The sequence below is a fragment of the Astatotilapia calliptera genome, chromosome 22, assembly GCF_900246225.1.
Source record: "Astatotilapia calliptera chromosome 22, fAstCal1.2, whole genome shotgun sequence".
Classification (NCBI taxonomy): Eukaryota; Metazoa; Chordata; class Actinopteri; order Cichliformes; family Cichlidae; genus Astatotilapia; species Astatotilapia calliptera.
In genome coordinates, this window is record NC_039322.1 from 16,372,443 (window position 1) to 16,490,720 (window position 118,278).

Here is a 118,278-nt window from a genome sequence, read left to right on the forward strand (position 1 = left end):
ACTGACTTGAGCTGGGTGCATGTGGACGTGTGCAGATGCACAGTGAGACCCCATAACCCCCGTATGTTCAGGTGTAGTCAGACGCATATAAGCTCACATTTTAACTGGGATGCTTTCGGTTCATTCATAAGACATTCGCATCTCCCAATAGTGCGAAGAAAAGGAGGCTGAGAGACCACAAGAGGTCATTTCACAGTAAGTTGGTCTCTGCCGTGTTGTGTTAATGTAAGAAACAGCAGGAAGATGCACTGAGCACATGCAAGCAGTGATAGGCTTTGTTATTTTGAGGGGAAAGTGTGGGGTGGGGGGGCAAGGGTGAAAGAAAGAAACTCCACACAGAAAAGTCACCACTCACTCAAACAAGACAGCCAGAAGGAGGAGAAAGAAACATGTAACAGCACATCCTGTTAAACAAAACAGATCAACCACAAGCTAAAAGCAATGATAATAATAATAATTAAAAAAAAATCTTCTCCTCTGCAAAGTAGACACGCTTCCACAAAAAGGAAAAAGAACACCCCACAAAAACAACAATCAGTCCAGTTTTTCTTTTCTTTTACTTTTTTTATCACTAAAGTAAAGAAAGCACACGGTTTAGCTAACAACACCACTTCATAACGGCACACAAAGCTAAGTTCTATTTAAATAAAATGAAAAAGAAGTCCAAACGAAACCCACGTACATGCATCTGTAATCACCATTTTGAGAGCTTGTTTGTGTGCGTTTGAGTCTACAGGTAATTCCTTTTCTCTGATCAGAACTATTCCACAAACCAGCACAGTTAGCTTAACCGAGAGCGAGCCTGTCGAACCAGAGAAAGATAGATAACATTGAGTGAGGCTGTAAAGTTTCCATCACTGTCCACTCAGCACACTCACACAAGAATGTATTTACACTCACACGTATTTCTGCAAACAGTCGAACTTAGGAAAAGCAGTTTTGACTGGAGGTTTTTTTTTTGGGTGGACAATCATTGGGGAAGAAAAGGTGTATTTATAGCTTACATTCCAACTCTGATGATTAGACATCATTTATTCAAGGAAATGAATACATGTCGACTTGTTAGTCCTTACCCATAAGGCCTTTGGATGAATGCTGGGTGAATCTGGGGAACACCGAAGGTAAAACCTGCAAGACAAAATAACTTCAAATACAGACAAAAACTGACTTCTAGCAACAACAACTTGAAATTATATTTAAGATTCAAACCCTGAGGTACAAACAAACATCCTACTGGCTGGTCTTACCTGGCTGCATCACCCGAGGCTTGGCACCCAGGTATGCCAGGTTGACGTTGGCCTTCCTGCCATCGATGATCGGGTTGGGGTCCTTGCAGGCCCGATCTGCGGCTGCACGGTCTGCCATCGTCACCTGAGAGAAGGATAAACGAAGAGCTGAGGATGTTTTTAAAGGCAGTTGAGGGTTCAATAATGATTGGAGCTTGTAAGAAAGAGGGAAACCACATGTTTCAAAGAAGTATAAGTGTGTGTGTGTGTGTGTGTGTGTGTGTGTGTGTGTGTGTGTGTGTGTGTGTGTGTGTGTGTGTGTGTGTGTGTGTGTGTGTGTGTGTGGGTATGTGTGTGTGTGCACAGAGGCCTCCTTCTGTGTGCGCCTGTGTGGCCATCACTGACAGTGGCAGGTATTTGACAGCACATACACATTTATCACCCTCGTGTGGATGTGATGAAACTTATCAGCAGTGAACGGTAGCCAGGCTGACCACCACAACCAAACCAAAGCCCTCAGTTCTCCTTTTACTGCCTTTAATTCTAATCAGAGGGATTCATGTGAGCTTGACCATAAACATTATTTGGGAGACAATAAAGTAAAGGTAAAAAAAAAAAAAAAAAAGATGATTTAGAAAGAGCAGTAAAGAGAGGATCTAAGCAAACATGAAGTTAAACGTTGATCCCAGCACACAAACGTAAATATTTGATTAAATCAAGGGTAGATAAGAATAAAATTAGGTTACTTAAATAAAGGCTCAGGCTTGGCTTCCATAATTCTTTTTTTGGATAATTCTCTTACATGTATATGAAGGTCAGCTTAGTCAAACTATATGTATATGTACAAATAAAGAGATTTATTATTGAATAACCGTGATGGTTGCTCGTCTCCAAACCCCCCCCCAAACAACCCAAAAACATTAAACACTTTGGTTCTCAGGTTTGATGACAAGTCTCAGCAAGACGGTGTAAACTACCCTAAGAGGAAGAAACTGTGACCGTTTCGAAAACCCTGCTCTACAATATCAAGACATAATCGAGAGTTTTCTTTCAGCCCACCGCAGCTGCCACTGTGTGAACAGCTCCTTAAAAAAATGCGTGTCGGGGCGCATACCAGCGCGCAACAAGTTGGTGGGTGCGAGATTGCAACAGAAGCCAGTGACGAATTTAAGCAGGAGCTGCTTATCAAAACATAAACAACCCGTGACCCACAGATATATCAATGCTAGTCATGGTGTTGTGCAAGACAGCAACAGAAGCGAGCCTTAACAGAAGAAACGTGGTGACACGAATTTCTGGAACGAATAGACGCATATAAACTCCTGTGGAAAGCTGTGGTGTTACTGAGTGATACTTACAAATCCATAACCTCTAGACTTGCCGGTCTGCCTGTCGGTAATGACCACTGCTTCTTCAATCTCACCAAAAACTTCAAAATATTTCCTGAGACTGGAATCCGTGGTGTGGTAGGGAAGACCCCCAACAAAGATCTTCGTATAGGTCGTGTCCTTTTGCGTGGTGTGCATCGTTAGTGCAAAAAAATACAATAAATAGAAACTATAAAAAAATATAGTAGTAGTGCAATGTCTCCTTATCGATAATACTTTGGATGACTAGAGAGATAGAGAAAGAGAGAGAGAGAAAGTGAGAGATCAGTTGGCTCTAAAGTTTTTCATAGGAGAAAAGAAGACAAAAGAAGCCTGGAGGTAGATTTAAGTTCGACAGTAAGAGGGTAGAAATATGGAGCGGATTGTCCCAAAGATACCAGCAGGTGTTTCCAGCTCTTCTTGGTAACTCTGCCGTCTAACTAAATAGGTTTGGGACCCATTCCTAAATGCATTGCCTCTAACTCCACCCACTTTTTAGTTCCTCCCACCAGCGTGCACAAACAGCTGGGAAGTGCGGCTCAGTGTGAAACATTGGAGCTCCTTCACCACAAAGATCCGCGTTTAATGAACCATCAGGGCCCAACAAAAACCGATTCTACTGATGATTAGTGATGTGCGATACCACTGATTTCCTTTCCGATCCGATACCAAGCAAAATTCAGGGTGGTATCAGCGATACTGATCCGATACCGATACTCTGTACAAAAACTTAATGTTTCATTGCATTTCATAATACAATATATAATTGTATTATGTAATTGTAATAATAACATAACCATATTGCTTCATAATGATTAGAGGACATCAGACAACTTGTTTTTATTGCTTAATAATGCAGAATAATCATATAGAAATAAAAAAAAAACTGATGTTGTGCGCTATTTGAGCATGTTGCCTGCCTGCAGCACTAAAGGACTCTGCGAGAGACATCTGTCTCGCTCTAGCAGCACCTGTCCCTGTCCTCCTCTTCTGTTCACCTCAACATAAGCTTATCATATTCTGTGATGTGATTTACTCTGAGGTGTTTGACGAGGTCAGTGGTGTTGCCACAACAACGTGTCCACACAGGACTCTGTTTGCGCTCAGCCATTGTTGTGAGTGTGAATGCCAGGGGCTGCGACACATTTATACAGCCGTATTCCACATATGACTATGAAAGGCGTAAGAGGAAGTAGTTCCTTCCAAATTAGACGATCCGAATTGTATAGTTTCTTTCCACTGCGTTCATTTTAATGGAAAAACTACAAATTTACCCCAGAGTACTAAAATATCGATATTATAATATGATAATCGATTCTAGAACATAAATTGCTGGTATCGGAACAATCGATATTTCAGTATCGATCCGCACACCACTACTGATGATACGTTTGGCACAAAAAGTACCTGTGACTCAGGAACAGCTCAAGTGAAAAATAATTTGGATGTTTGGGGGTTTTTTTTTCACCCTCCACAGTGTTTTAGTTCTCAGTTGAACTAATGTCAACTAATATGTGAGCTGAACTGATTAATTAAGAAGTGATCTCTCAGAAAAATAAAGTTATTTTAAGTACTTTGGACTCACAATGAACAAATAGCACTAACTTTAAACTCAAGTAAACCATACTCACTTTCTACTGGCAATCTTTTAGTTTTGACAGTTTATTGCAAATACAGTTTTAGATATTTTACATTTATAGAATAAACTTTATTTATTTATTCACAAATAGAATGGGGAAAAAGAGTTCAGCCCTTTTATAAACAGCAGATCAACACCTTTGAAAATCCTCTGAGAAGATTCACAGTCCAGCTTGAATGGCTGGGACTACAGATGTGAATTAGTAGTTTGGTATAATCTGGCGCTTGCATCTTATATTTTTGGTGTATTGCTGTTTAATGGCATGCCTGTCCCTGTTGAATAAATAAGTAAAGAAAGAAGTCATGCACAATACGTGAGGGGTATGTCTTTAGAGAGTCTTAATTGTGTTGCTTCTTGAGTGGAAAGGTCATTAGTCCAGTGTAAAAAGTTTGAAACAGAGGTGTCAGTGTCGGATGAGGCCATACTGCTGCATCTCTCAATATCCTCCCGAACAGCCCAGAAGAGCTAATTCAACTCCGGTAATGTGAGAGTGAACTCTTCTATTAATCATTCATGGTGCCTCACTTCTGCGAGCTGGCCTACATACGTACATCTATCCTACAGTGAGCAGATACATTTACGGTGGGAGCATTACCAAGTGCTGTTCATTCCTATGTGGGAAGCCACTGATGACCAGTCTAAACTTTATGAAACACAGATCAGTAAAGATTACTAATTGCGTTTTTATTCACCTCCAACCAAAATCTGTCTTCTTCCAGCTAAAAGAATGACAAGAGCCAGTGTTGTCACCTCCACCTGCAGGACGTCACATCACAATGAAATGCAACCTGATAAAGCGCCTTTCTGCCGTGTCTCCGTTCACTTGCTGTTTTATTAATGAAGCCACACGCCCTTAAAAGTCAGAATAAAGGGGGATTGATATCAGGTTTCTCAAGCTCAACAATGGGGATCCGGTTAGGTTGCATGCTCTTATTGTCTCTGCAGCATGCTGACTAGTCTGAATCCTCTAACAATATGCCGCCCCCCAATGAAAGCTTCATTTATTCTTTATCACCAGGAACCTTGAACCACTGCAAACATTAAGTCCACTTTGTAAATGCTGTTTCCATATTGGCTGTTTTTAGAGAAATTAAAACTTAAAATATCTGTCAATCATTTGCCAGTCAGGCAAAGGAAAGTTGAAGGTCAAAGGTCAAGGAAACAGCTGAATGGCCACAGCAGTCACACTTAGGTTTCAGCCCTAACCTCTCATTCAAAAATATGTTTTGATGTTCTGGTTTTTTTTGTGGTTAACCTCTAAAGCTTTTACATTTTATGGATTGTAATAAATGACTGATCACACACTTGTTTTTCACACACTCTCTGAACCATAAAAAACGAGAAAATGGGGATTTCCTACTTTGCCTTAAACACATCTTTTTACACCAAGCCCTTCCTCACATGTTGCCAAAAGCACTCATGGCTTGTCTTATAGAAGAGGTGCGCTAACTCTTCTATAAGACAAGCTGCAGCACACATTTAACCCACTGAAACAGTGCCACCTTATGTCCAACAGAACAGCTGCACAGAGTACAACCTTCACAGCAACGTGAGAGGATAACACAGCAATTTCTCTCAGTTATAGTGAAAAAAACAAACAAAGACCAAACAACCAAAAGCACTCACAAAAATCGATTTGGTCTTTTGGTATGAAGTGCATCAATTAATCTTTATTAAAGTGTTCAGTGAGGTAAAATGCGTTGAATTTAATGGAAAACCCTCATGTTCCAATGTGCTTTCATGTTTTTCTTCTGCAAACCTTCACAGCTTCAACATTAAGTTCAGTCACACATTAAATATACATTGTACACATTGCTAATGCATTTATTTTACAAGCTTAAACAACTCTCAACTGTGCAAAATGAATGTATTTTTGGCTTAGTTTCTCTTCCCGTACCCCCTTGTGCTGATTGATGGCTGATTTGTGCAATAGTTTAAAATACTTCTTCTTTGTCATCTGCATGTTGGAAGCTAGAATCACACTCCAGCTCCCCTGAGGCTGTGAACTCTTGCACCTGGGTCATCTCTTCTTCTTCTTCCTTTTCTCTACTCTCAACTTCCCTCTCTGCACCCTCCCCTCGGTGATCTCCTCCCTCCTCTCTCCTTTCTCTCTTCCCTGCCTTCTTCGCCTCTTCCTCGCACTCCCTTTTGCCATCTCCATCCTCTCTCACCCACTCTCCTCCCTCTGCAGCCTCACGCATCACCTGGCTGGGATGTGGTGCCGCTAGCGTCTCCACAGGGGTGATGGACATGTCTTTGTCTTTCTCGGTGCTGGAGATGATGGCGGGGACACGGACACGTGCAGACTTGCTCCTTAAACGCATCTTGAGCTTATCTTCTTTTAACTGAAAGAGAGTGGAGAGTGCAAGATTTTTTTTTTAAGAAAACTCTGGTAAAAAACAAAACAAACCAAAAGACATGACAGAGCTGAGGTGTTGGGGAAAATGGTCATGCAGACACGGCACCTTGCGTCTCTCTTCAGCCAGCCGGATCTTCTCTTCAAACTCTTCTCTGGTGTGTAGCTTCTGAGCTTTCTTCACCTTCAGAGACTCCAGTCTGGCAGGAGGCCTGCGCCAGGCACCTTCATTGTCGTCCAGCTGATGCATACAAACACAGAAAATGACAGAAAACACTTCATGCATCTTTTTAGACAGGCAACCTGTCTGTACCACGTCTCACGCCCTATGGCAGACGGGATAAGCTCCAGCCCCCAACCCCCCACACTCGTGACCCTGAATTTAATATGCAGAATGGAATGGACGGATAGTTTAGCTTATGAGTATGAGTTTATGGGCAAAGATGGAATCAGGCAGCTCATTTTGTGCTTGGTTCATGGTGTTCTTCCTTATTTTCTTTTTCTTTAGTAAAAGTTTGTTGAACCGCAGCATTATTATGGATGCCACAGATTCAGGGACAGTAGCAGTCAGGCTATGGAAAAAGTTTTTATTTCGCTTTGTCAGATGTGTTGAGAAAAAAAAGCATCTTTTAGAATATGTACCCTGTTTATATCACTGTGCTTGTCTTTCTACTAAAAGTAAAGCTCCATTTGCAGTAAAGCTGTCAGATAACTGGCCTGTAAGGTCGTACCATGCTGTGCACACCAGGTACTCACCATGATGCTGTAAGCTTCTCCAACCCTGCTGCTCTTTTCTCTGTGCTGTTCCTTTGGGATGATGCCCTGATTCAGCAGTTCCTCCAGGATCTTGTGGGACTTCTGGCGTTCAGTTATTTCATTATCCCACAGAAGTACGTCTGGAAAAACAAACCAACAAAAAAACAAGAAATAAACAAACACATATTATACACTCAAGGACATCTTACAAGCAAATAAATAACAAAATCACAGTATAGATAAAATAACAGTTGAAGACATCATCGGAAAAAAAAGTCAATACATCACAGAATTAAAATAAAACGGAATAGGCAAGCTTAAACAGATGTGTTTTAACAGTGGTTATAGAGAGAGGGAGAGAATCAGTGTTCCGAATGTGATTTGGGAGCGAGTTCCAAAGATGAGGAGCCACTCGGTTGCCAGCTCTAATGCCCATGGTCGTCAGGAGTGCAGAAGGTATAATGAGAATGACAGAGGATGAGGAGCTCAGAGAACAGGATGGAGTGGTGATGTGCAAAAGATCAGGGAGACCTGGAGGTGAGAGATGGAGAGATAGAGAGACTTAAAGGGCTTAAAGGACCAGGGCTGTCTGTACTGTGAAGGTGCTGAAAACCAGATTCAATTTGCTCATAGAGATGACTGTTAGTAAGGTGACAGTAAGGTGATGGGTCTACACTCGATTTCTTAAGAGTTGGAATTATCACAGCTAGAGGTAAAGGAAAAAGGCAGAGATTAGGGAGAAATGGATAATGTCAGTTATTCAATGAGTGAGAGAGGAACAAAATAAACAGGATATAACTGCCTGAGTGGAAAGTGGGTCAAGGCAACAGGTAGAAGGTTAAGATTTATCAGCAAATCCAGATATTTTCTCAACAGTTGAGAGAGTGAAACTGGGAAAGAGGAAGGCAGATCACAGTGTGCAACATGTGGAATTATCTAGACCCAGCTGCTGATGGACATTGCTCTTCTTGGTATTGAAAAAAAGGCCATGGAAATCCTAATATTCCATTCACCAGACTTGATTAATGTTCCATACATATATTCCATAAATATTAGCTGTAGACATGGCACCCTTAAAGTGGCCCATTTGTTCCTGATTTGTTTCTCTACAGCCTGATGAGTCAGACTACACACTCACTGTCCTGTGTAAATCTGTCCACTCACTTTCTCTGATGCTCTCTGATGTTAGAAGAGGGAGTGTTCGGGGCACTGCTCCAGGTATGTCACCAGGTATTTCTCTGTTCTCCATCACCACCCCGCTGTCTGCTGTGCCCTTTGACACAGCTGAGTCTCCACGACCGCTGACCTTACTTCCTGTGTCATCCTGACAGCACAGACACAGAAAATAAATGCAGAAAGGGGACATTATTAAATCCTGACATCATTCCTGTGGTATCACAGACATGAATTTGTCATGGTAACATCTGTGTTAACGTATTATCAATTTGTCATATAGGTTTACTTCACAGTCTCAATCAGCTACATTTTACAAAAAAAAAAAGTACACCGAAATACATATTCACCTTTTATTTTCTTATAGTGTACACTGGTACTGATTAAACTAACCCGGCAGCATAAAACACAACTACAGTTTACTGCGCAAGTTCACAAGTCCAGTGTGAAATAAACCTACATAAAAAGTTGATTTCTTTGAGCCCCATATTGTATTTTTAAGGAATGCTTTTCAACTATGGTATAAACTATGAGGTTCGTGTGAAATATAAATTCATTCATGAGATTTAGAGGGGAAACCACTTTTATCAAATCTGTTGCAACTGACATGACCAAAAATGTGTCTTTTCATTTGTCTCTTCTTTTCTTTATTATAATCGTATAATAATAATAATAATAATAATAATAATAATAATAATAATGATATATATATGTATATATATAGATATATATGTGTATAAATAATCCCCATTTTTGAAAACAACAACAAAAGTTGCATTAAGAATTAATTAATGGGAAACTGCAATGAGACGAAACTGGATTCTTCTTCAGCCTTTAAGAGCAAGCCCAAACTTTTAGTCTTTATAAAAAGTAAGATATATTAACACTGATATTGCCAAACTTTTTTTTTCTTTTTGCCTTGACACATCTGAAGCTGGTCTGATAGGACTTAACCATCATTACTCAGGTTCGTACCACAGAAGAAGAAGCATTGTGAAGGCACCTGCCCTTGTTGCCTTAACTTTATAGTTTATGTGAGAGAGTTGGGCTATACCAGTCTTTCAGCTTGCTGTTTTTCCAAAAAAAAGGAACAAAATGTTTTTTTCCCCTGCTAGAGAGAAGACTTCATAATAAATATCTATGTTCAAAAGGAAAATTTCACTTCCCTTACAACTTTCTATGAATTTTCTTTAAAAACTGTCACAAACAAACACCAGCTCTAGCGTCCTGTCCCCGGTTTTACTAGTGGGTGGTGGGACACCCAGCCTACCTCGTCTCCATTCACTGTCAGCGTTTGGACCGCGGTGATCGTGGAGTTCATGCATCCCATTTTCACCTTAAAGCAACGATGTGAAGTCAATCCTTGAAATTCATAAACCACCAGCTGTGTTTTGTTTTCTGGATTTCTTGTTGTTGTCTATGTGTTATCGACTGTTGTAGATTTGCATTCCTTCACTCAGACACTGCAGTCTCCATGGGTCCCGTGCGTTGCTAGGGGCCGTTGCTACAATAAATCTGACCTGGTCAAAGAGGTGATACTGCAAAGTCTACGCACAATGATCAAATTCGTTCATTTCTGATCAAATTTGTGCTTGCATCGTCCTTAAATGAACTCGTATGACAAATTTGTTGTCGGACTTCTGTTTGGGAGTAGAGTCGACTACAAAAGTATAATAGTGCCAGAAATCACTAGACGTGCATGTTACCAGATTACCACAAACAGAGGGGCTTGGTAAATAATTCAGCCAGGAGTCAGTGTGCCAAAAATAATTATATAAAACATGACCCTGACACATAAAACACAACACACTGTTCCGCTTACCATTAATTTTTACTCAGATACCAAGTTTCAGTGCGTGTGACCTTCGTTTCCTAAAACAACAACAACATGAAAATAAAATGAATATAAGACGAACGGACAGTGACAAATATCAACAAATAAGATACGCTTTTAATAAGCAAGCAGGGCCGGCCCGTGGCATAGGCCGTATAGGCAAATGCTAAGGGCGCCGTCCATCAGGGGGCGCCACGCCAGTGCCACAAATGTTGAAAAAAAAAAAAAAAAGTTGGTACTATTATTTCTAAATACAAAAAATAATCCCACGTTAATTAAAATGCAAAGTAAAGCTTATTTAATAGAAATATTATTTGTTACAACATTACGCCCCCCGCACGGTGCGCCCCCTCCCTCCCCGTATCATGGTTCCTTTTGGACGTCACCACATCAAAAAATCAACACAAGATGTCAAAACGGCCAAAGCTGTCAGGTGCCCAGGGAAGAAAAAAGAGAAAAGAAGAGGAGGAGAAACGAGAAAAAGACAGAGGTAGGTAACGTTAGCCTACATGGAATTATTTGTCTGAATGTGATAGTAACCTAAATTTTTAGCATTAAGCTAATGTTACATGATTCGCTAATTGCTAATCAATAAATAGCTAGTTAACTGTTTTAACGTCAGTTAATATTGTGGAGGGGGCTAAATTGTTATGGAAAATAATAATGTAACGTTAGGTAATTACAGTACTCCCACCTTTCCTCATTTGTATTCATCTTTTAAGCAGGTGTTTTTTGTTTACATTGTTATTGCCTTCTGGTTAGCTAACGTTTACCCTGCAGGTAATAGTCACTTTTCCACCCCTGTATATATTATAGTTGTAAGCCTAGTTGTTAAAGTGCACATCATTAATGTTAATTAAGCAATATCACATGAGAGGGAATGCTGTTTTTTAATATGAGCACTGCTGTGATTCGGTCAAAGATAATCATAACATAACATTCTCATATGATATTATACTGTTACTTTGCATTCTGCTATTCAGCATTTCACTGTAATGATGACAATAAATTGAATCTAATCTAATTTGCATATCAGTTAACATCATACATATATCTCTTTGCTTTTTCATTTATATTATATAATTTCATTTTATTCCTGGAATCATATGTTTTTATTATTAGACTTTAATACTCAGTGGTGTCACATACTCCTCTCTTCAGATGCACTGTTGAAGTTTCTAAATCCCACCCCTGGGCCATCTACCACATCTACCGCTGCTGCCTCCACTTCAGCATCACAACCCACCAGTGATGCAGCTTTAGCAGCACAACCCAGCCATGATGCAGCAGCATCAAGCGGTCTTCCTGTTGCCTCCACCTCAGCAGCACAACCCACCAGTTTTGCAGCAGCATCAAGCGGTGTTATTGTATTTCATATATTCATTTTTTAATTTTTTGTATTCATTTATTTATTCATATATTTTTTTTATCTTGTTAATTATTCTGATTGTGAATTTGCTTTCTTTAAGTAAAAAAAAAAGGTCAAAGACAAAGCTATTCGGTTTCTTGTGAGTACATACACTACACTGCCGATGTAGGGGGGCGCCACCTGAAATCTTGCCTAGGGCGCCAGATTGGTTAGGGCCGGGCCTGTAAGCAAGATTAAAATAACAGTTCTTCTTTCTTGGGGAGAAGGTAACATGCAACTTTCTGTTTTTTTCCAGTTCTGAACAAAAACCACAAAATACATCAAGGCAGTTGCCTAAGTATGGGCTTAATGAGGGTTATATAATATTGGACAGGTAGTCTGATATCCTGAAAAGCGAGGGGAAAAAGCATCTTTCAGTTTAACTATTTTGTCTGCTGATACAACGGATAGGCTTGGTCAATTGTGGTACAATAGCCATTTGTATAAGAGGTAACATATGAGAGAGATACTCCCTACAGCTTATGACAAAATTTGATTCGATTTGATTGATGACCCTAATCATGACCTTTTGACCTCCCCCCTCCCCCCCGGAAGTGTGTAATTTGATCCCCTAAGCGTGACGAATTGCATCCGGAGAAGGGAGGGGGAAACCCCCGGAAGTGTGTAATTTGATCCCCTAAGCGCGCCACCTGTTGCGCCACCTGTTGTTGGAAAAAAAAGAAAAACGTTTTTAGAGGGAGGGAGGGGTCTGCGGCAGGGGAGGGGAATAAAAGCAGAGAGGAGGCCGTCACAATTTCTAGGCACAGACGCAAGATGGATCCTTTGATTCTGCAGCCCAGCAGCGTTCCTGTGTACTTGGACGGCGAAGAGATCTGCTCTCCCGAGGCCGCTAGCATGGGAGGCAGCAGCAGCGAGTGGTCCTCGTCGATTAAATCAAATCAAATCACTTTTTATTGTCACATCACATGTGCAGGCACACTGGCACAGCACATGCGAGTGAAATTCTTGTGTGCGAGCCCCACAAGCAACAGAGATGTGCAAACACAACAACACAAACGAGCAAAATACAAGAATGGCCAACCTGAAACTAATAAATATATGTACAATATATAATAGTGTATGCATTTCTGGATGTGTATACTAAATATTTTCCTACGTGTGTGTGTGTGTGTGTGTGTGTGTGTGTGTGTGTGTGTGTGTATACACATTTTTACAAATTAAATAGTAAAATAAATAAAATAATAATAATAATAATAATAATAAAATATATAAAATATACAGAGTTGAATATGTGCAAAACAAGTGGCATTTATATACAGTGTGGAGTGCATAATGTTGAAGTTCCAGTAGTGAAGCTGAGGTGTCTATGACGTGTTCAGCAGTCTGATGGCCTGATGGAAAAAGCTGTCTCTCAGTCTGCTGGTTCGGGACCGGATGCTGCAGAACCTCCTTCCTGATGGAAGCAGTCTGAACAGTTTATGGCTGGGGTGACTGGAGTCCTTGATGATCCTCCCCGCTTTCCTCAGGCAGCGCTTCCTGTAGATGTCTTGGAGGGAGGGAAGCTCACCTCCAATTATCCGTTCAGAGCACCGCACTACTCGCTGGAGAGCTTTGCAGTTGTAGGCGGTGCTGTTGCCATACCAGGTGGTGATGCATCCAGTGAGGATGCTCTCAATGGCACAGCGATAGAAGGTCCTGAGGATGCGGGGGCTCATGCCGAATCTTTTCAGTCTCCTGAGAAAGAAGAGGCGCTGCTGCGCCTTCTTCACTGTTTTGTTTGTGTGTACTGACCACGTAAGATCCTCAGCCAGATGTACTCCAAGGAACCGGAAGCTGCTCACTCTCTCCACAGCAGCGCCGCTGATGGTGATGGGGTGTGTACTTCTCTGCACCTCCGGAAGTCCACTATCAACTCCTTTGTCTTTGCGACGTTGAGGGTGAGATGGTTGTCTTGACACCAGTGGGTCAGGGCGCTGACCTCCTCCCTGTAAGCCGTCTCATCACCGTTGGTGATAAGACCCACCACTGTAGTGTCGTCCGCAAACTTCACAATGATGTTGGAGTTGTTAGTGGCTGTGCAGTCGTAGGTGTAGAGTGAGTACAGGAGAGGGCTCAGTACACACCCCTGTGGAGCACCAGTGTTCAGTGTGATGGGGGATGAGGTGATGCTGCCCAGTCTGACCACCTGGCGTCTGTCAGACAGGAAGCTAAGGATCCAGCTGCAGAGGGAGCTGCTCAGTCCTAGATCCTGCAGTTTCCTGTCCAGCTTCGAGGGAACGATGGTATTGAATGCTGAGCTGTAATCTACAAACAGCATCCTCACATACGTGTCTCTCTTCTCCAGGTGTGACAGGGCAGTGTGTAGTGTCAGGGCTATGGCATCATCAGTGGACCTGTTGTGGCGGTATGCAAACTGTAGAGGGTCCAGTGAGTCGGGTAGTGCAGAGCAGATGAAGTCCCTGACCAGCTTCTCGAAGCATTTGCTTACGATGGGGGTCAGGGCTACAGGTCGCCAGTCGTTCAATGAGGAGATGGTGGAGGATTTGGGTACAGGGACGATGGTGGCCATTTTGAAGCAGGCTGGGACTACAGACAGAGAGAGGGAAAGGTTGAAGATGTGCGTGAACACTCCAGCCAGCTGAGCCGCGCATGACCTGAGGACGCGGCCGGGAATCCCGTCCGGACCAGTAGCTTTGCGTGCGTTCACCTTCCTGAAGCACTTCCGCACATCCTCCTCAGACACAGTGTGCGCACTGACGTCATCCGCGGTGCGCACACTGTCCGGTCTCATGGTGTTCGCTGTGTCGAATCTAGCGTAGAATACGTTTAGATCCTCACACAGAGAGGCCGTGGTCTGCGGTGTGCTGGTTTTCCCTCTAAAGTCTGTGATCGTGTTTAGTCCCTGCCACATACTTATCAGATTATCAGCGACAGATTATCAGCGACACCCCCGTCACCGTCTACAGTAACAGATCCGAAGCAACCGCCGCTCCGCGGAAAGAAGGCTTTGAGTATGACATATTCAAATACAGCATATTTACTATGGAAGGCCTCGATCCAGACCTTGCGACCCTACCGGAAATACTCCGGAAGTGTCTAGTCATTTTCAGACCTGATGCGTCATGTTCCATAAGCATGAGGGGAGGGGTATGGTTGCCGGGGGGGGGGGGGAGATCAGAGAGGGTTCCTGAAGCATAGGGGTGATGCAGCAGCAGTTGACTCTGTGCTGTATAGAGAGACAGAGCGGCAGTTAGTTTTCCACAAACTCATAGTTTGAATTCTGTTTCAATATTATGACAATTTTCTCTGTATTTCTTTTTTTTTTTCTTTTTTTTTTTTACAATAGCGGGTGTAATTTTACTTTCTTAAGCTGCACCGGCGTTTGTAATGGAAATTAAGAGTGACTTCCTGTAGAGATTTCAATAGTATTTTATTTTCCTATAATACAGACGCTGTAAAAAACCTTTAAGATACACCATAGCTTGTGATGAAAAGAAGAACTTTCTATCCGCTTGTAACCTACAGGCTGCCTATGTGTAAAAAACGAATAAATATCCCTTAGTGAATACTACTTTTCCTTTTGAGAGACTGAAAAACAAACCATAATTGCAGCGACAGGCGATCTTGTTTCACACACACACACACACACACACACACACACACACACACACACACACACACACACACACACACCGCGGGCCAAGGAGGAGTTTTTTTCTTCAATACTTTAACAATAAGTTTTCTCAATAGATAGAAAATGAAAATGAGGAGTCAACAGCCGATATTATCAGTGCTTGTAACCCGGTAAATAATTTCGTACATCTCCCCATAAAACAAGTCTTAGTGGAAAAAAGCTCATATTCGAATAAGTTTATTAAAGCACCCCCCTCTGTGGGAAAGAGTCAACCATGAGGCGAGTTTTGTCAACAGCAATTGTCCATTTGGTAAAACAAATATCCGCCTCAAAGTCGTATTTTACCGTTGCAGAATGTGGAAAACAGACGGCGTTCGCAAGAAGGCACACACACACACACACACACACACACACACACACACACACACACACACACACACACACACACACACACACACACACACACACACACACACACACACACACACACACACACCGCGGGCCAAGGAGGAGTTTTTTTCTTCAATACTTTAACAATAAGTTTTCTCAATAGATAGAAAATGAAAATGAGGAGTCAACATCCGAAAAACAAGTCTTAGTGGAAAAAAGCTCATATTCAAATAAGTTTATTCCCCTCTGTGGGAAAGAGTTTTTTTTCTCAGAGTCAACCATGAGGCGAGTTTTGTCAACAGCAAGAACAACTGTTGCCCATAAAGTAAAACAAATATAATCTAAGTCGTATTTTACCGTTGCAGAATGTGGAAAACAGACAGCCCTCACAGGAGGCACCCAGGGGCCCACCTCACACACCATAGTTAAAATATTTAAATTTCAACTAAATTTGTAGTAATGATCGGATTTCCTCACTTATCTACACCACACTCCTTGTCCTTGATTTCTTATCGTTTCTTATCGTTCCTCTGTCCCTTAATAGAAACCACATATATAGAAACTATCCTCCCTTTCAGTTGTCTTTTGCACTTCCATATCACAAAGCAGTTACTGTAGGTTATTTTCTGCTTATGCATTAATGTAATTAATTAACTTATTTATCCTTAAGTAAGGTAATGACTTGAGTTCTAATGCTTTTTGTCTCTTGAGTTAGCTGTCAATGTGGGATTTTTTTCCCCTTTTGTCCAGTTAAAGCTGCCTTTCATTCTTCAACACAGCTTAAACTCTAATAGGTAAGCTTTCTTGTAATTTCTTAGTTCTGCAGTCTTCTTGAAAGACATCCGAGACTCTTCTTTGGATGCTGGCTGCCTTTTGTTTTGTTTTCTGTCAAGATGATCCCACACTGCTTCGATTATCTTGAGGTTCGAACCCTGGAGAGATCAATCCATGACTGATGCGTTGTTTCATCCAGGCATACTTTGACTACATTGGCAGTATGTTTGCGATCATTGTCGTACTGAAAAATGAAGTTGAAGCCAATCAGACACTACGTGGTATTACATGGTCGATCAAAATCTGGTGGAACTTTTCTACATTCATAATTTGATTAATTTGGATAAGAGCTCCAACAACACTGGCTGAAATCCAGCCTCAAAGCACGGTAGAGTATCCACGCTGTGTTAAAGACGGCTATAGACATTCACTGTTGTATCTCTCTTCGGACCTCTTCCATGCATATTTCAAATTTGGATTCATTACTCCATAAGACATATTACAGCTGATTTCTTTTTCCAGTCAATTTCTTGTGTAATTTGGCACACCTCAGCCTTATTTTTCTCTGTTCTCCTTCCTTAAGAATGGCTTATTAACAGCCACCCTTCCAACTCAGATAACTTTTGATGAGGTTTCATGAAATGTTTACAGCACTTGAGTTACTCGCCACGGCCATCCTAAATGTTAAAAACACTAAACTTTAATTCTAAATTACGTAATTAACGTTAACCAGAAAAAACAAGCCAAAGTCGAAATGTTGCTGAGCTGACCTGTGGTATGCTATGTCTTCTAAAGCACGTATAATGTAAACAGAACTGGTCTTTGCACAGAAGCCTGTGGAGCTTCATAATTAACCTCAGTGTGTGAAGAGGACTCTCCATTTAATAATAGCTGTAATAAAATGTTCTGGCCGACGGTGTTAAACGCTGCACTTGGGTCTAGCAGGGAAGATTTCAACTTTTCAATATGAATGAAGGCTGAAAACTGATTAGATTAATGTCTGATGATCTTTTCTGTGCTTCTTCAAGTTTGTAACACCAAACATATTAAAGGATGATGTAAGGCTCACAGGAAGAGTTTAATTAGACACACATTTACTATTTTTCTTTATACTCTTTCTTTCTTGACATGTTTAATATGATTACTATCAGAGGAGAAAATGAACCTTGTGTAGTCTAAAAACTTTTTTATTTAATCAAACTGTAATGTTGTTGAACTCTGACGGACGTGTCTTTTAATCTTGTCAACAAATCCTTAATCATCTAAATCTGCCATTTATCATCTTGTAAAATGTTCCCTCTGCTTCTGTTGCACATCTCCCCGGACACTCTCTGCTTCACCAGCCCTGTGCAGGTGGTCCAACCCCTGCCTGCCTCCTTAAACTGGGGTGTTTAAATCTCTTTACCTCTGTTGTGAACTTCACACAAAGTTTGTGGTAACAAAATCAAACTGACGAGGATCTCGTTTGAAAAACACACACACTCACGAGACAAAATAAAAACAGACTGCTCAAAGCAAAAGCAGAGCCCTCACAGCTGGTAGTACAAACACAGTGACAACATGCGTATTAGATACCCTCAGTGCCAAAAGCATAAATATGAAAAAATGTGATCACCAAGAATATCCTAAAAATGGCATTGAGGTGCGTGTTACAGTAAAGAAAAAAAAAGTAGCCAAATTTTCATCGGAAAATGTTGAATTTTAGTAAAAACAATGCTCTGTAGTTTGATACTGTCGTTACAGACAAAGCAGATGTTTAAAGCCTTTGGACGCACATTTGAAATGCACTCATTCTCCTTATCAGCTGGAAACATTAAAGCCGTAAAATGACTTTTTCAAACGGATAAAAACTATTGAACAGCAGCAATGTTGAGCCTGTTCCAAAATTTGAATGTACATGTGTTGAAGGTGCGGGTCTTGTTGAATTATTAAACATACTTTCTTTAATTTTTCAAGCCACAAAAACAACAACTTTTAATTTTCTTCTGCTTGAGTCTCGGCCTCGGGTAGCTCTACTTATCATTGCTCAGTCAGTCGTCTGTTTGTGCTACTTTTTTTCAAGGAGCAGTGGATTATTGGTAAGGGTGACTTTATGTGTTTAGCTACTTAAGTGGAAGTACTGTGGAAAGTTTTACCTTACATACATAGATCTACCAGTACAGCTTCTGAGGTATCTGTTTACAAAATGTTATAATCTATTCAAAGGTTCTTTGCAATTTTACATTGATAAACATGATCCTGAACACATTTGGCCCACATAAAGTACTATGGCCATCACACGGTCATTTAGAATTGTTTAAATAACTCGTGTCTTAAGTCCTTCCATCAAACAGAAAATTAAAAAAAAAAAAAACATGGTTCACTTTTACATCACAAAATGTTAGAAATATAAGCCGTTCATAACAACCTGAAAGGTTGGGAGTTTAAAATGCAAACCGATGGAAGCAGAAGTAGAAGACTATAATGTCTCAGAGCACACGGTGCCTATTAATGTGTAGACATGTATAAATAAGAGCTTAATAAAGATGCTTAATTTCTTAAGAAATAAACAGGTGGAGTGATCTTTATCAAAAGTGGATGTTGCATCTGTGGCTAAACCCCTGTACCCAAAAAAACTTTAAAAATCTACTGTGTGTGAGGCTGTGTAAGTAAAGCTTGCCCTTCACACCTGCGTGTAATAAACCATTTGTTGGGGGTTGTGGATTTGGCACCTCAGCATTGTGAAAGTGGGGAAACATGTTTCTGGCTGTGCATAAGATTTCTGCTTACAACTTAGAATCTCAGTTCTAAATGAAATTCAGATGTTTTTTTAAGTATGGCTAATGTATTAATTGACTTCTAAGGCGCACACACACACACACACACACACACACACACACAAGAACAACACAGAGAAGAAGAAGAGGGGGTCGTTTTACTACACATCATAAAAACGCAATCATTCATCTTCCAACTGTATCTTTCTGTTCTGGCTTTAGAGTCATAGGTTGTTTACTGAGCCGTACTTTGGGAGTCATACTGTTGTGATACTGAGGAGAAAAGGGTAAGGTTTGATAGACTAAACCCTTACACACATAACTTGAAAAACCTAAAGAGTGTGTGAGACTGCTAGCTGTGTTGTTCAGCATTAAACTCATCTACAAATGTGTTAGTAAAGAGCGACTTGTACTTCTGTCCCATTAAGCAACGGTTTAACAAATTTCACTGCAAACTATAAAAGGAATCTGGATTTATATAGAACATAGTAGTGATGGATTAAGTGCAGGAAACACTAGTATAAGGTGTCTATTGAACAAATCTCCTTCAGCGTTCAAAATGACCAAAGTGAGGCCTACAGGCGTTTCTCTCGGTTGGTTGTGTTCAGGGAAAAAGCAGCTAAATACACTGAGACTGCTCCACATTGTTAGTGAGTTAACTCTGGATATCTGTAGGTTTTGTCAAACTTGGAGTGAACAAAAGCAGAAAAACAGTAAAAGATGCAGACAGTGAAAGTCTGGTTTATTTCATGAACACAATGAAACATTTTACAGTCCACAGAGCAAAGCATACATGATAAATAGATACACATAACATGAGAAGTAAAACTCGTCGTCTTACCACATGTTATATTCTGTAAACTTAAAATAACCACAGAAATTAGAGTTTAGTGTTTTAAAGTCATTATTAAAAACATGAGTCAACATTACTGAAGTGACGCTTTAACGATGCGTCTTATCACCGTGTTTATGATGATAAAACATGTTCTCTCGTTAGTAGTTGTCTGCGCTGTCACTTGTCATGAAAATGTCCAGAGCCAGGGTTCCTCTTTAATCACCATTGATCATTAATAGGGTCACAAAAGATTTGTCACATTATCCCCATAAACAAAATGCTTTTATAGAAATCATTGTGATACAAATATTTAGATTCTTGATTCACAATGTGCACGAACTCAAAATCTTTAGAGGTTCATATTTATAAAGTATCGCAAATAATACATTTATACCATTGTATGAGCTACTTCTTGTAAAAACTGATTGAAAAAAGCTCCTGTCGTGACCTTCCTTCTGTGAGGACACACACACACACACAGAGAGAGAGGGGGAGATCATTAGGATTGGAGGTGTTTTTGGATTTTCACTTATTGTTGGCTTTACAGTCACATAAAATTCATTCCAATTTTTTTGCCTTTGCTTCAATTAAGGTGTTTCTTTAAATCTACAGCAGCTTCCTTTTCAAAAAGTTTACTGACATAGTAAGGAAGTAGCTAGGGAACTCAGTAAGTATGAGCAACAACAGCTTAGGGACTGTTTCTACAATAAAGAGGAATTCATCATCATCTGCAGTTCATCAAAAAAAAAAGTGCCATTAAAAACAATTCAGCAGATCCTCAAAGTATGGATACAATCTGTTTTCAGCTGTAGAGGTACGCTTCATGTACTTATCAACATGCAGTTTAGAGGCTTGCATTAGAGTGCTTTGGTACTTGGGCCTCTTTTATTTAGCACGGTTATACCATTGTGTATTTAGCTATATAAATATGCTCAAGAGTCTATTGTATGTTTGTCATGCAATTAAAAATTCAAAAATATATTGTATTTCCCTGAACACAACCAATCAAGAGAAAACGCCTGTAGGCCTCACTTTGGTCATTTTGAACGCTGAAGGAGATTTGTTCAATAGACACCTTATACTAGTGTTTCCTGCACTTAATCCATCACTACTATGTTCTATATAAATCCAGATTCCTTTTATAGTTTGCAGTGAAATTTGTTAAACCGTTGCTTAATGGGACAGAAGTACAAGTCGCTCTTTACTAACACATTTGTAGATGAGTTTAATGCTGAACAACACAGCTAGCAGTCTCACACACTCTTTAGGTTTTTCAAGTTATGTGTGTAAGGGTTTAGTCTATCAAACCTTACCCTTTTCTCCTCAGTATCACAACAGTATGACTCCCAAAGTACGGCTCAGTAAACAACCTATGACTCTAAAGCCAGAACAGAAAGATACAGTTGGAAGATGAATGATTGCGTTTTTATGATGTGTAGTAAAACGACCCCCTCTTCTTCTTCTCTGTGTTGTTCTTGTGTGTGTGTGTGTGTGTGTGTGTGTGTGTGTGTGTGTGTGTGTGTGTGTGTGTGTGTGTGTGTGTGTGTGTGTGTGTGTGCCTTAGAAGTCAATTAATACATTAGCCATACTTAAAAAAAACATCTGAATTTCATTTAGAACTGAGATTCTAAGTTGTAAGGAGGAATCTTATGCACAGCCAGAAACATGTTTCCCCACTTTCACAATGCTGAGGTGCCAAATCCACAACCCCCAACAAATGGTTTATTACACGCAGGTGTGAAGGGCAAGCTTTACTTACACAGCCTCACACACAGTAGATTTTTAAAGTTTTTTTGGGTACAGGGGTTTAGCCACAGATGCAACATCCACTTTTGATAAAGATCACTCCACCTGTTTATTTCTTAAGAAATTAAGCATCTTTATTAAGCTCTTATTTATACATGTCTACACATTAATAGACACCGTGTGCTCTGAGACATTATAGTCTTCTACTTCTGCTTCCATCGGTTTGCATTTTAAACTCCCAACCTTTCAGGTTGTTATGAACGGCTTATATTTCTAACATTTTGTGATGTAAAAGTGAACCATGTTTTTTTTTTTTTTTTAATTTTCTGTTTGATGGAAGGACTTAAGACACGAGTTATTTAAACAATTCTAAATGACAGTGTGATGGCCATAGTACTTTATGTGGGCCAAATGTGTTAAGGATAATGTTTATCAATGTAAAATTGCAAAGAACCTTTGAATAGATTATAACATTTTGTAAACAGTTACCTCAGAAGCTGTACTGGTAGATCTATGTATGTAAGGTAAAACTTTCCACAGTACTTCCACTTAAGTAGCTAAACACATAAAGTCACCCTTACCAATAATCCACTGCTCCTTGAAAAAAAGTAGCACAAACAGACGACTGACTGAGCAATGATAAGTAGAGCTACCCGAGGCCGAGACTCAAGCAGAAGAAAATTAAAAGTTGTTGTTTTTGTGGCTCGAAAAATTAAAGAAAGTATGTTTAATAATTCAACAAGACCCGCACCTTCACCCGCTAGATTTCAGCCAGTGTTGTTGGAGCTCTTATCCAAATTAATCAAATTATGAATGTAGAAAAGTTCCACCAGATTTTGATCGACCATGTAATACCACGTAGTGTCTGATTGGCTTCAACTTCATTTTTCAGTACGACAATGATCGCAAACATACTGCCAATGTAGTCAAAGTATGCCTGGATGAAACAACGCATCAGTCATGGATTGATCTCTCCAGGGTTCGAACCTCAAGATAATCGAAGCAGTGTGGGATCATCTTGACAGAAAACAAAACAAAAGGCAGCCAGCATCCAAAGAAGAGTCTCGGATGTCTTTCAAGAAGACTGCAGAACTAAGAAATTACAAGAAAGCTTACCTATTAGAGTTTAAGCTGCGTTGAAGAATGAAAGGCAGCTTTAACTGAACAAAAGGGTAAAAAAATCCCACATTGACGGCTAACTCAAGAGACAAAAAGCATTAGAACTCAAGTCATTACCGTACTTAAGGATAAATAAGTTAATTAATTACATTAATGCATAAGCAGAAAATAACCTACAGTAACTGCTTTGCGATATGGAAGTGCAAAAGACAACTGAAAGGGAGGATAGTTTCTATATATGTGGTTTCTATTAAGGGACAGAGGAACGATAAGAAACGATAAGAAATCAAGGACAAGGAGTGTGGTGTAGATAAGTGAGGAAATCCGATCATTACTACAAATTTAGTTGAAATTTAAATATTTTAACTATGGTGTGTGAGGTGGGCCCCTGGGTGCCTCCTGTGAGGGCTGTCTGTTTTCCACATTCTGCAACGGTAAAATACGACTTAGAGGCGGATATTTGTTTTACCAAATGGACAATTGCTGTTGACAAAACTCGCCTCATGGTTGACTCTTTCCCACAGAGGGGGGTGCTTTAATAAACTTATTCGAATATGAGCTTTTTTTTCCGCTAAGGCTTATTTTAGGGGAGGAGATGTACGAAATTATTTACCGGGTTACAAGCAATGATAATATCGGCTGTTGACTCCTCAACGTCATCATTTTCTATCTATTGAGAAAACCCATTGTAAAAGTACCCGCGGTGTGTGTGTGTGTGTGTGTGTGTGTGTGTGTGTGTGTGTGTGTGTGTGTGAAACAAGATCGCCTGTCGCTGCAATTATGGTTTGTTTTTCAGTCTCTCAAAAGGAAAAGTAGTATTCACTAAGGGATATTTATTCGTTTTTTACACATAGGCAGCCTGTAGGTTACAAGCGGATAGAAAGTTCTTCTTTTCATCACAAGCTATGGTGTATCTTAAAGGTTTTTTACAGCGTCTGTATTATAGGAAAATAAAATACTATTGAAATCTCTACAGGAAGTCACTCTTTATTTCCATTACAAACGCCGGTGCAGCTTAAGAAAGTAAAATTACACCCGCTATTGTAAAAAAAAACAGAGAAAATTGTCATAATATTGAAACAGAATTCAGACTATGAGTTTGCGGAAAACTAGCTGCCGCTCTGTCTCTCTATACATCACAGAATCATCTGCTGCATCACCGCTGTGCTTAGGGAACATGACGCATCAGGTCTGAAAATGACTAGACACTTCCGGAGTATTTCCGGTAGGATCGAGGCCTTCCATAGTAAATATGCTGTATTTGAATATGTCATATTCAAAGCCTTCTTCTTTGGGAGAGCAGATCTCATCGGACACAGGAGCGCTGCTGGGCTGCAGAAGGAAATCCATCCTGTGTGTCTGTGACTTAGAAATTGTGACGGACTCCTCCTCTCTGCTTTTTATTCTCCTCCCCTGCTGCAGACCCTCCCTCTAAAAACTTTTTTTCCCCCAACAACAGATGGCGCGCTTCCGGGGTTCACCCCCCCTTCTCCGGATGCGATTCGTCACGCTCATTACACACTTCCGGGGGGGAGGGGGGGGAGGTCAAAAGGTCGTGATTAGGGCCATCAATCACTTCGGATTAAATTTTGTCATAAACTGTATGGGATTATCGCTCTCCCGTGTAAAAATGAATAAATATCCCTTAGTGAATACTTTTCTTTGAATACTACTTTTCCTTTTGAGAGTCCCTTTTACAAGGGACTGAAAAACAAACCATAATTGCCGTGACAGGCGATCTTGTTTCTCTCTCACACACACACACACACACACACACACACACACCGCGGGTCAAGGAGGAATGAGACAGCGGTAGAGTTTTTTTCTTCATTACTTTTACAATGGGTTTTCTCAATAGACAGAAAATGAAAATGATGACGCTGAGGAGTCAACAGCCGATATTATCATTGCTTGTAACCCGGTAAATAATTTCGTACATCTCCCCATAAAATAAGCCTTAGTGGGAAAAAAAAGCTCATATTCGAATAAGTTTATTAAAGCACCCCCATCTGTGGGAAAGAGTTTTTTTTTCTCTGAGTCGAGTTTAAACCATCAGGTCAGTTTTGTCAACAGGAGGCGAGCAAGAACAACTGTTGCCCATAAAGTAAAACAAATATCCGCCTCTAAGTCGTATTTTACCGTTGCAGAATGTGGAAAACAGACAGCCCTCACAAAAAAGGAAATTGGACACCCCAACTCTCCCGACTGCGCACACACACACACACAAACAAAACAGAGACCCGAAGGATGAGAAGAAAAAAACCCCCTCTCTAACTGACAATACAGATGCAGCGAAAAAACAGATGCCTCGCTAGACGAGGATAAAATGAGAGAGGGGAGTTAAAAGAGCCGTTATCTGCTCAAACCCTACTGTGACAGTTCTACCAATCGCGAGGAAGCATCCGAGAATATTATGTCAGCATTCCGTTCAAACAACACCGCCGATCAGAGCGCCAGGGCCATCTCGCCAGAAGTATTCGTACCTCACCCCGGTAAGTCTTTTTTTCTTTACGACTTTAAATTATATATCAACAGAGATGTCAATAATTTGATTACTTTCTTTTTGATTTCTACATCAATGATTTCACGCAAGTGGACTACGGTGCGATTAAATAAGTATATATCATTTTTTAATTAGGTTTAGATAGACTTTTTTTAACGAAACTCTGTTACTTACAGAAGCTATCGATAGCGCGGTGAGTAGCAGCATAAATCCGGCCGTTTTCCGAGGCGATTTAGACGCCATCCTCCCCGCAGAACCTCCGCCGCCGCCGCAGCGAAAAGAAGAACAAGAAGACGACGTTATTTTCGTCTCCGCATACCAGGAGAACTGCGGAGAAATAAGTTTTAAAACCGAAGGTAATCAATTTTTCTACAAAATAACGTATTCGAAAAGCCGAGTATGCTATACCGCCCCTCCCGACTTGGAGTGGTATAAAGTGTGCTAGAAAGTTGTTTTTTTTTTAAAATCTTTTTCTTTTTGTTTTATTTCTCGACAGCCGAGATTGAGAATATACCTATTCAAACCCCCGCTACAGACAATCGGATGGAGGAGCGAGGTAAATAAAAGTTTTTCATTCTCAAAAATAGGAAGGAGGAGAGACACAATTTGTTTTCTTAAAACTTTTCTCTCTTCTGTTTTATTTCTCGACAGAGACCGATACAGAAAATCAGGCGGAGGAGGAACCGTCCAGAGCTCCTCCAACTCTCAGGAGACTGAGAGGTAATTGACGGGGGATGAATCGACCCTAATAAATAATTATGTTGTATTAATAAACTTCTCCGCTCTATAAAAAATGTATGTTTTAAAAATACATTCTGTCTGTCTTTTCTTACAGGTCGACGGCTACGTCATAAGAAGAGAATCCTGGATGACCTCGCTTTCATGTACGCCATAACAGTCTGTGCATATGCATCAATATATCGACACAATGATCTGTAAAGTAAAGGGATGCAAAGTAAAAGCATACACATGTAAAAGTCTGTGAATTAAGAAATAAAGAAAATCATGTCGGAAGAACGCAGCATTCCTGACGCTTTGTTGGAAGCCGTGGCAGAATTGAACAGAGACGTTGATCATATAGCCCCACCGATCGACCCCCTACAGCCTTTAGAAAACGCTTTGCAAGCCCTGCTTCAAAACATTGAAAACGAACGGCGTGCCGGTGTTGTGCCAAAAAGTGATTGTCTGCCAGAAACTGATTGCCGTCCGCGGGAGCGCGCGCAGCTGCTTAAAGCTGTAGCGCCCGGATTACTTGCGTTGCCAGCTACTTCCGTGCAACTGATATAACGGGCGGGGGGGGCAAACAAACACATTTATGCCTTTGTTATTAGGCAAAGGTATGCATTTATGAAACTTCAACGTTTCTTGTAACTGAATTATGACGCTTTTCAGAACGTTGCTTTCGGTGTGTAGCGCAGTCACGAATGACTACACGCATCACGATGGAATAATTAATGCCTACAGGTTTAGTATGTCTACTCTCGTTGTTCATATTTGTTATAAGACTGTCGAATAGTAGTTAAAACAATAAAGACCGTTTGTGCCAGTATCACCATGACTCTTTCTTGTTTGTTCAGAATAACGACTGAGAACATGGCATTTTAGCGCTACCAAAAAGTGATTGTGGCATAACTCGTCACTGAGATACTATTTCTGCTTCAAACTTGGTGGATGTCATTCAGAAGGGTTATATGTCAAATATTACACCTCAAACAATCCCCCAGAACGGCTAAATTACCATTAAGGGAACAATAAAACTGACAATATGCAATTTTCAGCCTGCCAAAAAGTGATTGCCACCTATATCTTGTCACTGAAACAATGTTTCTGCTTCAAAATTGTTGGATATCATCCAGAAGGGTTACATGTGACATATTATATCCCAAACACTCTCCAAGAACTGCTGAATAACTTTTAAAAGAACATTAATACCGATAATATGCCATTTTCGACCTGCCAAAAAGTGATTGTGGACTATATCTTGTCACTGAAACAATATTTCTGCTTCAGACTTGCTGGAAGTCATTCAGATGGGTCATATGTCAAATATTATATCTCCACCAGTCCCTTAGAACTGCTGAATAACTTTTAAAGGGACAATAATACCTATAATTTGTGTGTGTGTGTGTGTGTGTGTGTGTGTGTGTGTGTGTATATATATATATATATATATATATATATATATATATATATATATATATATATATATATATATATATATATATATAACGAGACATCGATTCACTGATCCACACTACCAGGCTATACAGCAATGACATTGGAATGTCGTTCGGACTGGAGAAGTGTAGTCGGATGGTAACAAAGAGAGGGAAGGTAGTCAGAACTGAGGGGATTGAACTACCAGAAGGCAACATTGCAGACATAGAGGACAGTTACAAGTACTTGGGGATCCCACAGGCGAATGGGAACCATGAAGAGGCCGCTAGAAAAGCTGCAACCACCAAGTACCTGCAGAGGGTCAGGCAAGTCCTGAGGAGTCAGCTGAATGGTAAGAACAAGATCCGGGCCATCAACACGTACGCCCTGCCCGTGATCAGGTACCCTGCTGGGGTAATAGGCTGGCCAAAGGAGGAGATAGAAGCCACTGACATAAAGACAAGAAAGCTCCTTACCATGCATGGAGGGTTTCACCCCAAATCCAGCACCCTGAGGCTGTACGCTAAGCGGAAGGAAGGGGGCCGGGGACTGGTGAGTGTCAGCACCACAGTCCAGGATGAGACAACGAACATCCAAGAATACATTGGGAAGATGGCCCCAACTGACCGAGTGCTCAGTGAATACCTCAGGCAGCAGAAACCCAAGAAAGAGGAGGGAGACGAGGAACCATCATGGAAGGACAGGCCCCTGCACGGTATGTACCACCGGCAGATAGGGGAGGTGGCTGATATCCAGAAATCCTACCAGTGGCTGGACAAAGCTGGACTGAAAGACAGCACAGAAGCACTAATCATGGCAGCACAAGAACAAGCTCTGAGTACAAGATAGAGGCTGGGGTCTATCACACCAGGCAAGACCCCAGGTGCAGGCTGTGTAAAGATGCCCCAGAGACAATCCAGCACATAACAGCAGGGTGCAAGATGCTAGCAGGCAAGGCATACATGGAACGCCATAACCAAGTGGCCGGCATAGTGTACAGGAACATCTGTGCCGAGTATAACCTGGAAGTCCCAAGGTCAAAATGGGAGATGCCCCCAAGGGTGGTGGAGAATGACCGAGCTAAGATCCTGTGGGACTTCCAGATACAGACGGACAAAATGGTGGTGGCTAACCAACCGGACATAGTGGTGGTAGACAAACAGAAGAAGACGGCCGTAGTGATCGATGTAGCGGTTCCGAATGACAGCAATATCAGGAAGAAGGAACACGAGAAGCTGGAGAAATACCAAGGGCTCAGAGAAGAGCTCGAGAGGATGTGGAGGGTGAAGGTAACAGTGGTCCCCGTGGTAATCGGAGCACTAGGTGCGGTGACTCCCAAGCTAGGCGAGTGGCTCCAGCAGATCCCGGGAACAACATCGGAGATCTCTGTCCAGAAGAGCGCCGTCCTGGGAACAGCTAAGATACTGCGCAGGACCCTCAAGTTCCCAGGCCTCTGGTAGAGGACCCGAGCTTGAAGGATAAACCGCCCGCAGGGGCGTGCTGGGTGTTTTTTTTTTTTTATATATATATATATATGTATGTGTGTGTGTGTGTGTGTGTGTGTGTGTGTGTGTGTGTGTGTGTGTGTGTGTGTGTGTGTGTGTGTGTGTGTGTATACATATTTTCATGAATACCTTAAATGCTCGAATCCAATTTGTGCAGGAATAGAACTCTATTGTGCAAAAATATCAAAACTAATGTGGTCTGACTTTGTTTTGATCATGAAAAAATTTCAAGGACGTTTAATCTAAACAATAAATAAATAAATAAATAAATAAATAAATAGAAAATTCAAACAAGTCAACATCAGTTGCAACGAAACGCCACTTGGTAAAGACCACAGGTGGCAGTAGAGTCTAATGCACTCTACCTAACTGTGGAGAGCTGGAGCTGCCCGTCTCTTTTTGAAGTCTGGCCTTGTTTGTGAGGACCACAGTGGTATTGTGGTCAGACAGAAAAGCCTGGAACTCCTGCTCCACCTCCATGATGTGAGAATCTTTGTCCAATTTGTGTTCCAGAATTATCAGCTGTTTAGGAGCTCCAGGTCCTAACTATAAAGGGTGGCAGCATAGAAATGAGTGATTGCTACAGCTACCGCTGGTCATTTCAGATCTAAATGACCAGTATACTGTCCTTGTCACCAAGGAAAAACTCCCTTTTAACACGAAGAAACCTCTGACAGAACAAGACTCAGGGAGGGGTAGGCAGCCAGGCAGTGTAGTTCAGACAGGCCATGAAGTCAGGCTCAACTGCAGATCAGCTTCTCTGTATCCAACAGGTGAGAATAATATAGGCAGTGCTATTTAAGTTGCTATTTTAGCCTGCCACTGTAGATGCACATCTGCAAACTCCTCTCCACATCCTGTCTCTCATTTAATCTGTTATATTCTGTGCAGGGTTCTGCTGATGTTTTTTTTTTTTTTTTCAATTAAATGTTATTTATATTGCACCAAATCACAACAACGGTTGCCTCAAGGTGCTTAATATAAAGCTCCAATAATATACGACCCCGATGAGCAAGCTCTTTAGCAACAATGGGAAGGAAAAACTCCCTTCCATCAAGAAGAACCTTGTGGCAGAACCAGGCTAAGGGAAGGGCAACGATCTACCGTCACGGGTTGGGGGTGAGGGGCGGGAGACAGGCAAAGACATGCAGAGCCAGAGATGAATAATAACCCAGAATTAAATGAAGAGTGGTATATAAACACGTTGGTGATGCCTGATTCCATCATAATGAGGGTGGATTCAGGGTCACCTGCACATTTAAAAAACAGAAGTGGAACCAAAGTGCCTTAGAGAAAGACACATTTAAGGTCAAAATACATGAAAAGCCTAAAGGTGTGCTTTGTTGTGTTAACTAATCATCCTGCAAAGTGAGAACCATGCTTTTACAGTGTCTGGTGGTTCAGCTCTTTCACCGCATCGGCCTGGTCGGGGAACTCAATGGCAATAAATGACTCAGTCATCTCATAAATTGTGAGGCCCCGTTCTCCCCTACATAAGCTGCCGTTAAAAGTATCGCTATTGGTTTTGGTAATTGGTAATCTATTGCACAATTTGATTATCTCACAGCACATTTACAGCAGCGATGCGGGCGGCGCATGTGCGGCGGTCACTTTAAGACCTGCGAGCAGTAGCGTATTCGTTGTCAGGACAACAAATAAAGACAAAACTGGCCCGTGTGTTTCCTGCAGGACCTTTGAGAGTAGAGGCAGAGAGCAGTGGGAGCTCACCTTGATAAATAACAAGAGATACTGCACAGCACAGGCTGAATCAGGTGTAATTTTCAGGCGCTAAATGGAGGTAAAAACTGTTCCGCCTCTCGACTGATAAGTGACGCGGGGTATGACTCATATGGTCGCATGAGGGTTGCCAGGTGAGATCCAAGATCCTGCACTGCAGAGAGATCCGCCTGTTAACGTAAGATTCTTTCCAATTATTGATTGTTATGGAAATATTGCACGATGCACTCCTGATTCATTCGGCCATCGCCACCAGACTGCCAGCTTTCAGAGTCTCCTGATCTCTTCCAGGAGTGATCAAAGAGCCTGGTGATGATTACTGAATGAGCACGAGCACGAAGTGAATGGAAAAAATGAGCAAAAAATATGAATCAGCAAACATCTCCGATGTGGAAGAGCACATTTCTCTGAAGTATGACATCAAGAAGAGACTTGGAAAAGGGGTGAGCAACTTTTTCTCTCTTTTTAATTTAGTGGAAATGAACTTGTTTGCTCAGGCTGTACAGTTACTAACGAAACTCCAAGTTGCTGTTTGAGCAAACCGGAAAAAAAAACAGTTTCACTGCAGTCTTCTTTTTCTTTTGCAGTCTCTAACTCTTCTGCCTTCATGTGCAGTAATTCAGTTAAAGTTTCCTCTGCACTTAAGCCTTTAAATTCCTGAAATTCTCCAGACTTACAGTTCTCAGTGGATACCAGTGTTTTAAGCAAGAGGTTTATTTACTTTGGCAGCAAGAAAATAAACTCTTTCTTTGCAGATCAGCTGGTGTGTGAGGACACTTGTTCTCTTTAGAGTCCAGATCCCTTTTGTTTTTGTTTTTCTTTGTCTCCAGTAGTTTCCACAGTTCTAAAAACAGCCCGGTTTCTTTCCACCGTTTGCCCCAGGAGATTATCAAGTTGTTGCTCTGCTTCTAAATAGCCAGCTGATAGCTGCCACGTAGAAACCACATAACTGGCTGGACATGCTGAGGGTGGCTTTGACTCATGTTACCCACAGCTGTTCAACCTGTTGCACCTAGGCAGCATCCTACACCTGCACTGTGATGCTGAACAGCTCTGATCAGATAACTTCAGATGCATTCAAAAATCATAATGTGGATGTATTTTATTTTATTTTAAATATAGCTTCAAATACCAGGTTTAAAAAATGTCAGTGTATTATATAGGTCTGTTTTTCTGCAGCTGTTTGATTAAAAAAAGAAGAAGAAGAAGAAGAAAAAAGAAAACACATCCCCAGTGCTCTTTCCTCCACGTATCATTAGAGTGTATTATAATCTCCTGCCTCACTGCTGCCTCTGTTATGCTTGGCTTCACTACGCTGCTCACACCCTGCTATCACTGAAGTCAAAGAGCTCATGTCATCCATGTTTTATTCAATATAGAGATCAAGAGTTTTTTTTACATGGTGCATATAGTGGATTTGTATTCTTGATGGAGTGAAGATTAGTCCAGCAGGAATAATACACAGTTTGTGACTCTACATAAACAGCATATTAGCTGGTTTTAAATACATGCAAAAATCAAAATTATTAATGAATATAGGATTAGCTGCTGGTAGAAGAACTACTTAAATGTATGATGTCAGGCAGGGTTAGTTCGCTGTATCCTACTGGTAAGACTCATAAGGGCAGTAAAGCTGCATTACCCTGCCCACTATAGCTGCACATCTGCAAACTGCTTTCCAAACCACATCCACTCAGAATCTTTCTTCTTTGCTGGGTTCTTGCTGATGCTCTTTCCGTCTTTTATTTTCCATGTATGCACATGGAGCTGTGGGGAGAGCAAGTCCACAGTGCAGATGGGAATAATTTATAGTTACTTAAATCTGCAGGAATAAGTTATCATTTTGACTTACAGTGGTCCTAACTGAACTCAGATGCCAGTATTCTCATATTTTGATTTTTATAGTTAAAATCTTGCACAGGATATAAGCCCAATCCTGTAGGTACAAGAAGCATCCTGGTGACGTGTTACTTGCGTTTTGTGTTTGCCTCAGGCCTACGGCATTGTCTGGAAAGCAGTTGACAGACAGACTGGCGAGATTGTGGCTGTGAAAAAGATCTTTGATGCCTTCAGAAACAGGACAGATGCCCAGGTGTGTACCATGTGATCTGCAGTAAGTGGAACAATGCTGTTGTTCTAAAGCAGGGATGTCAAGTTCATTTTACACCATGGGCCAGATACAGCTCACTTTGATCCTGAGTGGCCTAAACAGTGAGACTCCCCTTTTTGTGCGTGTAAGAAGTGTAGCTACACATTTAATCCCCGAGATATGTTAATATAAGAAAAAGAAGTGGAATTTCAATAATCTCGTTTTCAGGACACAATAAAAAAAATGCTGCTGTAACAAATGAAAGAACTCTGTCAGCATGACCCCTTGGGCCTAAAAGCGGCTTCTTATTTTTCCATAATTTTCTTTTTAAGTACTTGAAATTAAGCATTTCCTGCTTGCAGTCTTTCAAATGTCCACTTCATTTTGACTGAAAAGCAATCATTTGAATAAATTGTTAAAGCAAAAGTAGAAGCAGCTCTACTTGCTTCACGATTGTCATGCCACTTCTTACATTTTGCTTGTATCTCATCCTGGGTATTACATGGTATTAATTTCCTCCTTTATCTGTTTAAAGACAAGTTTAGTAAGTGTTTGCATAGGACAGGTGGCTTGTGTGCACCTGATTTACAGCTGCATATTTCCTGATCATGACCTCAGTGTCTTCTTTTTTCTTTTTACAGCGAACGTTCAGAGAAATCATGTTCCTCCAGGTAACCAAAGTATTTATTATGTTCCTGTCAAATAATCTTAACACTTTTCCAAATCACTGTCATGTCTTTTAGTTCCATTTATGAAGACTGAAACAACGATAATGTCAGTCTCAGTCTCACCGACTGTACTGGATCTCTCTACATGTAAATTACCTTTAGTTGAATTTAATAATATTCTACAACTCGACCAGTGACATGTTCAGTCTGTTAGTACTCCACAAAACTGTTGCATATATATAATATTCTTAAGAATCCTTGTGAATTCTTTTTGAAATATCAAAATAAGTAAACAGGGAATGTGTTTTTCCATGTTGTTTTTATAAATCACATAAATGTTTCCCTCCTTATCTGCTGACCTACCTTCATGTGACCTTCCCCTGCTGTTTGCACAACCTTGTCACAAAACCATTGCCAGTTATTACTGGTCAAACAGTAGCCAGAGTGTGAGTTTTGTGTTTGAGAGTAAGCATGTTTACCTTTTCTTTTTGTGTGCAGGAGTTTGGAGGCCACCCCAACATCGTTAAGCTTCTAAATGTCATCAGAGCACAGAACGATAAAGACATTTACCTCATCTTTGAATATATGGGTGAGTGTAAAGCCCAGCTCATCATCTGAACTTGTAACACAGCAGCATGAGGAAGGCCCCGGGGGCTCTTAGTAGCTTAACCTGGCACTGAAAAGGTGTGTGTGTGTGTGGGCTTCTGCTTCTCTTGGCCGGCTGTGCTGTCTTACTGCTGAGTCCACAGACTGCCCTCCCTGTCTATGCAGTCTAATCCTTGACAGTACTGCAGCATTACAGTGCAGACTCCCACTGCTTACATTTCATTTGATTTCAGCCATGCCGTTGCATTAAAATTAGCGTGTGTGATTTCATAGAGGATTTGTATGTTCAACAACACCGTAGATGGTTATCTTTATAACTAATGATTATTTAGAATTGGATCATTACATAAACACCCATAACAGGTTTTTTCCTGTTTCTGCTTTTGTACCAGATACTGACCTGCATGCAGTGATAAAGAAAGGCACCCTACTGAAAGACATCCATAAACGTTACGTGATGTACCAGCTCCTCAAAGCCACGAAATACCTGCATTCAGGAAATGTTATCCACCGGGACCAAAAGGTACAGCAGATGGAACAGATGTGAGAATGTGAGAAGCATGCTCTTATTTGGATTAGAAAAATCCCAAATGAATGCCTGTATCATGCATGTACAGTGCACTTTTGCTCTTGTCACATGTTAATGTTCTAATTATTTTTTCTTTGTGGCCTGTGTAAAACTGTGGCATTTCCTTATCCTATGCAGGTTTGTGCAGTAAACTCTGCTGAGTTGACCTCACAAAATGGTCCTTGGCATCACAAAATAGTTTTTCATCCCACATTTTCTGCTCACTGAACATTCATATTCACATTTTCATCTTTTAAGCAAGCACTGGAAACCTGAGAAAATTCTCTTTGGTAAGAATGTTTTTTCTTGTCTGTTTCCCACAGCCGTCCAATGTGCTCTTGGACTCTGACTGTGTTGTCAAGCTGTGTGACTTCGGCTTGGCCAGATCGCTCAACCAGATCCAAGAGGACAGTGGGAATCCTACACTGACGGAGTACGTGGCCACACGGTGGTATCGAGCTCCCGAGATCCTGCTGGGATCCACAAGGTACCCGACTGTGTTGAGCGTCTGCTGCTAACGCTTGTTTTTCACTGACAGAAATGAGTCTAAACGTTAAATTTAGGCGGTGCTTCTGAATAATCAGCGTATTTTCCAAAGGTACACTAAAGGCGTGGACATGTGGAGTCTCGGCTGTATCCTGGGAGAGATGCTGCTGGGAAAAGCCCTGTTCCCTGGGACATCCACCATCAACCAAATAGAGAAGATCATGAGTGCCATTCCACATCCCAGCCCAGAAGGTGGCTTCACAAAAGTCCAGATTAAATGTATTTAACTGCTTGACATTTTACTTTTACTTTGGATTGATTAAATATGCCTTAATTTTCAGATATTCTCGCAATCAAGTCAGAATATGGATCCTCTGTCATACAGAGAATGTTACTAAAGTAAGACAATATTTTATGTTTGCAATTTATGTTGTGAAAATCATAAAATTATTCATCAAATGTCTGTTTGAATCTGGTAATCTTAAATACTAACCCCGCGTTTTTTGCCCTTTATTTTTATGTGAGTACACAGTGTGTACAGTTAATGCGTGGCCTCAGCTGACCTTGTCACTCTTAACACAGAGCTAGGTTAACAAATTTCCTCCACTTCAGCATAAAAACTAGAATTAGAGCTTACAAGTGGAAGCAAGGCTGATTAAATACTTAAGGAGCAGAAGTACTGATGCAGCAGAACAGTAAACTGAGCAACAGCAGGTGAAATAGGCCACAGAAATTGAAAGACAGATCACTATAATAAACCCCTGTTAATTATTCTTCTTCATCTGTTCATCCTTCACCAGACCACAGGTGCCTTTGGAGGATCTTCTTCAGCCTTCTGTGCCTCCCGATGCTCTCGACCTGTTGAAGGGTTTCTTGGTTTTCAACCCAGACAAGCGGCTAACTGCAGAGCAAGCCCTCCAACACCCATACTTAGCCAGGTATTAAGGATCAGACTGGCCCCTGGATTAGGAGCTGTGGTCAAATTTTATTCTGTTTTCTTGTTGCTCAGTTGGTCAGATTGAATAGATTTGTGTGTTATTCCCCTTGTGGTAAATCTGTAATCTGTAAATGGTTTTTATGATTTTACTGTCATTATATGTTCATGTGTGCTGTCATATGTTTATAAGTGTGCTATCCATTTCTGAAGATTTCACAATCCAGCCAAAGAGCCAACACTGAACTACGACGTAGTGCTGCCAGTGGATGATGACATCCAGCTATCTGTGGTTCAATACCGCAACAAACTATATGAGGTACAGTGTGACTTATAACTGAGTTTGAGTACTGAGTACATCAGATTACTTTGAGGTATACTACAAAAAACTACTGAAAAAGCTCTGTAGGCTGTAGGACCCTTCACACAAACATGCAACTCTGCCTGCTTCACATAGCAAGACCGAAAGAAGCAAATGTAAGAAAACAATACAGTTTCAAAATTTAGAAATACATTTCAAAAAATGAGTCAAGAACAAATGAAATCCCTCACAGCATAAGAATGTGCTGTAACGTTGTTCCAAATTAAGAATTTAGGGCTTTCAGCTTGCTTTTCTAAATATTAAGACATAGACTGTATATAAAAGATGGACATAGTTACTGTGCCATCACACAATTAGTGAATTTAGTCCCAAGCGAAATCCTCAAGCTGAGCATTTTCAGTCGGATCATGAGTTGTATTATATTTATTTATAAAGCAGGCATGATACATATTAACATTGCTGCATGTAAACAAATGCAGCTGATGAAATGTACAGAGGACTTTGTGGCACATTGAATTTGGAGATCTTATTCATGGTTAGGCCTTAAGACACAACTATGGAATTATATTTATGTCAAAAGCTGCCTGCAGTAAAAAAAATGTAATCAGGAGGAAATAATTTACTTTCGCGAGCGGAGGTGTTCATTGCCACTTGCAAGATGAATTTACTCACATGTAAATTCAACAGCACAACGAAGCCTTCACACACAGGAGAGTTTCTGGTGTGTGAGCAATGCAGCAGGTTCATGCTCTCAGGGGTAACTCTGCTCTCAAAGCTCGAATCTGCTCACTTTAATAAACAGACTTTTGACAGTTTTGAACGTGTCACAGAAAAACACTTTCAAAGGAGTGCTGCCTCAACCTCTGTGATGGTCAGGTTCAGGTTACTGCATTAACCTGAGTTACACTGTGGCAGCAATACAAGAGCTGTTTTAATCCATATTTGTTTTCACTGCATTACTTTAATGCTGAAGAGATTTTGAAAACCGAAAGATTCCAAGGCAACTTCTGAAACATCTGGCTTTACTTCAGTTTCAGTATAATTCAATACATCTACTGCAATTATACAATTATTCCAATGTTCCGGTCTCTGCTGGTCATTATAAAGAATGCGTTGAATTGGGTTCACTGTGCTTATCTCTTTCAAGAAGTCATCATTTGATAACAAAAGGCAGACTGTTCCACAGTTTAAAAACAAAAGGTGGCTTTTCAGTGCTTCATTGGACACACAAGGTAGCTTTAAAACAATACCTGTGTGATCATGCTTGAACATTCATGGTCTCTGAATTTTCTATACAAATGAGACAACTGGAAGTTAATCAAACTAGTTAAAAATGCTAGAGTCTGTATCTTTTTTTAACCTGCAGATGATACTGGAGAGGAGAACTAACCAAGGGATGTTGAGGTTGATCCAGCCAAAGGAAGGAAGCTGTGTCAGCAGCAGTGAGAAGCCCAGTGTGAAGTGTGATAAAGGAGTGAAGAGCCAAGTGGCTGCAAACAGCATCAGAGATGGTGATGATGAAAGAAAACCAAAACCTGAAAAAACTGACGAGACGACCCATGCGCCTCCATGTACAGGAGTTGGCAAAACTGAGGCGGTGAATGCATCCACCCCACCTGCAGCAGAGAAGACGAGCCCTCTAGCTGGCCCTGGCATAGGAAAACTTACATATAACCCCATCACACATGCCCCAAGTATGAGAGTTTATTTTTTTGGTGTAAAATATGAAACCTGTCTTTTTGTTTAAAAAATGGTGGGGTTTGAAAATTCCTGAAAAGCATAATTATTAAGCCATCAGAAAGTCAGGTATTTAATGAGCACAGTACAACAGCTGTGTTTATACTGCCTCAAACTCTTGTTTTCTTCATTCAGATGTCTTTGTTCGGAGTCCAGGTGGTCCTCCTCATTCCTACCAATCCACTACAGCCAGCAGGAAACCAGTGGGACAGAGCAGCTACAGTAATGCAGTTGCATCACCAACAGAGGGCACCAGCGCTGGTGTAGTAAGCGTCAGACCTCAGTCCACTTCAGCTTTGTTTTCCTTTAGTGATGTAAGCCTTGTTTCTTTTTGTACTTACCATTTGTACTTTTCTCTGTCTCCTCACCCTACTTCTGCTAGTCGATGGACCAGATTCTGCAGCGTGGTCGCTCAGCCCCCGTGGCCCATAACCATTCCTTTTCCTCGTCCCTAAACCACACCCAGAATAACCCGTTAGTACGCAAAGATGAGACATCCTTGTCTTCTGGGCTTTACATCACATCAGCACGTCTGGTCAGTCCACTACATCCATGTAAAATATTATATGAAAGAACAGATGCAATTTTAAAAAAAATGAAGTGACTTTTAAAACATTTTTGAGGATTTAATAGATGGCGATTATTTTGAAACTTGGTGGCTTTAGGGGCAAGAAAAGAAACTTGGTCACTGTCACGTGTGTCTGACCAGGTTTAATTTTTTCTTCTTCTCATGCAGAACCAGCGCTCCACCACTCAGGTGCATGAGGCCCGGCCACCACCGCGGTTCAGCAAGAAAGTGTTTCAGACTAACTGTAACGTGGCAGCAGCTGGCGACCCACGAGCCAAACTAGGCAGCTATTCGCAGGCCTATGGCACCATCAACAAGACTGGACTGGACAGTCTTCTTCGGGGCCGCCCTTGCAACCCGTGACTGCTGTCATACCTGCAGTTACATAGGGGTCCGGTGCCACATGTGTTTAAACACACAACAAAGTTTGCTTTGATCTCCTTCAGACTAGGACTAGAAACGATTCTGAAAGGCAGATCAAACAAACATCTCTTATGTTACATTTAGATTTTACCCATGGATACATGAATTTATTCACTGTCTGTGACTCATATATATATATATATATATATATATATATATATATATATATATATATATATATATCAATTCTAGGCGTTAATACCAATGTATGAATATATGTAAATGTGTGTATTTTTTTTAAAAAAAACTTGGAAACCTTTTCTTAGAAGGCTGGATTAGCCTGTCTGTCTGTAGAGAGGCTCTGTATTAAAGTGCATATGCTAAATAGTAAGTTTGAGCATTTGTCTCAGGAGCGTCTGTCGGTTTAAAATAAGCCCTGGTGTCTCATGTTGACTCTGGTCTAGAGGCTTAATGTTTTAATACTACATTAGGAACATTGAACCAGTGGTTTGGGTGCAGAATACTTGCAGATACATGTAAAATATGCAAATAGATGGTTTGGTGAATTCATTATATCTAATAAGTGATTATTTTTCATTTGTGAACATACCAGCAAGAATTCTACTTGTTGTTCTGATGTGTACAGAATTTTATAATGTTTAACACTGAATCACTTAAATGTCTATGAACAATTTCAGGTGGAAGAACTCAGACTCTCAGTGTCTCTGTAAAAGAACAGCCATGTAAAGAAAAAACAAAGTAAACATTGTTTTTTACACATTTCTTCTCCTCCCACAGTTTTGTTTCTAAAACTGACTGCGAAATATCTTCAAGAAACCTAAGAAGTCCAGTCGCTTTTCTTTCCAAGGTCCTTAGAAACTGAAGCTACAGTTCACATAGGCTCACCAACATTGGACAACAGAAGAGTGGAAAAATGTTGCCTGGTCTGATGAGTCTCAATTTCTGCCCCAACATTCAAACTGTAGGATCAGAATTTGACATAAATATGAAAGCATGGACTCGTCCTGCTGTATGTTAACGGTTCAGACTACATCAGATACTGAAATTAATGACAAAATTAAACATAATGTAGTTATCAGTGAATCGCTGTCGGAAAACCTTGCTCTTTTCACTTAATTAAAAAGCCCAAAGGGAGCACAAGCCAAACTTACAAAGCAGTTAATCTTGAAACTGTGTTTGTTTTTATACATTTCTATCTGAAAATGACAAAGTAAAAGCAGGTGAAGAGAAAAACCCGTAAACGCGACCGATAATAAACCACGTGACTTAAGACCAGCATGAGTCCTGCAGTAATTTCCAGATTAATCTGGATCTTTCCACAGAAGCATTTTGTTTGCATATTTAATTGAGCGGCTCTGTTTTGTCTTTATCCCGATGATGTTATGGGAGGGGAAAGCATGTCATGTGGCAGTTTGTGAAGTCATTTGTGTCGGTTTTCTGTAATGACTGGTGATTCCCACACAACACGTGACCACGCTGTGTCGAAAACGTCAGGGGCCGTTGTCCAGAACCCAGCGCGAGCACAGAGGAGGAGGAGGAGACGGCGAGAGTACAATTCGGGAGTTACTTCGGAGTAAACTTACCTCAGGTAAAAAGCTGTAATGTTTTTTAATGAGTATTTTGTGTTTTATTAGTAATTTTTCCCCTTTATTAAACACGTATGGATGATGAGCGCCTTTTTCTTTTTTGTTAGCAATCGTCAGCATCTTGCCTATCGCCAACTGTCAGAGGAATAGAAAGCAGTAAATTCCAAAAACACATGCTGTTATTTAGGATTATTAGTTAATCATTTTGTACCCAGATACCAAAAGGTCTGTGTAACTGCAATTTGGCTTTAAAAGGAGCTCTCGGTGTCCTCAGCTTGGGGGCGAGGCGTGTGGTCAGCGTCCGAAAAACGTAGCTAACCCAGATTGGATTCATCATGGCGAGGCTAGCTCGGTGCTGTCGGGTGTCTGTGGCCCACACGCTCGTAGTTTATCCACGCTCCGACATTAATGGTGGTCTCGGCAGCTTGGGCGTAACATTCGTGAATGCCATGTAGTAGATGGTAGCAGTGTCGCATTTATCAGCGCTGGTGAGGCCTGCAGGGGATGCGCCTAAATACAGGTGCAGCATTAAAAAAAAAAAAAAGAAAAAGAGACCGCTCGATGGATGCTTTCGTTTTAGGTTTAGAGTCGCTCACCTCATCTAAACATGTCGCGTTGCTCCACTTTTAGTCCGGATTTCTGTTTGAGTTTAGTCTTTCTGACATTTCGGTGTTTTTATCAGTGAGTTTGCGTCGTATTTATGAGTATTTGTGGTGTTTCTCAGTGTGTGACTGAGCAGATATCGCAGTATTCATAGCAGTGGCTTTATTATTTAATCACGAGGATTCAGAAGGTAGAATCCGGACTGAGTCGCATGAAATCGCTATCTTTCTGTGTCATCATAGTTATATATATACAAAATTATGCGTTTAGTATTTACTGGTTGTGCACACCTTGACAAATATTAAGGTGGGTTTTTTTGTTTATGTTTTTTGGAAGAAAGAAACTCTGACTCCTGGCTCCCTCCAGCTTAAACCGTGGGGATATACTGCTGTATCCTAGAGTCGCCTTACACGAACCAAGGCTCTTTTGCTCGTTATGTGAATGTGTAAACCACTGTTCTTGCACATATATGTAACAGGTGTTGAACAAAATATTTCAGAGGGCTGAGCATGAAAAATACAATGTGAAAAAAGGAGAGGCTACAATAAAAACTATGTTATCCTGATATGGGCGGCTAGATTTGGCCTAGACTTTGAGATATGTGCTCTAAAACTGTGAAACTATGACTGTGTTATATTACTCATGTCCTGTTTCTAACCTCCATGAATAATTCACACACCTTTAAAATATACCCAGTTTGGTAAAGAAGCGACATCTTCGGTTGTTTTTGTAATTACAAACCTCCAAATAAATTATTGACAGTTTTAGTTGTCAATTCTTCATTTGACAGGGGTATTGATAAAGTACAGAGAAAGACAAAACCATGATCCTGTGATATGTGGAGAAAAATATTGTACAGTTGTAGGTTAACTTGCTTAGTAAGTTAACTTGCTTGAATGTTGAATGTAAAAACTTACAGCCACAAATGGAGAGATGCCAAACTGCGTTTCATTGTTCTGCTAACAGTGACAATAAAGATCTATCTTATCTGTCTTATCTATCTTATACCTTGATTACTGAATTCTATATGGCTGTAGTGTTTTACTGATGATGATGAAATATTGTAGAGGAGTTGCATTAAACATTTGGAGATGCATAAGATTTGGCCACACAACTAACAGTTCATCTCTCTTGCCAGCACCACCTCCTGAAACTGGCAACCCCGCAGAGAGTGAATATTTGATTTTTAACTCTGAGCTAGTAATAAATAGCTTTCTTGTAGTTGCAGTTTTGCTACAGCACTCTATTGTCTAAGTTACATTAATTTTGTGAGCTTAAAAATTCAGTATCTCATTATTATGTTGTTACAATATTAACTTTCACACGGCAATGAGAGCGTATTACGTCAAATGAGAAAAACGGCTGAAATATGTAACTCTTAATATAGAACTATGAGAACAAAATAAATATCATTATAATGATGTAATTTTTCTACTTTCAGAAGAAACTGAGTAGATTTTTTTTTTATGCCACAGTGGTGGCAGTCTGTTGCTATTTTGTGCTAACCTACCTACCTAAAGTGTATCCATCTGCCACAAGGCAAGGTGTCTGCAGGCTTGACAAAGTCAAAGCTGCTGCTGACATGGTATGTCACGATGACAGTATCATACTGCTGCCCTGGCTGGCTGGTAGGAAGCAACTCAGTGTAGGCTTCTCTCAGCCAAGTGGTCCAGTTAGCTGTTCGTTAATAGGACATGAACAGTGTCAGCTGAGGGGTTTGGTTTAAAGCACAGCCGTCTCTGTAGTGGTTTTAAAGCACGTGGGGTCTTTTTATGTTGCAAAACAGGCTTGCAGCAGAGTTACATGAACACCATGTGACTGTGAAACAGCATTTATTTTGATGATATCACTTAGTCATGCTACAGCGACTAAAAGAAAAGCAAAGGGTTCCTGCTCAGCCAGTTACATCTTTGAGTTGAAAACTAACTCAAACTTTAACTGAAAAGCTTTTGGGTTTTCTGATTTTAGGAAGTGTTGAACAGTTTTATTGTAGTGTTGTATGCTTTGTTTTTAAATATGTTGGACTTTCAAGTGTAGCACTTCTCATTTGAAGTTGTTGCAGTGCCAGATATTTCACCTCCATACTGGCCCCACTGTTTTGTGCAGCTGTTCCTGTTTTGTCACTTTGTCTTCTTGTGTGGCTCAGGCATGTACGTGATGTTTTGAATGTGGGTTTGTCGATGTATTGTGGTAGCCTAATTGTGTTAACTTGGCTCTCTGTCTAGCCCACTGAGTTCCTCCGTTCAACCTAATTCCACTAGCGATAGCTATCAGCAGAAGCCAGGGATAGCAGCACTGTCTTTATCCACGGCGATGGAGCGTCTGTCCTAAGAGGATTTGAAATCTCTCACGTAATGCTTGTAAAGCTGTACAAACCATGCCTCAAACTCACTCTAAAAAAAACCCCAACTGTGACTATACCAACCTCTTTCCCAGACGGTGAAGTGAAACTGTTGTGGTTACTGGTTGCTGAATTGAACTTTTGAACTTGAGGGTTAATGTGTATTTCTGACAATATTGTCGTGTTTTTTGAACTCTGTGTTGTTACTTTGGATTATAGGAGGTAATCCATTCTACATAGCCACAAACAGAGCAGTGCAGATAAATTCAGAATCAAAAACACAGTGCGAAGTCACGGCTGTTAAATGTAACATGAATATAAAAACAGCTGATGTTTTTTGAATTTATGCAACTGGGAAAGATAAGTTTTACCGAAGTTTTATATAGATAATCATTTACATTAAGCTGTTACAAATTAATAGAAAAAGATCCTGAAGTTTTAGCTTTACTCAAGACAAGCAAGTGAGCAGTCAGCTACGAGGACTTTGAAGCTGCTTTTTTTGTGAAGTTCAAAATTTTCTCTCATGTTTTCAGTTTTTAATGTTCTCTTTAATGATGGACTTCAAAGCCTAACAAGCTCCCTTTTAAACAAAAACCAAAAAAACCCAGATTAGTTAAAATCAGTAACTGATAAAATGGTGATGTGTATAGCTTTGAAAAGTGTACATGAAGTGTCCGTGAGTTGCACACTCACACTTTTTGTAAACATTGGACGGGGTGGATATCACATGCTTTGGGTGACTCACGTAATTAGTTAAGGCCTCTTTGGTTATAGTTTCACCAGGGCTACTTTAATTGACTAATATTTCTGTCTATACAAGGGGAGGGTAATCTTTTTATGTAAGCTAACATTGACCACATATTGGATTCTTCAAGAAATCTAACAAAAATATGCTACTGGGTGTATACTGCATCCCTCTTATGCAACCATTGTTGTTCGGGGAGGGATTTGACTCCTCAGATAATGATTGTAATCTGTTATGATCTTAATGCAGACTGTCACTGTGAAGCACTGCCAGCTTGTTTGTCTGCAGTGTCTCACTGCACTGTCCTACTGATGGACAGATAGGGATCATGAGGATGCACACTGGAGTCCGGATGCATTTGCCAGAGTGAAATGGAGCAGTGTTGCATAACACTCACCATTAATTCGGTGTGCCCTGAAAAGAGAGGAAGGGGAAAGAGTAAACAACTTTTACTAGATTGATCTGGAAATGAATGGATACTTCCATCCACCTCTGTATTTTTTTTCAGTACTCAGTGTATTTGTACTGTTTACAGTTTTGTACACGTAGTAGGTGTAGTCTAAACACCACAGGCTTCTCTATTATTATAAAGGTAACCTGCAGTCTGCTCCACCATTGCTTCTCATTGTGCATTTTTGTATGCATTTATATTTGGCTGTAAGCAGTGAAGAATATGAAACCCACGCAGAAGTGCCTGTGTGCAGTCCTTCAATAAAGTAGCAGCACATAGCCCAACCTTCTACGTGCCAGTAGTATGCTGACTGAAAAGTGAAACTAAAAGTTGAAAAGTGGGCCTGAACAGCCATCATGTAACAACTAAAACTGTACATATCATCTATTTTCAGTGACTTACTTGGACTGACTTGTATCATTATTTCAATTCTTTTAACTCTTAAGTGTCAGAAAGTAGTGTAAAAACATCTGAACTGATGAGTGTTTAGAGACAGCTTTTTATTCATTTTTAAGGTTGTAGGTTTCAGTCATTGCTGTAATTCTGTGTAGAATTGTAACAGGGCTCCTTCCTGGTTCTAACAGTTTTTGCTGCTCTAAGCTTCTTGTGACAAGCACATTAGTTTATTAAAAAATGTCAGCTAGCTACTACTGCTGGGATGTAATATTTTCACAGTCTGTGCATGCTTATGCTGATGTTAAACACTTCTAAAAAATGCCTTAGCCGTGCAAAGCTATCAGAGTAAAATTCATTGATTTAAACATCCAGGAGGTCACATCCTATTGAAGAGCTTCTTACATCACACCACATGGTTTTGTTTTTTTTTTCTGACTTTCAAAAGGAGAAAAAGAGCCATGGAAATGCTAAGTGGAGAAACTAGTCCAATAGCTCCCAGGAAAAGAAATAGAATTGGAAAAACTGTATTCCTAATTTGATTTTTTTAAATCCATTTACGTTAAAAGATTTTGAAAATACTATTTAATTTTTTATTTTTTTGAACCTGAAAATGTTTTTACTGACTTTTTTGTAAATCCCTTTTGTATTTGAACTATTTATTAATGGATTAGTAGTTTGAAAAATGTATTTATAAATACTCTTTTTATTGTCCATTAAATATTCAAATAATGCATTACTTGAATGTCTAAATAAATAGAATACATTAACAGTTAATTTGCTACTTAATTTACTAATTAATATTTTATTGCACAATTTAGATATCCATTCATTCATGAAAAGATTTATGTCAATGTGTATGACTCCTGGTCCTCCATAACCCAGTTGTAGCTTTGTAAGAATAGAGCTATAGTCCTAACAGAGGGTGATTTTCTTCTCTTGTATACACAACCACAGTGTCACCCTAAAAATAAACCCGATGCAGTATTTCCAGAAAAGGACATTGTATCTGAAGCTGGCTATCTCCTGCTGTTTACTACATGTGTGGCCGAAGGCAAATGTGGAGGATATCTCATCTTGATTCTCATTGATTGGATGTGTAAAATGGTTTAAGTGATGCAAGGATAAGATCCAATGATGGAAGAAATATTCATTTCTAAGCAGTGGCATTTAAATGTCATGCACTTGATTTAAAAAAAGGTTTCCTCTCTCTAATCTCCTCTAGAAGCCTCCACTCTCCTTGTTTGCTTAAGGTCAAATTAACAGATTAGAAAGTAATTTATTATGGGGAAGAGAGAACGTTTTCCCAATTTAAGGAGAGGACATGAGGCAAACGTTAACATAATGAATAGCACCCCAGGTGTTCTTTTGAAGTCAGCAATTGACTCAGTGGCTTTTTGGCTCCCTGCCCTTTGAGCAAGTTCTCCTCTGGGGACTTCAGGCCTTATTATGAAACCTGCACAGCACATTTGGAAGATGGCGACTGCTTGCCTTGTGCACCTCTCTGCGGAGTAATTTTGTTTTCTGTTGTGGAGCTCTGTGCTTTTAGATGCCTTGTTAGCATTATAGATTACAGATTACAGGATATAAACCTGTTGACCCAAGTTGTGCGGGGAGCCCAGGTGGGAGGAGGGTCACTGCAGTAATGGCCAATATGTCAGGTTGCCTCCTGAAGCAGATTAATAATACATACAGTTACCAAGGCGGCGCCTGCATCCATGGAAACACTTTCAGCACCAGTGTGTGAGCAATGTTTGTACTGTAGTTTCTTTTCCTTTTTCCTCTCACGTCCATGACAGCTTTAAGTAGATATCAGGGTAACCGGTCATTCTTCTGAAAGTTTTCGCTCAGATCGGATTTATTGACAAAACCTCATACATCTGTAGTAGCAAAGATTCATCTGTTGTTTGTGTAAAGAAAATAAAATAAAAACTCCTTTATTTTACCTACTTCAGATGTCTTGGTAACAATAATACACTATCCCTTTAAGAGTAGTAGTGGGGCTACTCAAACAATGTTAGTGTACTGTCATTATCTGGCTAAATATGTGTATTGTCAAATTGTCTTTCTAGGGTCTGCGGTCTTTGCCACCAACTTGTGTAACATTGTGACATATTCCTGTTTTTGTTCCTCTATGTTGGTTTGTACTTCTGTATACTTAGGACTATCAGACACTCCTCCCCTTATCTTTCTTCACAGAGGAGTGTCTTGCAAGTGTCTTGTCTAGTGTTCAGACAGTAACCTTTGGCCATTTTTTTCCTGACATTAACTCATACTGCACTACAGTGGTTCACACTGAAATACCACAGTCTGAGGTCGTACCCTTTGGTCTCTTCCACCTCTGCTCTGCTTCAGTGGCACAAACAGCCTTAACAGAAGACATGTGCTTGTCACCACACCTATATATAAACTTAGCCTGGCTTTTAATACTGTGATTTTATTTACCTTTATGATTTACAAAGTGTTCTGACAGAGGCAAAGAGTAGATTTAAACAGACTGAAACATTAAATTCAAACAAATGTACAGCTGAAAGAAAAAGAAGTTCACCCTATAGACATGAGGTTACTGAGTGTGCAACACCTGCTTCAAACACCCTTGTGTACTTAGTGGTTGGACCACACCCAGCTCACTTAGAGACCAGCTACACACCTGTGAAGCTGTGAGTGCCTCTTTCACAGTTACAACTAGAGCTGGGCGATATGACCAAAAATATTTATCACGATATACATTTGAAAATTTGCGATAACGATATAACTGATGATATAATTGACACTAGACAAAATACTTTACAACTCCTCAACTTTATTAGTGCAAAAAAAACAAAAAACATCAATGTATTTTCAATTAAACAAGCAGCTTTTTAAGTGCATTAAAGTTATATAAAAAATTAAGTGCAAATGCAAATTCCTCGCTGACAGTTTAACCAAAAGGCATTTCCAGTGGAAATTGGCCGACATATCCTCAGCATAACCATGTATAATATCCACAAAACTTAAAAAGAGGTTATACACACACAATACGGTAATATTATGTTGAAGCACAGTACGTATCACTCCGCGAGGCTCCTGCCTACGATAGCTGTAAAGCTCCGACAATCCATCAAGCGGTGCGGCTTCGTAGCTTAGCAAAGTCGTACTGAAACATTTGACAGATTTTCGAGCGCCGTGTACCACATAAAGTCGTTTCGAGGTCAGTAAACACAACCAGAATTCATACATAAGGCACACGGGATTATAAGGGGCACTGTCGATTTTCAGAAAAATCAAAGAATTGATTTTAAGTGTGCCGTATTTTCCAAAAAACACAGTAATAACGACGGCCCGCTAGCATGCTCTACCAAAAATAGTGCTTTGTTGTGTATCTGACGGATGAAAGCCAAACCAGTTTCACACCACTGAAGTTGCAGCATTTTTACAAACCAGTTCTCGTTCATCCGTTTCATTCAACAATCCACTTTCGCTCTTCTCATTCTGCGTCGCCGCCATGTGCGCATGTAAACAAAGGCACTGCGCATGCGCGTTTTACCCATATTCTATCGCGATATTTCATTTTCTTATCGTTGCCCAACATTACACCGGTATTACTGTGAACGGTATGATATAGCCCAGCCCTAGTTACAACAACATAAAACAGTATGTTTGTAGTATTTACCACTGATGTAACTGTCTCAAGAACTAGATCTTCATGTGATGGCACCCAGAGGCAGACATTCAGCTGCCTCAATGATGCAAGCTAACACTAATTCTAGGCCTGCTCTTGCTCCGGGTAATGATAAAATAGCTGACTTTTTGCTTGTGAAACAAAACTTGAACATCCTGTTGGTCTGCCTAGTGCCTTTGCCTTTGCCTTTGTTGAATTTGTTTACTCGCCTCTCTCCTTTTAATCAAGCAGATGCGGTGTTTGTGTCTTTGCCAGTTTGGCTGAGATGTTGGTGTTATATTATGTGCTTTTATTCTGTACATATTTGTAAGTAGCTACATTATATTTTTGCTTTTCTGCTTTTCAGAGATTGTTGAAGCAGAGTGAGCTTTTCTCTACATCATGTCCCAGGACAAGAGTAGGTACCCCATAATGGGTGAGACCAACCCACTTCATAATGATGTCTATGGACCCCCTCAGCTAGGGTTCGGTGTACCCCCCCCAAACTACAGCCAAGCCCCAGGGGGGCCCTACCCACCTGCAGCCGGATATGGGCAGCCCGGATACGGACAGCCTGGCTTTCCCCAGGCAGGCCCAGGCTTCGCTCCCGGTCCCTACCCTCAGATGCCCTATCCACAGGGACCGTACCCTCAGGGGCCATATCAGCAAGGACCTGCACAGCCAGGCTTTCCTGGAGACCCCATGGGTGAGTGGTTATACTAAAGATCATTAGAAAACTAATAGTGTGTCTGTGTAAAGAGCTCTTAATGAGCAATAAGAGTCAAAAAGTCCACAGATCTAAATATTCACTCTTCTCGTACTTTGCTAACAAAATGACACATGACAGTCAAAATGTGCTAAAACATCATGTGTTCTTCCCTTTTTAATCCCAAATTATCATGCTCTAATGTTTTCGTAGCACCACCTGTAGGTAGCCCTGGTTATCATGGTGACGGGCCTCCATCTTATTACGACAACGATGAGTTCACCAACTCCGGATTCGAGGACAAGAACATCCGACAAGCCTTCATCAGAAAAGTAGGTTCCTCTGTTTCTACCAGATGAATATAGAACATAACTGACGTGAACACACAATCCAACCAAAACAAGATCCCTAATCAAAGTAATTTAATTCCTCCTTATTTCCAGGTCTTCATGGTTCTCACTGTGCAGCTGCTGATCACTTTCTCCTTCGTTGCTGTCTTCACCTTTGTCGATGAAGCCAAGTTATTTGTGCGTAAGAATACGTGGACGTACTACGTGTCCTACGCAGTCTTCTTCGTGTCTTTGATTGTCCTCAGCTGCTGTGGTGACTTCCGCCGCAAGCACCCCTGGAATTTGGTTGCTCTGGTGAGAACTTTTCCAAACTCCTTCCACTCCTTTAACAGCTTAGACAGTTGTGAAAGGAATGCTATGTATACATTCCATTCTGCAGCTGTATTTTTGGCTAGCTGCAGGCCTTGATTTCTGGAAATGGACTGCTTGCTGCTGAGCTTTTCAAATGTATTTTTAAGACCCATTAAGTAAGTGCCATCATATAGCTGATACTGCCAAAACTGGACATCTCACATCAAATTAATCTAGATGAATTAAACATCAAAACAGGCCAGATGGAAATCACACAAGGTTGTCCTGTTAAGATTGCTTTTATAGTAATAATAAGAGGTGACCTATCTCACACACAAAGCTGAATGTTTCTTTGTAAACAGTTTTATAAGTAATTTGTCTGTTTTCTTTCGTACAGTCCATCCTGACGTTGAGTCTCTCCTACATGGTGGGTATGATCGCTAGCTTCTATGACACAGACAGCGTCATCATGGCTGTGGGCATCACCGCGGTGGTCTGTTTCACCGTCGTCCTCTTCTCGCTACAGGTCAGCACGCGCAGACAGCTGCTTCTGTAAATGCGTTTGAGTGTCCATAAAAGCATCCAAACATCATTCTCTTAAGAGATCATTTGTTTGTTTTTGTTCGCACTGTGGTGTTTTACCCAGTCAATAACAAGCAAATACTCAGACTGTGTATAAAAGCTCCTTCAGAATTACATTTCTTTAACCGTAGAGTGCCGTGTCTCCCATTTTTTAAACGTCTTGCTTTTAATTTTCTTCTGTTCTATTTTCTTTTTCTTTCACAGAGCAAGTATGACTTTACTTCCTGTCGGGGCGTGCTGTTCGTGTGTCTGATCGTGCTGTTGCTCTTCTCCATCCTGTGCATCTTCATCCGCCACAAGATCCTGCACATCGTCTATGCCTCACTGGGAGCGCTACTCTTCACTTGCGTAAGTGCCGCACATATATCTCGCCTTCTATGTACAAAAAAAAAAAGAAAAACAAATACTTATGAGTTTGAAGGATTGTTACGCATCCAAGTGGTTTATCTGTCAGCTTTTTGCATTTCTTGACAGTGCCCTGCTAAATGGTGAGAAATATTTGGCTTGCAAGGGTTACAAAGTAAACTTTTACAAAACTGAGGTCACTTTTAAATATACATGACAGTATTAACTAAAGCAAAACGATATACCTTACATTATCATGTTCAGTGTGCAAATGGCAGTTTAAGGCAGCATACACTGAGGCATAACATAATGACCATAGACAGGCGAAATGAGTAACACCAACTAACTCTTCATCATGGCACCTGTTATTGGGTGGGATATATTAGGGAACAAGGGAATGTTAATCTCTTCAAAGTTGATGCATTAAAAGCAGGAAAAATCAGCAATTGTAAGGATCTGACCAAGTTTGACAAGGAACAAATTGTGATGGCTAGACTGCTGTTTCACAGCATCTCCAAAGCTGCAGCTCTTGTGACGTGTTCCCGGTCCACAGTGGTCACTGTATTAAAAACAGTCCAATGAAGAAACTGTGTTGATCCAGTGACAGGGTCATTGTTGTACATGTGGAACAAAGCTTGGCTCGTGTGGTTCGATCCCACAGACGAGCTACTGTAACTCAAACAGCTGAAAAAGTTGATGCTGGTTCTGACAGAAAGGTGTCAGAATACACAGAGCATCGCAGTTTGTTGCATATAGGGCTGCATAGCCACTGATCAGTCAGGGCGCACATGCATCAGAACGGCCCTGGTCTGATGAATCGTGTTTTCTTTGACCTCGTGTGGATGGCCGGGTGCATGTGCGCTACTTACCTGGCAGGTGGAGGCGATGTGATGCCTTGGGCAATGTTCTGCTGAGAACCCTTGGGTCCTGCCATCGATGTGGATGTTACTTTGATACATAACACCTTCCTCTGCAATGTTGCAGACCATTGACACCCTTTCATGGAAACGGTATTCCCTGATGGTGGGGGCCTCTTTTGGCACAATAATGTACCCTTCCACAAAACAAAAATGGTTTAGCAAAAGTTTGAGGAGAACAACAACGAGTTTGACTTGACTTCCAAATTGCCCAGATCTCAATCCAATCAAGCATGTGTGGGATGTGAGGCCCCACCTCACAGGATCTGTTGCTAACATCTTGGTGCCAGATATCACCACACAAAGGGGTTCAATATAATATTAGGCAGATGGTCACAATGCAATGCCTTATCAGTGTATGGTATACAAAGTGTACTAATTCCATCTTTTGTCTGTGCAGTTTTTGGCTGTTGATACTCAGCTTCTCCTGGGAAACAAGAAGCTGGCCCTGAGTCCAGAGGAATACATTTTTGCCGCACTTAACCTCTACACTGACATCATCAACATTTTCCTCTACATCCTGGCAATCGTGGGACGCTCCCGCGAGTGAGGCAGCACCTAGAGGAGAACAGCTGGGAGATGGGGAACGCCTCCCTTTATTTTGAAATGTTGCTAAAATGCCCCTTCTCGTTGACTTCATTACTTTATTTGATCCCCTTTTGTTTCCTCTCCCATCACACAGAGTTCTATTTTTAAGAGGTAGTAGGTGCTGAGGAGATGATGCAGCTGGTCTTGACAGTCAGCTGAGAGGGGCACTATTTATTTAGTGGAATAAAAATATTGCAATTAATGACAGAGCATAATCATCTGTCCTCACCTTTGACCATTGTGCTTGCTCTAACTGTCCTCTGCTTCTATTAACACAGAAGGCTATGTCTATACCTACACCTCGACTTCTCGTATGGCAGAATTAAACATGCAGGCTCTGCTGCAGAAGTTGAATAGAAAAAGAGCAGGAATGATTATGCCGACACACAGATGAAACCAGCTTTGCCTAAAGAGAAGTTAGTGTTAGGAATGCCATCTTCCTTCGACTGTCTGTTTTCACAAACTTTGTCTCTCCCTTTCAGCCTGCTGGTGTAAAGTAACTCTGCATGGCAAACTGGAAACACAACTAAAGACGTGGTATGGTTATCTACAGCTATAAGAGGAATGCCTCTAGCTTGCTTGTCACAGCTGTAAATAGTTGATGTGTTTTACTGTATATGATGCCAGTATCCCCCCTACCTCTGAAAGATGTGCTGGAGTAATTTATATGGATGTGTCCAGCAACGAGTAAAAGCTGTTTTGAAAATGGTAAATGTTTTGAATGGCATAAGAATGAAGCTTGTTGTTGGATGTGTAACATAAATGAACATAAATTATTGTATTATTACAGAATATCTTTTCAAAATGAGGATTTTTCTTTTTTGTTGTTCTAAAACCTGAAATGTTCTCTTAATTTTCCCGTTTCTTTAATTTACTCCTTTTTTTGGGGGGGGGGGGTCATTAATGTGAATTAAAAATTACTCTTTGTATGGGTTTCTTTGTCATAACTAATATTATTTTTGGTTTTGCAGTTTTTGTCCATGTTTAAAAACTAATGTAGACAGGTACTGGGCTTTAAAGACATGAAACTTTGAACTTGTGGTAGATACTGGGGTTTCTTTGAATTTGGTGCAAGGTTTAGAGGAAACTTGGAGACTGTAACGTCATCACACAATAGCATTTTGAAACCATTACTTACTGACTGCAGGTTTTTTTTTTGTTTTTGTTTTTTTTAAAGTGAAACTCACAGAATAAATCTTAACGCACTGGAAGCCAAAATACATGCAATGACATTGAAGTTGAATGAAACAATATTTTTATTCTCTAACTTGTTTTGATTTTTTTCACCCCTTGCATGACCCTTTCCTCGTCTGCATGTGTGAAAAATGTACACAGTACAGCTGTTCTTGTTTTGGGGACACATTGGTGTATTGAACCCCAATTAGACTATTTTTAAAATTCCTGTGTTTGTATTCAACTAACATGTCTGTATATAGAGCTCCTTAGTGGTGTGTATAGGTAAAGTAAGTTTTGGGCTTTGTAGGTCTGTTCGCATTGTATATTTGCATCAAATCAAACTTGAACTAAACCCCCCTACACAGCTGTTTGGCTTTTCATTAAAATGGATACAGTGATTAACAAGTTTGAGCTCTGTGTGTTGATTTTTGTGTTTCAGTTGTGATAAAATGATCACGTAAAGGAAATACAAAATTCTGGGCCTTATTAATAACACTTCTGTTTTAAATAAAAAAACAAAGCACAGCCAGTGCAGTAGGTTGGCTCTGTGGAAGACTGGTTCTGCCACTAAAGGGAGGAAAATATAAACACCAAATTTGATTTGCCTTTTGGAAGTAAAAACATTTTGTTATATTAAAATTTCAGTGTTGGTATCACAAAGTCTTTACAAATTAGAGCTGAGCCTTAGTACTGGAAATGGTGAGAAAATGAAAACATTTTTGAGTAATCAAATTTTACTGAAATGGTCTTTTTTTTCTTTCTGTTTTTTCTTTTTTTTTTTTACCCTTTCGTTTAGTCAGTGAATTTATTAAATCCATTTTTCAGTGGTGGAAAGGAGCTTCCATATTGCTCTGGTTAACTTCACTCAAAAAATTGATGAATAAAAACCTTTGTGCTACCCTGACATCCTAGAAACATCACATTTCAGGACATTTTTTTAGTATTTCAGCAAAAATTAAAATAATAAATTTTTTTTAAAAAAAATAAGTGTATTATGTACATAATAATGATAACATATTATAATCACCCTTTTAATGGTCTTCTTGGTCAGTTTATTTACACAGTTGCATTGGGGGGGTATTGAAAAAATTCCAACAGTCATAATTGAATACATTATTTTAAACATGAATTATGCACTCGGACACGAACATGTCTTGCTCCTGCTTTATGCTAATTAAAAACATTTATAGTGAAACTGTAATTACCAGGTAAAGCACATACCACCCTGTTTTTCAGCTATGATTTATTTATTGTAATATTAAGTTGTTTTACGCTATAAATAAGCAAAAGGGCTAAATATCATGCAGTGCTGTGCACGCGCCCGTCAGTACTGCGGCTCGTGCTGCCGCCCCACCTATGAGAGCGGAGCAAGGAGGAGAAACTTCGCGCGTCAGTTAAGCTGTCAGTTGCTCTTGTGGTCAGTTAAAGAAAACAAGGTGGTGTCAGGATAGAGATGAGTGATTTCGAAGGTAAAGCGATGTACATTAAGCTGGAGAGAGAAATTTACACTAATCTAAAAAATAACCTGGAAAAAAAAAGCTAAACAACCGTTGGTTTCATATTTGCCAAAGGTTTTAAAGTAAATGTTCAGTATTTTACCCCTTAAGTATAACCTCTTTGTGAAATATTCTACCATCATCTTAATTTAAACATTAAAGCCTCTCATATTAGCCTAAATAAGTCTTTATTTAGGTTAGCAAAAAAACTAAGCTAGCGTTTCCACTTGGCTACCTATCGGGCAGGTGTTCAAGCTAGCCAGAAAACCTTACCTGCTTAAATTTAACCTCAGGTTAAAGATGATTTATAAAAGTAACTATTTATTTATTTATTTATTTTGTACTTATTACCAGATTATAACCAGAGTAAGTAAGAATATTATAGAAAGGTAAAGTTATTACAAGTTTACATGACTCTAACGTTTCACTTTATTACGTGACAGGGTTCAGCATCGAGAACATGATTAATGTGAAACCGCTGAGAGGAGGTAAACCAGCTGACGTTTCACTGCACACTGATAAACTTCAAAACCTCGAGCCTGATACGGTTCCGTGCGCTTCAGGTGGACAAATGCACGAGCCAAAGGTTGAACAGCTGATCGGAAAACTCGGGAGGCTTAAACAGGGTAATGTATGATTGATCTGTTCTATCAGATGTTTTTTGAATAGCTGCTAAATGTATTACTTACAGTTTTTGCCCGTTGCTTGAACACCATGAACCCATGCCTAGACTAAAGTAACACAAGTTGAAGCTTTTGTTACCATACCTCAAACACATGTACCCCTACCTTAAACAAAAGCGCTGCTTTGCACCCCAGTTCCAATTATGCAACACACCTACTCCTTTATGCAACACACATGGTCCTGCATGCTACACTCCATTTCATACATAAGACACTTCGCTCACAAAATGAAATTTCAGGGTGCCATTCGGAAAACACATGTATCCAAAATACAAAACACATCGGGTAATTGCAACCACTCAAATACACACCTGAAGGCACTTACTTGCAAAACCGAACACCAATTAGCCAACTACAAAAAGCCCTCAGCGTAGCCATTTCAAGAACTTTGCAAGCATGGATGGAGGGAGAGCAAGAGGAAGAGGTAGAGGAGGAAGAGGAGGAGGAGGAGGAGGCTGAAGAGGCCATGCACGGACCCATATTTCTGATGAAATAAGAGCAACTTTGGTGGACCATGTCATCAACCATGGCCTGACTATGAGGGAAGCTGGGCAGAGAGTCCACCCACATCTAAGCCGCTTCACAGTGGCATCTGTAATACGAACATTCCGACTAGAAAACAGGTATGTCTTCACCTCCATACCTTCTGCTCTACTCAGATGGTTTTATAACACTGTTCTACAGTATATCACATTACCATATCAAGTGTACGGGGTGCTAATGCTCCTTTTGCAGCCAAAGTGGCTGATTCCTTATATTGAAGTACAGTGTTGTACAGTGGATGACACAGTACATACAGTAAAGTACTGTAAGAAAAATAAGCAAACCGATGACAATATCAAATTCAAATTTCAAATTCAAATTTTATTTGTCACGTACACAGTCATACACAGTACGATATGTAGTGAAATGCTTGGACAACTGCTCGTGACCTAAAGAAAACAAAAAAGGAAAGGCTATGAATAAGATAGGAAATAAATATGAAAAATTAAAAAGGGTAAATTTAACTAGGAAGGAATAAAATATAAATTAAGGTTAAAAATGAAATAACTGTACAACACAAATTAGAATGAAGGGTAAATTTAACTGGGAAGAATAAGATAAAATATATAAATTAAAGTTGAAAATAAAATAACTGTACAACAAAATACACAATACACAATATAGAACTATATAAGAATGTATGAAGAAATCTAAATATAAATAAATATATACACAATAACAGCAGCTGTACAAGTATTAACTGGAAATGAAGAATATAGTGACCAGTGTTGTGCAAAAACAATGTCCAGAAAGTCCAGTGTGTGTGTAAGAACCATATGTGTGGGTCAGTACTGTGTGGTGGTGTGATTGAGAGACCGTATCGCCTGCGGGAAGAAGCTCCTCCTCAGTCTCTCTGTGTTGGTCTTCAGGGAGCGGAATCGCTTTCCTGACCTCAACAGAGAGAACAGTCTGTTGTTGGGATGGTTTCTCAACAAATTAGCATATTTCTCCAGAATGACTCGAAGACCTTCTGGGGGAGGACGGCAACGCCTGTTCACACAACAGCAGGAACTTGCCGTTGTGGACCTAGTGAGGGCAGACAATGCCATCCGTCTCCACCAGCTACGACGGAAAATACTTGCAGACAGGCGAGTGTTCAGCAACATAGACCATGTGAGCATCACCACCATCAGACGCATCTTGGGTAAACACAGCATCACCATGAAGCAGCTCTACAGAGTCCCATTCGAGAGGAACAGTGACAGGGTCAAAGGACTTCGAGCTGAATATGTACGGGTACGTGTAACTGTCCCTTACATTTACAATAGAGTATTGGTGAAGTCCAGTAGCAGCTGAATATGTACCATATCAGTACCACATGGATCTATTCTGAGAGCTACACAGGTACCTGTGTGATGGGGTGAGGGTGCTGAATGTGTAGCACTGTAGTACAGTGATATGTTCCCCTTTTTTTCAGAGAATCTTGGCCATGGATGGAGCTGCACAGCCTCATGAATACATTTTCATTGATGAAGCTGGATTCGACCTGAGCAAAACAAGACGACGGGGTCGTAATGTAATTGGCCAAAGGGCAATTGTGCACGTCCCAGGGCAGCGCGGGGGAAACATCACATTATGTGCCGCCATATGCCTTCGAGGACTTCTGCACCATCATGCAATGCTAGGTCCATACAATAGCCAACACATACTCACATTTCTAGATGCTCTCCATGATATAGTTGTACAGAACAGACCAGATCAGCCCAGGTTTGTGGTGATATGGGATAATGTCAGTTTCCATCGGGCTGCTCTGGTCCAGGCCTGGTTCTCCAACCACAATCAATTTGAAGTGGTATACTTGCCCCCTTACTCACCATTTTTGAACCCTATAGAGGAATTTTTTTCGGCTTGGAGATGGCGAGTATATGACCGCCAACCACATGCCCGCATGCCTCTTCTGCAGGCAATGGAACAGGCCTGCGGCGACATTCAGGTGACAGCAATCCATGGATGGTTTCGACATGCAAGAGGATATTTTCCCCGGTGCCTAGCGGGAGAGGACATTGCTTGCGATGTTGATGAGGTCCTGTGGCCAGACCCCAACAGACGGCGGGATCCATGAGCCCACTTATGCACAATTGTCATGGTTTTTTGTGTTTACAGTATAGTGTTTTTTCTATTGCAGTATTATTGTGTTGTTGTTGTTTTTTTTGCTTTATCTGAATTCATGGTACTGCAATGTACAATATTGAGTAGGTCTATTTGCGTTTTTGGTTGTTTGAAAATGTGTCTCCTGTAAATGTGCCTTCTGAATAAACAATGGAAATCAAGGACTGCAGTGTTTTATATAAAGAAGACTAGTGTGTTCCCCCTGATCTGTCAGTGTTTGCATATGATGCAAGTATGTGTCATTTTGTCAACAGAGTTACATTTTGACAAAGGAATGTCAGGTTTTGACAGCAGAGTTTAGGTTTTGGGAGTAGAGTTTCAATTTGGCACAGATGTGAATGGTATATTTCCCAGTGTTGTGTCATGTGTACTTGTGTGTACAGTTTTGGCACAGAGAGCGGAGTTTTGCAAAATGTGTTCAAGCAGTGGGCAAAAACTGTAACAGGACGGCAGATATATAACGTTTACGGTAAGACTGTTCAGACTCAATAGCGACATCTGCCGGTGATCCTTTTCTCCCCGGTTTTTTCAGACGAGTTTTGGGGAGACGAACAATGTTTCGCCTATAATAATGATGATACTACTACTACTACTAATAATAATAATAAAAATGATAAACGACTCTGGGTTTTATCGGAAGCCTTGTGGGCCTGGTTTTGCTGTGTTTGCAGTAAATTTGGCTTAATCGAAGGATTCGTGTAAAGCAAACGAACTCGTTGTCGTGTCTTTCCGTCTCGTGTTGACCTGCGATAGCGACGCGCATGCGTGTCGTTATACAAAGGCCTGTAGATAACTAATAAATCCGCCGTTGGCGTCATTTTTATCTGTCGAATAATGAGCTTATTCACTTGATCTGTAGGAGCACTAAGCATGTAACTAAGTACATGTGTTTAGTACAAACCAGTCCGTCTGTCAGCTCATAATGTGTCTCTATCCAAATGGGAGGTAGTCACAAGTTCCGCTTCCGGTAGCAAGCCCCGTATAATTTTCCTTATATTAGACAAAAATCGCGATAGCATGCGAATTTGTGACATTTTCATGTTTTCTCAAGTGATGAGACACGCGTACAACGTGAAAAACACGTTAACAACTTTTTTACGGAGGGATAGAAACGTTATTTATGCGCACCAATGAGAGCGCAGTATATAGCGATATGCTAATGAACACGCGCTCCCTGTTTACTTTAACAGAAATATTATAGAATATAGCTCAATTTCTTTACAAATTTACATAACATCCGTGCTGTTTATAGCACTATAGGCAGAATGTAAGTGCTAAATATTTACACAGAAATTTCAAACCGTGAGTAAAACATGCATATGCGTTGTTGATAATGTCTCTGTGAACTATGGTTGGGTATCGTCAGTGAGGTATATCCTTACCTGTTACTCCATTTATGGAGTTGCAGAAAATGATGAATGGAGAGCTATGAGATATGATTAGTATCTCCCTCTTTTGGGGAACAGCAACACCCCTTAAGAGCCATTCTGATTAACTTGTGAAATGTAATTGTAATATTTTGCAAAGTTTATCCTGTCTTTGTATTATTTGTTGGAAACCTATGTTATGTAATGTTGTTGTGCTGTGTCTAAGGCATTGTTCTCAATTTAAGGTAAAAGAGCCCTGGAAGAAGAAATTGAGAAGACAAAGTCAGTCAGTGACTCACTGGAGAAGGAGCTGGAAAACTGTAAGACACGAAGTTAATGATCTTCACACAGTCTTTACTAAACCAGCAACTGAGATACTGTCCTTGATTCACAGTACAAACTAAAGTCTTCCAACTGGAGGCAATCCACAAAGAAAAGGAAGGTATGCAAGTGCTAGTGGCAAACAGTTGTACACGTATAGTTCATCATTTATAAGTGTACAGGCATTAAATGTGAGCCCACTGATGAACATAGTTGCTCGTCTGTTTCTTCAGAGGTGTGCAATAAGCTGCAGTTTCAGTGTGAAGAGTCTGAGCAGGACGCTGCCAGGTGAGCTCCGTGCTGAAAGTTTGAAGAGATTTACTGGATCTGCTCAGTCATAAGGAGCATTCTTTGCTGAACCATCAATGGGCTTCATTTGTGTTTTTTGATGTTGAACACTAGATGGCAGTAATCTGTCTTTTTTAGCATCCTGGATACTTTTTTTTATTTTATTTTTATTTTATTTGGGGTTGAATCTTTATATAGTTAGATAATGTTGTACAGCCCGATACTGCTGTCTTAGCTTTTGCTTCTTCTTTCAATTGTGTTTAATTGCCCACAATCTGCCCATTTATTCAATTAAATACCTGAAAAGGATGCACCTTCCCACATTCAGTCAGTGTAAACAGGTAGTCAGAGATATAATGGTTTTTTATTTAAGATTAGAATCTGCTTTTTATTACATTTATTGTTTGAAAATCTTTTATTAGTTTTAATCTTTTTAAGTTTTATTGTATTTTGTGTTTATATCTGTGTGTGTGTTTCAGACATTTACAACTGAATAAGAAAAGTGAGGAGCTGCTGGAGCAGTATAGATATGAAATCCAGGATGTCAAGCTTAAACACCGAAAACTGCGGTACTGTTTAATAGTGCAAAGACTCGTTTTCTGTGAAAAACCTCTGGCTGTTGTTACACATTTAGAAACTCATGTTTCTGCAGGATGAGATTTGAAAACCAGCTTCATCAACTGATAGACCAGCACAAGAATCTGCACTATGTCTTTGTAAGTGTTTGTGCTAAATTCTCTCCACAACTCTTGTGAGAAGATTCAAATGTGACTTTATTATTATATTATTATTATGACTTTACTCAGACTCCAGAGAGACTCCCAGATGAATTAAAGAGTGTTGAGAATACAAAGAGCCAGCTGTTGGCAGCTGGTAAGCATCTCCGCACACTCTTCTCTCAGCACAAATGTTGTATGTGTGTGAATACAGCGTTTGTTTTCACTTTCCAGCACTGTCACTGAATTTCTTCTGTGTTTTGACAGAAAAGCTAAAGCTCACTCAGCTGCACAACCTCGATGAGGAGCTGGAAAAGATGAAGAACCAGAAGCAGGCTCAGGAAGCAGCTGCAGAGACTCAGGAGTAAATTTGCTCTGATTTAAAGAATCAGAGGTATATGCTGTGATTACACATCTGTCTTGTCCAAGTTCCAAGTTCAACTTTATCAGCCGGAATCGTTCAAACTAAGTGATTATTTATACCCCTGACATCCAGCTGAGATATCTGACCACAGAATTCTGGGTATTTCTGATGTTTTTTCTCATATCATATAATATATTTGCTGTACGGATAAATTCTGGTTGATCTCTTAGTGTTTTTCACATAGAGACATGCTATATACTGTCATCTGTTTGATACTAGGTTATTTATTGTGTTCATATATTTAAAAACTATAAAGCCTGTTTGAATTGTTGTAACATTGTTTTCATCACTCTGAAATCCTAAAAGTAGCACAACCCTTCCCTGCAGTTTACATGCACACCTGCTGTGTACATACATACATACAAATACATACATACATACATATGCACAGAGACACAGTCACGTTCAATTTTAAAAGAGATTTAATGCAAGAGTTTGTTGCAGTATTTCAAACAAAATGTAATACTATCCGAGGTTTAAAAAAGAACACATTAAACCTGTGCAACAATGACTTCCCCGAATTAATGCCAATTGCTTTTTCTTTTTACTTCTTTTTTCTATTTTACAGACAAACCACATTCTCACATTTCAATTCAAATAATCCAAAATAAACACAAGGCACGTTCAGAGCGCAGTGAGGGCGATCACAATCTAGTTCATCACTTAAAATATAAACAATCCCCCTTTTTTTTAACATAAACATTTACAGCATAATCCTGTGTAGAAAACAAGTGTCACCCCACCCTCACCCAGAAGTGTCTTTACAGCCATACAACATATACTTTAATCTTTTTTGACGTACTCAGCAAAAACACAGTGAACCGTAAGTGGTTTGATGCCCTGTCGAGATATCAGGCAACACGAGGCCAGTAAGTCTTTGGTTTAATAGTTTGTGCCGACCAACAAAGGAGTTAGGAATCCTGTGCAGGGCGTAGCTCTCAGGAGTTAAATGAGTTATGTAAGGAAGCGTGGCGCTGCTCCAGTACTGTGTAATATACCTGTTCTTTCTTGTATACCTTGTAGAGGTAATTCTTGGTTTTCAAGAAGGAAAACGGAGGTCAGTTTTTTGTTTTATCATTTACTCTGATTCAGGCCAACTAGAAATTCTTGCATATTTATTTACGCTACATGAGGCGAACACTAACACACATAAACACCACTCCCCTTTCCATGGAAGCGTCTAGGTCTCCTAGGAATTATTTATTTATTTTCAACCCTGAGAAGTGGGTATATGACTTATTAGAAAGAAGTCGAGTGTGTTACGTTCACCACAGCCGCTACCATCCATCCAAACTGTAGTCCCCCAACATTTTCACCTTCTGATTCAGTTTTTTCCTCCCACACTTTTCACACTGACTCTACCCTCTGATCTCACTCTTCTCTACCCTTTACTCTTCATCAGCTGTCTTTTTATTCCTATGTTTTGGTTATTTGTCCAGGTTAATACTAATACTACTAATAATAATGACCCCCCACCAGAACCTTGGCAAAACCCTCAATGGGCCACTGGCACATGGTGAATCCACAAAGACACTTTCTCCCATTCAGTTTCAAGCAAGCTCCATCTACAAAGTGGCCTGCACACAACACTGGTACTACACGTGTGTCGTGTTTTGTGACTGGCACATTATATGTTTTTGATTCTCAGATGCAACACTTCCCTTTTCGTCTTTTAGTCCTGTTCACAAAAGCTCATTTACAGGTAAACCTGTGCTACCTTTCTTTTTTTTTTTTGAGACACATACCGGCCCATTAAGCCAGTATCCAAGTAGAGTCTTGTTTCTCTCAGTCACCATATAAGGCAAAAAAATAGAACAAGGTCTTGGCAAAAAGGCACATTCCAGACTCAATGACTTGAGTTTGTTTTCACCATTTTATAAGTCGTCCTTTCAAGTTTTATTACTTCTTGTGGAAAAATCCAGAAAACGCTGTAGTGTTAAGGCCCAGAGGAACTCTCACAATGTCGTTGGCACAAACGTGGACAGTAGAGGTTTTTTGATAGTCTTGCATTAAATAAGTTTCCGTGTAAAAGGTCGCTCCTCCATCTTTCGTTATCCCAGGTTATTCCCCATCTGTTAACAGAACAACAGGGATAACAGTGAAATCTCTTTACCTCCTGCCTTTCCTCCTCGCTGGCCTTCAGCAGGACGTACCGTGCTCTTTGCGCCATAATCACGCTTGCATTTGTTCAGCTTAATCTGTTAATTATTTTTTCTGAAAGCAGATTCTCTTTAAAGTAGTATAAAAATCCATAACAGTGATGAACTGTGGTTTTGCCAGTCTCTTACTGTACATATAAGACAATCACATTTAGCCAGTCACTGCTCAGAAGCTAATTTATAACATTCATCTGCTGCTTTTTGAGAACAAACACTATTTTCAAACATTTCAAAATATATCATTTTTAAGCTAAAACCCTGGTTTCCCTCTTGGATTCCTTTCCCTCCCCTCTTGGTGGTTTACACCTAAACATATTTTTGTGTTGTTGTTTTTCCTCATATTGCTTTCCCATCTACGCTGCAAACATCTCCCTTACTGTGATAGACTACCTCAAAACGGCTGTAGACCTTCTTCTCCTTCCTCAGGCTCTCTATCCTCCTCAGCAGTCCCTCCCGCTCCTGGTTGTTGCCCTGCGGTCGCAGAAATCGGTTCCTTTTTAAGGAGCTCTGTTTCTCCGTTCCTTTATCTCCAGCATCTCCATCTTTGTTCCCTCCCGTCTCCTCCCGCTCCTGGCGGTTCTTTTGGCTGTTGGCGGAGATTTGCTCCAGAATGACTTTGGTGTCGTCTCGTAAGTTGCTGCTGTACAGAACAGAGCCGCCTGCGGGCTGGTATCGGGACATGACAGATGTTCCGGTTGTTGATGTTTTATGATTGGTGGTGGATTGATCAGCAGTCGTAGACGCTGTATCTTTAGACGATGAGCTCTGTTTTTTGCTCGAATTGTCAGTGACCTCTATGACCGTGCTCATGCCCCTATCCTCTCCTGAGGTTTTCTTTTCTTTGTCCTTGGGTCCCAGGAATCCCTTTAGCCTCTGAGTCTGTTTCTTTAGGAAGTCGAGTGTCTTACCCTCACCCTTTCCCTCACCAATGGTATTGATGGACGTGGTAGAGCCCATAACCTTTTGCAGCCCTTCCTTAGAGTCTTCATGTGACAGAGTTGAAGAACTGTGAGAGCGACTCTTTTTCATTTCAGTCTTCTCTGCGTCTGTAGCATCTGTGGTCAAAATTTCCTCCCCACAGGAGATGCGACGAGGATGTATCCCTTTAAGTTTCACCGGCTCCTTCTTGAAGATCTTAGGTGAATGCAGAGGCTTTAGAGACTTGAATAGATCTTTCTTTTGACCTTCTGATGCACTCTCCTCTTTCTGAGACTGCACTATCTCTGAAGGCTTCTGTGAGCTTATAAAAGGCTTGGGAAAGATTAGTGGTGGCCTTGATGAACTGACTGAAGGTCTGCGATTATTGATCTCAGCCAGTTTTGCTGAGACGTCTGGCTTTGTCTGCTCAGGCTCTGCTGTACTGAGTGTGACAGCTGGGGTCTTCAAAGTTGTTGTAATGTTGGGAGGTTTATCAGAAAGATCTTGCCTTTTTTCAGCGGGCTCTAAGGCTTTTAGCGATGGCTCTGTCTCTGTTTTCGAGACTTTTGTCTTGGCAGCTAGGTCTTTGAAGTACTGCAAACGGCTGGCCGGATCATTCATGTTCAGAGATGATGAATCTGTGACTTTAGGTTTTTCAAGCGTAAATGTTGTCTTTACTTTTTCATTAGTTTCTTTAAGTTCCTCTTTAGGTTTAATCTCATCTTTTAACCGTATCTCCTTTTCCTCTAGCTTCTCCTGTTTTTCTTCTTTCTCCTTCTTCTCCTCGGTCTTCCTTCGCCAATCAAAAGGCTCACGAGTTAATGACCTCCTCTTTTCTAGGATCTGGGCCACAATGGATGAAGTGCGCACTGAATCCAACTCCTCATCCTCTTCCGTCGCTGGTTTTAGACCTAAGCTACCACTGTGTATCTCTGCTTTAGAAGATGAGAATATAAGTGAGGAGCGCAGTCGAGAGCTGCGCTGAAGGAGCGGGTTAACACGCGACCGGAATGACTCGTGTTTGGATAGAAGGAGTTCTGGAGCACCTTTCGCCTCCACATCTGTGCCCCCCTCCCTTGCTTTACTCCTCTCTGGCTCTCTTTCCTTCTCCTCCTCCCTCTCTTTTCTGTCCAGTACAAGGCGGGAAGGAAGTAGATCCTTGGACGTTGGTAGGCCAGAGTCTTTATTGCTGCTCTCAGGTAGTTTAGGCTTTCCAAAACGTGGCCTCAGGATATCAGGTCTGGGCTTGGGAGGAACATTTGGTGGCTCTTTTATTCCATAGCGTGGAGCTGAACTTTCAGTTTCAGTTGGTTGCACAGCTTGAGAAGGTTCATCAAAAGCATCAGGACCCATAGGCTGAGCCAGGCCTTCTTCTCCAGTGTCCTCATAAGTATTTAGATAGGAGTGGATTCTCCAGCTTCTCAGGCCTTGCTTTGCACTTGAGTCCTCCTCATGCTCTTGATCAAATTGTTTGTTAAAGTTTTTCTTCTCAGGTGGGTGGGGGTGTGTTGGTGAGCTCTGACAAGCATACGCCTGTCCTATGGTTGGCCTCTTATGGGAGGATCCTCCCCCATACCTCCCAGCTAACGGAGGGGCGTTGTGGCCCTCGGGTCCTCTCAGGTCCTCAGATGAAAAGTAGTCTCTGCCATACTGCCCAGGTGGAGGCTCCTGGTCTGAGCGATAACTTGAGTCTGAATACTGGTCAATGGAGAGGTGCGGAGGACGGCCTCGAAGTCTGTCGAAGTGTCCGTGGCCAGAACCTGGCCCGGGCCCTTCACTGTAAAAATGGCTGCTTTGAATCTGTTCTCTGTAACGAAAGTGCAGCACATATTGTTTATTGTTTAATAACTTAATAATAAACCATACATTTTATGTTTATGGTCCATGTGATAATTCTGCATTATTCTGATCACAGCAGGAGGTTTTAAAGGTTTTCCTACCTGTGGAAGTCTGTCTCGTCCAGATTGTTCATGACTCTTTGCTGCATAAACTGTCTTGAAGACGCGTATGTTTCCTGGGTTCCTTCTGCATAGCTGTGCCTCTTGAAGGCACTGGCGCTCATCTCCATCTGCCTGGACACGATGGACCGCCCCTGTTCCAGGAATGACTGCTGAAGACGAAACTGCTGCTGTGAATACTTTCCAATAGTAATTCCTGTCCCGGGCTCCAGGGTTTGACGAAACGCGTCATTTCTCCGGAAAGGAAGCACGGGGTTACGATCAGTGTCACCATAGGGGAAGGCAGGGGGAATCTCAGGCTGCCTTCGGTAACCTACTGTGTTACGCAAAGACTGGGACCTCTTTAATCCAAACTGGCTGCCTAAATAGTTGCCGGTGCTGCTGGGATCAGAGACAGTAAGCGCTGTATTGTTTGGGTCAATAACCAGAGGTTCTGACTGAGCGTACAGAATGCGAAACTCTTCATCGAAGGTGGCAACAAGCTCCCCAAGGAAGAGGTGGGCGATGCAGCGGTGGATCTTCTCATAGGACCACATGAAACTATAACATAAAGAACAGTAGAGGCAAAGATTATTTAAAGAATAACTGAGTGCTGATGTTATTAATACTATTAAATTAGTCACCTGTAGTTCCCACTGAGTACAGCTCTGCAGTCAGCCAATAGGAAACGATCTTTCACCTGCCCCTTAAATGATTTCCCTGTCCGGGTGTAATAAGGTATTCCCGCCACAGTCCGGACACGTATCATCTATAAAATCAGAATTTCAACTCTGTTACACATGCATATCTGATAATTATAAGCAAATACATAACAAGACCCAGCTGTTAGCGCCTTTTTCTTTTTAATGTTGTTTTCAGATAATATCATAAAATTCAAACTGACCGGAATAAACTCCAGGTTGACTTTGCAGTTGAGGACCATAGAGACAAAGTGATGAGCCTCCAGCTGATCCAGTAAAATATAAACAGGAACGTGTCGTCCTGCTGCGTCCAAGAGGTCACTGAAGATGTCAATATCTGTGAACATGTCCATCACCACAGCGATAACCTGGAGCAGGAGCAAACACACAAAAAAGTTTTTCTTTTTCATCAACAAAAGTCTATTTCAGTTCAGTCAGGACAACTGTAGTCAAAAGGAAGTCTGGTATTTTGATCTGTAGTAATTAATATTTATATTCGGCTATCCTGGGACCTCTTTGCCCTTTCACACCCACATGTGGAAAGCATGGTGGGAAGATCAGCCACAAGAACTCAGCACAGACCAGTGGAAGCAACAGATATGACACTAACGAATTAAAAAAGGCTTATAGAAGATTTATGAATAAAATGCAGTAAGAGGGTGTTGTTGAGTGTCCTCTGTGTGCTTGTTGACAGTTAACTCTGAGTTTTGGCAGGATACAGACATGTATTCCATAAACACATGGGCAAGAAATGGAGGACAGTTACACACACAACCCACCACACCAACAGGTTTGACTGCTCACTGGATTTGGCATTCTCGCTTCCATTAATCAGGTATTTTATTTAGCTAAAGGCAAGCCAGTTACAAATGTTTCTGAAAGGGCGTGGTGGCAGACTTGGCAGAGAGCATAAAAAGTGAGATGAACTCAGCAGCGAGATAACATAACCGTCGCTCACACCATGTCCCTGGCAGCTCTCTATCTCGCTTCTTCTCGCTATCTTCTAAGGTAATAACACTCTGATGTAATAAGACTTGTACTGCAGTATTACCTATAAATAAATAAAAGCTCCTCGTGTTTTATCTGTGAAACTGGATATGTGCCATGTTCTGAGTCGGCACCTTAAATATATGAATTTATAAACACTGAATTTTTTGGTTGATTTTTCTTTCTACTGTAAGGTGAAACAAAACCACTCCTGCATGTTTTAACACATTCTTATCCTCTTCTGCTTACTTGGCGTGCGTTCTTGATGAGTCTCCTCGCCTGCTCCTTTATGCTCGGCATGTCAGGATCAGAGGGGTTGACTAGAGTTGTGACCTCTGTGGGATCAACGAAACTGTGCTGCGGCCAGCCCAGATCCAGCCCCGGGGCAGCCAGGTCCGACTGAACTGGCCAGTAGGTGTCCGAAGACCCATCGTCCTCGACGCCTCCCTCGTGGTACGTCAGCTCCGGGACGCCGGTGGGCTGGCTAGGCCCCTGGATTGTCGACTTGATGTGTTCAATTTCTGGCTGTGCCAGAAAACCGGCCATATCTGCATTCTGGAGGAATTCATAGTAGCCCTGGTGTGCAAAGAGACAGAAAAGTTTAGGAGATCGTAAAAGCTGTGTGTATGTGTTTTCATGCATTAGAGCAACGCTTACCTGAGTGTCATTTTCTATCAGAGCATCAATGGCTAGACGATACTCCTCACGGTAGTGCGGAGGAAGGTAATTTGGGTCGAGAGGGTTATCGCCTATCGATGAACTCTGAGACCGGTGCGGCATGGTTGGAGGGGGTCAGGTCAAAGTTTAAGGCTCAGGAGTAAGAAAAGGTGAGGAAGGAGGAATTTAAACCTGCAAGGAAAAGGAAAATATAAAATGAGGTCCCACAATAATTAATAATTAACGTCATCACAGCTGGTTTTGTACTCTATTTGCACATACTGTAAATATCACACCACTCCCCCATCCATGAGACACAATACTTATGATTCAACAAAATATCCCCTTGGGTGTTGAGAGGAAAAGACCTTTGTGTCTGGACACACAAACAGACGTTACCTTTAACCACGCACACAAAGCAACTATTGTCGCTGAGTCAACGGCGGCTTAGCAGCAAGTAACAGTTTAACAGGCAAATTTGTCTCAATGTTAACAACTGTAACAGATATTTATTGCTTGCCTACACAATTAGAATACTTTTATGAAACTAACAATACTTTTTGACATTGTGTGGGATTGCAGGTAGTAATGAGTAATACTGAAGAAAGCATGCATAAAAGAATGGTGCTATGAGAGAGCAACTCCTTCAACTTAAACGTAGAACAGGTAAAAGTATCATATTTCTCAAGTATGATTAATTGAATTAAATGAAAAGACTTCACTCTAATAATACCAGCGATTAATCAACCTTCAGTGCGGCTTATTGAAAGACTGTATATAAAGGTGAGAACAAAGTGGAACAGCTGGATACAGAAAAAGCAAAGGGAGGAGACGAGATTAAAGAGAGCAAGAGGAGAGGTGGGAGAGGCGTGAGGAGTTGTAGAGACAGGTTCTTTCATATCACAGTAAACTTGCCACGCTGGTGCGTCATAATTCATGTTGCTGCTTAGACCTTATCCTGAAAAATCTGCCGGTCATGGCAACCAAACTTATTTAGATGGGCATGACTTAAAGAAGTCACAGGTCCGCTGTTACATAACACTGTGTGAATATACGCCTGTTTCAACGAGAACCAGATAGTGACATTTTTTGATTCACATGCCAAACTTTAAGAGGTGACTTTGGCGTGACTAAGACGCAGGTTTGATTGTTCATCTATCAGCAAGGGTAACACACCTACACAAACACACAAACAATCTCATGAAGCTTTCAAAAATGTGAAAATGACGTGATGGTGATCTCGAGCTCTTTCTAAAAAAAAACAAGATAAAACAAAGGTTTAGCCTCAGTGTTATTTCTCTGTGTGGCCTTCTAGTTTCATACGCGGATGAATACAGTCATCAGATAAAACACGGTTAGGAAAAGCAGCTGGTGAGAGGCTAAAAACAGCTAAACCACATCGGCTAAAGAAGCACCGAAAACCAACATAAATGTTCACATAATTTGAGCTGTAAAATGTAATATATAGCACTTTTCTAATCTCATCAAGCAAACCATCCTTTCTTACGGCACGTTTTCTGCCTGACATCCTGCACACAAGCAGTTTAGAATCACATAGATGTGTTTGAACTGTTGGAGGAAGCTGTAGTTCCTGGAGGAAACCTACCAAAAGCACAGGGAAAACATAAACTACACACAGAAAGGTCCCCACGGGACTGAAACCAGGAAACTTCTTGCAGTGAGTCAACAATGCTAACTGGAGCCCAACCAATACTGATATTTGTCAGTTAAACTCTTTAACACACGACAGCTTACTAAGAAAAGCCGTTGAACCCTTAAAGCTCTTTGAAGTCTGAGCGGAGTGGTTTCTGTCATATTTCAGGCCTGCTTATAAAACAAATAACTGGATTTGCATTAGTTAGTCATGGTGGCCGCTACCGAACTATAGGTCATCAAACCATCCTTATTAATATATACCAAGATGTCAAAACTCACCATTAAGGGTGTGTGTGTGTGCAATTTAAAAATAATCTTGTTTCATTGTCATAGTCGTTTATGCTCCGTCCAACTCTGCTTGGATCAGCTGGTTGCTTGTGGAGCTCCAAACACGAGCTCCCAACAGGGAAGTAAGAGAATGGACCAACTACGCAACATCAACACTCACACTGTGGTTGATGGTCTCTCCCATCTCTTCTTTACTTTTCACTTGTCAGCTGTTGTAATTAATGATACTTGTATGTTGGTAAATAGCTAATAATGAGACAGCCACTCGACCACAGTGTCGTCCAGCAAACAAACAAACCCATTAACTTTTCATCTATTACTGCTGATTGTAAATGATGTCCAAATAAAACAGTGGAGTGTTTAGTTGGCCACTTTTGTACATCCATGTACCTGCTTTCGAAAGGTAAAGTAGATACTTTACTAAAAACCTAATTTGGCTTTTGAGGGGTTTTTTTGGCATTAGATAAAGAAACAATGAAAATCCCAGGCTTGATTCCAACCCACAGCACACTTGCATATTATGAACCATCACTGAGCCAACCAGAGCACCCACTGAGCGATGTTTGATGTGGTCCTGACAGCTGCATGCTGGAGGGTTTGCATTCTGGTGGAGAAAAGAGTGAACAACCACCACGCTGCTTAAGTATTTAAAGTAAGCTGGCAATGTTAGGAAACATACGTGGCTTATTTTCTTATGTAGCATGTGGTCGAAAGAGGAAGTGGATACACCTACAGTCTGAGCAAATTAGGGCGTGTGTGTAACCCGGGGTCTGACAGGTAGGGTGGGTAAGTATTTAGTGAGGCTGTACCTGCTTTACAAGTGTGTGTTTGACATGTTCTCTGCAAACTTCCAAGCACACTTGAGAGATTAATGACGGTGATAGCTAAGGGCTGAAAGTCCTAACCCACAATCAGTGGGACAACCCGGTTTACTCAGCGACCTGGTGAGTCATCGAGTAGCCTGGTTGGCGTGGCCTGGGGATAACTTGCAACAGACTGCCGAGATGGTGATTCATCTGCTGACAAAATGGCTGACATCCTGTTTCCCTATTCATGTGGAGCCATTGAAATTAGGGCTTTGTGGCAAGCCGTTGGCTTTCCATGCTCCACGGTGGTCAGGGAGGAATGCCGGGGCACACATGCTTGTTGCATGGAATTATTTTGCCCCTGAATTCCAAGTCATTTGATTTGCCTAGTTTTGCTCTTTGTATCTAAGTCATTTGCAGCACCACGGTGCCCATTGTGTACATAGGTGTACTGCACTGAAGCTGCAAATGAAGTGCATAACCGATGACAGATGCAAAATAAGAGAAAAACTCACATGTAGCAACACAACAGTCCAAAAGTCAGAGTTAATTCCCTCGTGAATGGAAAGTTGTTTTATAGAGTGCAAGCTGAACAAACCTAATCTGTAGGAACAAGCAATAAGTTCACTGTCACGTTTGAGAAAGAAATGTAGCAAAAATAACTAACAAGAAGTATTTTTGGTAGTGTTACTGTTTTTGTAATCAAGTGATTATCAAAAGCATTGACAGCAGCTTGAAGGAAGGCAGCCTGGGGAGGAAATGACCTAATTGGTTAATTCAGAAGCTTGGTGGCATTAAAAAGAGCCAAGGCGGGTAGAGGGGGATGGGGGTTTCCTTTGCATCCTCGTCATCACTGTGTCACCGTAGAGTGGGGCAACAGATGAATAACACAATGTCAGAAGCATGACAGACTTTCCCCGCCTCACCTGGCCTACTGGTAGGATATTCAAACAAATACTGCTGCTTTGTTTGCTGTTATAGCAACTGCAGCAAGCATCAAACTGCAGAAAGTGTCTCATGATGATCAGGATCCCTGTCTTTACTACCTTTGTTGTGAAGCTTTCAGAGGCCCACAGGAGGACGAGGCTGCCCTAAATGTACCATATAAACAAAGGCCGGTCTGAAACACTAAACCCTGGCAGACAGGACATGAAGGCAGCAGCAAGACTTCGGCGTCTCTGAGCCGATAAACCAAATATTCAGACGTGCACAGCGTCTGCTCACGAAGCGTACAAACGGCCCATTCTCAGCATTCCTGCGCAAATGCTGAAAAGAAGGAGAGAAACTGGAAGGTGAAGAGCAGAGGGAGTGTAAATTACATCTGTCCTGACATGTGAATCATGAGACGCGTTAGAAGCGAACCCGAGGACACAAACTATCAAGAAAAAAAACACAAACTACATCCTCGCCGCCTCTTTCTGTTTTCTCTCGTTCGCATCCGAACACACCTCACTAAACAAACACTCCAATTGATCCGGCATACCATTGGCCGGTTCGTGCTGTGTGATAATTCGGTGTGTGAACCCAGGTTGAGAAAACAATACTTAAAAACAGGTTTGGAGAGATGAGCCAGTAATCTCCAGATGCTCCCGTCAGAACCTTTCAGTGACATTTTTTTGTCAGATGAACCTACAGAGATGTAGATATGTGCACACACACACGGCGCTGGTTGTCTCCCTGTATATCATCACACCTCAGCGTGGCTGTTGAACGCTGCACAAAAGACAGCTTAAATGAATTCATACAGTATGTGAGAACACACGGCGGCTTGCATCCTCCCCTTTGTGTTGTGTGTGTAGCTGGGGTTTTAATGCAGCAGTACTGCTAGAAAAACTGGTCCACTGAGATCCCCGCCATCTTTCCAACCGCCTTAAAGGCCTGCAGTCATCCTGTATGGAAAACCCAGCAGCGATGGCATCAAAATATTTCCACTTCATACACACTAAACCTCACGCATACATAACAACACCTCTGTAACCAGACCCCCGTTTTCTATACCACACACAGCAGTGCAAACAAATTAATGAATGGCACACAGCCTTGGCCTTAAGGCCAGTGTGTGACAAGATTAAACCTATAATGGGAAGCACACATGCACATGCACAGACCCAGCGCAGGGGGAAAATGGCACTAACATTCTCACTACTCTTCAAATTATAACCACATGTCGTGCTATTTCTGAACAGTGACTCACTTTGAACGAAGCGAGGGAAAAAGCATGCGATGGTGAAGTTTAAAATCAATACACACTCAAGTCAAAACAAAAGTGCCAAAGTGCCTGTAATAAAGACACAGTAAAAAACCCTTAAACCAAAGCCTTAGGTAGGGAGTAGGTGTGAAAGAGAGATGCACTCTGAATGTTTGGACTAAATAGTTTGAACATAAAGTGAGTTGTTCTTGCATCACATTTAATTTTGCTTCTTTTTTTTTAGGTTAAAACCTTTATTCTCCCTGAAGTGTTTGTTTCTTTCTTCGACAAACAAGTTTTTACGGTTACAGGCTAATGCCTTTGTGTTACTGGAAGGATTTCAAGTTGGTTTTAATGACAGTGACTGGCAGTGCGTGCATGCTGTTGTGCAACCAGTGCATTAGGCACACTTGTAAAAGTGTCCCTGCCCTCTCAAGCATTATTTATTAGCTGTAGTTCCTACAGAGCCACGCAGACAAAGCACTAAACAGGTTGTAAGCGTGCTTTTTTTCTGGTCTTTTATGAAAGTCTTCACAGGGCTGGAAAAAGAGCAGCACAGTTTGTCTCGTCCAGCCTCCCAGCACTGAGCCCTCTGTGTACGCGGGCTGTAATAACATCGCTGTTGCACTGCAGCTACCTGGATGACTTAATTCTGTGTAAACCTCCAGCGGCTTATGAGGAAATGAGGAAAGTAGGCTGCATTTCACTTTTTATTAATCCGCAGAGTCCACATTTCACGCTTATGGACAGGGGAGAAGATAAATAGGACGCTTTTTGAAGACAGGAGATAATAAGTTAGAGGTTAATATAAAACTGGACAGATCACAACAGAGCAGGACGAGACAATGGCTCTTTTGTCCCTCAGCTTGCCCTCGTTTTAACTTCGTACCTCCTCACTTTGCTGCTGAACTCGCCTCCTCTCTTTTTCTCTGTGCACCGACGGCTTTATCTCCTCCCGGTGAAACCGTTGATGCGAGTCTGCTTCCCGTCCGCGCGTCACATTCCTCGGATCGGACAAAAAAACTCCACCCAAACCTCCCCCCCGTCTCCAGCTGCGTGCACCCTCCACCGCCGATCGGCAAACAGAGCGGACTCTGCGCGGACTCCAGGCCCGGGTTCAGTGTCGTCCCGGCGGTGTGTGACCCTGCAGCAGCCGCTGTCACAATAAACGGAGACGGAAGCGTCGGGGCGACTCCTGCGAGGCAGGGCTTTCCCACCGGTGAGACTCCTCCCAGACCAGTTGATCGCTGGGAGTGGAAGACTATTGGAAGTTCTCTCCCCCGGGCACGTTTCAAAAGTAGCTTTTATGTCATGGCTGCAAAAGATTCAAGCAAAAGAGGAAGTTTCTCCAAACTCGCAAACTTTTTCCGTGCCCGTGCAGGAGTTTGGCCCAACTGGCGGTCCGTACAATGAATGCTTTATTCATCCTTGCACTTGACTCTTTGACATGTTTGTCCGATGTTTGCTCCTTTTTGCTTGCTCTCGTGTTGTTTGCACTGCGAAATGTTTTGTCAGTAAAACAACCGATTTGAAACTCTCCATCAATAAAATGCATCATATCAGGGATTTTAGTGCTACATTATAAACACAAGCAAGACTTTATTTAATTTAAACTACAACCTTAAACTCACTAACCTTTAAAAAAGAAATTATGTCCCTGAATGTAGTTATCTATGCTTTTTGCACATACACCAAAGAAGTGCAAAGAATCAGTGTTAATATTTTACCTCAAATCTGTAATTAGTAGTATTTTAATCAATGTTTCAGTTGTCTAGTCTTTAAATTTTACAGAGGAGAGATATACTTCATACTGCAGGTTGTTGCTGTTTAAATGGTAATAAAACCAGTGAACCTGTAATTGCAACGTGTACTACATCAGAGGACTATGACAGAGATGAGATCACCACCTGTTTAATCTTCTTTCCATCATATCTTAAAGACCTGATAGTGCCATATCACCACTGTGAAGGACTCCGCTCTAACTCGGTGGCTTACTTGTGGTATTTAAAAGTAGAATGGGAGGCAGAGCCTTCAGCTTTCAGGTCCCTTGTCTGTGGAACCAGCTCCCAGTTTGGATTCAAGAGACAGACACCCTCTCTGCTTTTAAGATTAGACCTAAAACTTGACTTTTGATAAAGTTTATAGTTAGGGCTACATCAGGTGACCTTGAATCCTCTCTTACTTATGCTGCAATAGGCCTAGGCTGCTGGGGGATTCCCATAATGCACTGAGTCTCCTTCACTCACCTCTTTTCACTCTGGCTCTCTTCCACAATGTGTCTTTGTCCTGTCTCCCTCCCCTCACTCCCAAACGGTGCGACAGATGGCTGCCCCTCCCCAAGCTTCATTCTGCTGGAGTCATAATGTAAAAGAGCAGACTCAACAAGCAGTGGCTTTTGATTAAGTAAACTTTATTGCAAAGAAACTGAGCAGATGAAGGACTGTAGCTGGGAAAGAAGAATGGCTTCAATGCAAATGGGATCACTGAGCTCTGTCAGGGGAGAAAATGAGAGTTAATTGGCTGTCCAGGAGGTGAATAAAGCAGGATGATGTGTAAATAGAACCAGATCAACTCATTTCTTGAGACTGTGAAGTGGGCAGACATCCTGAGAGTGGGTCACAGACATTTGGAGGTGCGAACGTGAACCACAACAACTTGAGTTGTTACCAGATTGCAGGTAAGTTGATTCTTGAGCCAGATGACACAAACGGAGGGAGCCTAACACTGACAGACACCAGCCTCAGGCAGAGAGACCAGAACTAGACCCGCAACTTCACCTGAGAAAATGTCAGAGAGAAAGGAAGAAGAAAGAGAAAAAAAACAAAAATTCAAAAACACCCAGGTCTGCTTAGTCAACAGCTAAGATCGCGGATACAAGCGGTGGAAATGAGCTTCCTCCGAAGGGTGGCTGGCCTCTCCCTTAGAGATAGGGTGAGAAGTTCGGCCATCCAGGAGGGGCTCAGAGTAGAACCGCTGCTCCTCCACATCTAAAGGAGCCAGCTGAGGTGGTTCAGACAAGGATGCTCCTGGGCGCCTCCTGGGGTTGGTGTTCCTGGCATGTCCCACTCCGGGCCCCGGGGCAGACCCAAGACACGCTGGAGAGATTATATCTCTTGGCTCCCCCGGATAAGCTGGAGGAGGTGGCTGGGGAGAGGGAGGTCTGGGCTTCTCTGCTTAGGCTGTTGCCCCAGCGACCCGGCCCCGGATAAAGCGGATGAAGATGGATGGATGGAATTATCTTGCATAAATAGGCTGTTGATTTTCTTTACTCATTTCAGGTATTAAAAGCAAAATAGCTGCATGTTTAATCATCTGGGAATTTACCCAGATTTATTTATTTATTTAGACAGAGATCTTGACCCACCCAATGTTCAACACAAAGTTACGCCGATGGTGCTTAGCTTCCAAGATAATACGAGATCGGCCGTGCTTAGGGTGGTGTGGCATTGGTTGCCTCACAGCAAAAAGGTCCTGGGCATGAATCCACCAGATGGCTGAGGTGTGTGTTGAGTTTGCATGTTCTCTCCGTGTCTGTGTGGGTTCTCTCCAGGTACTCCGGCTTTCTCAAGTGTGCATATTAGGTTAAGTGGCGACTATAACTGGCTGTAGGTGTGATAGTTGTCTCTCAACAGATTGAAGACATGTTCAGAGTGTACCCCACCTCTCACCCCGTGATAGCAGTGATAGGCTCCAGAAGGGAGACAAAATGGATGGATGTTTTTTTTAATATATAAAATTAAGTAAAGTGCTTTTAACTTATATTAAATGTGAAGCATTTTTCAAGTAAAGACAATTCTGCTGTGTACAGCTTCATTTGCTTTGTCACGATCAGATGTTATGCTGCCGTGTTTAAGATCTTTCCTCGCTACCTTTAATGCATTTTACTGTAACTGCTAAAACCACAGCATCCCCTTAAATCGGGGATTCCTCATTTCACAAAAATACACCAAATGGGCAGTTAGGGAGAAGTTTGTCTTCTGCAAATGCTACATTGGCTGCTTTAAAGGAAAAAGTGGTTTCTTTGGAGAACGTGTTCCTGTCTGAATCCTTGTAAATGAGTCAGTGTGCTGTTTTTCTCCATGGCAAAACACCAGTGCTGACTCAGCAGACTTCCAGAGTTCTCATTTCTATAAGAGTCCACTGTAACAAAGTCGTTTGTGCAGGCACTACCAACAGTTTGTACCCCTCAAATCCCACACGGATCCAGGGTCATTTCTGCCAACCATCATCTGGAGATGAGGTTGGATTTGGATTTTTCTGAAACTTGAAAACATGAATTATTATTGTGATGTGTTTCCTCCTGATATAAAGTAAATGCATTCAGTTTCAGTCTTTTATCAGTTTAACTTTTCTTTTGTCTGTTTTTGTTTGCCTTTTCACTCTCTCTGGGCTCTCCACCTGTACTCGAATGCACCGGTAGTGATAACATTAAACAAAGTGCTGTGCAGGTAGAAATGTGTGTGTGTGTGTTGGTGCGCACTTTGGCTGTCCTTTGTCCTAAATCATCTATCATCTATCATAAAGAACACACCTTCTTTGATAGGCCCCTGATAGCGCGCGCACACACACACACACACACACACATGCACACACACACACACCTACACACAGAGTTATGGCTTATGTTCAGTCCTGTTCCCGAGGGTGTGTCTCCTGTTTGAGTGTCTGCCTGTTCATCCATGTCCTAATCTGTAAAGTACTCATGTACTCACATACACTGCAGTGGCCATATTCCTGAGCTCGCGCTTTAAGCACAATGCACTTAAGAAGTGCATACAGCATACAGCTGTGTGAGTGCAGACAAGGGAAACCATACTATATCCATGTTTGTGAAATCAAAGTGAGGGCCATGAGAGAAAGTATGATCGGCTTCTGATAACAAACACTAGCAGGTACAAAGACGCTGAAACACAGGGCGCGGCAGCTGCCAGGAATGTGCTCAAGGCATCTCACCACACCCAACCTCTCTCTCGCTTTCTCGCTCCCTCTCTCTTTTTTACACACTCTCTCTTCCTTGCTCAACCCCTCTCTTCCCCCCTGATCTCCTCCCTCTCTTGAGTCACCCAGCCGGCTTGGAACAGGTATGCAGGTCCAGACAGGAGCTAAATCCAAGCTTGCACCTTAGCAGGGCTGGCTTAGTAGGCTGTGTCAGGTATATTTGAATTCAAAAAACCTTTATTGACAAGGCTTCTTCAAAATTGACAGTAGAATTAGATGAAGATGAAGAAATCCTGTGACCTTTTTTTTAATATAGATAGATAGATAGATAGATAGATAGATAGATAGATAGATAGATAGATAGATAGATAGATAGATAGATAGATAGATAGATAGATAGATAGATAGATAGATAGATAGATAGAGCAAAAGTTTTGAGACACTCCTCATTTCTTTATGCTTTGCCAGGAAAATGAAAAATAGGTGCAGCGACTTATTGAAGGATCTTGAAAGTCAATATTTGCCAGATAAACTTTTTTTCCGTTAATTAGTTTTTGAGAATACCTCTCCAAATAAAATGTCTAAAGAAAATGTAGAATTGATTCCTTGATTCTCCGTTAAGTGTAAACACAACACAGGTTCATCCCTTGAGTTAGGGATGCCTTTTTACGCCGATGCTGATTCATACGTCGGTTTTAAGAAATATAATAAGTAAAAACACAAACAAGACTCTCTGAAAATGGCCAGTTACAAGGACTGGACTGAAAATAAGAGAAAAGGCAGCCAATGTCCAAGGAAAAACTTTGAAAAACCTTCACAAAGCACAGAGAACCATTGCTCACGACTGGCTGGCCCTCCTGGGAGCAAAAGGTAAAGAAATGTCAGAGTTTTGTTTATATTATAGGAGGCGTTTCTCATTTTTGTCCATCCCATTTATGTTCATGGTGCTGTGCTTGCGTGTATAATACGAAGCAATTCAAAAGCACCACAAGCCCCAAAACCACCGCAAAGTTCACGTCATGTGATCAGTCAAACAAACATGAAGGCTGTACTGTTGTGTTGCTAGGAGACCCTAATAAACCATGGCATTTTTCTCTTTGTGACCGTTTCATAGTCACATTTTTTCCTTTAGTCTCAGAGTGCAGAACAGAGTGATATGAGTCAAAATCTGGAGTATCTGTATCTGACTTCATGTCTTATCACCGTGTGTGTCCATGTCTGCTGCAGCTTCCAGTGCAGACTTAATCACCATTTTCTAGGAGCAACAATAAGAGGAGGTTGCTCTTTGAGTGTGCCCTTCTTTGTCTGTCTCCACACTGCTCTCTGTGAGCTTTCCCAGCATGCTTTTCTCACGATGTAATGTCACACCGGAGTATAAGGTGACTCCCTGGAGCCAGAGGCTTTGAGGTCATCTTTACACCACTGTGCCGAGAGGAAAGGTGCCCAACGCTGTACAGTACACTGTACTGTAGGTGGCTGTGTGGGGGGGAGCTGTGTTTCTGTGGAGTTTGAGTAAACGTGGAGTCTAATGCTAACAATACAACACTGCATTCACCATTACTACCCAGGGTCTGATGATAAATATTGATAAATATTGGTACATCCGAGTGTTTAATGACCTGATTATATTTTTTATGTTGTTCCAAAAGATGACACCTGCATAATCCCTGCTAATTGGATCTAAAATTAATTTAATGAGCTTGACAAACTGGCGTGTGACTGTGTGCGTTTCTGCTTCATCCAGAGCCTGAAGCCTGACGCCTAAAGCCTTCCAAGGAGACTCTGTTCATTTTTAGTACTGGGCGGGCCCTTGTTATGAACTATAAACAGCTCAGGTAGAAGGAAAGTCCCCAATGAGAGTGCAGCGTTTTCATTTACAGTAAGTATGTGTTCCTGGTGCGATGCAGAGAAATGACAGACCAGCGCCACTACATACTTTGGGCAGGTGTTGTCGTTTTAACGCTATTATTACCACCTGTCACACGTGATGGTAATGATTATTTATGAAACAATGTGCATAACTTCACAGACAGACGGACACAAAGTCTGAGCAAATAGGGGGCTGATTTATCAAAGCTGGATGCCTTTCGACTGAAAGCCTGCTGTGACCTGCTGCTGCTCAGTCAATCAAAAAGGAAAGGAAAACAAGAACACCCGAGGTCTTCCCTTTAACAACTATTTTTTTGGGGGGGGGGTTTAAATATAGTTTTATATCAGGTAAAATGACATATTTTAGAGGGCTTGGTCCACCTTTGGACATGAATGTCACCAGACAAGACAGATTTGTTCCAGGACCTCACGGATCACTGCTAACTCCTAAGTGAAGTTCAGACCTTTATAATGTGGTTTTGGATGAACCTTATTAGACATGAAACGTGCTTCAGATTCACAGTTGTGGTCAGAAGTTTAGAGACACTCACCTTGAACTTGAATGCCATGGTAATTTTAGGGCTTTTAATAATTTCTTTGAGCTGTTCTTTTTCCAAAGTGGAAAGATTGTACCACGAACAATATTAATAACTTTAAAAGACAAGAATTGGGTGCACAAGTTTGAAATTATTTTTGGATTTTCTCTAATCCATACAGAGTCAGAAGTATCCATACATACAGCCCCACTAATATTTTGTCATTTCTCTGCACCTTTGAAAGTTGCACTTCAACAACAAGCTTCTGGTTCTATTCTGGCTTGATATTTGACTTCTCTTCTTTGCAGGAGGGTTCATTTAGATTGGTTGGTTTACTGGCACGTACATGCTGTTCAGCCTAGTCCACAAATTTTCAGGAGGGTTGAGGTTGGTGTTTTGAAAAGCAAAAAGCTTAAGGTTAATCTGCTTTATCCAATCCAAAACCAGTTTTGTTGGTACACCCAACACCTACCTTAGATTTGAAAAGAAGCTGAAGAAGTGCATCCACTTTGTGCACTGTACCTGTACCACTAGTAATAAAACAGCCCTGCAGCATGATGCTACCACCACCATGCTTGACAGGCACGTGGCCTCTCCTTCATGGTCAATCTTGGCACAATAGCTTTTTTTCCAAACCAATTTCCTGTCACTGAGGGTGACAGATTGGGTCTTCCCAGAGACCTTGGCAAAGTAGCGACATATCTGAATAAACTTGTACTTGCAAATGTATGAACTGATGATCTTGGAGTCAGTACTTGTTTGGAAATGGAGCTTGAACTTTCCTGTTCTTCTGAGTATCAGTCAATCCAGTGAGTGCAGTTACGCAAATCCTTTTTATGATTGCAAAGAGAAACTGCCAGTTGTAGTCAGTCATGTGATGTTTACAGCTCTTGGCTATTTTAAATTAAAGTACACTATAGAGCCTTCAGCACCACTTACTAAAAGACCAAAGTGAGTGTATATATAATTTTGATCCTGTGGGGATTAGAGAAAATCCAAAATAAATTAATACTTGTGCACTCAATTATTATTAAAGATATGTGATATACAGTCATTCGACCCTGGAAAAAGAACAGTTCAAAGAATTTATCAAAAGCTCAAGATCACATTAAGATTTAAGTCACTAATGAGTGGATACAAACTTCTGACCACGACTGCAAATCTCAAGAGGTTCTGTTTGTACTAATAACTCTGACTTGAACTCTGCCAAAGTGTCATATGTGGGCTGCAGGATGAAACTGCAGATCAGCAGGTGACTAAGAATGTTAAAGGTGTAAACATGCAGCGATGTAATGATGGCTATCTGCCACAAAACAGGCTGACGAGACAGTTCGACCTATGACTGAATTTAGAGAAATGTACCCTGATCACTGAAGACAGAAAATATCTGTGGATGTTTTTAGCAGGTGACTTTTGTGGGGGTCATTTAGAGTCATCAGTACGACCTTATGTGGTTCCTCTCCCCAGCTTTCCAGCCATACTAAATATGTTATATGTAACCACACTTACGTATCGTAATGGAAAGCTGATCCTGCTTAGAAGAAACCATCTTATGACAGGAGTCCAGAGTCCTTAAAGCCTTGTTTCCACTGAGCTCCAGAGGATCATCAGCAGCGGAGCATGGTGTTAGCTATCTGTGTTATACTGCCCTCTACTGGGCGGAACTTGAAAGTGTCCTTAGCGGAAGTTTAAAATAGTTTGCAAATCTCTTCAAAATGTAACAAAAACCTCGAATAATAAACGCAATCCACTGACGAAGGCGACTAAACGTGTTTTTCCTTAGACTTGATAGCAATAAGATTAAAAAATACAAAAGGAGCTCTTGAAGAGGGTAAAATAATTGATCAATTGTGGAAAATGATAAATAAATAAACTGTTGTTAACTCCCATCTTGTAATTCTGAGGTTTATTGTTACACTTTCACTGATATTGCTATAAATGAAATCATGTTTTTAACCGAGTCTCACATTATTGTGCTGCCCTTTTTTAATGTTTTGACGACTCTGTGCATGATTCAGTGCTGTAGATTATTCATAAAATCCACTTCTAAAATAGGGCACGCATATTCAAACGTCAGGAAAACTGGGATCAAACTGTGGCGCAAACACTTTGTTTATGTTGTTGATGTTTCGCGAGCTCTGCGTCATATTTTCGCACAGACTGAAGGGAAAATGAAACTGATGTTAAGTTTCGATTCCACGCCAAAGCTGATATTAGAGCATATATACAGAAGCTGCCTGCAGGTCAACATTCACGAATCAAACGCTGATTATTTCACGTCGACGTTTCACCTCAGCGGACAGAGTTAATCCACAGCCGAGCAGCATGGGCAGATCCACAGGTAAGACATCATTTATTTCATTGAGTATTTTATTAATATGAGGTGGAAAAAAAAATATTTTTTTTAATTTCTTGCAGTGTTTGTTTTGATCACCATGGCTGCTGCGTCAGCATTTAAGTAGCAGCGTTAAACTTCTTAATTTAAAACCGAGGAGGGGAAAACAGCTTTTTGATGAGCTTGATGATTTTTTTTACATTTATTTTTCACTGTCTGCTCTTTTTTCTTAATTTTTGCTTTTTTCTATCCAAATGACAGTGATGTTGTGTAGTTTAGTTTGTTTTTGTGTTCTTAGTTTTTCTTTTTTTACTCCTTTGTGCAGAATGGATTCCTGCTTTATGGTTAGACGTCTTTAATGACCTGCTGTATGAGGACAATCAGCTTGATTATGAAGACCAGTGGACTCTCAACTTTAGCTACAGCCAGACAGACACAGTCACCAAGGACGAGAGGAAAAGAGGCTGGAAGGTTTATGCCCACTGTGCCCGTGGAAAGTACGTTCCCTGAATACTCTCAACATTTCTTGCGTTAATTTCCTTCAAATAGAGCCTGTGTGAGGTAACAGTCACTGAAAATATTAATACATATGCTGCAAAGGAGACATAGATACAAATATTTCCTTGCTATGGTTACGCAGTCTCCACCCATTCCTGTCCACATGAGCAAACAGCTGATCTGATGACATGTCTGTGTGACAGCTGTCTCACAAAGCAGTCTACTCAAATGGAGAGAAACTTGTTCTGCCACCTGGTTAAATAAGTTACCTGAGCGAGTTTCTTCTTCTAACCTAAAATCAGAAAGAAAGTTGGACCCACGAGGTGCCAGACTGCCCACTAAAGCCTTGTGTGTCTCCTAGTCTGTTTTCCACTCAAAGGAAGCACAACGTTCATTTAATTAATGAGGAACAAGGGAGGAAAGAAGCAGTTCATTTTCTAGAAACAGAACTGAGGATTGCACAAAAAGTCTTATCATTTCTTATTCCTCGTGGTTTATCTCTACGTGGCAGTCACACCTCAATAAGCAAATGATAAGCGTGAGAAAGAAGGGGGAAAGGACTGATTTGGCCTGTGGTGATTTGTCATCATCCTTCCATCCAACCTCAACCATACTGGCCCCATCCACCCTCCCCTATAAAGTCATCTGGCTAGAAAGTTATACGGTTTAGAAGAGCAATATGATAAAGCAGCTGCGATATGGGAAAAGTGAACGCCTGCACTGAGATAGCAAGGTTAGCGATAACTACTAGGCTGAAAATAACTCTGTGCTCTGTATCTAATCACTTCTCCACAGATTTCAGTGTGCGTCATGCAGAAAGATCTGGCCCTCAGCACGAGTGGTGGTGTTGTTCCGGTACCGGCTTCAGAGGGGCCGCGGGACAGTGATCATGCGGCCCTTCGGTCAGGCCTGTCGTCGGTGCCAAGATGGTTTTGAGCTTGGTGGATTTTCCGAGAATGAGGTGGAACATGCTCTGCTGAGGGTGTTTGCCAAAATCAGGAAGAACTGCTACGGCGAGGATGATGATGATGACGACGATGTGTCATCCACAGAGTCCACCGTAGTGCGGACCAGACCCCACGAGGACACCCTGTGTGAGGCATGCTGTATGGGCATTTGCTGTCAGGATGACAGCTAGAAGTGTGTGCATGCGTGTTTGTGTGTGTGTTTGTGTGTGTGTGTCTATCAAAATGTGAGTGCCATGACAGCCTCCTTTTCCAGTTTGCACATGAAATTTTCTTCAGCAATTTGAAGTTTAAAGGCTCTTTACTGTTATGAAGGTTCTTGGTCGGGTAAAAAAACAACAACAAAAAAACAGGACCAATCACCAGATATGATAAATTTTCTATATTTTTTATTGTATTGTATTTGTACTAATTAAGTAATAAAATTTTGTGAAATTGTGATCAAGTTGGGTTTCTCCGATCTATTTTTTATTTTTCTTGAATTGATCTTTTACTGTAATAGACATGAGAATAAATGGGATTTATGGGATGGGATTTTATAGAAGCTGAAGTTAATTTAGATCATCCTTCAAAAGAACTGCCCAAAAAAAGTTCCTGCAGATGTTTCAAGATGTCTGACGAGAGGAAAGATTTGGTTCAGGAAGGATTTATTTGCACGTAACACAAATTTAGTCACATATTTAGTCAAATATGGAAAAATCCAGCACTGTCATTATGTTGAGTTGAGCTACAAAACTGCTGGCCTTGATTTTTTTATTTTTTTTTATTTTATGGGAACGTGATAATAAACTTCAACTACACATAAAAATATAAAACACCAGGAAGCTCGAGTCCACAGGAATGTTAAAGCCTGAACTACTAAACTGACATACGTGTGCACGAATACTGGTTCAATGACTTCAGGCTTCCTATTCTGAGCACCTCCCATTGTTTTCATTTATTTTCATTTTCTATTGTTGTTACCGTGTAAAGTCAAAAAGGGAGAGCAGCGAAAAATATTTAACAGCGAAAGTTTAGAGCATATTTTCACTTTCAAAGAATAATTTACAAACATTTCAATTATTTTCATTCATTATTTTTTGCACAAATATTGTGTAACCACAGAACACAGAGGCACAAGTATAAAATGCATCCAAAGCATCATTAATACAGACATAACACTAAATATATATTATTTCCCCTTAATTTACTAGAAATTAATAGACAACAGTAAAAATCACCTGCGAAGCTCTAAAACTGGGTAAAAACAATTAGAAAAGTTTGATAAGCTTTCTTCTTCATCCAAACATTCAGGAATGAGCCAAAGATTATAGTTATCACAGAGCTTATCAGGACAGACATGCAGCAGTTTTGCTGAAGGTGACTGTGCTCCGGGGTGTTTTTACAAAATACACAGGAGAAAATTCCCCACGGGTGTGAAGTGCTTTCAGATAAGAATGCCACAGCGCAGAGGAAAGTCACAGGAGAATCAAGAACACATGAGAAAACTCAACTTCATATTTAGTTGTTTATGTCAGGTAATAAGTAACACTTCAGGACACTCTCCTGACTCCTACAGGAGCTCCTTTATTTCCCATATCTGCATCTTTTGACCTGGCACAGGTTTTGCACTGGATGCACTTCCTGATATGAGCAGCAGTGATAGTGCACTATCATTTGATTCAGTTTATCCTATCTGTCCAGAAGTTGATTCTGTTCATGTGGACGTAGCGTTTTCAGTGGGAGAAACGCTTCGTCACTCATCCAAGTGACTTATTCAGTCTCAGCTGACTGCAGGTTTCCCCAACCTTATAAACAGTACATTTGCACAATGACTGAAACCAGCCCACTGAAGGAACAAAGGGCTGTGAGGTCAGTTCCTTCATCATAATTATGCAAATTCTCATGACCGTTGATTAACAACCACTGATCAACCTGCAGTCAGCTGAGACTTCCGCCGGGTTGCAGGGGCAGCAGCCCGAACAGAGAAGCCCAGAATAGGAACATGAAATATCCCGAGTTTCAGTATCTGTTAGTTTATTGAAATAAACGAATACGTAAATAAATGAGTAATATTAATAATGAAAACTTGCCTGGTGAGGCATTTATTGAGACTATGGTTGTCTACAGGACTAAGAGTGGCTGCTTGTTTTTATTGTTGTACCTGTACAGATGTTCTTGCCTCTGACATATGTCCTCCGTGCATGAACGATAAAAACTAAAACTGAAACTGAAACATTTGCAAACAATAAAAACTAAACTGAAAAGAGCAAACACTCTGGAAATGAACTGAAACTACACTGAATCGAGAGGAAAAAGTCCAAGTAAATGATGCAATAGCGGAGACTGCATGGAAAAGGAAAGCAATGTTAAGTTTCGCTTTCCAAACACACACCTGAGAAGGTGGAACACGCCCTCCTCGGTCATCATCAGAGCCTGAAGCGAGGACCAAACCCCACGAGAAGAACCAGGCATGCCGCATGGATGAGAATGATGTCTAATGTGTGTGTTTGTGTGTTTGTGTGTGTGTGTGTGGGGGGGGGGGGGGGGGGGGGAGAGAGGAGTTCTTTTGGGATTTTTTTAAATGCATTTTGCACACAAACCTTTCCTTCATATTTTAAAGTTACCAGTCTTTATGTGATACACATTTCTTGTACTGTATGTGATTCTATTACTTTTGTGGTTTTCTTTGTATTTGTGGCTACTAATAAAGTCTTAAGTCTGATCAAGTCTTCTTTTATGGCTTTTATTACTTTCTGGATTTGTTTTGTGAGACAGAAATTACTGCACTTTTACATGAATAATCTCAGTTTATCTGTTTATCGCACTCATCTACATTTTAGATGAAGTTCAAATGTGGTTAACGTTAACGTTTAGTACACATGATTAGACATGAAAAGCAATTGAGGTTGTGTAGTTCTTGACTGTTCTTGACTAAAGCACAAAGGTGACCGACTGACTTTTGCCCGTGATGTTAGGCGGCGATCATACACTGATACCCTCTTAGCCAATTCAGTTTTCACCCACAGCCACCAAAAATCTACAAAATAATTAAATGTACCAGTTAAATAAGAGCACACTGTGTTGTAACCGGCTTGTTTAGGTCGGACATGGCTGCATGGAAAATGAAAGCGATGTTAAGTTTCGTTTTCCAAACGCACAGCTGCTCTCAGGATATAAACAGAGACGCTCCAGCAGCAGAGCCACATTCACCACTCGAACAACATCAGCGACTCATCGCATCAGCTGGAAGCTCTTCAGTCAACAGACAATCGATCAACATGGACACAGGTAACATGGTTTAGTTTAGAATTTGCACCTGTGCTGGTTGTTTGGATCTTGTACTGTAAAACAGACCGCTTTGCTTTGTGACAGCATCAGCTTAACTTATCGTCTTCTCTTGTCCAGAATGGACCGCTTCTTTATGGTTGGACACATTTAACGAACTGCTGAATGAGGACAATGAGCTGGACTATGGAGACCGGTGGACTCTCAACTTCAACTACAATCAGACAGACAGAGTCACCGAGGAGGAGAGGAGGAGAGGCTGGAAGGTCTCCACATATTGCGCCCGTGGAAAGTATGTGCCGCACGTCCTACATTTATAAACTTTCAAATATGCAGGTCATATGAATACATGAGTGTTTGTTCGCTTTATGTGGCGCTCACAGTATTATTTCAACCAGAGTCGTAGCTATTCAAGTGGAAAGAGCAAGATGCAAGCGCGTAAAATATATTTGGACCTAACACAGTCTAATCGTTTCTCCACAGTTTTGAGTGTGCATCCTGCACAAGAACCTGGGCTTCAGCGCGGGTAGTGTTGGTGTTCCGGTACCGGCTGCTGAGGGGCCAGGGGACGGTGATCATGCGTCCTTTTGGTCAGGCCTGTATTCGATGCAGAGGCAACAAATTCAATCTCCCTGGTTTCGCGGAAAAAGAGGTGGAACAAGCCCTCCTCAGGCAGTTTTACAAAATTCGGAAAAACTGCTACCGCGAGGAAGATGATGATGAAGATAGTGGGAGATCATCATCAGAGTCTGAAGCGAGGACCAAACCCCACGAGAAGAACCTGTGCCAGGCATGCCGCATGGGCATTTGCTGTGTGGATGATGAAGATGATGACTAATGTGTGTGTGTGTGTGTGTGTGTGTGTGTGTGTGTGTGTGTGTGTGTGTGTGTGTGTGTGGGGGGGGGTGTTCTTTTGGTATTTTTTAATGCATTTTGCACACAAACCTTTCCTTCATATTTTAAAGTTACCAGTCTTTATATGATACACATTAATTGTACTGTATGTGATTCTATTACTTTTGTGTGATTTTCATTGTATTTGTGGCTAATAATAAAGTCTTAAGTCTGATTAAGTCTTCTTTTATGGATTTTATTACTTTCTGGATTTGTTTTGTGAGGCAGAAATTACTGCACTTTTACATGACGCACTCATCTACACTGTAGATGAAGTTCAAATGTGGTTAACGTTGAAACTACACATGATTTATAAGTGACTACTAGTACACATGATTAAACATGAAAAGCACACACTCACCAAAATTAATCTTTAAAATAATGAAATGTGCCTTGTAGCCAGTTTAATAACAGCATGCTCTGTTGTAACCGGCTTGTTTAGGTCGGACATGGCTGGCTGCATGGAAAATGAAAGCGATGTTAAGTTTCGTTTTCCAAACGCACAGCTGCTCTCAGGATGTAAATAGAGACGCTTCGTGCAGCAGAGCAACATTCGCGACTTGATAAGCATCAGTGACTTATCGCATCAGCCAGAAGTTCTTCGGTTTACAGAACAAAACATCGAGAAACATGGCCACATCGACAGGTAACTTTTTAAATGTATTTTTTTTTATTTTGCGGCAGTGAAACATTTCTTTTGATTAGGTGTGCATCACTTGCACATCACAGCACACCATTTCTTCTGCTTTTACACAACATTAAATAACACTGATCTCTGTAAAAGTGTATGATTCACTGAGATCATCAGCCTAACTTATTTCCCTCTCCTGTCCAGAATGGACTCCTTCTTTGTGGTATGACACCTTCAATGAACTGCTGGATGATGACAGTGAGCTGGACTATGGAGACCGGTGGACTCTTAAGGTTAACTACAACAAGACAGATGAAATCACTTATGAGGAGAGGAAGAAAGGCTGGAAGGTCTCCACTCACCAAGCAAACGGAAAGTATGTTAACTTATAAACAATAAAAACGTAAACATATGTAAAGTAATAGTTACTGAAAATGTGAAACAACAGCAAGACAACATAAAAATATTAAAAATATATAAAAATATATAAATCCATAGCAACAGCATAGCAAAACCAGAAGAAAAAAAGGAGGCAACATGTTTCAGACTGTGGGTGTAGTTGTAGTTTTCCATCTCCACCTTCTCTCTGATCACATGAGTGTGCAGGTTCTCTGACAAATGATCGTGTGACTGGGAGGAGGTTGCACACAGAATCAAAACAATGTCATTCTGTGATTAAAAAACTGGTTCTGCTGCTAAATGTAATTTCTTTATGGTGACTCAGAGAACCACACAATACTGTTTGAGCCACAGACTCATAGGGAGGCTCAGTTACTACATGTGGAAAAAGCAAGCTATAAATGTAAGTACATAAAAATAAATGTGTACCTCACAGCATGTAATCATTTCTCCACAGATTTCAGTGTGTATCCTGCAAAAAGACCTGGGATTCAGCGCAGGTGAGGTTGGTGTTCCGGTACCGGCTGCTGGGGGGCCAAGGGACAGTGATTATGCGTCCTTTTGGTCAGGCCTGTCTTCGCTGTAGAGGTGACAAGTTCAATCTCCCTGGTTTTGATAAGAAAGAGGTGGAACAAGCCCTCCTCAGGCAGTTTTACAAAATTCGGAAAAACTGCTACCATGAGGAGGATGAGGAGAAGGCTGAAGACAATGGAAGACCATCATCAGAGTCTGAAGCGAAGACCAAACCCCACAAAAACCACCTGTGCCAGGCATGCCGTGTGGGCCATTGCTGTGTGGATGACAAGGATGATAACTAGTGTGTGTGTGTGTGTGTGTGTGTGTGTGTGTGTGTGTGTGTGTGTGTGTGTGTGTGTGTGTGTGTGTGTGTGTGTGTGTGTGTGTGTGCTAAAAGTGCTCAGAGAAACTCTTTTCTTGTTTACTGGTTCCTGGGATACTCTATCTGTTTTGCACGTGAAGTTAACAGTTTTAAGAGTACGATCCACATTCATGGTGCAGTATATATATCACTTTTGTGTGCGTTCATTGTATTTTGTGGCTATTAATAAAGTCTGATCAAGTCTTGTTTATGGTGTTTGGTGTGTTATGGATTTGTTTTGTGTAGCAGACGTGCTATAAATTGCTGTACTTCGCATTCATCTATAGATCAGATCTTTTTTCCACTCCATTTATTTTCTAGTCATACCAGATACAAGTAAAAACATGAAACCAGAAATGCTGGTATTATACTAAAACGTACATGCCATAGAAGTAACAATGGTCAGTTTTAGCTGTCAGGGAAGCTTATGAATGCTCCCAAATTCTAACAGCATAGCAAACCAAGGTACAGCCGGAGTCATACTAAACTGCAGGCTATAGAGTCAGTCTTTCAAATTCTCCCAGATAAAGTAACTGCATGCAAAGACTTTTCACCCGGAACAAGCAGCAAAAATAAATGCAGAGAGGAGGAAGGAAATCCCCCAGACATGGCCCAGACTCTCGGCACAGCGACAGAGCCCACTGTCACAGCCCTTTCATAGACTCAAGAAATAATCTCATATAGTATGAAGGTAAAAGTTACGGTGATTTAGAGATCATTAAAATGTGTTCAGAATTTGGAAAACCGCTGATGATTCATTTCATAGATCACGATCACACTGCTCTCCCTAACATAAACCTTTATAAGTTTGGTATCTGCAATACTGGCCGTGTATTTAGTTGGTATGAGTTCAAGATGTGCACTATCTCACACTAGCAGCACAAGTCGCTAGACGGAACGTGAATTCTAAGTTTCGTTTTCCACACATCACGCATAAATAAACAGAGGCTGCCTGCAGAGCAGCATTCACAAGTCAAACTCTGTCTCATGTCAACGTTTCATTTCGTCTCCCAGAAGGTCTCCAAATATCAGACTTTATGTATCAGACCATCAAGATATACAGGTAACACACCAGCCTACTATTTGTTTCTTTAAACGCGTATATGGGTGATTGATTTGTAATTAATGCATTGCATATTTGTTTTGATCAAGGCGTTTAAAAGCGTTTCCTGTGTTCTTGTAATGACAAATAAAAGACTGATTTGCCTGTATAGCATAAGCCTAACGTCCTTCCCTCTCCTCTTTGTCCAGCTTGGGCTCCTTCCTTGTGGACACACACCTTTGAGGAGCTCTTCTGTGGGGATAATGCGCTGGACTATGGAGAGCCATGGTCGCTCACCTTCAGCTACAAACAGACAGACAAATTATCCAAGAAGGAAAATAAGAGAGGCTGGAAGGTCTTCTCCCACTGCGCTTATGGAAAGTATGTTTAATTTAATAAAATCATATTTACCTTACACTGTATGTAATAATAATAGTAGAAACTATGCTGGAAAGAAAAAGGCATCAATCATTTGTGTGACAGGGCGCAGCAGTGGACGGTATTAAAACAATGCTATTCTGTGGGGGAAACAGGTTCTGCAATTTAGTTACAGCGATAATTGAACAGTTATCTTGCTTTATTATGACTCTGACGGTTCGCATGGTATGATTGACCCAGCGAATCATTACTAAAGCTTTCCGCTGACGTGGCAATCTGAAACTGAAAAACATCAGTTCAAAGCATTGATTGGACACAGACAGAGTTACTAACCTGAAAAATCACCATTGACCAGAGTCTATAGTCATAATTTCCCCCACAGTTTTCAGTGTGCATCCTGCAGGAGGATCTGGCCTTCGGTGCGTGTGGTGCTTTTGTTCCGTTATCGGCTGAGAGGCGGTAAGGGGGCGGTGACCATGCGGCCTTTTGGACAAGCCTGCCGGCGATGCCAAGACGATAATTTTCATCTCCCTGGTTTTTACAAGGAAGAGGCGAAAGAGGCTCTGCTCAGATTGTTTTCTGAAATCCGGAAGAACTGCTATGGAGAGGAGGATGAGAATGAAGAAGGTGACTCAGGCGCTACGAGACGGAGGTCCAAACCCCACGAAAAAACCCTGTGTGAGGCCTGTTGTTTTGGCTTGTGCTGTCAGGATGATCAAAATGTTAAGTAGTGTGTGTGTGTGTGTGTGTGTGTGTGTGTGTGTGTGTGTGTGTGTGTGTGTGTGTGTGTGTGTGTGTGTGTGTGTGTGTGTGCGCGCGCAACAGCGAGGTGTAAAGAGAGTGGCAGTCTGGTTGTTTGCTGTTTTCTTGAGATCTTTCTTTTCTAGTTTACACACAAAAGTTTCCTTAATGAGCTGGTTTATTCATAATTATCTAAGTTATTGATAATAATAAATAATATGAAAACCTTCATTAGCAATAATAAGATTTCATCACTGTTGTGTGTTTATTTTGGACTTTGTGCAACCTGAAGGTGTGTCCTGATTATTTTCTTGGTTTGTTTGGTGTGATGTCTTGAGGTATAATCCAAAAATTGTAGTTACTGTACTTTTACTTGAATTGGTTTATCAGGAGGGAGGAGGCTGGGGGCAAACCCAGGACACGCTGGAGAGATTATATCTCTCGGCTGGCCTGGGAACGCCTTGGTGTTCCCCCGGATAAGCTGGAGGAGGTGGGCTTCTTGCTTTGGCTGCTGCTGCCACCCAGCCCCGGATAAGCGAAAGAAGATGTATGGATGTATGGATGGGTGGTTTGCGTCATCATTCCACTCATCTGATGCTTTTTTTTCTCACCACATGTATTTGTTATGTTTAGCAGACAAAGGTTTCACATGAAAAACGTGAAACATGTGATGCTGATATATTAAAACAGGAGTTTTAACGATGCCGTGATACCGTTTCACTGCTGAATGACTCAGACACTTACAAGCAGATTTCTGATTGGCCCCAAATTCTCACAACATAACAAACTAATTACAGAGGTGTGCAAACTATATGTCTGCATGTGTACCTACATTGCATGCTCAAAAACACAGAGAGGTTACATCAAACAGTACTTTGATCTAGTTTTTTTTTCTTGTTAGTTGCACTTTGTGTTACATTCTATGCATATAATTCTATATTGTATCACACTGAAGTTATGATGTTTATGGAGAGGTTTTATTAAACAAGCAAATAAATAAGTTTCGCCTTGTTCATTTCCCAAATTGCAACTGTGGTTATCACATCCCACCAAAATCTTTGGGGGAATCTTTGATATTCATTTTGTAACTAAATAGATAAATGTGCACAACCTGTAAAGGCTGAAGGTTTGACTGTGTGATCATGTATCTCAATATCAAAACTGAAGTTGAGATTTCATTTTATGCTCTTATATTAAACTCTTTATACACTTGTGCATTTCCTGTTCCTTTTTGAGGTGTTACTAGGGTTAGATGCACTTCTCACATGTGATGACTTGTAAAGTTGAGCCAATCAAAATGTGGTGCATTGTCTCAGGTTGCAGGGTAAGGGGACAAAGATATAAAAATGCTTTCCTGGCCTATGATCATTTATGTTCATATATATCACACTGGTAATTTGTCAAACTCACACAAGGAATTAACCCCAAAGTGTTTGTGGCAAATAACATAACAGTTCAGTTGTTTTTACTAGTACAGCGCACTGGTGGGTGATTTTGTGGGGTGGTCTGGAAGTAATCATCTGCTTCTGAAAGAGGATGGCTATATTCCCCGTTTCTGTCCTGGGACAAGATGTTGACTTGATGGAGCAGTCCAATACCTAGGCATTCACATCTACAGGTTGTACTGGAAGGCCAAATGCAGAGGCTGTATCCAAAACTCACGTGCAGCAAAATGATGGCGCTTGGCTTTCACTCAGTTGCTGAGAATGCAGTGTAGTTTGTTGGTCTGCTGGTAGAGCACTGTTGGAGCTGGTGACACCAAAAGACTGAGTGACTAAAAGACATTTGGAGTTGTGGTGTAGGTCAATAAACAAAATCAGAGAGATAAAAGGCATTTACATGCAACCAATAACATACACAAATGATGACGATGATGATGATGATCATCATCATTTCAGCTGCTTCCTGTAGGGGTCACTGTAGCATCATCTGCCTTCATACCACTCCTTCGCACGTCCTCTTTCACTACACCCATGAATGTTCTTTTGGGCTTAGGATTTCCAGCTCTGGCACCTCCAGCTAGGTCTCCTGTTTTCGTTACTGCTAAAACAAAAAGAATTTCCCAAATATGGGACAAATAAAGTATTTCTCATGCCTTCATATACGTCATCATAAATGTTGTTATTGTTTCTCTTTTTTCTTTTTCAATTTTCTTCTCGGATTTTTAAAGTTTAATTACATTTTAAAATAATAATAATAATAATAATAATAATAATAATTATTATTATTATTATTATTATTTTCTTAACTGATATTGACCTTAACCAACCAACCAGCGAGCGCAGATAGCCGACCAATCCGGTGAAAGCTCTCTGCGTGACAGGTAGTGCTGCGCATGCGCAACACGCTTTTCCCTTTGGCAGCAACAACAACACAGAGAACGAAGTCAGTCTCGCCCCTCCGCTGTCGGCAACAGCATCATTGTCCCCACCGGGTCCGGTGGCAGAGAGGATGGTCCAGCGGAACCGCAGCCGGGGATGCGAATGACAGCCACAGGATAATGTCCCTGGATGTATGCAAGTTTCCGAATGAAGTAGTGACCAAGTGAGACGACCGTGTAAGTAGAGCGACGGAGATGCTGCCCGGCTGTAGGTAGTTGAGGCTAACATATCTCGCTAACGTTAACCTGAGACAGGAAAATAGACGCTTTGCTAGCGTCGGTAACGGCAGAAAGGTAAGCTGCACTGGGTGTTAACGCTTCCCAGCGGCGCCGCCACATCCTGCGAAAACGTTAAAACTACCGGCAAAGCGTTTTGTTCGGCAGCATTACAGAAACTACACACCTACTACTCGCTTCCCAGTTGGGGTAGTAATTCAAGCAGACTGTACGGTTGCTGAACAAAGGAGCTTTAACCAAGGGGCCGCATGGACACAAACATGAAGAGAGAAGTCGGCCACTGTTTGTTTTGTGCTCCATTTCATGCTGACACACTTCGGAGACACCCACACGAGGTCTGACCTGAATATTTAGCCGATATACGGCGACCCAGCTAATTTTGGTAAAATGCCCAGCTGCTAGTGAAGTCAGTCGCGCTGTATTATCGTATTATTTTTATTATTATTAATGTTGTAACGCAGCTTCTGCCTTTGACTCACAAGTTTTATGCCCCTTTTAACGACCATACATTGTCCCGCAGCAGTTATAGAGTGGCTTGATTGCCCAGAGTTTGGGTAGGTTTTACCACTGACGTGTTACAGCTGACAGCAACTTTTGATAACAGCAGCAACACTCCAGTGGCTGTCATGTTTTATGTGTGTTTGATTGTTTTTTGTTTTTCATTTAAAGCGATCGCTTTAAATTAGGCTTGTGACAGGTTGAACGTAAATGCTTTGATCCTCTTTGAATTTACTTTCACAATAGTTTGCAGCACATCATAACTGGTAAAACCTAAAAATCAGAGGAACGTAAGATTGGCAAATTCAAGGAAACCCTCAAACAAAGTGTGTGTGTGTTTTCAGAACAGCTTCAGGACTCTTTGGGGTTGGCTGTAAAATGCTCGGGAAGGCCCTCCATCCCTCCAGCTTTGATAAACATGATAATGCTAAATTTGTTGCATCAGTCCAAAATTTCTCCTAATAGGTGTTTCAGTTGGACTTAAATAATATTATTATCATTTTCATGCGTATTAAACTGTTCAGTGACCCAGTGTGCCCTACAAATGGTTGCATTGTCATCCAACCCACCACCAACATAACCGAGCAACTTGATCCCCACACTATAGGGGAAAGAGGGTATGGTTTTTCCTTTTAAGCTGTTGCCTAACAGGACTGACTGAAACCCAGCATTGAATGCCTGTTTTGTAATTAGATCTCAAATCATTAGTCAGTTATTGGATCAGCAGAAAAATAATCCACAACCCGGTCCCTCAGCCACACACTGCCATATTCTGTCTTCTCTAAAATTCAGATTTGCTGGTATGAATGCTATTATAAATCACTGGTCAGTAAGGACAGTCTTTTTTGTGTCATCTTACAATTTATGACACTGAAACAACTGTTTTCTGTCATTTTATTGACTAAGGATGAGACTAGACTGCTAATAAATAAGTAAAAAATAACTGCTAGTCAAAATCCTAATGACATTAAATCTTGTTTGATATTAAGTGATTCATTTGTCTATAAAAAAAAAAAAAAAAAAGAAAGCAAAGAGCAATCCATTACTTGTTTTGTTGCAATAGTTGCAGACTCTTTCCAAACTTTCACCATAAATTGCTTTTTTTGCGTGATTTGGTCTAAATGGGGGTGTGTTGCTGACTGGGTTTCCGAGAAGCTCGAGCACCATGACTGAGTCCTTGTTAGTGGGAGTCATCTGACGGGATTCATGTGTTTAGGATTCTTGAGCTCATGAGTCATTACGTCACAACTATTGCATTGCCTAAAATGGGGAAGACCATATGTATCAGAGGCCTGTTCTGAGTAGCTCTGTGTTATGAGGCTAACTAAATATTGTTGACTTTCAAGCGTGATTCATAAAACATGCCTCTGAAATTCAGCCTAGCAGATGAGTGCCAAGTTAACAAGCAGTGGAACACTTACTGTGCCTCAGTTCCACCCCACCATCGAATGATGTGTAATAAAGTCAATAGCTGCACTCCACTGTGAACAGCGGCACTTGTGATCGCTGGAATTCCAAAATTCCTTCATGTCCAAACTTCCTGTCCTTATTTAGTATGAGAGACAGAGAGGGAGGTACGTGGAGATGTGAAGTGAACTGGAAGTAAACCAGCATGCACAAAACAGAGCCAAACAGACAGACTGACCTATTAACTACAGTCCCCACCACCACCACCACCCCCCCACGACCCCCTCCACGACCTCCCTCCAGATATACACAAACACACACAAGATCCGGTCTGCTGTGTGCATCACGAGAGAACTTGCAGTGGCTATTATTCACCGGTCTGTCAGTGTGTATTTTTCCTGTCTGTGTCCCTTTCTGTCACAGCAAAGAAAAGGGAGGCAGTCAGCCATGTTATTCAAATGTTCCAGAGCCCGGCCAGCCAGCGGCCAACTGTAGCCGGGCTAAAAAGAGGCTCTTTGTGAAGGCCAGACAGATGGCTATAGAATGAAGACTGTAATGATACCCTCAACAGCGCAATACACACAGAGGCCCATGCACTCATTACACAGTCCACTCATTACAGCATGTAATACCGTGTGTTAAAGGCACACCAAACTGTGTAAGTGTTTGTGAGTAAGAGAGAGAAAGAAGGAGAGGTGGAGAAGACGTGTACATCAAGCAGAGATAATGTACAATATGTGAAAGGACAGAAGTGTTTGTTTGTGTCCCATATCTCTCATCTCTTATATTGCTTGAGATATATATATATATATATATATATAGATTAGATAGACAGATATAGATATAGATTAGATAGATATAGATATATATAGATTAGATAGATATAGATATATATAGATATATAGATATATATATAGATAGATATGGGGGGGGGAAGCTTTCCAGGCCAGTTTTTCTTTTTAAGGAAATGGTGGGAATCCAACGGTTATATTTTGATAACCTGTGAATCTGCAGTAGGTTTATAAGCTGTTGTTGGGAGAGTAAGCTCTGCTGGGGCAGCCATAGCTATGACGCTTGTGATTCTTTCGTTTAGCGGCTGAGGGGCAAAGTAAAACTGGTTTGGGTCCAGCATGTTAGTGCTGCATGGTTTAACACACTCTCAGAGTCTCAGTAGCAGAAGAGCATGTAAACAGTCGAAGACATGCAGATTTTTTTTTTTTATCTTACAACAGTGACCTAACTGGACACAATGGTCCAGAATGGTCAGTTGTGGTAATATCGACTGTGTCTTTCATCAACCAACTAACAAATCAATGGCTTGGATATCATCAACCTTCCCCTCTGGCCTGGCTTCTTTACAACTGTCTTTTTTTTCTGTCTCTCTGTTTTCTTTTCTATTTTCTATAAAATGGCATCTGTCCATCTAACACACAGCTAATCAATGAATGGACTCAATCGATTGTTTGCCTTTTTTTCATCTGCTCTTATTCCTTCTTTCCAACTTCATTTTCTCTCTAACCAATTCCCACCTTTCTCTTCTTTGCAGGGAAGGAAACGCTGAACCATGTTGCTCTAAGTCGTGACCTGTGGAGTACGGGGGGGTGGAGAAAGAGGAGGAGGAGGAAGAGAGGAGTAGTGAGGCATTGGCCACAGCTTCGTTTTAGGTGGCCGTTTGCGAGCCCGAAGCGATGGGAAACACAGCCACCAAGTTCCGCAAGTCCCTTGTGAACGGTGACGAGGCCCTGGCCTGGCAGCTGTACGAGGGCAACCCTCAGTTCAGGGATGGTCTGGACCCAAACGCATCGTATGGAGAGCAGTACCAGCACAACACACCCATGCACTATGTGTGCCGCCACGCCATGACACGTCTGCTCAGGTAAAAGTCAGTCTCATGCAATGCAGCAGTTATCCAGTGCAGTTAGGAGGGCAGTGAGTCATGTTAAATTGAATAACAATTAGCAGCATGTCAGATTTAAGACATTTCTGAGAATCACCATATCTGTAATTGCCTTTGATGGCAAGAAAGGCCACTTAATGTGCGGAGGCCCAAAGACGCCAGTCGCATATATACTGTAAGATTATGTAAATGATGTTACAGGGAGCGGGGAAAGTGCATTAGCCATGAGGAGCTGTGGAAATAAAATGTAGTTAGACCCTTAAAGGCACTTACTTTGTAAGATATAAAACTGCAAGCCACCATCTCAAAAATGACCAATGGCTTGAATGAGCACTTCTGAGAGTCTCGTTAAAGGTTCTGATTTTTATTTTTTTTGTTGTTGTTTTAATACGCGATGAGTTCACGGGACCTGTTATCAGAACTGCTATTTCTAGGCTGACCGTGCACACAACAGCTGTTTTCTCTGTCATTCTGTTTTGTTTTGTGTTATTCAGCACAGAAGAAAACTTGGCTTAAGTATTGCTCCCCTGCTGTCTTTGAAACGAGCTGGTCCTGCTGGATTTGTTAGGCCTCAGTCACGCAGACCTCGAGACTGATTGCTGCTCCCTGCTGGTCGCTAGGGAAAAATGTTATTCCCTGACTGGTTGGCGAATGGTTGCTGGAAATTGATCGCAAAGAGAGTGCTGCATTGAAAACTTCTTTGTGATTACTCTGGTTGATAGCAGATTGCCTGTAGTTTGCATGGAAGATGCCGACTTGTCTGTAAACACTTGGTATTTACTCTTAAGAGCTCTAGTGACACTTGAGAATGCTTCACAAACCAGAAGTGGAGAATGTAGCCTTCTGTGTAAAAGTTGTACAATCACCATTCCAGACATAGAAACTGCACAGCCCTAAATATACAGAAAGAACAGTGGATGGCGGGGATGGGAGAGTCTCTGGTCTCCATCTGTCAGTCTCACTTTGCATCGCACATCTCACAGTTTCACTGTCACTTTGCAAGCATTTGCAGACAAGTCGGCATCTTTCATACAAACTACAAGCAATCGCACGAACCTGCTAGCAACCAAAGCAGTTGAAAAGTGGCTGTCAGTGCAGTATCCTCTTTGCGACAAATTTCACCTATCAAAAAGCAGCAGCTTCAAACTACCTCTTGCCAACAAATTTTTCCTTTGTGAACGGTGGTTGACCGGATGGTCACTGACCAATCTCTAGGCCTGTGTGATTGAGGCCTTAGGTGGTTCCTCTATAAATCAGACACTGAGCTACTTGTGGTCTAAGTAGCTTCCAGCATCTGTCCGCCTTTGGTTGTTCGACAAATTAACACCTCTTGGATGTTTGCTGCAGGCTAACGAGTTGTCATAAACTCAAGTAGCACTCCTGCTCTGCTACCATGCTGCTTGGTCTACTGTGCCCCGCCTGCTTGCTCTCTCGCACACATGCAGTAATAGCCACAAACTGAAATCTGGTGAGAGAAATTACAGAGAAACTAGCGAGACATTCACACTGTAGTGAAGTCAAAGACAAACGCAACATCCTGGTAAATAAAGTAACTAAAACATTTCAGTATTTTTAGCTTCACTGGTACATTTCTTGCTTCTTGTTAGAATATTTTTGCATCAGCACGCAGCTTCCTAATGTCTGAAAATACAGCTGTTCAGGTCATCTCATGTAAAGCTTCATAGACTTCACAGAGTATGTGGACTAAGCTTGTATTACAATTTTGAGAAGTTGATAAGGATGCTGGAGAGGCAGATCTGATCTAAGGCTTGTGTGTTTCCAGTACTATGCAAGTCTTACTGGGAAATTCCATCCGCTTTTGTGTACATTCCTTTAAAGCTCTTTCTTGTGAGTCTCTCTGCTTAATGAAGTGCGGTGCTAAATCACTACAGTTCCTCTTTAAGAGTATTAAAAGATTTGAATTCATTGCATGGCTATTGTGCTGTGAGGAGTTTCACCGCCTGCACACTTTCTCAAAACAAGAGTTTGCAGAAATAGACAGACAGCACCATCAACAGCAATCAAGTCAACAGACTGACAAAAACCACAGAGTCACTAAGTCAAACACAGCCTTAAGAAAAGGGGTCAAACTATAGAAAAATATAGCAAGCAGCACACCAGTGGGCCTTTGTTACCTCCTGCAGAGATAATCAAGCTGCTGGCCTTGACCATGACAGCTGATTCAGTGACTCAGTAGTCTTCCTCCTCTCCTCCTCCTCCCATTTGTCCTCTCTCTTAGCCTTTCTTACCATGATTACGGGGGGTCGGGGGGCGGGGGGTTCATTATCTGTCTATCTGCATGTGTGCACACGGCCGTTTGTGTTTAAAGGAGGTGGAAAAAAACTGAGACTCGGCAACTGCTTAATGCGTCTGAGAATATAACACAGTGAATCAATCCATGTGCTATTTGTGTTCCTTCCTACTAACCTATAATGGGCCAGAGAGGCGTGCTGAACGCAGCGCTCTGCTCCTGATAAGCATCAGAGGAAAGGCTTCTTTGTTCCAGCAGTTCAGTTGGACAGTGGCAATAGAGAGACAACCGAGAAATCTCAGACAAAATAAAGACTCACAGAGGACGAGCGTGGGCTGGTGGATGGAGAGTCTGTTTCAGATTATTTTTAACACGTATCTGCTTCGTGTTTATTCGCTCTCTGCTAGTCGTCTCTGTGGGTCGAATTGGCAAGTAATCCCGTGAGAAGTGCAAACTGGAAAATCTCAAGTAGACCTATTACTGGAAAACTGGGTGTAGTTCAGGAAGTGTAACCCTTCCTCCACGACAAGTCACAGGAAAAAATATGTAAATAACAACTCGGACGTCATTGTGAACAGTTTGTTTTTCTTTTGTTGAAAGAATCAAAAGAGTACATTTCAACTGCCGACTTCATTTATTTATTTTTTTATTTATATCTTGGACGCATTGAGTCTCCTCAAGCTGATTTGCTTTTCAGCCATGTGTACGACAAAGTAGTTAGTTTTAACGCTCCGCTGAGGTTTCCTGCCCTCCACTAATAACTTCACAGCAACAACACAAAACATGTGACCTCCCCACAGCCTGCTTATATTAGGGCCATCCATCCTGAACATCGGGATTTGTGCATGCATATGTGTGTTGAGGTGGTGGTGGTGGTGGAGGGGGTATTGGGTTGGGGTTGGGAGGGAATAATTAGTGATTATTGCTGTGCGGATGAATTGGCAGTGCACTGTCATTAGAGAGAAGCTGCAGGGGCTTGTGGCTGACAGGATAAGAGGGTCAAAAGTGGAAAAGCAGGGCAGCAGTGGAGGAATAGACTGAAGGACTACACACTGAGAAACTTCAAATTCAGAAGCATCGACTGCCGTGTCCAAATTGTGCAAGAGAGGGCGAGGCTTTACAAAATCTTTTCAGCTGGTGTCCTTACAATTGTCAATCCTGTGACATCCTATTTTTTTCTTCTCCTTTTATTGGATTTGCATTAGAGAGAATCATTTTATGTGCAACACTATTTGTGCTGTGCCGCTGATGAAAAAGAATCTGTTTTTCCTCGCTGGCTTTATCGCAAATAGGAAGGTGTGGGGGGAAAAACAAAAAGAGACTTTGGTTTTTAAAATGTAAAAAGAAACTTGAAAAGGGAAAGGTGCTGAGGCATATAAAAGAGTGGAGAGGTAATCAGTAAATGGAGGTTTCCACAGACATAAAGCAGGGGAAACTATTTTACTAAACAGAACTGCAGCTACAGTCTTACTCCCAGAGCAACTGGCACATCCATCACCCGCTAAGTGTGTGTGTTTGTGTGCATGTGTTTGCGCTCACACCCGTCAGCCAGCATGTCCATTATCTCAAAGATGTTAAACAGAAATAGTCGATATTATGCCATCTTTACCTTGTCTCTTCATTTCACTGTCCATTTTACTTCCATAATTCATCTTCCTCTTCTCTTTGACTCTGTTTCAAGCCTTCCTCCTGTTACTGTCAGGCCTTTCCTCTCTTTCCACCTCACATGTGAATACCTCTGAACCGGTTTTACCCTCTTTTATCTAATCTCTTCATTCTTGTCTGCATCATTTAGGTCCTTCCTGTTCAGCAAAGAAGGAAACCCCAACAAGCGCAATGTGCACAATGAGACTTGCCTGCATGTGCTGTGCCAAGGCCCACAGATCCTGCTGCTGCCAGAGGGAGCGCTGTCACCACGACTGGCCAGACCACAGAGGGACGAGCAGCGCCGTGCAGACTGCCTGCAGGTACAGACGCACGGGGGGGGGGCAAATATAGATTAGTGTCTACGCTTGCATGGTAGTGGGAATAAACTGCATTCTATGAAGCCACAGCTGACACATGTGGTGTGTCTTTCCATTACCAGATGATCCTGAACTGGACTGGGGCCAGGCTAGAGGGAGGCCAGTACGAGAAAGCTAATGTTAACGCCACCGACAACCACCACAGCACCTGTCTGCACTATGCTGCCGCTGCAGGCATGAAGAGCTGTGTGGAGGTGAGACAAAGTCTTGGACGCTATTCAAACTCCAGGGTTTTTCATGCATATGAAAATGTTTGGAGTCCAACAAAGAGGTTTGACCTTCAACCAAAGGTCAAAAAGCAGGGCAGTGCTTAAAAAATAATTTAACCCTTTTTTAAAATGTGGTTTAGTTGATTCAAAGTTAAAATACACTTTTTGAATATGAAGTGGTTGTAATGACAGTAAAATACAGATACGTCTGTTAAGTAACAGACTCTTTTAACCCTGTATGAATGCTTGCATGTGTAGTCACTACCCAAAGGTCACCTATTTTCTCTGCAGGTGATCTGTATTTTATGTAACTGGAACAGTCAAATAATCTACAATCCAATGATTTTGAATTATGCCAACTCCTCGTATATCTGTTTTGTATTTTACCAGCTCAAACGAGCACTTCGGCAGAAAATTAACCTTCTGGAATAAAAGTTTTCATAAATCTCACATGTACGACCCTGTGAAAATCAGAAATTCGATTTTTTTAAGATAAAAACTTTAAAGACTTTTCCGTTGGCTTCTGCATCCTTCCTTCAACCTTCTTGATCTATACTTACCAAAAACTGTCTTTTGACTCCTGTTGATTTAAATCTCTTTCACTGTCTGCCTTTGCTCCTTTTGTAATTTTTTTCATCTCTTCCCCTTTCCCATATTTTTGGTTTCCTGTCCTGTTGTTTTCTCATCTTCCCCTTTGTGTTCCTGCTGTTTGCTCCCATTGTCTTTGCCTCTTCCTTCCTCTGCGTCATTTGTTGAAAGTGCCTTAATTTCTTGTTTCTCTCTATTATCTCTTTCTCCCCTTCCTTTTGTTGCCTCGTCCCTCCTCTAGCTGCTGATCCAGAGTGAGGCGGACCTTTTTGTGGAGGACGAAGACAAGCTGACGCCATGCGATCACGCCGAGCGGCACCACCACACCGAGCTGGCCCTCAGCCTGGAGTCGCAGATGGTTTTCTCCTCCTCTTCAGCTCAGCAGTCACACACAGACGCACACGGTGAAACCAACCTGCTGCAGTACAAGGAGGTGAGACCGTGGTTACCCGATGTAGGGTTTCCCTGCTGGCCTAAGTTATTTTTAAGCTTTTTAGTCACTGTTGAGTCTTTAAAACATTTGCTTGACAAGGAGTATCCTTACTGTGCACAAGCATGTTCATTTAGATCTTATGATTATATTTTTGCATAGAAAACAACTCTTGTGTAAAAATTCAAACAAGAATTGAAATATTTATCAGATTTAAGGTTCGACTTTTTGTTTTATGAAGATAATGAGGACTGGTAAATGTATGGCAATAATGTGATTACACCAGATTACTCTTTAGGTGGAGCATTTCCAGCTCCCTATTTTCACTTGTGGACTATATCTATGCTAGGGTTTGGTGATAAATGAAATGAATAGCATTTCCATTCTTCTTTTTCATTAAGTTACTGCCATTGATTCAGAGCAGCAGCAGCAGCATGAACGTACAATAGCAGTGACATGGCATAAGCACAAAAATATCTTGGGTCAAGCTTTTTAACCAGTTGCTTAAAGCCCTCATTTACCACCATATAAATGCATCAGTAATTTCCACCCACAGCTTGGTCTTCTTGTCATATAGAGTGCAGCTAGTGAGCGCTCCAGCGGGACTCGGTGCAGTCATTTAAGTTTTGATTGCTAGTATCTGCTCCTCACATTTCTTCATAGCCTGGTTGTACTCAATGGTTTGTTTTGCCTCAATTGGTGAAACAAATTTAATGTTTCTTGCATATTTTGCAAAGTACTGTAGTGGCTCCTTTTTTAGATACTGAATTGTTATCAGAGAATGACACGTAGCTTTCGCTCTCAGACGTGTCTGCTTGTCTGTGTTGTTGCACAATGAGACAAGCCCAGAATTTATACCGGTATTATTGCCATTATATGATATGGCACAGCACTAATCAAGGATAGCTTTGCTTAATTCACAGTATAGAATAATGTGTATTTATTTTATGTTTGTGCAGCACTTAAGCTCATCTACTGCCTGGAACATGCTGCTTTAGCTCCTCTCTCTTTAAGGCGGCTTTCTTCTGAGTGGTTGCCCATCGTGACCAAAAAAACGAAACGGCGAGGAGCTTCTGTCTCACAGTCGGAGCTGTGTGCCTCAGATGACCATATTGAGAATTGTTATCAGTTTCCACTGATATCATAAAGATCCAAGATTAGGCGCTCTGTCCGTGAAGCAGAGCGTTTATGGCACTCTGAATCCTGAGCTTTAGGCTTACACGGATTACTTACACGCACGTTGACCTCATTATTTGAAACTTTGGACATCAACATAAGCGTTTATCATTGTAACATGAATATGACAGAAAATAAGCGTAAGCATAGCAGGTCAAATTTAAATCATGTGAAGATAAAGAGGTAGATGGTTGCCCTCATGAACTTGTACAGTGTGTTTATTTTTCAGATTCAAGACTATATATCTTAGGACAGTGAGGTCACCATTGCTAATCTGTGTAGATTAAAACAATCTGGGGGCGAAATGTGCTGTCTGTATTTTGAAGGTCATGTATGTGATTTTGTTTCAACACTGTGTCCAACCTGAAATGTACTTAGTGTTTTGTGTTCTGCATTTGTGCAGACACTGTTTATAGATTTTTAGAATATTTCTACTTGGGTCTCCAGCTTCTTGGCCAGATTGTCCCTTGTTGATGTTCTCTCTTCACAATCCACAACTTACAGTGGTTCTTACACGTATATAGTAATACACAGATCCACAGATACACACACCACGTCTCTCAGAGTCCCAGTTAAACCGAGGTCACCAGCACCGCTGTATAGCTGCGGCTGCTGCCAGCTGATAGCATTTTGATCTTCCTTCCTGCAGCCAAATCCATGCTAATGCTTAATCTGTCTCACCCACCTCCACCCCCAACCCCGACTGCCCCACATCCCAGTCCTTTTTATCGTTTCCACATTATCTTTTTCACTTCTTTTAGCATTTTTCAGTCTTATATTTTATATTCTGTTTTTGTTTCCATCTTTTACCTTCTCTCTGACTGCGGGTTTTTCTCTCTTCCTAACATTTCTCCCCCTCTGTATCCTCTCAGCCTTACGAGGGGTTGAAGATTCAGGATCTGCGCAGGCTGAAGGACATGTTGATTGTAGAGACAGCCGACATGCTGCAAGCCCCCCTCTTCACTGCAGAGGCCCTGCTTCGAGCACATGGTTTGTCATAAAGTTGACGTTCATATGTGACCTTAAGTAACCCTCGCAGCGCTGTTGTCACGATGCATGCGTTTGTCTCAGTCTTTCTAATAACGTTTGACTTGCTCAGACTGGGACAGAGAAAAGCTTCTGGAAGCCTGGATGTCCGACGCTGAGGGCTGCTGCCAGCGCTCTGGTGTCACCATGCCGACCCCACCGCCTAGCGGGTACAACGCCTGGGACACCCTGCCCTCCCCCCGCACTCCTAGGACCCCACGCTCTCCCCTCACTCTCACTCTCACTTCTACCACCGACAGCTGCCTCACGCCTGGAGAGGAGGGCCTGGCCATGGTGAGCAGTGGTGATATATGTTAATATAAGAACATCAGTCATTCATGATGAAAAATAGATCATGTATGAAGGCATATTTAGTACAGGGTAGACTCTTTGTGCGCTTTCTTTTTGAAGGCAGAAAACGATGTCTCATTTATCTAGTGGTTGCAGGTTAATGTCTAATCCTACTAAAAAGGGGATCAAGGCCATCAGCAGTAATTCTTTGTCATTCCATATAAACATTAGCCTCTGGTTTACTGTCAGTCTTAAGGAAGTCTGCCTGAAAATCAACGTTGAGGTTTTCTGTTAGGTTTTCAGAATGTTTGACCTGTGAGGTGGAACATTTGCAGAATAAGATAAAAGCTGTTTGGGCCGTAGAAGAAATGCCAGAGAGTCTGATATGGCTAAAGTACAACAGTCCAGCAATCTGTGGCCTCAAAAGTACAGAGTTAATCAAAGACAGAACATCCTGAACTGGTTCTGCTATTGCATTTCTTCTCTGTGTATGAGGATGTCAAATGACATGTCAAAGAGAAGTAATCTTATCAACAGAAATAAAAATAAAAATAAAAATTTGAAATCATGTGACTGATTTGCTCCGTCCCCCCTGCAGTGTGGAATCTGTCTCTGCTCCATCTCAGTCTTTGAGGACCCAGTGGACATGTCCTGTGGCCACGAGTTCTGCAGAGCCTGCTGGGAAGGGTACGCGCATGAACATTCAGTGTGTAAGCGTGTGTGTTTTTTTTATTGAAGCAGATGTGTTTTAGCTCAGTTCTGTGTGTGTGTGTCTTTCTCAGGTTCCTCAATGTAAAGATTCAGGAGGGAGATGCTCATAATATCTTCTGTCCAGCATATGAGTGCTACCAGCTTGTGCCTGTGCATGTGATAGAGAGTGTGGTTTCCAGAGAGATGGACCAGCGCTATCTGCAGTTTGACATCAAGGTAGAAATCAAAATAATCGTTTGCACCTTCTCTTCAAGACTGGGCCTTTGTTCTGTTTCTTGTTGCACTATTTAGTGACATTTTCTTTGTTTCGTCACATTCCCTGTCTGTTCTCTGACATTGTTTCCAACATCCCCGTTTGCAGGCATTTGTGGAGAACAATCCATCCATCCGTTGGTGTCCTGCAGCTCGTTGCGAGCGGGCGGTGAGGCTGACCCGACCGGGCCCGGGGGACACTGACCCATCAAGCTTCCCCCTTCTGCCCTCACCTGCTGTTGATTGTGGAAAGGGTCACCTCTTCTGCTGGTAAGCTGCAGGATTTATGATTCAGACATGGCCATGTTTTATTGACACTGTCACTGACATGTAATTTAGCAAAGTCGGACACAAGTCTGGATCTGTTACATTACAGGCTAGTGTGTTATTTAACCCGAACACCTAAATATTATAGTCATTTTATGTTCATGCAGCTGGACAAAGGCTGCTGTGTGAGCAGTAACGTCAGCATTGTGCACACAGATCATAATGGCATGAATAAATATTGTTTTATGAAATGTGCATACACATGTTCTAACTTACTACGCAAAAAAGAGTTATTACTGCTTAATCTGAAACCACGCCAGCCAAATCTGTTTTATCAGAAACTTTTACTTCTTTTGTGTTCCCTTCTGTTTTCTTTATTCCCAGAAACTCTTAGGATTCTGTGTTTGCTCTTATGCTTATGTAGTCTTGGTTAGCTGGATTTGACTTTATTAACTTCTCTCTTTATCTCCCGGTGTCTGCAGGGAGTGCCTTGGCGAGGCCCACGAGCCATGTGATTGTCAGATGTGGAGGAACTGGCTCCAGAAAGTCACAGAGATGAAGCCTGAAGAGTGTATGCCTGTGCTGTTTTGTTTGTTTTACTGTAACTTTAACTGCCCAGCAATATGGTAGCTAAGAGCAGCTGTCAGGACGTCTTATCTGGATGTGCCTGCTGTATTTTATGTGATGCTGGCAGGTGTTTAAGTCACTAATATTTGCGTAATGTGCCGGAATGTGTCTGCAGGCCAGGTGTTAGACTGCAGAGATGTTGCTAATGTGTGTGCGTCCACCTGTGTGTTTGTGTGTGCTTTCCCACAGTGGCAGGTGTGAGCGAGGCCTATGAGGATGCTGCTAACTGCCTGTGGCTGCTGACCAACTCCAAACCGTGTGCCAACTGCAAGTCTCCCATTCAGAAGAATGAGGGCTGCAACCACATGCAGTGTGCTAAGGTAAACACTAAACTCTGTCTGCTGTGTGTCTTCGTTTAAAGGCATGAATGTTGATTGCTCGGTGTATTAAAATTTTTTCTGTATTTAATTTTATTCCTAATAAATTAACCTTGGTGTTTTTCTCTCTGTGTAGTGTAAGTATGACTTCTGTTGGATCTGTCTGGAGGAGTGGAAGAAACACAGCTCATCAACAGGTGGCTACTATCGCTGTACTCGCTATGAGGTCATCCAGCAACTTGAAGAGCAGTCCAAAGAGATGACTGTAGAGGTATAAACACTTACTCACTCATAAAATGGAGAATACACACACACTTTATCCCATATAAGCTTCCACTGATGTAAAAACACTTGCTGGACACTATTTTTTGGTCCAGTTTGTTAGTACCTGGTTGGACCCCCTTTCCCCCTGAAAACATTGCTCTTAGATTTTGGTCCATATTGACATAATAGGGTCACACAGTTGCCTGCCCAGCTGTGATGTGAATCTCGTGTTTTACTGCATCCCAAAGATGCTCTATTGGATTGAGATCTGGTGACTGGAGGCCACAGAGGTCACAAGGTGCATAATCCTGCTGGAAGTGGCAATCAGAAGACTCTTACATTGTGGCCATATAGGGATGGAGCAGCTGTGGTGTTTCGACGATGGTTATTTGGTACTAGGGGGCCTCCACACCATTAAATGACCAACACCAGCCTGAATTGTTGATACAAGCCAGGATGGATCCATGCTATCATGTTATTTTTGACTTTGTCATTGGCAGCAGAAATTGGAACACATCAGACCAGGCAACATTTTTTTCAATCCTCTGTCAAATTTCACTGAGCATGTATGTTTCCTGTTCTTAGCTCTTCTGCATATCGTAGTTGTAATGTTGTTGTTTGAGTTACTGTTGTGTTCCTATCAGCTCATGGCAGTGTGCCCTTTTTCCTCTGACCTCTGGCATCTACAGGGCATTTTCACATAGAGAACTGCTGCTCACTGGATATTTTCTCTTCTTACTCTCTGTAAACCTTAGAGTAGATCAGCAGTTTCTTAAATACTCAGACCAACAACAACACCACGTTCCAAATCACTTTAATCACCTTTCTTCCTCGCTCTTATGTTCAATTTGAACTTCAAAGGGTTGTCTGGACCCTGTCTACATGCAGTGAGTTGTTGCCATGTGATTGGCTGATTAGATATATGTATTAATGAGCAGCTAAATAGGTATAGCTGAGTGAGTCTGTATTCACACAAATATAGAAGTTGTTCAGTCTCTTTCACTGAGTACAGTGAGTAAACACACACACAGAGGAGTTTAAATGAAGTAAGAGTTTTTCTTTTTTACAGGCAGAAAAGAAGCACAAAAGTTTCCAGGAGCTGGACCGTTTCATGCACTACTACACTCGCTTCAAGAACCATGAACACAGTTACAAGGTAATACACTCGACAGATACGTTCATAACGATGCAAACCTCGCCCAAAAATCTAAAATGCTTCCAGAGAAACATCTCGTGATCATTTGGTGTGTGTATTCTCTCTTCTGTGTGTGTCTGTGTGTGTGTTAGTTGGAACAAAAGCTGCTAAAAACGGCTAAAGAGAAGATGGAGCAGCTGAGCAGGGCCTTCATTAGCCGTAAGTGTCCTGCACTGATCTCATGAAAAGGATTCAAAAGAAGTCTGAGTAAACTGCTTGTCAGCTGCAAGCCGTTTGCCCGAGAATAGCATATTTGTTTTTGCCAAAGCGCAAATAGGTCATGCCTTTCAGACTCACACCCAAGCTTTGGTGCGTCCGGGTCATAAGACATTAATCCTGTGCTCATTAAAGTCATGGCTAGCTATAAAACACGTGTCTTTTCTTCTGCAGGTGAAGGCACTCCCCCAGACACACGCTTCATTGAGGACGGCGTGACTGAGCTGCTGAAGACGCGGCGCGTGCTGAAGTGCTCTTACCCATACGGCTTCTTCCTCCAGCAAGGCAGCACCCAGAAAGAGATATTTGAGCTCATGCAGGTATTTTAATATATATCCAACAAGTGTGCATCCTCTGCATGAACAGGACTAACACAACTGAAGTGCCTACAGGGATTCCTGGACTCTGTAGGGGTAAACTGTGTAGAACATAAACAAATTTTGGGGTGTATTATGGCCTTGGTGGACAGAGGACTGGGTACATCTGTTAAAATATACACGCAAAAGAGTCGGTTTTTTCGCATTTCAGTCACACTAGATTATAAATGGGATGGAAACCTCTTATTAGGAAAAATCAGTGATTGCGCTATTTTTGCAAGTGTAAGTACTTGATGCAACCAAGTGGTCATGCAGAAGTTGAGCAGCACGATCAACCTACCACTGTTGATTGCAAGACGATTACACGGTCTGACGGGGGGAAGACGGTGTTCAACACTTTCTTCTGTTTGTCCTCCCAGACTGACTTAGAGATGGTCGTAGAGGATCTGGCCCAGAAGGTCAACCGTCCGTACCTGAGGACGCCGTGCCATAAGATCATCAGCGCGGCCCGCCTGGTGCAGCAGAAGAGGCAGGAGTTCTTGGCATCAGTGGCCCGTGGCGTCGCTCCCAATGACTCTCCAGAGCCTCCTCGCAGGAAGTAAGAAAGCACACACACAACGCACAGAGAGACAATATGGTTCTAATTTTGGCTCAAGTTAACAAATTCACTACATAGAGCCACTTAGAGGGATTCAGGGGATAAAGAAGTGGCATAAGAACTTAAACTGAAGCTGAGTGTTGTTTAGTTTGCTTCAAATGTGTTTTTAAAAAAAGTAATTGTGTGCTAACATTCATTTCAGTTACCCTGGAGGATCGTGGGATTGGGAGTACCTTGGCTTTGCTTCTCCTGAGGTAAACACAAACGCCTTCTGTCACACCACACTCACAAACACTAACTTCTCTTCGTTCTGCTAATATCTTGGCTCATGCCTCGCTAATGCTACTTCCTAAACCTCCGCTTTAGTGACCTACTTGTGTATGAGGTCGTATTAATGCATGACTGCGGCGGCAGCAGCTGACATAGTTTGCTTATGTGTGTTAAGATGGGAAGTCGGCACTCCGTACTGGGAGCAGATCAGAGAGAGAGACAGTCGCAGGTAATTCACCAGTTTTTTTTTTTGGTTTTTTTTGGCATATTTAGGGACAAGCATGATGGGCTGAATGTTGTTTTCTGTGCTTGAGATTTTGATGCTGCCTGACACAAAATAGCTCCCTCAAGTTGTCTTTTTCTTATAATAGAACTCGAATAACTCTTTGCAGGATTATGCTGACATCCAGTACCGTCGCAGACACAGACCACGGCGCAGAGGAGACATGCTGAGTTTGCACAGCCTTAGAAGCAGCAGTAACACACCAGAGACCAGCAGGAGGAGTGACAACACAGGTGTGGCAAGCATTTTAATGCACCGTATAACTGGCTTATATCAAGTATTTAACAAAAAAAAATTTTCAGATTAATACAGTGTAGTGTTCATTAATTTATTGTTCTGTATACAGCCGGTACAGGCAGTATATTGGCAAACACTCTGTTCTGGATCCTGCCTATATTAATAAATTGTCTTGTCAGTGCACAAGACAACCAGTAAATGGGATTTTACTTTATTGCTCCATCAGTCTGTTCCAGTCGAAGCACCCAGAGCCATCGATCACTGGGATCAATTTGTAATCAAGCCACGCACAGCAGTCTGTGCTTTAATGTGACATTTCGTGTTTCAGAAGGCACGGAGAGGGGCGAGGGTCGCAGGAGAGCGCTCGGCTCGCTCGACGAAGACGATCCCAACATCCTTCTGGCCATCCAGCTGTCGCTGCAGGAGTCGCGCCGAGAACGAGGACTGGAGGGAGGGATGGAGGGGAGGGTGGATCAGGAGAGAAGAGCGGCTCCAGCGGGAGACCTGGTCGATGCTGTTTTACACTCTCTCAACACAGAGGGTCCTCCAGGAGCCAGAGGCTCATCCTTCCCCGCGTCCATCCTGGATCCTCCTCACCCGCCTAACAGGACAGACTCCACCTCCCAGCCTTGTGTATCCAGCTCCCTCCCCCTCCCTCCGCCTCCTCCCTCCCTCAGCGCAGAGCTGCTGGAGCTGGGAGACAGCCTTATGAAACTGGGGAGCATAACCACTCCTTACGACCTGGACACAAACACGCAGGAGCAGCTCAGCTCACACCACACATACATACACAGTACACATGCTGCTCCTTACACCACTGAACCTGCCTGCAGCAACCCCAGCAGCCACAGACAGGATCAGAGTGCACTGACTGCCCCATATGTGCTCGATCATATCACCATCACAGACCCTCGTTATGACAGCAAAGAGCAGACTTCCTGCCATTTGAGTGCATATTTAGCCAAGGCTGAGCACGCCGCCTCCTGCCTCCCCGCTCCAAACCCCGCACATCCTAGTTCCTATAGCCGGGAACATGCAGCCACGTACAACAGCAACCCTAAACCAGACAGCTCCTACAACCCCTGCCCCGAACACAGCAGCTCTTACACCGCAGAGCGCCCTGCTGCCTACGCCGTCGAACGTCCCCCTAAATCAGACCCCCAGCCCCCTACCCAGTTGTGCCTCCCATCTCCAGAGCTTGAGCCAGAGCTGCTGCTCTCACCAGTGATTCCCCCAGGGGGCCCTTTCACCCCCAGTGACCCTCAGAGCCTGGAGCCCTTGGACCCCACAGCCAGCGCTCAGCTGCTGGATAACATCATGGCCTGGTTTAACAACAACATAAACCCCCAGAATAACCCGCAGAGCCTGGCTCTCATCCCCTCCCCACCCACCACAGAGACAGACTCCTCTCCCGACACACACACCGAGACTGAGAGCCAGACCTCCGCCCCCATCCGGCAGCCCCTGGAGGGCGAGTCGGAAGTAGGCAGAGGGTCGGCGACCGGCCCACCGGGAGCCGAGGGCGTGAAGACGTCGAGGCCGAGCACTCTGGAGCTGGAAAAAAGAGACGCTGGAGAAGAGGGTGTGGATGCAGGGTGTGTGGCTGACCTGTCGCTGGACGAAGCGCACACACACCCGCATTCACACTCCCAACATGGAAACAGTCCCGCACACACTGCCCCGGCAATGGAGAGAGACTCAGACCTCGTCCTTCAGTTAGAGGAGGACCGGTCACCTGAAGAGTGGACGGAGCAGGAACACCTAGTGTGAAAGTGACAGATGTAGAGAGAAAGAGAAGGTAGAGCCGAGATAAAGAGAAAGAAAACCAATCAGAGAGAAGCACTGATGGATGATGCAAGATGTATGATGGTGGTGCCTGTGTTTGGGGGGTGGAGTGTTTACTGTATGTATTATACTGTATTTAGAGAGGACTTAAAGACCTGCGGACTCTGTCCAGGAAAGATGATGTCATACACGTTTTGATTATTTTTAAGTGCTTTTTGTCTGCTCTAAAAACAGACAAATTATTCTTTGAAGTGTTTAAACCATGAACGGAGAGCTACTGATATCATAACACAACAAAATGCTCCGTGTTTTAGTTTAGTTTAGTTTTTTTCTTATTTTAATTTAATTCCCCACCTCTTCTGTTTGTCTCCTAAGTTTGTTCAGGGTGAAGTTTTGGTGCTGTTCATGCTGAAATCCAAACTTGCCTCATTTAACTACACTTGATTCTCACACTAACCCAACCACAAGCCAGTTCAGAGCTCCAAGAGCCAAATATATGAAGATAACTGTAACTTTGGAGCCTGTTTATAGCGTGCTGTACAATCAGAGGGCCTAATTCTGATTTCTGGACCTTCATGCACACTGTGCCTGTTTGTGTTAGTGCCAATACAGTCCTGATCTTTCTTTTCAGCAGACTGGCACAGTCTGCTGCGTAAACGTCACACTATTACAGCACCTCTCTGCACGTGAAGGTCAGAGGCCAGCCCCAGCTGCAGAGCAGCGCCCATAAAGCTGGAAGTTCAGTGGGTGCTTGTTTGCAGAGCAGATTGAGTTCTGTTTTTTTTTGTTTTTTTTTTGTTTTTTTTGTTCTGGGGGGGGTTGTTTTTGTTTGTTTTTTTGCTACTCGCTGCACATTTCAAATGTTTTGTATCAAAGATGCATCTTCATGTTTAATCTGCAGAGATTTACAGTGTTTTTCTGCCACTTTGGCTAGTGCACCAGATCTCACGTAGCACCCAAAATACAGTGGGTATTAAATGAGGTAATGCATCAACCAATCAAATTAATCTGAGAATAATGATATCCAGTATTTAACCTCCTCAGATCATTCATACTTGCTTTGATTTTAAAAAAACTACAAATATCACGGAGTAAATAATTTGGCATTTTAAGCTGAAGACTGACTTCAGAATGATCCTTTACTTTATTAAACCTGATAAATAAAATACAGTCAAAAGGTTTAAAGTGCTTCAAACAAGTCGTCCAATCAAAATTATTAAATGTTAAACCAATTAAAAGAGTAAACAGTTAGCAGATGGTAAAGTAAGATATGCTTTATCACTTTGGATTATACACAATGTGTTTTAAAGTTTGACTTTACCCTGCAGCACATTTAAACAAGCTGATTTTTCATAAAAAGCGAGATTTCAGCCACTTTCACAAGTTTTGTCTTCACAGAAGCTGTTGTAAACGGTGTTTATACGACTGTAAAATAAATGAGAATATATTGTTAAAACGCTGCTGCACTGATTCATGAATCTGTTTATTGTTTGGTGCTCGTGTGAGCTGGTTCTTTGAGTCGTGCGGTTTCTGAGCCAAAGCAGGCATAACAAATACTGTAAATGTGAGCACATTTTATGGTTTTATGTAACTTTTTATCATATCTTTTCCACTACTTATAGCACCCTGCAGTGTGCTCTAATCGATGGGACGTGGGTTTGGGTTTCTGCTGTATTTGATTCTTTTTATTCCTTTAATTATAGAGAAGATGTTTCTTTCTGTTGAGACCAGAGTTGTTGGATCTGTGTGCCTTTTTCTTTGTTTTGTTTTGTTCTGATTGTATTTATCTGTTGCTATTTATTAGTGTCATTGCTTTTTAAACATGCTTCTTAATGAAAGATGATGATGATGATGATGATGATAACACTTTAATACACTGATTTTGTTTAGTCCCCCCCCCCCCCCCACGGGTGAGTCGCAGCGCCCACATTTTCAGCCCTGAATGAAAAACCTCTTTGAGCCTCTCTGAAGGAATCCGCTGCTTTTCCACGATGATCAAAAAACACTTTATGTGAATGTTGAACTTTGATTTGACGCCGCCTTGGAAATGTAACTGCTGGGATGTCATCAAGCCTCAAATCTTTAAACTTTATTGCCCAAATACAATGTTTACAAGGGAACTAAACACTGCCTGCTGTGATGAGGACTGATTTGGTGCTCTGGGGAGTGAAATGAGAATAAATGTGGGGATTTTAAATGTCCTTTGATGGCATGCCAAACAAATACAAAGACACCCTTTGTAAAACTCAAACTGACTCACTTAAAACTGATTTTTAAGCATTTTCTGAAACCTGAAGTGATAAAGTGAGAACTGTGAAGGTAGCTGGCTCATAGCATTGCACGAAGCCCGCTGAGATGTGAGGGCAGTTGTGACATTTCAGGCTCCGCTCCCTGAGGATGGAGGGGATTCACGTCAGTGTTTGGGCACACGCTGCGTCTTTGTTTTGCAGAAACATGCTGCCGAATGTCGGATGTTTGGTGGGGCTGCGGAGGGACAGCGGCTAAATATTCCCTTTTTTTTTTTTTTTTTTTTTTGTGTGTGTGTGTGTGTGGCATCGATGGCGTCACGCAAGCGGTTGCATTAGTGTTTATGATTTAATGCTCCCTCATCTGACATCTTCAGAGTTTAAGAGATTGAAATTGCACTCTCACAGATTATACTTGATACATTCCCAGCTGGTCAAAAGAAAGGGTTTGATGTGTGGCCAAAACTAAAAATGAAAGTGTCAGTGCAAAGTTTACTCTCAATAAAAAGAACTGAAAGTGCACTGCAGTGACATTTTTATTTTTTTGTTTTAGTGCTTTGATTTCTGAGCTTCCATCAGCAAGAAAAGGGAACATGTTCCCTGATTAGTCTCCTATTTATCGTAATGTACATGGTAGACTGACGTCTTTTCACTTCATGTTGCTGTCAAGTCCACAACAGCTCTTAGCATGTACATGGAAATGATAAGTAAAC

At 41.6% G+C, this 118,278-nt stretch overlaps 12 protein-coding genes and 1 non-coding gene across 15 annotated transcripts in view; 10 read left to right on the forward strand and 3 right to left on the reverse strand.

The window, feature by feature from the left end:
- The window catches only part of rbm24a (RNA binding motif protein 24a), a 9,606-nt gene extending 6,562 nt beyond the window's left edge, over positions 1-3,044 (reverse strand). The window contains exons 1-3 of the mRNA XM_026156439.1: positions 2,585-3,044; positions 1,248-1,371; positions 1,074-1,128 (exon numbers count right to left, since the gene is read on the reverse strand). Of these exons, the coding sequence (XP_026012224.1) occupies positions 1,074-1,128; positions 1,248-1,371; positions 2,585-2,752 (347 nt within the window). The 5' untranslated portion in view covers positions 2,753-3,044. The remainder of the gene's footprint in view (positions 1-1,073; positions 1,129-1,247; positions 1,372-2,584) is intronic.
- A 3,122-nt stretch (positions 3,045-6,166) lies between these two features.
- Positions 6,167-10,311, reverse strand: stmnd1 (stathmin domain containing 1). The gene is made up of 5 exons (XM_026157199.1): positions 9,788-10,311; positions 8,509-8,668; positions 7,345-7,484; positions 6,698-6,829; positions 6,167-6,577 (listed from the first exon to the last, which is right to left on the reverse strand). The coding sequence occupies exons 1-5, from the start codon at positions 9,845-9,847 to the stop codon at positions 6,167-6,169; spliced, it is 903 nt and encodes a 300-aa protein (XP_026012984.1). The 5' UTR covers positions 9,848-10,311.
- Positions 10,312-30,721: 20,410 nt separating this feature from the next.
- mapk15 (mitogen-activated protein kinase 15) lies at positions 30,722-39,396 on the forward strand. The gene is made up of 15 exons (XM_026157233.1): positions 30,722-31,054; positions 31,168-31,319; positions 32,870-32,968; positions 33,607-33,636; positions 34,132-34,222; positions 34,632-34,762; positions 35,131-35,294; positions 35,406-35,545; positions 35,635-35,692; positions 36,094-36,231; positions 36,441-36,546; positions 37,916-38,243; positions 38,422-38,552; positions 38,669-38,821; positions 39,023-39,396. Exons 2-15 carry the CDS (start codon positions 31,221-31,223, stop codon positions 39,215-39,217), a joined length of 1,863 nt encoding a protein of 620 aa, XP_026013018.1. The 5' UTR covers positions 30,722-31,054; positions 31,168-31,220; the 3' UTR covers positions 39,218-39,396.
- A 1,200-nt stretch (positions 39,397-40,596) lies between these two features.
- Positions 40,597-54,357, forward strand: grinaa (glutamate receptor, ionotropic, N-methyl D-aspartate-associated protein 1a (glutamate binding)). The gene is made up of 7 exons (XM_026156471.1): positions 40,597-40,826; positions 49,365-49,703; positions 49,917-50,035; positions 50,147-50,347; positions 50,742-50,870; positions 51,131-51,274; positions 52,589-54,357. Exons 2-7 carry the CDS (start codon positions 49,400-49,402, stop codon positions 52,736-52,738), a joined length of 1,047 nt encoding a protein of 348 aa, XP_026012256.1. The 5' UTR covers positions 40,597-40,826; positions 49,365-49,399; the 3' UTR covers positions 52,739-54,357.
- A 916-nt stretch (positions 54,358-55,273) lies between these two features.
- Positions 55,274-62,410, forward strand: si:ch211-199g17.9 (synaptonemal complex central element protein 1). Its single transcript, XM_026156183.1, has 9 exons — positions 55,274-55,421; positions 55,892-56,074; positions 60,396-60,470; positions 60,545-60,592; positions 60,705-60,759; positions 61,239-61,328; positions 61,412-61,475; positions 61,566-61,632; positions 61,743-62,410. Exons 1-9 carry the CDS (start codon positions 55,406-55,408, stop codon positions 61,841-61,843), a joined length of 699 nt encoding a protein of 232 aa, XP_026011968.1. The 5' UTR covers positions 55,274-55,405; the 3' UTR covers positions 61,844-62,410.
- LOC113014562 (insertion element IS630 uncharacterized 39 kDa protein-like) lies at positions 57,559-58,736 on the forward strand. Its single transcript, XM_026156182.1, has 2 exons — positions 57,559-57,910; positions 58,092-58,736. Exons 1-2 carry the CDS (start codon positions 57,629-57,631, stop codon positions 58,734-58,736), a joined length of 927 nt encoding a protein of 308 aa, XP_026011967.1. The 5' UTR covers positions 57,559-57,628.
- LOC113015459 (U8 small nucleolar RNA) lies at positions 60,143-60,275 on the forward strand. Its single transcript, XR_003271128.1, has one exon. It is a non-coding gene; the product is annotated as a U8 small nucleolar RNA (small nucleolar RNA).
- On the reverse strand, positions 62,304-75,782 carry fam83hb (family with sequence similarity 83 member Hb). Of its 2 annotated transcripts, XM_026156180.1 has the most exons (8): positions 75,086-75,781; positions 69,259-69,450; positions 68,851-69,177; positions 67,818-67,982; positions 67,558-67,682; positions 66,917-67,474; positions 64,449-66,783; positions 62,304-63,971 (listed from the first exon to the last, which is right to left on the reverse strand). In XM_026156180.1, exons 2-8 carry the CDS (start codon positions 69,379-69,381, stop codon positions 63,951-63,953), a joined length of 3,654 nt encoding a protein of 1,217 aa, XP_026011965.1. In that variant the 5' UTR covers positions 69,382-69,450; positions 75,086-75,781; the 3' UTR covers positions 62,304-63,950. The 2 variants fall into 2 exon arrangements, with proteins under 2 accessions (XP_026011965.1, XP_026011964.1); XM_026156179.1 differs by having other exon boundaries at positions 62,304-66,783; positions 75,086-75,782.
- Positions 75,783-83,609: 7,827 nt separating this feature from the next.
- LOC113014652 (receptor-transporting protein 3-like) lies at positions 83,610-85,782 on the forward strand. The gene is made up of 3 exons (XM_026156324.1): positions 83,610-83,880; positions 84,200-84,371; positions 85,168-85,782. The coding sequence occupies exons 1-3, from the start codon at positions 83,865-83,867 to the stop codon at positions 85,508-85,510; spliced, it is 531 nt and encodes a 176-aa protein (XP_026012109.1). The 5' UTR covers positions 83,610-83,864; the 3' UTR covers positions 85,511-85,782.
- Positions 85,783-88,524: 2,742 nt separating this feature from the next.
- On the forward strand, positions 88,525-89,468 carry LOC113014799 (receptor-transporting protein 4-like). The gene is made up of 3 exons (XM_026156532.1): positions 88,525-88,607; positions 88,725-88,896; positions 89,088-89,468. The coding sequence occupies exons 1-3, from the start codon at positions 88,598-88,600 to the stop codon at positions 89,440-89,442; spliced, it is 537 nt and encodes a 178-aa protein (XP_026012317.1). The 5' UTR covers positions 88,525-88,597; the 3' UTR covers positions 89,443-89,468.
- A 594-nt stretch (positions 89,469-90,062) lies between these two features.
- LOC113014816 (receptor-transporting protein 3-like) lies at positions 90,063-91,382 on the forward strand. Its single transcript, XM_026156566.1, has 3 exons — positions 90,063-90,144; positions 90,334-90,505; positions 90,986-91,382. The coding sequence occupies exons 1-3, from the start codon at positions 90,129-90,131 to the stop codon at positions 91,344-91,346; spliced, it is 549 nt and encodes a 182-aa protein (XP_026012351.1). The 5' UTR covers positions 90,063-90,128; the 3' UTR covers positions 91,347-91,382.
- Positions 91,383-92,383: 1,001 nt separating this feature from the next.
- LOC113014534 (receptor-transporting protein 3-like) lies at positions 92,384-93,562 on the forward strand. Its single transcript, XM_026156130.1, has 3 exons — positions 92,384-92,468; positions 92,657-92,828; positions 93,208-93,562. The coding sequence occupies exons 1-3, from the start codon at positions 92,393-92,395 to the stop codon at positions 93,554-93,556; spliced, it is 597 nt and encodes a 198-aa protein (XP_026011915.1). The 5' UTR covers positions 92,384-92,392; the 3' UTR covers positions 93,557-93,562.
- A 2,291-nt stretch (positions 93,563-95,853) lies between these two features.
- On the forward strand, positions 95,854-116,133 carry LOC113014533 (ankyrin repeat and IBR domain-containing protein 1-like). Of its 2 annotated transcripts, none has more exons than XM_026156129.1 (21): positions 95,854-96,123; positions 99,635-99,964; positions 104,032-104,203; positions 104,323-104,454; positions 105,299-105,490; positions 107,536-107,653; positions 107,763-107,983; positions 108,579-108,667; positions 108,763-108,907; positions 109,053-109,213; positions 109,693-109,781; positions 110,027-110,157; positions 110,291-110,425; positions 111,488-111,574; positions 111,706-111,772; positions 112,004-112,149; positions 112,566-112,744; positions 112,947-112,998; positions 113,190-113,243; positions 113,407-113,530; positions 113,866-116,133. In XM_026156129.1, the coding sequence occupies exons 2-21, from the start codon at positions 99,777-99,779 to the stop codon at positions 115,302-115,304; spliced, it is 3,921 nt and encodes a 1,306-aa protein (XP_026011914.1). In that variant the 5' UTR covers positions 95,854-96,123; positions 99,635-99,776; the 3' UTR covers positions 115,305-116,133. The 2 variants fall into 2 exon arrangements, with proteins under 2 accessions (XP_026011914.1, XP_026011913.1); XM_026156128.1 differs by having other exon boundaries at positions 95,855-96,123; positions 113,863-116,133.
- Positions 116,134-118,278: the final 2,145 nt, after the last annotated feature.

Coding starts and splice junctions, on each gene's coding strand:
- si:ch211-199g17.9 (XM_026156183.1), top strand. Junction 56,075..60,395: donor ACTCGGGAGGCTTAAACAGG/GTAATGTATGAT, acceptor TCTCAATTTAAG/GTAAAAGAGCCCTGGAAGAA. Junction 60,593..60,704: donor AATCCACAAAGAAAAGGAAG/GTATGCAAGTGC, acceptor CTGTTTCTTCAG/AGGTGTGCAATAAGCTGCAG.
- fam83hb (XM_026156179.1), bottom strand. CDS start 69,381: ATGCCGCACCGGTCTCAGAGTTCATCGATAGGCGATAACCCTCTCGAC. Junction 67,475..67,557: donor GTACTCAGTGGGAACTACAG/GTGACTAATTTA, acceptor TTTATGTTATAG/TTTCATGTGGTCCTATGAGA. Junction 66,784..66,916: donor GACGAGACAGACTTCCACAG/GTAGGAAAACCT, acceptor CTTTCGTTACAG/AGAACAGATTCAAAGCAGCC.
- stmnd1 (XM_026157199.1), bottom strand. CDS start 9,847: ATGGGATGCATGAACTCCACGATCACCGCGGTCCAAACGCTGACAGTG. Junction 7,485..8,508: donor ATCAGAGAGCATCAGAGAAA/GTGAGTGGACAG, acceptor TTGTTTTTCCAG/ACGTACTTCTGTGGGATAAT. Junction 6,830..7,344: donor GAGAAGCTTACAGCATCATG/GTGAGTACCTGG, acceptor TGTATGCATCAG/CTGGACGACAATGAAGGTGC.
- LOC113014816 (XM_026156566.1), top strand. Junction 90,506..90,985: donor ACTCACCAAGCAAACGGAAA/GTATGTTAACTT, acceptor ATTTCTCCACAG/ATTTCAGTGTGTATCCTGCA.
- LOC113014534 (XM_026156130.1), top strand. CDS start 92,393: ATGTCAACGTTTCATTTCGTCTCCCAGAAGGTCTCCAAATATCAGACT. Junction 92,469..92,656: donor CAGACCATCAAGATATACAG/GTAACACACCAG, acceptor CTCTTTGTCCAG/CTTGGGCTCCTTCCTTGTGG. Junction 92,829..93,207: donor TCCCACTGCGCTTATGGAAA/GTATGTTTAATT, acceptor TTTCCCCCACAG/TTTTCAGTGTGCATCCTGCA.
- LOC113014652 (XM_026156324.1), top strand. Junction 84,372..85,167: donor GCCCACTGTGCCCGTGGAAA/GTACGTTCCCTG, acceptor ACTTCTCCACAG/ATTTCAGTGTGCGTCATGCA.
- LOC113014562 (XM_026156182.1), top strand. CDS start 57,629: ATGACTCGAAGACCTTCTGGGGGAGGACGGCAACGCCTGTTCACACAA. Junction 57,911..58,091: donor TTCGAGCTGAATATGTACGG/GTACGTGTAACT, acceptor CCTTTTTTTCAG/AGAATCTTGGCCATGGATGG.
- mapk15 (XM_026157233.1), top strand. CDS start 31,221: ATGGAAAAAATGAGCAAAAAATATGAATCAGCAAACATCTCCGATGTG. Junction 34,763..35,130: donor TTATCCACCGGGACCAAAAG/GTACAGCAGATG, acceptor TGTTTCCCACAG/CCGTCCAATGTGCTCTTGGA. Junction 38,553..38,668: donor AGGGCACCAGCGCTGGTGTA/GTAAGCGTCAGA, acceptor TACTTCTGCTAG/TCGATGGACCAGATTCTGCA.
- grinaa (XM_026156471.1), top strand. CDS start 49,400: ATGTCCCAGGACAAGAGTAGGTACCCCATAATGGGTGAGACCAACCCA. Junction 49,704..49,916: donor CTTTCCTGGAGACCCCATGG/GTGAGTGGTTAT, acceptor ATGTTTTCGTAG/CACCACCTGTAGGTAGCCCT. Junction 50,871..51,130: donor TCGTCCTCTTCTCGCTACAG/GTCAGCACGCGC, acceptor TTTCTTTCACAG/AGCAAGTATGACTTTACTTC.
- LOC113014799 (XM_026156532.1), top strand. Junction 88,897..89,087: donor ACATATTGCGCCCGTGGAAA/GTATGTGCCGCA, acceptor GTTTCTCCACAG/TTTTGAGTGTGCATCCTGCA.
- LOC113014533 (XM_026156128.1), top strand. CDS start 99,777: ATGGGAAACACAGCCACCAAGTTCCGCAAGTCCCTTGTGAACGGTGAC. Junction 99,965..104,031: donor GCCATGACACGTCTGCTCAG/GTAAAAGTCAGT, acceptor TGCATCATTTAG/GTCCTTCCTGTTCAGCAAAG. Junction 112,999..113,189: donor TTGGCTTTGCTTCTCCTGAG/GTAAACACAAAC, acceptor ATGTGTGTTAAG/ATGGGAAGTCGGCACTCCGT.